Source organism: Netta rufina (assembly GCF_964035555.1).
Source record: "Netta rufina genome assembly, chromosome: 22".
Classification (NCBI taxonomy): domain Eukaryota; kingdom Metazoa; phylum Chordata; class Aves; order Anseriformes; family Anatidae; genus Netta; species Netta rufina.
This window is the reverse complement of record NC_140146.1, coordinates 2,332,493-2,475,163: the sequence shown is the minus strand read 5'-3', so window position 1 is coordinate 2,475,163 and position 142,671 is coordinate 2,332,493. Positions and strand designations below refer to the sequence as shown.

At 48.1% G+C, this 142,671-nt stretch overlaps 2 protein-coding genes across 4 annotated transcripts; one reads left to right on the top strand and one right to left on the bottom strand.

Annotated features, from left to right (window-relative positions):
* Nucleotides 1–4,380: 4,380 nt before the first annotated feature.
* On the top strand, nucleotides 4,381–13,028 carry ALDH4A1 (aldehyde dehydrogenase 4 family member A1). The gene is made up of 15 exons (XM_084300396.1): nucleotides 4,381–4,464; nucleotides 5,293–5,386; nucleotides 5,515–5,607; nucleotides 5,699–5,746; nucleotides 6,102–6,257; nucleotides 6,467–6,616; nucleotides 6,701–6,775; nucleotides 7,842–8,029; nucleotides 8,860–8,933; nucleotides 9,084–9,280; nucleotides 9,650–9,697; nucleotides 10,066–10,218; nucleotides 10,415–10,536; nucleotides 11,274–11,392; nucleotides 11,497–13,028. Exons 1-15 carry the CDS (start codon nucleotides 4,439–4,441, stop codon nucleotides 11,607–11,609), a joined length of 1,656 nt encoding a protein of 551 aa, XP_084156522.1. The 5' UTR covers nucleotides 4,381–4,438; the 3' UTR covers nucleotides 11,610–13,028.
* Nucleotides 13,029–38,007: 24,979 nt separating this feature from the next.
* On the bottom strand, nucleotides 38,008–137,280 carry PAX7 (paired box 7; the record flags this gene model as incomplete). 3 transcript variants are annotated; one of them, XM_084300354.1, is made up of 10 exons in its annotated part: nucleotides 38,008–38,147; nucleotides 41,857–42,103; nucleotides 49,561–49,626; nucleotides 73,887–74,086; nucleotides 74,708–74,873; nucleotides 88,230–88,429; nucleotides 133,130–133,258; nucleotides 134,253–134,382; nucleotides 135,035–135,270; nucleotides 137,196–137,280. In XM_084300354.1, 10 exons carry the CDS (start codon nucleotides 137,278–137,280, stop codon nucleotides 38,032–38,034), a joined length of 1,575 nt encoding a protein of 524 aa, XP_084156480.1. In that variant the 3' UTR covers nucleotides 38,008–38,031. The 3 variants fall into 3 exon arrangements, with proteins under 3 accessions (XP_084156480.1, XP_084156481.1, XP_084156482.1); XM_084300355.1 differs by lacking the exon at nucleotides 49,561–49,626 and having other exon boundaries at nucleotides 133,130–133,264; XM_084300356.1 differs by lacking the exon at nucleotides 49,561–49,626.
* Nucleotides 137,281–142,671: the final 5,391 nt, after the last annotated feature.

The following is a 142,671-nucleotide window of genomic DNA, read 5'->3' as shown; positions in this document are numbered from 1 at the left end:
TAGTAGCTGGCATGTTGAGGTGGGAAAGGATATCCTCAGTTTGACAGTGGGGGAGCCAGAGGAAGCAGATAGCTTGTTTCAACAGCTAAATTTCTGTAACCTACAGTTTATCTCATAGCCATAATTATGAGGAGCGCCTATAATAGGGTTGCATTTGTTGGTAAGTGTAAGGGATGTGGGTCTATAGTAGACAGTATAGAAATGTGTATGATGGTGATGTATGTGTATGATGGTAAATTACCATGGTTCTTGGTGTCTTTCTTATAACCATATGTAATCCATTTTTTAAAAAAAAGAAAAGGTGTTTTCATACTTGGGGTTGGGGTTTTATTTTCATCTAGGCTGTATGGGACTTGGTGGATCAACCTTTTGGGAGTTACTAGGGTTGGTCTTTGATAGTTTCCCTAGGAGGTCTTGGTTGGTTTAGTTTCAAGCGATGCTGCTGATTTAGCTGACAGTGGTCCTGTTCTGTTTGCGTTTAACCACTCTGTAGCAACCAGATCAAAAGCTTGCCAGAAACAAATTGTGAAAATGCTGGAAATGAATTTGATGACCTCTTTTTTTCCTTTGTAAAGCTGTAAATACTTTATTTTTGTTTTCTATTCTTAATGCGGTGTCATATTGACACTTTTTTAGACTTATAATCAAAAAATCCTCCTCATTGTTTCTCATTTTTTAAAAGAGGATTTCAAGGAAGCAAATTTTTTTGCTTGTTAGCAGTGTAATAATAGATCAAATTCCTAAAATGGGTTTGTACAAAAAATGTTTTCAGTAAACAATGGCAGTTGCTTTTGTGGATGCATGTTGTTCAAAAATGTCCAAAGAATAATGTGGTACAAACACTTTTTTCAAAAATGTAGTAATTATCATATTAGTTCAGACAACACAAAAACAAAAGTATTTAAAAAAAAAAAAAGTAGGTGGGGTGTAATGAAATCCAACTAAACTAAATGTGTAATCTATTTATAAGAAACACAGTATATATTCTATTTTTATTAGAGGTTTTTAAAGTGCAAACAGAATTCTGTTAGTAAATGCAATTATTCCCTTGTAAGGTATCTTTGGCTTTGATGGGACTCCCAAAATCTCAAACTGTTCCAGGTAACTGTGCAGAAACGATGTAATGGGTACGGCTGTGGTGCACTCGCCTGTTGCTTCCTTGGAGCAAGGGGTGGTGGCAGTGGGGAACAGGCCAACAGCTTTTCTCTAACTGCAGAATTATTGCTGTGCTCCTGTTTGTGTTTTTTCCCTCTTTTGGAGATTGAGGCCTTCCCCAGCGGGTAAGGATCTCCATTCACTACCAGGGATGCTTCCAGTACATTTGTTCTTAAAATCTGCCTCAAAGTAGGCTTTGTCCTACCTGGTAAGGAGACAAATTGTATTGGTCTACACCAGTATAAATTGGAATTAACTTGATGAAACAGAGTAATAGATCTGACTAGTGTCTGGCTTTAGATCTAAAGCTGTTTCTGTCCCATATGAGATGCTTTTGCATAACCATTCCTGCCAGCAAAAATACAAGTTCAGTTACTGGTCCAGGACTGGCTGAGGAAAAGCCGTGGCAACCAGTGGGTGCCCACAGCCTTACCACAACACTGCGGGCTCTGTGAAACAGCGATTTGCTTGTGTTTCCCTTGGCTCTGGAAAAACTTGGAAAGACACTTGTTCTGGAGTGTGCGAGGAAGAGAATTGCCATGCTGGGAAGTCCCTGTTTCATGTTCGCGAGTGCTTCTTTTTAGAGCTGAATGTTTAAAGTGAGATTTATTACAGCAAAATTAAGCAATTATAATGCTGCGGTGAATGTTAAATCACGGTTTAGCTGGTTGACCAGACTTCCATGCTGTGCTTCCATGGTGTAATAATACCCTCATGAGGATTTTCCTCATTTTGCTTCAGGACTTTGGGGTTTTGATTCTTTTGCACTGGTCCAGGACTTGGGTTGCAGGGGAACACGCAGGTTTTAGCAATGTTTGCCTTCAGTGTTAAGTCACACAAATGCTTGATTTTAAGCTTTTATTAGAATGTAACTTCTATCAGTTTGAGTTTTAAGTAAGAAAAGAAGTCGCCAATCAAGGCAACACACAGTATGCTGGTGTTAGTGATGCTGGTTTTAGAGGTGAGCTAGAAATACTACCTGCCATATTCTTAATTCAGTCCTTCACCAACCCATTTCTGGAGAGAGGAATGCTGGAGGCTTGAACATGAGTCTTTGGCAGAGTAGTGAAGAAACACTTGACTGTTTTCTGTCTGTTTTTTTGTGTGGTTCAGTGTCTTAAGGCCCTTCCGCATCTGTGGGAGCTGTTCAAAGCTTCTCTTTTGAAGAAGCAATGAATTGTAAGAAATGGGTACTTGATGTTTCTAGAAGTCACGATTCCCTCCTTCCTAATTTGAGGCACTCCAACACTGAAGCACTTCTGTAGGCAAGGTGGTGCTTGTATGTATGGTTGGGTCTGTCTTTTGAGGAAAAAAAAATGTTTTTTTAAAAAAACAAAAACACACACAACTCTGGGATGTTTTGAGAGCTTTGAACCTGGTAGTCCGTGTCACTTTGATGGCAGAACACTGCAGTCCCACTGTGCCACTAACCCAAGGTGCGGGTTTTGTCTGCTGCTCAAACTGATGCTCCCTACACAGGTTTCATTGGAAATCCTAAAGATTTATTTTAATCAAGGGGTTGAAGATGATGAAAAAAAGCTCGGTAACTAGACACTTCCTGTGTAACATGGTATCACTGAAAGGAACACGCAATCTGGTTCTTAAAACACCTTACCTGTGGCTAAAGTGTATGTAGCTAAGTTCTGCCAAAAATGATTATTTATTATTTAACGTGTTTAAGTGGAGGGTATTGATGAATCTTTTCCCATGCTGTGTCACTTTGTGTCAGTTCCTCTTAGGTCATGTAAGAATTTCTTTTATACACATTAAAACAGACTACTGATCAGTGTGGAAATGAAACTGTTTACCATACAGTTGTAAATATTGTGCTTTATATTCTGTATATTAGCTTCTTTTAAAGAAAATGACTGAACTGTGATGCTAGTCAATCTGTGGCGAGGTAAGGACGAAGGATACACCAGCTCCTGAGCCTGCTGCAGGGGGCACGTGGGCCCTGAGCTGCGGTGTCAGGCCATTTGCACCCCATTTACAAGTCTGTCCTTGGTGTCTAAAAGCAGACTGAATGCTAGCGGTGCTGGATTTTGGACCATCAAAGTGCCAGCACCCAACTCCCTGTGAGAAGGGGCACCAAGAAACGCCCACAGCGAGAGCTCAGCTCCTCCGAATCGCAGTGGATGATCTCCACCTTCCTTTCTCGTGCCAAAAGCCGCTCCCACCGTTCGAGGCCTGCTCTCCAGCTCCCCGTACGCTGCTCTGCCCTCCCGTCCTGCGTCCGTCCATCTGTCCTTGGCTCTGCGGCCGCTCCGGAGCAACCCCGGCATGGTTCATCCTTCGGGCCTCGCTGCCTCAGCTCCCTGCTCTTCCAGGCACGGCTCCAAGGTGCTGCTCCGCGGCCAGGGGCTGGGGGAAGCTGGTCGATGGAAATGGGTGACGGTCTGCTCTGGTTACGGGGGGGGGGGGAAAACAAAACCACGTAAAATAAATACCAACCTTCTGGTCACAGCTGTGTGGGCTGCTTCTTGGGCTGCGAAGCACGGGGCTGGCACGTGAGGGGCTTGTGCAGTTTTTAGGGGGTTGGTGGGGGGTGGGAGCAACTTTTTTTTTTTTTTTTTGGAAACTTCCCAAAATCATGAAATGAGGTAATTCAGGGCCTCCTTGCACCAGTCCCCAGCTCCCCCATGCTAAATTCAGACACCCGCAGTGATGCCTCTCAGGTGGGAACAGGAGCACCTCGTGTAGATGCAGCCTCCTGCTGCCTCAGCCGTCCTCACCCCCCCACCCCCCCCAGCCTCTCCCTTTTGTGTTAAAATCCCATTTTTTGCAAGTTTTTGCTAATAAGGGGATATTTTGCTGTGATAAGAGGGGATGCTTCAGCCGCCCTCTCTCTGTCTGCAAGCATTCACCAGCAGCAGCAGCCGGGCCCCACCGCGGCCCCAGCCTGCGGCAACCCCTCTCCACCCCCTTTTTTTTCTCTTTAATAATTAATTATTTTTTAATTATTTATAACCCATTTTCCGCCCCGCCCAGCACCGCCCCCCTCTCACGTGCCGGGCGCTACCACCGCGGTGCCAAGGCCGGGGGGGGGGGCAGGTGCTGCATGTAGGGTCCCCCCCCTCCAACCCCACGGAGGGGGCGGGTGGCGACGGTGGAGGGGGATCTCAAAGCCCCACGCGTGGCCGTGGGCGCTCTGCGGGCTCCCCGTCTCCTCGCCGTGCTTTATCTCATTTATCTTTGTTTTATGCCCCCCCCTCCACCCTCTTCCTTCTCCCTCCCGTGGCGGCGGCTCGGGCACGGCCGTGGGGAGCGGCGCGGCGGGGCCGGGATGTGGCGGGCGCTGCGGGGCCGTGGGTGAGTCCCCACGCGCGACCCCTCTGCTCCCCTTTCCCGTCCCCCCCCACCTTCCCCAGGGAGCACCCGAACCCCGCTCTGACCTTTTCATCCCCCCGCTTTTTGCCTCACACCCCCTCCAACCCCCCGGTAATGCTCCGTGGGGGCGGTCACGGGTGGGAGCCCCGCGGGTCCCGTCCCCGTCCCGTTCCCCCCCCCCAGGGTCGGGCGCTGCCCCCGGCTCCTCGCGGCCCCCCCCCGGGCCCAACCTTTGCCCCCCGGCCTCGCTCCGCTGCGTGTAGGAAATGTGGAGTCGTCGTCCTCCAGGGCTGCGACCCCCCTGTTCCCACCCCACGGGAACCCCTTTCCTATCGGGACCCCTTGTTCCCGTCCCATAGGAACGGCTTTGCCCACCCCATACAAACCCCTTTGCCCACCCCATAGGAACAAAACCCTTTTTCCCACCCCATAGGAACAAAACCCTTTTTCCTATCCCATACAAACCCTTTTTCCCACCCCATAGGAACAAAACCCTTTTTCCCACCCCATAGGAACAAAACCCTTTTTCCTACCCCATACAAACCCTTTTTGCCCACCCCATAGGAACAAAACCCTTTTGCCCACCCCATACAAACCCCTTTCCCCACGCCATGGTCATGGCTCCCATTCCCCATTTCCCACACCATCGCAGCCCCTTTTCCTGTCACACCCAACCCCTTTCCCCACCCCACACCTCCCTTTTCCCTGGATTTACTCAGCTGGGACGCACCCAGCCGAGGCACTGAAGCCCCCCGGGCTGGCAGCACGGGGTCGGGGGCGTTATTTCAGCCTGTTCCCCCCCCCCCCCAGGCTCAGGAGCCTTCACCGTGCGGCCACCACGGTGGCCAACGAGCCCATCCTCGAGTTCAAACCTGGCAGCCCCGAGCGAGCGGCGCTGCAGCAGGTATGGGAGGCTCAGGGCAGTGCCCTGCACCTTTTCCCCGTCCTTCCCTGCTCCTGGCCCAGCACGGAGCCCTTTGGGGTCCCCGCCTGCCCTGTGCAGCCCCAGCACCTCGCTCTGCTCTCACCCAGGCGCTTGCTGACCTGAAGGGCAGGACTGAAAACATCCCCTGTGTGGTCGGTGGGGAGGAGGTGTGGACCGGAGCGGTGCGGTACCAGCTCTCGGTGAGTTTTGGGGTGCTGGGGGGATTTCAGTAAAGGAGAGTGAAGCGCTGGTTGGATGGGGAAGTGCCAAGGTTTCCCATCTCTTTTTCAGCCGTTCAATCATGCGCACAAGGTGGCCAAGTTCTGCTACGCCGACAAGGTGAGCGTGCCTGTTCCTCTTCCCTTTGGTCTTCTTCGTGGGGGACATTTTGGGGACAGTGTAGAGACCACAGGGCCTCAGCCAGCTGCCAGCATCACTGATTCAGCTTGACTACAGGTTTCACAAGCAGAATTGGCTTTTTGGAGTCACAAAGCACATGGCTTTTCCAAAAGAGGCAGTGGTGGGTTTTGGCTTTCCAAGCCCCTGAGGCCCTGGAACAAGGTGGTCTGAGGGGCACTGGTGCTGGTGGGAAGGTGGCTGCCACAGCATGTGTCCAAGCTGGACGTCCCCTCACTGTCCCCTTTGGGTTTCTTGGGGGATGGCTTCCTCACGGCTGCCTTTCCCCTTCACACAGGATCTCATTAACAAAGCCATTAATGCTGCCTTGGCAGCCAGGAAGGAGTGGGACCTGAAACCTGTCCAGGACCGGGCCCAGATCTTTCTCAAGGCAGCTGACATGCTGAGTGGCCCACGGCGAGCCGAGGTGCTGGCCAAGACCATGGTGGGGCAGGTGAGTAGGGTGCAGGGGGTGAACAGGAGGGAATTTGGGAGGAGCCGGTCGCAACAGGGCAGGATGGGGGCTTGCAGAGAGGCCCAGTTCTTTCTGAAGAGCATGAACCCCCAAACCACGTCGGGATGGGCCAGGCCATGTTGCATTTTCTCCTCCTCCTCTGTCCTGCCTCTGCTGTGTTTTTATTCATTGCGGTCCTCTTCTGGCAGGGCAAAACCGTCATCCAGGCAGAAATCGATGCGGCAGCAGAGCTGATCGACTTCTTCCGCTTCAACGCCAAGTACGCCTTGGAGCTGGAGAGCAGCCAGCCCATCAGCGTGGACATCAGCACCAACAGCATGGTGTACCGGGGGCTGGAGGTGAGGAGCTGGGGCTGCTTGTGCTGGCTCGCCCGTGGCAAGCGTGGGTGCCTGCAGCCCGTCCCTTTTTTCTCTCCACCGCAGGGTTTTGTGGCAGCCATCTCTCCGTTTAACTTCACAGCCATTGGTGGAAACCTGGCAGGGGCTCCGGCGTTGATGGTGAGCATCACCGCAGGGTTGCATCTCTCTCCAAATCCAGCCTCTCTGGTGCTGTTCCATGCCCGGTGGCGTGCACCAGAGGAGCTGCTGGCATTGCGCAGCCTCCTGCTGCTTTGTCCCGACTCCAGGTTGCAGGAGTGATTTGTGCTTGTCTTGTCCATGGGGACGGAGGAGCCCTCTGGGGGCATTCTCCTAAGGCGTCCCCAAAACTGGACACCTACAAACGCAACCCAACAACATCAGGCACACCGGGGGTTCTGCTTCTGGAACCCTCCCTGGAATTCAGCCAGCTGGTGTGCAGTTTGGCTCAGGTGACTAATTACAGACAGGCATTCCCCTGGCTGCTGTTTAGACCTGTCCACCAAACTGCTGTGACGAGGGAAGTGTTGGAAAAGGAAAAACCCTCCCAAACCCGCTCTTGGAGGTGTCTGTGCTTGAGGCTTTCATTTTGGGCTTCACTCCTCGCCTGGATTTTAGACAGAGAGGTTGGGGTGCTGCAAGAGGGAGTTCTTAATAAGTGGCTGCTAATTAGAGCCCCTGGCTGCACTCTCATCCTGGCCACCCATGGTGACTGTGACGCAGGGGAGGTCACCAAGCCCAAACGAAGGCAGTGGCATGGAGCCAAAGGGGTGGGGAGCCACAGTGGGGCGTTTGCACCATGTTTTCCTGCTGATTGTGCCATTGGTTTGGGCACGATTAATCCAGGCACGGGCTGGTGTTTCACTCACGTGGGCACTCACTGTGTTGCGCATGAGCCCAGGGGTGGCAGCTGCAGAGCCGTAAGTCCCATTCCCAGCATGGGAGGGCACAAGAGGGCAGCATCGTGATCTCGTGGCAGCTTTTGATGTGAAGGGGGGTGATTTTAGTGCTTCTAGCTGGGCTGGCAATCACAGTCTGTCTCAATTGCTTGGGGTGCAAGGGAGCTATGAGCCACCTGCAGAGCAGAACCTCTGCACCATCACACAAACCCTCCCGGAGGTGCTGCAGACTCTGATATGGGCTCTCCCTGACGCATTTAAGCCCTGCAGTTGCGTGTTTCTCACACTGACTGTCCCCTGTTCCCCAGGGAAACGTGGTGCTGTGGAAGCCCAGCGACACTGCCCTGCTCTCCAGCTACGCCGTCTACAGGATCCTGCTGGAAGCTGGGCTCCCTCCCAACGTCATTCAGTTCGTGCCGGCAGATGGGCCCGTGTTCGGCGACGCCGTCACCAGCAACCAGCACTTTTGCGGGCTCAACTTCACCGGCAGCGTGCCGTAAGCTGGGGAGGGGAAGCACAAGGAGCTGCCCAGCTCATGATTGATACTTGCCCACTGGTCCATTGCGCAGAGCAGCTGCCGTCCTTACACCTTGCTGGGTGAAAAAAAACTGTATCTAATCAGCCCAGGGAGCGTATTTAATATCAAGGACTTCCTGTGGCTAAAACCAAGCCACAGAGAATAAACTTGCAAGTTAAACAAGGGAGACACCGACCTGTCTCCTAGGGATGCTGTGACTTGGCAGAGTGATGCCGGAGGGCAGCGGGGTTTATCCTTCCCTCCTCCTGCCAGCGTGCCCGCACCCAGACCCAGCTGTGCAGCGCTATGAGCACATGCTGCCTTCATCCCTGGCTGATTTGCAAACCCTCTGCTGGGTTAGCAACTTGCCCCTAGAGGCTATTAAGCCCCAGGGCCCTGCAAGTGCCATGGTCTGATGAGCATTGTGCTGTAAAGGTGGGGAAGCTCATAAATTAGCATTAGTGGCCGTGCCTCCTGCTGGAGGTTTATTAGCATTTTTATTGTTTTGCAGCCAAGGGGTTTGTCACAGTGAGAACCAAAAAAGAAGGGCCGAAAGGAGGAGGACAGAAACTTCTGCTGGATGCTGTCTGGTCTTCCCTGTGGCGCTTATTTGTAATGTGCTAGGGTTTTTGTGTAGTGCCCAGAGCTTTGGTATCTAGGGACTCCTTCTGACCTAGCCTCTCTTCTGTTTGCAGAGCATCCCTTCTTTTGAGGATGGACCTCGCGGTTTGCTGGGGTTGTCTTCAGCAGGGTCAGGAACTTTTCCAAGTTCCCCACTCATGCTAAGCACCTCCTCCTTTCTCTCCCAGGACGTTCAAGCGCCTCTGGAAGCAAGTGGCTGAAAACCTGGATTGCTACCGCAACTTCCCCCGCTTGGCTGGAGGTAATGGCTGTGTGGCCGAGCAGGGGCTGGGGTGCTGAGGGCTGAAGCACCTGGGCTGGCCTCCCTGGGACATCACCCACTGGGGTCTGGACATAGCTCGAGCTTTCCAGCAGGGCAACTTCTCACTTGCTCCTTTTCCTCCCAAACCAGAGTGTGGTGGGAAGAACTTCCACCTGGTGCACAGCTCAGCCGATGTGTCCAGTGTGGTGAACGGGACCCTGCGCTCTGCCTTTGAGTACGGCGGCCAGAAATGCTCGGCGTGCTCCCGCCTCTACGCCCCGGACTCGCTGTGGCCCCAGATCAAAGAGAAGCTGCTGGAGGAGACCAAGAAGATCAAAGTGGGAGACGTGAGTGGAGCTGCCGGGCTGCTGAAGGGCTTTGCAGCTCAGCGGGTGGCTGATGGGATTAGAGACTGCGGTAACTGGCTACTAATTCCTATTGAACTGAGCTTTTTATCCACTGGTTCTCCCCACCACCACCCCTCCATCCTCCCCCTTCATCTTTTTTTTTTTAGTGATTAGAAATTAACTTGTAGCCAGTGTCTGCAGGAAGGACTGTGTAAGTCACTGAATACCGCAGACTAATTGAAAAGGGGGAGCTTGCTCCCTCACGCGGAGGTGTGCTTTGGAGCAGTTTTATTCTGGGAATTTCAATTTTAGAGTTAGCTTTTTGGCACAGCGTGGACTTGCATTGTCTACTTCCTTTTGCCCCTGCAGCCTGCCCAGGACTTTGGGACGTTTTTCTCAGCAGTGATTGATGACAAGGTGAGCTCATGCGTCCTGCCCCTGCTCGTGCTCAAAGGTAACACCGCCAGGCTCCCGCTCATTGTTTGGCTGGATGCTTTTTATTGCTTTCAGCAAAGCGTGACTAGGAAGTTCCAGCACTATGGCACGGGGTGCTTTTTGCTCCCCTCAGGAATATTGCATGTCACTACCCCTCTTGAGAAGTGGGTTGTTTGTTGAGAAGCCCTCGCGGACGTAGGGTTCAGAGTGTCCAGGGCTGTATTTCCAGCTTGCAGCCTTCCTCCTGAACTGGAAGCGAGCAAAGAGCAACATAGCCCCAAAAAGCATTGCCCAAAACTCCTTTTCACCCCCCAGCTCCACACTCTGTTCATTTTCTTCTCTTTCCTCAGTCTTTTGCACGTATAAAGAAGTGGATCGAGCACGCCAAGAAGTCTCCCAACCTCACCATCTTGGCTGGAGGCGGCTGCGATGACAGCGTCGGGTACTTCATTGAGCCCTGCATCGTGGAGAGCAAAGACCCAAAGGATCCCATCATGAAAGAGGTGAGAGTGGGAAAATCATGGGACGTGGCTCTGCGTCTTGGGGTGTGAGTTGACTGGATTTGTAGGATAGATAGATGCGGGGATGGTCCTCTTCCATCTTTCTCATGGCTTTGGCTAATCTGTCACTCGTTTTTGGAGGCTGTGGGTTGTACAAGGAGGGCTGTGTGCTTGGCTAATTTGTTTTTTTGCTCTACAGGAAATCTTTGGCCCCATCCTCACCGTGTACGTCTACCCAGAGAAGCAGTACAAGGATGTCTTGGAGCTGATTGACACCACGACACCCTATGGCCTCACGGGGGCGGTCTTCGCCCAGGAGAAGTGAGCACCCGCAGCCCCGGAGCCGGGAGGGAAGGGGACATCCCGGGGGGGGTGAGGGTCCTTCTCCCAGCCTGGACCCTCAGGGCTTCGAGTCTGAGATGTTTTTTTGGGTTAGATGCTGGTTTTGAGGATTTTTTTTTTTTTCTGAGAGAGGAAGAGAATAAGAAAAGAAAAAATTATTTGATGGCCTAAGGAGAGGAGCTAAGAAGCCTGAAATAAAATACTTTCTCTAAGCTATGAGGAAAGGCAGAAGCTTTTTGGGTAGTATGAAAACCAAGGTGTTTTTTGTTGCTGTTGTTGTTTGTTTGTATTTAACACTTTTTGTTGTGAGAAAGTTCCAGGCTGCCATGAAGCAGATGGGGATCATGATTTTTCAATAAATACCTAAGAATTAATCATATACTAGTGAAACTAAGAGCAGGCATTGAATTACTAACTTAGAAGGTCGTTAAGTCAGGCTATCCTTGGACTTAATTAACTTCATTTTATAACAGCAAATCTTGAGGAAAAACATGAAAAGAAATGCAAAGTTGAAATGAGAAATTGCAGTCATTTAATTGAGCTTTAAGCACACAGGTCCCTTTGCAGCGTGTGTCAAGCTTCTTTTGTCTACAAATAGCACGTGTGCAAAGAAACACAAATACTGGGCACCAGTACAGCTACTGGAGCAGGGCAGAGGCCTCCAAGTGTGCCTTTGCCACCCCCTCCTGCTTATGGTCCTCTCCCTCCCTCCTCAGGAGCATCATCGAGGAAGCCAGGAGCTACTTGCGCAACTCAGCTGGCAATTTCTACATCAACGACAAGTCAACGGGCGCTGTTGTGGCTCAGCAGCCCTTCGGGGGCTCCCGCATCTCAGGTGAGACCAAAAAACTCTCCATAAAACACATTTAATGGTGCAATGGGACACATCCCCTCTGTCCATCTCCTTCACCTCGTGGTCCCTCTTTCCTCTTGGCACAGGAACCAACGACAAACCTGGTGGTCCACACTACATCCTGCGCTGGACGTCTCCCCAGGCCATCAAGGAAACCCACGTGCCTCTGCGGGACTGGCGCTACGCCTACATGCACTGATGCCTTCTCCTCATACCCGTGCCTCTACTACTGAAGCTGGACGCACACAGTGGCTCCTCAGCCACAGCCTTGAAAGCACTTAAATCAGCCAATCTTCAGCACAGCAAGCTAGGGTTTTATTTTTAGAGACTAATTCTATTATTAAATTGTTAACTTACACAAAAAAAAAAAAAGGTCCCTATGATTTCTTAGTCTTGGAAGAAGCAGGCTGTGGGTGACTGCGACAGCAGAGATGCTTTGCTGGTACCTGAGATCCCCAGCCTGGGAACAAGAAGAGCAAGTTGTCTGCAGTAGCTCCACAAAGCACCATCATTTGAGAAGTGATTTTCTCTCTGTTACATGCTTTAAGAAGGTAGGAATAATGTTTTTTCCAACACGTAAGGATTTTTCCATTACTTAGCTCAAAGCATAATAGCACCACACCTCTGCAGAGGGCTTTGGGCTTGCCCAGCAGCGCTGAATCCTAGTTCTCCTTTATTCTTCTGTCCCTCCACTTGACCTCTCATCCAGCCATGCCCGTCTGATGGGCTGGGAGCGCTGGAGCTGGAACAGGGAGCAATATTCAGAGGCTGGCCGCAACCTGGTCACTTGGAGAAGAATCATCCTGTCCAAAAGACATCGTTTACCCCGGCTGCTCCATCAGGGAGCCTTGCACAGTGGAACAAGGAATTCAAGGACTTTCCAAGAGGGCTATGAAGCCTGGGTTGGTTTAAACCATAGTGCCAAGCAATGGTAGCCCTGAGCTGTGTATTTTCCTTGGTCCTAAGCAAAAGCTAAGCCTCCAGAAGTCACATTTTGCCAAGAGATGGCAGCTGTGAGCTCAGAGCTGCTCAGGAATTGCCCACGTGCCTTTATTCACTGAGAAGGCACTGGCCAGAGCTGCTCTGATCCTTGGATGTTGGCTGGAAGGAAGCAGAAGGATTTTAGAGAAGTTCCACTAATGTTCCTGCACAAGCTGCTTAGGTGGCTGCAGCATCCTTAACCCCCAGAAGGAATTTAGGAAGAGAGGCCAGGCCAGCAAGAGGAGGTTTGCAGTAATTAGAAGCAAAATCTGTTTCCCAGGTTGTCGTGCTTGGCCCAGGACCCTGTACCTGAGGCTCTGCAAGCTGCTGAGTTGTGAAGTTGAGCATTAAGTTGTTAAATTTGCTATTCTTTCCCATCAGCAAACTCTTGCTGAATGAGTCCTGCAGTACAAACTGTAACAGGGAGCTTGGATACCGAGTCCTGCATCTTCCAGGGGCATTTCTGATTTAGAAATGTATCCATTTGTAACACTGCCAATTACTGGCCAGTCAATTAGCACGATTTACAGATAATGTGGCTAACCCTTTTATGGCTGCTGCAAGTTACTTGGCTTGTAGGTCAAGAACAAGTTGCGTTAATACCTGCAAATCCAGGTTTAACTGATGGAAATTGCAATAAAATACATTATGAAGATCTTTTTGTGTCCTTTTTTGAATTATTTCTTCAAATTGTTGCCAAAGGAAGAGAGCATGCATTTGGTACCTTAAGTGCATGCAGTGTTGTAGGCAAGATTAGGCACAATGAGGCATTGCCCAAAACTGCTGCCACAGCATCTGAACAGGGCGTTGAACCTCTGCTCAGTTTTGGTGCCCAGCTGCAAGGTCTGTCCTTCACCCTGCTGCATCCAATGCCAACCAGCTCTCGTGTGCATCAATTATTCCTTAAAAAAAAAAAGGAAAAATAAAAAAAGAAAAATACCCTCTTGAGCAATTAAGCCTTTTCCAGAGCAGGACTGGGCCAGCATTGGGGTGGCTGTAACAAATGTCTCCATCCCTGGGTTCAAGAAGTTCACAGGCCAGGAGGCCACCAGCCAGGTGGGACCCACCATAGACAGACCAAACAGAAGGGCTGAGAAATGTGGAACCAGGAGCTCATCCAGTGCCTCCTGGCATCCCAGCACATCAACTATGGGGAGACTATTGAGTTCAACACCTAAGCAAACCATCATCATCACCCAAATTGCCTCCTGCCTAACCCCAGGCTGGGAGGCATGAGGAGTGCTGCTCTGCATAGGTGCTACTCAGGCACTGAGGGGTTTGGGGGAAAAGAAGGGTGATGTGATTCTTTGCCATGGGCAACACAACCCCTTATCCAGGCTTCAGAGAACTGAGCTGTGCTCTGGGTGTTGAAAAGAGGAGGAGATGGAAGGCAGCATAGGCAGGGTCACCCTTGGTCACCCAGGGTCACCCGTGATGCCACAAAACATTGTCACTTGTGGATGCCCATGACTTGAAGGCAAGTGATTTGAGTTTTGCAAAACTTGCTTACTGCAGGGTGGGCAGATGCCCTCAGGATGTCCTCTGGGTGCAGGATGCGTGCTTGGTGCCAAACTGCCCGCAGTTGATGCGCAAGACCCAGCTCCCTGCTGGTCCTGCTGAGCGGGTGAGCTCTCCTGCCCCATTCCCCAGGCATTTGGGGTGAGCACCCCAAATACACCCCACCCCCTGACAACATCCCCAACCCCCCCCCAGCTTGTTTAAATCTCATTAAGGGCTCTGCCCCCCTCTCAGGGGAGCTGGCGATTTGGGGAGTTATGGCGAAGGTGCCGAGTGCTCGTCCAAGCCACTGCTTTCGGCTCACGCCTTTTAGGACTTAAGGCCAGGGTGTCAAGTGGATTTTTAGCCTTAACTCTGAATTTCATGGCTTTTGTCACTTCAAATCAGACCCCTAATGCTATTTAAACAGTTGGCTTTTTGAAGCTGGTAAGGTGTTGGGGAGGCCGGAGCGGGGATGGTGGGGGGGTGGTGTTGGTGGTTCCTGAGCTTTCTTAGCAGCCCCCAGGGATGCTCCTCTGCCTGCAGGGACAGGGAAAACACATTGCCTTCTTCAGGGAGAGAGGGATGGGAAAAACCCCCCAAGGATAGCCCATAGCTCCATCTGCTTCCCCTTAGCAGCTCAGGCTGGAGCTCTTTGGCAGCTCAATGCACCTCGTTAGGGACCTTGTTAGGCGAGGCCAGAGTGAGCATGGTATTTCTTGGATGGAGCCCAGCTGCATTCTTCCTTTTTCTGGTGGGAGATCTCATGCCCAACAGGCTGAAGCAAGGCAGAAGGGGAAGAGGAGGCAGCACTGAGCTGTTCATCCGCTGTGGGGAGTGAGCGAGTGGGAGAGGCTGCAAGTGAGAGCCCCACAGCAAGGCCCATGCTCCTTTCCGTGCCCCAAGCAGGGATGTGCCTGCAGCTGAAAACAGTGAGAGGTGAACCATGGCCACAATAAGAGAATTGCAGTGCTAATTGTAACTTTATTATTATCATTACTAATTCTTTTGAAACGTTTAACTCACTACAGGTTGTAACAGCCCAGCATCAGCTGCCTTCAGTCCTCCACTTTGGGGCATGGGATGAAGAGGAGAAAAGATCAGAGGAGGAGAGAAAATCTGCAGAGAGCCCAACTTCAGCTCCTTTCCCACAGCACAGATGGAAGCCCCAAACAGCAAGAAGGGGATGGGATTTGAATGTTGGCCCTGTTCAACAAACAAACCACACTTTTTAAAGGCTGCAGCTAGTGGTTGTACTCCCCAGCCCCTCCAAAAATGCTACCAGCTCCTGCAAAGTTATGGAGAGTCTTCTAATATTTAGCATTTTTGTGCTAAAGCCCCAGGTCCTGGAGTCATGAGAATACAGCAGGATGTCAGCCTCCAGCTAGAGTAAATAAAGTATGGATTCCCATTGCTTGGGCCGGCCCAGGGAAGCTGAATAACGTGACCCTTCAGGGCCAGAGGAAAATCATGGAAAGCACATAGAGGGACATGGAGGCAGAGTGCTGGAGGTTGGGGATCAGCGTGGTCCCACCTGTTGCTCCAGGGTCCTGCTTGTGCCATCCACCAAAGAGCTCCAGCTGGGGAAAAGGAGGCAAAAAAAAAAAAAAAAATCCCTACGACAGCGCTACATTTGATTTTGGTTAGCTAACGAAGCCAGCAGTTCACTTCCCATCTCTTTCGTGTGGCCACGCTGCCCACCAAGCCACTTGGACCCACGGGGCAGAGCCCCAGGCCGCACAGCAGCCTCCATCCTGGGTCATCTGAGGCCAACCACTCCCCAGTCTCCCAAATGCCTCTCCCGCAGGGCACATCAGCCAGAGCTCTGCAGCCTCGGCGAGGCTCATCCCCATCCCAGCATTCCCCAGTTTACCCCAGGGAAGGCTCGTCTGGGAGCCTGAATTATTTTGGAGCCAGCCTGCTTGAGAAGAGGAACAGGTGAAGGAGGCCGGCAGAGCCCGGGGAAGGCCCCCCAGGAGATAAATTACTCGCTGCCTTCTGACGGCCTTGAGGTTGGCTTGGATAAACCAGGCGTATGACAGCAGCGGGAAACCGCAGCAAAGTTGGCCTGGGGCAGCTCGGGATTAAGAGGAAACTTCGGCATCCGCCAAGCCTCCCGGCCTCTCCCCACCAGCTGCCTCCCAGAGCTTTCCCCCCGGATCCTGCCCTGACCTCCCGTCCCCTCCACTCCCGGGGGCTCAGCACCAGCCACGCATCCCCTGCCAGCACCGCGCTTCGTGCTGCGTGCCAAACATCCCCCCCTGTCCCCCCCCACATCCCAGCATTTGGGTGTTTAAAATGTATCAGCGGTGCCATCGCGGCTGCTGTTTTTCATCCTTCAGCGATAAGGCATCTGCGTGTACACAGCACCCAGAAAATTACTTACAAACAGCAGCTTCCTCCTGCAGATTTCCCCCCCCCTCACACCAATTATTAATATTATCACAGAGGCAGACCTGCTTGGGTGCTGTTTTCATTTAAGATATTTTTTCCCTGCTCCTTTTTTTTTTTGTGTGCGTGTGTTTGTGTTTTTTTTTTTGATTCTACACCCCACATTGTGATCGCCGATTGGAGATCACAAACCTGACATTTCGGTGCCTGCTTTGCAGTGCCAGGCGGGCAAAACTGCCGGCAACAATCGATTCTCCCTGCATCGTCTACCGGTGCCATCCAAAACATTTAATCAACGCAAGATCAACCCTTCCGGCAGCTCTCGTTTGCTTTATTATTATTATTATCATCATCATTTTTCGCCAGCCTCTGAAAATATGCAATGCCCTGAAATGGGGCCTGTGGCACGAGCATGGTTGGGGGAAGAAAGAAAATATGCCCGGAAGGCGTGGGGGTGAGCCAGGGAGGGTGGGTGGGTGGCTGCGTCAGCCCAAGAAGTAAGGGTGATGGCCCTGTGCCCATCCAAAAGTGCATGGCAGGGACTGGGGAGGGGGTGTAGGCACCAGAGAGGTTGGGGTTCTGGGCTCCCAGAGAGAGCTGCTGGGACAAAGTGTCCCTGAGCATCCCCGCAGGCTGGTCCTCAGCCGCTTGGGTGAGGTCTCTGCTGCCGGAGGCTGGAATCTCACTAGGGAATTGCCCAAAGGGAATCCTACAGGGACAGTGGCGAACTGAATCCCCATGCTGCATTTATGGCAAGCTCCTCATTCACAGCCACCTCTCAGCCCCCTTCCTGCAGGTAATCCCCTCCTGCTCTGCGGGTGTGGAGATGTGCTGACCCGTTTGGCAGATCGGAGATGCTGAGGCAGCAGGAGGGAGCTGGGGAAACAACAGCCCCCCAGACCCCTCTGCTAACTCACTGCAATCAGCAAACAGGCCATGGGGCTCCCCAGCCCTCAGCTCTAGCCGCCAAAGTGACGCCTGGCCCCGAAGAATGCGTCCCCCCCGTCCCCACGCGCCGTGCCCTAATCCGGGGGATGTCTGCAGACAGCTGCGCCTGCCCCAGCGGCCTGACATCACCGGCCAGCTATGAAAGCACTGCCTTGGCAAAGGGCTCCTTCTCCAAGGGTTTCCAGGGGAGGGGGGCCAGGGACGCCCACACTGCTCTTAACCCTCTGCTAGCAGAGTGGGAACATTCGCCCGCCGCTTGCACAACGGCCCCGTGTTGCAGTGCTGCTCTGTTTTGTCACCTCCCTTGCTCTGCTGCTGGTGCTTCAGAGCTGGGAACAAAAATATGTGGAAGGAGGGTTGCAAGTGAGCCTGAGCTGGAGACACGGTATCATGCAGGGCACGCAGATTCCCCGTGTCTTTGCTGTTCCTACACCTGAGGTCACCTCCGCTGTGGGACTGCTGTGTCCCAGGGTTTTGTGGTGACCCTGAGACGAGAGGCTGGCACCCACAGAGTGGCACTAGCAGCCTCACGTCCAGCCAGCAGCTGAAGCCCCGCTGTGCTCTGGTCCTCCAGATGCAGCTGGGTGACAGTGGTATAGCTGCGGACGGTTCCCACTTGCAGCAAGGGGATGGGATGTCAGTCACAAAGTCCTTGCAAACGTGCCCCGCCCCCCCCAGATCTGTCTGCTCAGGGTTTTCTCCGGAGCCATCAATCAGTGCAGGGACATGATCGTGTTTTACAGTCAGGGCTGCTCGTGAAACCCAAGCTCAGCGCAGCAGCACCAGCTTTGCTTGGAGGAAAATCATAGCTGTGGCTTTAAACCCTTTCAATGGGTGCTTGGAGCAGCTCTGCAGTAGCCCCAGGTTTTTGGCTTTCTCCTCTTCATCCTCAGCTTCTGGTGTGGGTCAGGTATAGCACAAGCATTGTTCAGTCAGTGCTGCACAAGCAGGTGACATGCGAAGAAACACGGCTGTGCCTTCCCGTACTATTTACAGCCCAGACTTGCTAAAAACAAGGCTGCACAAAACACAGCCAGGTCTGCATGTGCTCCCCTCCTCATGCTGCTGCTCAGATGCACACAGGCACTATTCTGCGGCATGCACACAGGGAGAGAGGCAGGTGAAGTTTTGCTACTCGTGGTTCCTTTCTGCCCTCCATCCCTCTACAACACAAGCATCCTTTAGGCAAGTCTTTGGAAACACAGTTCTTTGTCAGCTTTCTATCAGCAATATGTCATTACTAATAAGCTAAAACCAAAGCAGTGCTCAGGCAGGGTAGCATTGGCTCCACAAAGTTTACCCTGGGGTGCCAGCCTCTGTGCACCCCACCACCACCACCCCCAGAAGCCTGCTCCCAGTGTGATGCTGTTCTCTGGGAATTGCTCCAGTGGCTTCAGTTGTGCTTGTTCAGGAACAAAGCGGGGTGACAAGGAACTGGGCTGAGAACTTGGGAAGCACTTGCAGCCCAGCCAGCCAGGCTGAGTGGAAATGAAAGGTTGGACTAGATGATCGTAGAGGTCTTCTCTAACCCGAATAATTCTATGAAATCTGCTCTCTGAAGCTTGCAAATGAAAAATAGAAAGGACAGAGGGATGCATGCAAGTGGAGGATGTGTTTGGATCCCTGTGAATGTTTTGGGACCACTACACGCTGGGTGCCTCCTGAAATTCTACCGTCTTTTCTGCACCAGGTGTTCGCTGTCGTGTAGCACCAAGCAGCTACAGGGAGCAGAAGTGGAGCCTGAAGACCAGAGCGTGCTTTCAAGCAGCACCAGCCAGAAAACAGCAAGGCTGCTTGATTCATGGGACCCAAGTGACCCTTGGCAGTGCCTATGGAAATGCAGAGGAGCTGCACATGTTCAGCTCTTCCACTATTTACATGCTTTGGGAAGGAGCCAGGGCAGCTGCTGTGATGTCAGGTGCCCACACGGCTCCACATCCGTGGTCCACCACAATTATGACTGACCACATCCATCACCCACCATGTCCATCACACACCAGGTCCATCTGGGCTTTGCTGGTCTCTTTGGGACAAGCAGGGAGTGCAGTGATTAGCTACATCAAATTAGTCGCTCACAGGGCAGAGCTGCGATGCTCTGAGGTGTGAGGTCTCTGCATTCACAAACAGGACTTGCTGGCAAATGCTGCATTATAAATGAAGAAATTTGCTGATGAAGAAATCGAGGAGATGAGATGAAAGCTCTTTCTACGCTATCAAAAATAGGAACCAGCTGATTAAACCAGGGTTTGTCAAGAAACTGGCTCCAGGACTGTGCAGCCTTGCTGGGGACTTGCATGGCCATGGCTCTGCAGCCTGGAGAGGTGAGGGTGGTGGTGGGAATCAGTGAGATTGCCCCCAGATGTCCCAGAATGGCAGCAAGAAGGGGTCTGCCCCCTGCTCCTGGCTCAGCCACTGTGTGCTGTTGGATGTTTAGCCCTTGGAGGATTTCATGTTCCCTGTTAGGGACTGAATATGAAAGGAGAAAAGAAGGGAGGAGGCAAAATAGTTGTCTTTTCTTCTACTTTGTCTACTAAATTGGGAACTGCTGGCCTGTTTGCACAGCTCCAGTCCCATCAGTGTGTGTTGAGCTCCTCAGAGGACATCAGTGCCCACCGAATCCCTGGATCCCAATTAAGATTGATCTATGCCAGCAGCTCAGAGACCTGCTCCTGAAGCCCAGAGCTCCCTGAGCATCCTTGTACATGGGGCAGTATCTTTGTGGTGCTGATTTACTGCAGCCCAGGCTGCGGGGAAGGTGATAATTCCTCACCAACACCTGCATTTGCTGCCTCCCCCACTTGTCATCTCCTTTTAACCGCAGCCGATAACTTGTCACAGGCTCCTGACGGCGTTTCAACCCTGCACTGGGCAATGTGGCCAGCAGCTGTGTATGGGAAAGGTCTCATCTTTCTGCTCCAGCCAGGGAGGACCCGGCCATAACCTCCCCACTAAGGCTCTGGCACCACTTCAGACCCTGCCTCCTGCCCTGGGTGGGTGAAGCCAGCTGCAACGCTTTCTCACAGCCTGGGAAAATAGCTCAGGGCTTGGCTTTTCCCTGAGAGCCCTGAAATTCGAGTGGCCAGCGCTGCTGCTGCCCTTCCCCATCCCTCTCCCCTTCTCTTTCCCTCCTCTTTTCTCACCCGAAACTACACAGCTCTTGTTTTGAAATTAAGCGTTCTTCCTCCCTCATTAGGGGCTGGATCAGGCATCCCATACCTTATGAAGGGTCTCAGTGCTGTACACACCCCTCACCTGCCTTCCCCCCAAATATTAACCTATTCCTTCACCACCCCGTTATTTTCTGAGACCGCAATTCCAACCATTCCAAGATATTCCTTAAAATCACGCTCTCCTTTTCCATGTGGCTGTGACTGCCACAGGGCAAATCTTCCTCAGGATCCTCCTCAGCAGCCCCCAGGCAAAGAGCCCACATCCACGAACCTCTGAGACCTCCCAGCTGATTAAGCCCATCAACGCCTTGCATTTTGCTGTTCTCCCACGATGGATGAAATTGCTCCTTATCCCTGGTCTCTAGACGAGGAAATGAGGTGCAAAGAGGTTTCATAGCTTCCCAGTACCACAGAGCACGGCCTGGGGTTTGCTGAACAGGAACCTTCCACAACCCAGGACCACTGTTTCAGTGAGCGTATGCCTGTTTTACCAACAAGAACCCCCAAAACACATCACAGATGATGATTTCTGTGGTTGCAGCATGAGTTTGTGGTGCTCAGACGAGTGCAAAGCTACCTTCTGTTTTTCAGCAAGGAGCTGAGGGACAAGCAGGGCTGCTGTTTTCAAGCTGGATCCTACAGCTTTGTGCATTTGTACTTCTGCAAAATGCTGATGACTCACAGTGGTAGTGTTTCCCACCCATTCTGCACCACAGAAAGCTGCAGCACGAGGTGTCTTAGTGTGGAGACAGCATAAATCCCTGCCCAGGGTAAAGTAGCATCAAGAAAAGGGCATGCCACCAGTGCGGGTGGTTAGACAGAGGATACACCTCCAGTGGTTTGTGTGGGAAGGAAATACTAGTCTTAACAACAAGTTTTACTATTAATGCACATTGGCTTCCTCTGCTTTTCTCCTTGTTTGTTCTACAGGAGGACAGGGCTGGTCGAATCCCTCCAGGTCCCTCCTGGTCCCTAGCAGAGGCTGCTGGCAGCAGCTTTGGGTGCGCATCTTGGCTGCCTCCTACAGATGATTTGGGTCAGCAATTTGTCACAACTCCCCCACTCATCGTGTTTCAATGATGGGAAAGATGCACAGATGTGAAAGCTCAGTCCTGTGGCGTTGATTCGAGGTCAGATTGACAACCATACGGAGCGTGATTTTTGATGCAGGTTCAGCCACAGCTGAGAGCCATTAGCCCAGTGCTGCGACCCATCACGATCAATAAATTTGGTGGTGGGGACAGAAACGGGCAGGAAAATTCCCAGACCGGGAAATCCAACCTTTGAGACAAAGCCTGAGCTCAGAGATCCCAGTGCTAGCCTCCGTTCCCATTTGCCAACCATCACTCAAACCAAAACCACTTGAAGTTTGGCCAAAACCTCATGCGCAAGAGGCCCACAGATGCTGCAGCAAAGCTGGTTTCAGTTCTGCCTCCTCCTCGGTGCAGTTAGATGAGTTGTGAGGGTTTGGGGAAGATGAGCTCTGGTGCCCTTTCTCCCAAAGGCAGTATGCCAGTGCTTCCAGACTGCCCAAACTGCCCTGCCTCTCACCTCTGGCAGCGCTCCCAAGGGCAGGGCTGATTTCCCCTTCTCCAGGCTGCTGTTGCAATCGGAGGCAGCTTTTAGCAGCTGTGTTGTGCTGCAGGGACTGGTGCTGTGATGCTCTCACCAGCTCCCTCATCTGCCCTGACACAAATTTATTTATTAACCTCTTGCACGCATTCCCTGTTCTCTCCCCTTGCCTTGTCCATTTGTCTGTCTGATGCTGGGGATGGCCCCGCGGGTAGGATGAGCAGATACCGGGATGGCACAGAAAAGCAAAGCCCACGAGCAGCTCATGCTGTGTCTGCTCCACTTCTCCCATTGCCCTGCCACTGGGTGGGAGGGATGTTCTGCCCAGTGGGGCCTTCAGTGGGGGTCCTTTCCCCTTGCAGACAGCCAGAGTCCAGGTTAGAAAAGGGCAATTGCTGATCTGTGGGCAGAGCTCAGGCTGCGCTCATGGCTTGCAGTGTCAGAGCAAACAGTTCTGTTCCCAGAACAGCTTTGGGCTGCGAGAGCCTTGGATGGGGTGGGGGACATTTCTTGATGACACCACACAGGATGGTGGGCAGAAAGAGCCTGGTCAGCTGTGGCTTTCTCCCACTGATTCTTGGTTGCCCACATTTGGGAATGACTGGTTGCCCAGTTTGGAGCCAGTTTGGGAACGAGCTCCCTGACACAGAGAAGAGAGGATGCCGCTCCCATGGAGACAGCACGACCTTTGGGCAAGTTTACTCCTAACTGAGAGACCTTGGGGACCCCTGTCCTCCTTTATTTCCACAAACTTCATTTCAGGAAGGCTCCCAGAGCTGAAGGAAGTCACAAACCAGGCCATCTAAGATGGAGTGTGATGCAGCAGAAACGCGACAAGCAAAAACAGAACAGCACAGCTGGAGTCCTACGAATTAATCAGACAGGGGGGCCAGCAAAATGGGCAAGCAAGAACTGCATCTCTAACCTTGATTAAATTAGAAGGCTCTCCAACTAACACAAGCACCCCTCAGTAAGCAAGGATGTGGGGGCCGACAAAGTGGACGGGAAGCAAGCTGACAAGTGATGGGGATGCTGGCAGGGAGGTAGGGTGGCTGCAAAAGTTTAGAAAGGAGAAAAATGGGAGCATAGAGACACGTGAGTGTCAGCAACAACCTGAGCTTGACTGAGATGTTGATTTGAACTCAGCAGCTGGGGTTGAACAAGAGGGAAGCACGTTTTGCTGCTCCCTCCCTGCTGTCTCCACCAGCGGTCATTTACTTCATTTGGGTGAAAACTATGGGGCCAGCTCTGGGGTAGTGATCTGGCTGAAGGAGCTGGGGATGCATCAGTGTAAAGGGATGCAAGAACAGAACCCAAAGTCTCTTCTCCTTCCATCTGGGGAGCATTTACCCCCCACACCCAGATGCGAGAAAAAACATGAAGTTGCTGGGACCTTTGTCTCTCCTTTGCAGAGACAAGGCCTCCAAGGCACTCCATCCACTCATGTCCATCCCTCTGCCTCCCCTCCCTTCTTGCTTCTGCATCCTCTGCATTTTTCTGCTGGCTACTTAAAAACAGTTGTGTCTTTCTTTCTTTCTTTCTTTCTTTCTTTCTTTCTTTCTTTCTTTCTTTCTTTCTTTCTTTCTTTCTTTCTTTCTTTCTTTCTTTCTCTTTCTTTCCTTCTTTCTTTCTTTCTTTCTTTCTTTCTTTCTTTCTTTCTTTCTTTCTTTCTTTCTTTCTTTCTTTCTTTCTTTCTTTCTTTCTTTCTTTCTTTCTTTCTTTCTTTCTTTCTTTCTTTCTTTCTTTTTCTTTTTCTTTCTTCAGTGCATGGCAAACCAGGAGGCAGAGCAAGTTTTTTCACACCCCTCCCCACCTCCGCTATGCCAGCGAATTTCCAATTTTCAGCTAATATCAAGGTCATGACAGAAAGCGCAGAGGCCCTGGTAGGACATAATGGCAGAAGAATTGTAAATGTTGCTTTTAGTGAATGCAGAATGAGGAAGGGCCAAGGAGGGGAAATTTTCCATTCAGTGCCGGCCTCTGAAAAGCGAATACATTTTCTCCTCCAGTGTGTCGCATTAGATTTCCAGAGGTGCTCGGCACCAGGTACATGTCATTAGTAACAGTTTGCGTGGTAATGAATCCTTTTATTTCTCTTCCACACAGCTCATGAATACATAAAGAGGCTGGTTTTAGTCGCATCTGGTTCAGCTGCAGGAGCCTCACATAACTTAATTTCTCAGCCTCTTCTGTACGGTGGAAAACGCAGCTGGGGCCAGCCTTAAAGGCACAGGGTTTCCAATAAATGAAGTAAATTCTGGTCTCAGAGGTGAGGATTTTCTTGGGGGTGGCTTTGGGCTTGCTAGTGGTTGCCCTAGGGATGGGGCTCCCTTTGTTTAACATGGACAAGGAGGTGTGCTCAAGCTGGACCATGAGTTTGAGTGTTTGGGGCAACATCAGGTAGATCTTTCAGGAACAGACAATGGACCAGAGCAGCCTGTTGTGTGCCTCATAGGGAACGTCATCCTCCTGGGGCTCATTTTTCTTCACGTCATCTCTCCAGAACCAGCGATGCAGATGCAGATGCTCTTTCCTGCCAGCACAGTGTCAGCATGATAGCTGTGCTTTCTCCTTCTGAAGTTTTATCTTTCTTAATTACAATTAATTGCTCTGTAATTTTAATAATAATAATAATAAAAACTCTCATGCATTTGGCTCTCTGTGCCCACCTGCTGGCTCCCAAGCCCTCCTGCAGGAGGTGCTGAGCAGTAACAGCAAGAAGTGGCTGCGAGGGATGAAAACTTCTCTTATCCAACAGAGATGCCCATGAAGCACGACAGGAGAACAAATTAAGCCCAAACCTCATGGAGCACCATCTGAAACCAGACCTGCTCAATGCCTAGAACTCCCTCCCACTGCTGCTAGATGGCAACTGAAGCTCTAGAGCAAGGCTCTCTCTCTAATAACGTACAACCCGCAGTTTGGAGAAACTCCTGGAGATCAGATGCTGAGAAGATGTTAGACATGGATCCACAGGATGTGGATCTACAATGGGAGTGAGCTTAAGCCTATTCACTGAAGGTGAAAGTTTCAGAAGAACATGGCTGTAGATAGCATTATATAGTTCCCAAGGCAGACATGGTCCTGTAGAGCAAATCCCAGTAGCTGAGGGGCTCTGTATGAATAATGAAGTGAAACCCATCATCTCCTGGGGTTGTTACAGCTCACGGGCTCTGCAGGGTGAGGCTGGGCCTCTGGCTGAGCTCGTTGTGCCTGAAATGGGAAGACAAGAACACAGCTGAGGCCTCGGACCTTTCCCCCGGGACAGCTTTCTGGATACCTGCGTCACTTGGTGGGTACCAGATCCAACACTGGGCTCTGAAAACACCTTGGGAGGATTTAAAACCGAGACCTCTGTGAAGAGGTCAGGCTGAGATGTAGGATGGGTGTGCAAAATCCAGGTGGGCGATGGCAGCCTCGAGTGACAGAGATGGACAACACCTGGAGCTGAATGCAAGCCTGCTTTTCCTAAATCCCAGTCACAGGGAGCAGCTGAACGTCTGTCAGCAGAGATGCATCTTGGCTCCTTTTGGATTAACAGGCAAGTGACAATAGTCGTGTAAACTATTCTCATGCTTCTGAGCACAGGCTGGGGAGGTTTGCCTTCCTGAGCACTTTTCATTCCCCTGCTACGTGAAGGTGGGTACGCTCCCTCTGCAGGCACAGGGCTTGGCAAAGAGGGAAATGTGGTTTTAGGGATGGTTCTCTTGGATGCCTCCAAACCCAGAGCATCTTCACTCAAATCGGGGACTGCCTCCGGTTTGGGGGGAGGAGGGAGGTGGGGAGGGAGGGTCTTTATCTCTGCAAATTTGGTCTGTTTGGGACCTCAAGCTGAGCCTGAATGCCACCAGCCCTCAGTCTGCTGGGACCTCAATGCCACCAGGCCTCAGGGCTGCTGGGACCCTGGGCTTTGCCCAACGGAGCCCTTGCAGGTGATGCCCTGGTGCAGTGGGAGCACCGTATTTCACTGCTGGGTAGTACAACAAGTGGCTTCAGCTGCTGTACAAGCACTTGTCCTTACCAAATTAACAATGATTTCTCAGATGAAGTTATTGATTGCTTAAAAAAACAATGATCGGCACATTTTTATTTTTTTTTTTTCCGCTTATCTATCTTTTCTGAACTGAAATAAATGTTTGCTAGTAAATATAAAGTGCTGCTAGATTTTCTCAGGGAAGAAGGGAAATTTCAAAGAATATGTTAACAAAAAATGAAATTGTTTTTAATGGGATAAGACATCATTTCCTGGCAATCCCTTTATCCTCTGCCAGGCTGCTTCTGCTGCAGGTAACTGGACTTTGAGACTTCCCAATAAATAGTCCCCAGATCTTCCTTATTTATGCACACTCAGAACACTGAATGCCATAATTACCTTGAGAACAGCTTTAAAGTCTTCCTAAATTTGGTGAAATACCCTGCTCGGAGGATTAAGGGTCTGTGTGGTCTCAGAGAGCACCAATACACGTTCTGCGATGTGAGCAGCCACAGGGATGCTTCCCTCCAAGGGCATTAACACCTTTGAAGTCTCCAACATTATTATTTTTTTTTTTATCATGAGCTCATCTGAATTTACCAATGGGTGTGGCTTTTTTCTTACCCTTCCTGACTTGTAGATGTGCTGAACGCAGATCACAGAGTGTGATTATTTTGTTAAGAAACCTTCCACTGTCATGTTTTTGCGGGTAAAGTTCTTGGAAACGTGAACAAAGGTCAACTCACCTTTAAGCAACAAAGACTGGAAACACCACAGCCAGCTTCCCATTCCCTGTATGGCTGCTATAGGCAGGGACACAGTTTTGGAGAGACATAGGGATAGAAATTGGTCCTACTAAGGAGGCAGGACCACCTCTGTACTCAAGGTTTCTCAAGAATATTTTCGGCTGCACAACCGCACACAAAAAGCCACAAACATTTTAATTTAAAGAGCTGGTCACGCCCACCATGAAGCCAAACATTATTTCCCCCACACCAAGTCTCCATGCAAATGGTTTTAAATTCAGCCAAATTTTAAATTCAGGCTGCACAACAGAGAAGGGAAGAGGAGAACTCCTGGCCTCATCCTGCCTGGGCAGTTTGCTGCCGATATCCACAATAGGTCAGACAAAATGTGTCTCCACCAGTTGTGTGCTGCGGCAAAGGCTGCATGAGCTAATTTCAAGGCACTGCTGATCTGTGCAAAACTGATGGGGTGGATTTTTGAGCACAGGATTGGCTTTTCACTCCTCCCTGGCCAATGTGCAGAACCATTGGGCTCACGGCAATGACGGGTGCCTGTATGTCACGGGACACAAAGTCATTTCTGAAGGACTCTGCTCCCTTTCTCTGCTCCAGACCAAAAAGTTTGTATTCTATATTCACCATCTGAAAATATTGAATTGTGTTCCAGATAACAATTTAATCCCAGCACACACCCACCTGGTAAAATATTCCCGTGACCCATTTTATGAGGGGTTTAAAAAGGACCACTCCAGTGTAGGGCTACCAAAGCACCAAAGAACTTCATGAATTTTCAGTGTAAGAAGAGGCACAGTTCATTCTCCCAACCCACTAATGACCTTTAATTTAAATAAATTCTAAATAAGACTGCAGGTTAGGCAGCAAACTGGGCGTGCTGGAGGATGAAGGGATGGCAGCATTTGCAGAAGTCATGGCCCCAGCCCCACACTCCCTGGAACCCACCAGCAGAGCTTGGTTCAGGTGTGACAGGTTGCAAGAAGCTCCCAGCAAACTGCATCCCATGGGGGTTGGTTGCTTAAATCTCCACCAAAGCACCTCATCTTTAGGTCTTCAAGTGTGGCATTTTACCCCAAGTAACAGGCACCGCTTCTTTGCAGAGTGTGAGCTGGGCAGTGTCAGGACCCCTCTCACCCACCCTTCTATCCCTTGCCAAACTTCCCTGCCGTCAGTAGGACCTGCATGGGCATGTGCATGGAGAATAATATCTCCAATTCACCTTGTATCTCTAGCTATCAAAAGAGAACATAATGGAAAAATAATTAAAAAATAAAAGAGAGGAATAAAAAAACATCATTTTAAGGGAGAAAGGGGGGGGGGGGGGGAGGCAGGAGATCTGCAGAGCCAGTAGATAACCAGCAGATGTGATTTTTGCAGATAAGCGTAGTAATTTAGATAAATCTGGAGGCTTTAGAGCCTTTCGCTTGCGTTCCTTTTCTTTCTGTCTGATTTTTTTTTCAATTTTATCTCATAAGTCAAGAGGAGGGGGAGTGAGGAGGAGGGGGGGGAAGCTTAATCTTTGGATAGTTTTTCTTTTCTTTTTAATGTGTTTTTCCCCAGAAGGTGGGATAATGTGAGCTGCTCTCCCCCCACGCGTATACACACACACGCACGCACATGCACACAGAAGCTGGGGCTATGTTTTTTAAAAGCGGCGGACAAAAATCAAAATATTTGAAAATGTATTTCATGGTAATTATGTCATATTTCATGGACTGATGCCACTACTGAAAGAGAGCCTGAATGCCTTAATTTGTATAGAAATTGTAATCATTTGTTCATTTCAAGGTGAAAATTGCATTTTTTAATTTAAATTGTATCCTGCATGATAGTCTATTATCTAGTAAAATTGTCTCCATGTCTGAATGCCTTATATGCAGCTGCAATGCTTGTTACAAATCCAGTTATATTCATAAAAGCTTTGTCGACGTCTCAGGAAATGTGAACAGTTTCTTGTGGGTTTCTTCTCTTTCTTTTTCTCTTTTTTCCACCTCTTCCCTCCCATTCTCATCCTCCCTCCCCTTCCCCCCTACCCCCCCCCCCCTTTTTTTTTTCCCAGTTGAAACAAGCCCATATCTGCTATTAATAATAATTAGCCTGGGTATACACAAAAGACAATTCTGTGTAGAATAGGGTGAGGAACATGCAGAAAGATTCCACATTCTTTATTTATTTCTGAGAGAGCACCTCAAGGTTGTGTATTGCTGGGGAGTAGGGGGCAAGAGACGGAAAAGGATGTGATAAATCAGCTCATGCTCCCCTGGGAACAGCAGGGCTGGGCCTGGGTGCAGCCCACCTCAGCACCCAGCACTCCTGGGAAAATGACAGGAAAATCAGCTTGGGTAGGAAATGATGGGAATACAGGCCCAGGAATGCATAGCATTAGGAGGACTTAGTGCTGCTCGCTGCAGGAATGCAGGATGAGCTTGCGGGCTAGTGTAAATCAGCAACACCAGTTAAAATTCTGGGCTGGTTTGTGCCTGGTGAGACTGTGGCCCGCCCGGGACAGGATATTAATTATATTAATCCTTAAAAAAGAAAGAAATGGGCCTCACAAGGAAATCCTTTTTCAGTCATTTAATTCCCTTTCATACACCTCTCCCTGCTCAGAATACCCTGATTTTATGCAGGTCCACAGCCCATTATAATAAACTTCTCTACACCTATTCTGAAAAGAAATTGCTCATAAAATGCTGCAGAGCTAAAGGCTGCTGAGCCAGATTTGATGGCACGGTCACTGTCTGGCAGTAGCTCTAAGCACCAGGACAAGTAACAACAGCTCTAAACATGGGTTGTGCGTGGGGACTGATCCCAGAGACAGGCAAACAGCCCTGCAGGAGCGGGGGTGACTGAAGTGCACAGCAATTCCTAGCAGGACACACTGTCAGGTGTGCATTGCGTGGGCGACTCGGGATTTCTGCAATTATGCCTTTTTCAGCTTCATTTGTAATCTCCCCGGTTCATCAGAGAGATTTAGCGAGGGGAAATAGCAGAGAGAGCTGTAGGTGAAATCCAGGCTGAACTCAGGGTGTTGCGGGGCAGGAGGCTCGCTTGTGAAAAGTGAGGGAGCTGGTGGGAAGCAGGTGTAAGAGAGATCACATGGAGGAATTGTTCTCCCAAAGAGGTGTCGATGCACTCACCATCCCCATCCTGCTCTCCAACAGGTTGCATCTGCTCTACACAAGACCTCTGAATGAGATCCACTGCAGTACTGTGGTGGTGTTTGGTATTTTCTCGTGATTGGAGTCCCTGCCAGAAACAACTGAGTGGGCATTTGCACAGGATGGATATTCTGCGCTTCCCCCAGAAATCAAGCCCATGATGCCAACTTTTGGAACTGAGCTAAAATCATGAGCAAGTTTTAAAGATCTCAGTGATGTGCTTTAAAGAGTAGGGACTGATGTTAGGCGAGGGAGACAGGCAGTGAGGTGTGTGGACACACCTTCCCTACGTGTGCGCAGGGATGGTCCTAAGTTGGGCTGCACTTGCACACTTTTATGGTCCCTGGGTCATACTTCTGTGTGCATTTTCACCTTAAATGCAAAACAACAGGCAGAATACTATAAAAACACCCCAAACTCTCACAGCATTCACACCCTGCACAGCTGGGCTTTCTGCCTCGCTTATCTCTAATCTTTACAACACTGCAGCTGAGATTTGGTGAGTGGTCAGCTGAGACACGAACAAGATTCAGACACTTAAAACAATGATCTCGTGTAAGTCACTTAACCTTCGTCTGTGTTTGTAAAACAGCATTTGAAATGATTACTTTACAGCAGGGCTGGGAAAGGTAACACAATGGAAAAGAGGAGTTGAAAAAAAAGCTGGTTAAAACAACCTTTTCTGAAACATTTTGTTTGTCTAAAAAGGATGTTTTACAAATTATTTTTAATTATTCAGTTTTTAATACAGAGAAATTAAGAAAAAAAAAAAGTTTATTTAGTTTTAGCTTAAAAAAGTTTTAAATTCCAGGTTAGAAAGGCAAAAATATTTTGTTTCCTTTCCATGTTGTTCTTTTCTTTTCTTTTCTTTTCTTTTCTTTTCTTTTCTTTTCTTTTCTTTTCTTTTCTTTTCTTTTCTTTTCTTTTCTTTTCTTTTCTTTTCTTTTTTCTTTTCTTGCATATTTTTTTTAAATGAGGACTAAATGGAAAAGTGGAAGCAATCTCAATATTAAAAGTATTTTTATCTTTTCCTCTTATTTCTTCTTGGAAAAATATTTGTGAAAATGTGAAGATGATGTAAATACTTTGAACTTTTTTTTTTTTTTTGAGTAATTCAAAAGAAAAGTTCTAATTACCCTGCCAAGCCCTCCCACCCTCCAAAATCACGTAGCACTGACAGGTAGAGGTGCTCTGTGTCTGGGCTCACCTGCAGCCATGTCCTCCTGTGCCTTCCCCAGCAGCAGAGGTGTGACTGCAGCGGTCCAGGGGAATGTCCATGCAGCACATACGTGCCCGGGTGTCCCAAGGTCAGACTCCACGCAGACATGACACGGTGACCCCTGGGCGCCTCGCACTTGCCCGTCCCCAGCCTGCAGGATGCAGTGCGCTTGCAAAAGTTAACAGCTGGTGTCAAATTGACTTGAATTTGATTTATCACCGGCTTATCAGCAGATTAAAGTTGATGACAGCTTAGAGCCATAATTGACTGGTGATACTTGTAGCTGGAGCTCTATCGGCCTAGAGCAGCTCCCTCGTGGGCCAGCTTGCACCCTTGATGTCTTTCAGAGGGCAATAGATAGGCTCTGGCAAGGCCTGGGAAATATCCTGTGTTCCTCAGATAAGGTTTGAGTCGTTAGGAGAGAGGACAAGGAGCTCAGGGAACAGTTGAGGGCAGTGTTGAAACGCTTGCAACTGCAGGGCCGGCGGCAACAGCGCCTGGACGTGACCAGTGCTGGAGTGAAGCTGCTTCTGGGAGGGCTGGTGGGGAGGCACAAAGCTGTTACCTTCCAGTGGCAGCTCAGTGCAGATTTTAGAAAAGGGATGTGGCTAGATATGATGTCGTTTTAGGGCTCCTAGGAAATGACAGTCACCTGCTCTTCGCACTGCCCATATAAATCCCTGTGTGAACACCGTGCAGCCCGCTGAGCCACTGCCAAAATGAGCTGGCTGCTGGGTGAACTGCAGCAGTGAGAGTGCATCTAGGGTGGAAAGGGTGTTCTGGTGTGGATAAAATTAGCACACCTGGGATATAGTTCCCCTCAGATGCAGCTAAGAAGCTGGTGCTAGCATCCCTGCTCCGGCTGTTAAAATTTAGTATGGTTCTTTCCCAAAGGTGGCCTTTTTGTTTCTCATGTCATCACACACAAAAAAGAGCTTTTCTGACATCCCAGCACCTTTGCCATCATGTGTGAGTTTTTTCTCCATTCGTGCTCCCAGAGCTTGGTAGAGCCCACCACAGCCCCCAGCCCACTGCCCTGCTGCAAACCAAGCCCACCACAAAGCCACCTCCTGGGTTGGCTGGCCCCAGGCTGGTGTGTTCCCTTGCATGTTTGATGGGAAGGAAGGCAGTGGCCAGGGTTTGAAGCCCACCCAACCTGGAGGGAGCTTTGCTGTGTGCTAAGAACAGCTTTGGAGTCCCCTGGGAAGGCAGAGAACACCGCACAACTTCAGTGAAGATTTCTGCCCAAATCCAGGGCTCTGGGCTCAGTGTTTCCTCAAAGACAGCACCAAGGGGAGCAGGATATTTTTAAGACAGGATCTCAGCAACTGACTCTGAAGCTTGCTGCATATGGCGGTGTGCACAAGGTGAAGGATGGTGCTGCTGGCAGTGTTTGCAAACACAACAGCCCCTGTGCCTCCACTGATTCGTCTTGTGCTGATGCAAGACTCCAGCCAGGCAGATTGCTGCCTCTTTTGCTCACAAGAGACAAATGCATGAGCAGCATCCCATCACACGTTTAGTATGTTATCTAACACTGATCTCAGCTGGGCTGGGGAAGGCAGTCAGCTCCCACTGCCCCTTTGTGGATTGATCCCTCTGCTGAAAAGCAACCAGAAAAAAAAAAAAAAAAAGTCAGCACCTAATTACCCTGGTTTCTCTGTGCACATATTGGTCCAGCACCACTTGGATGAGGATCAACTTATTTTACAGAGAGCCAAAACATCTTCAGATGGAAATTGCTTTTGAATTCAGTGCTTTGTTTAAAGGCGAAATGCTTTATTACCAATTGCTGAAGCCCCAAGCCATGTATTGCTCCATAGAGTTTCAAAATATTTTTCCGCTTGTTGATGCTGTGCTTTGCCCTCTAACGAAAGCCAGGTGCCTGCAGAGCTGGAGTTAATGTGGCAGCCTGGTCCCAACCCAGCCCACACTGCCTGCCTGCCTCTGCCCCTGCAATCAGTTGCTGAAAATGAATGCATAAAGAAATGGTTGTATTTAGAACAGGCCAGGTAATTGTCCTTCCCCTGTGAAAAGTCACAGTGAAATTAAATATTTCATTTATTTGTGTCGTTTTTCTGCATTTTCATTAAGGAACAAAGCCCATAATTTTGCTTTTTTTTAGCAAAAAGATCTGTAATTTGTGTGTGGGTAATTATTTGTGATTTACCACCTTTTCTCCTTGTTCCTGGCATGCTGCAGAATGAGTTAAGCAAACAAGCCACCTAAAGACACTTTTAATTTTTTTTTTTTTTTTTTAATGTATAACAGTTATGCCTGAGTTACAGAGAGACACCTACAGGCAGCAGGTAGTTAAAGCAAATACCAGTTTCTCTTTCTACTATACTACTCCATATAGCTGAATAAATTATGGTGCGATTATATATATACACACGCACGCACGCAGGCACACACGCACACATACTCACACGCAGGCTTACACATGGAGCAAAATGGCTATGAGTCAAACACAGAAGCAACATATTCGCAGTTACTAGGAATAAGGAATGTCCTATAGTGCTATGTAGATATTCCCCAGGTGGGTATATGGAGGTGTTAGGGATGACGGGTTAGAAGCATTAAATACACAAAGTCTCTGAGCAACAGGAGCCAATCTGCTGAGCTACTGGACACAGTGAGGAAATGTCCATTCTGTGGTCTCAGGATGGTGTTGAGAGGTGAAGGAGGGGTGCGGGGAGGTACAAGAAACCCACTTGGCGGTTCTGCATTCCCCCAAGGCTGTCAGTTCTCATCTGCAGGCACGAAGAAATGTCGACCTGAGAGAACGGCTCTGGAGTGCATCACATCGCTTGGTGGCTTCTTTGTGCGAGGTGCGTAACTGGTTTTGGGTCCCTAGGCACCCTCAGAGTCACCAGTGGGTGAGTGTCTGCTCAGTCCCTGTTTGGTCTGCTTCGAGCGACCACGGCCGCACATTCTTCAGGGTCCCGCTGTCCATCGCTTGCTTGCCTGTTGTCGATTACTGCTCTTCCATGCTCGGTTTTGTTTCGCCTTCACGGCACCTCCCTCTGTTCTGTCCCACCCTACCCCCTGAGTTTGTTTCTTTCAGCAGAACTGAGGTTGGCAATCCATAAAACAAAACAAAACAAAAAATACTTTGACTTTCATACATGAATGTACCTTAAAACAAAACAAAGAAACCAAAAAAATCCTCAAATCAAACCCATCCCACCCCAAAGATTCTGGAATGTATTTTGAAAACACACGATAGGCAAATTTCTACATTTTGCCCTTCCCACCCCCTTTTTTTTTATTATTTTTTTTTTAACTAGCACGGTACTCACTGTGGTTTTAGTATAAAAAAATGTCAACTTTCTATAAACATACAGCACATGACCAAATTTCCAACTAATGTACAAAGTGCGACCACAAGGGAAAGGTCAGAGAATAGCTATTTGCACTAGCATGGGGCGTTTTTCATATTCCTCTAAGAACTCTATTTACAGCAGTGCCCGGGTGTTCATGGACTTTCTGGTGAAGCTAAGTGGCAAGCAGGTTTCTGCAGTGCTCCCTCTTTTTAAGACATTTTACTTGCAGGGTCCTGTACTCGGCTCTGAGCTCTGAAGTCCTGCTCAAGAACACACTTGCTGCTAGGACTGACTGTCCGCTCTTCGAGGATGCTTGGGAGGTGGGCTACGTGCATGGGTATGCACAACTGGAAAATAGGACAGTGGAGGGGAGAGGAGAGCTGACAGGTTTTTGCTAGTGGCAGTTGCGGACAAGCAATTCTCATAACAAACTGAAGCTTTCCTTCCAGTTTAGCAGGCAGCTAGGAATGCATTTGGTCAGAAATTTCAGTGTAAAGTACCAGGGATACAAGAAGGGATTACAAACATCCAGGGCAGGTACAGGGCCAGCAGTCACTGTCTGCAGACTCTGCTTCCTGGTGGCAAGGAGATGCATGGGGCTGGAGACTTGAAGGTGCTCTGAGACCAGAGATGATCAGCATTTGGCCTCTTTAATATTATTTGTGGTAAACAAGAAAATCATGTGCTCTGTTGTTTTAGCAGTCAGCTCAGAATGATGCTGACATGCAGGAGCAAATTCAAACAGGTGTTTCAGGCATTAATCCCTAGGCTGGTGTCCACCACAGACACCCTTGCTCTCAATCCCCCAGTTCAACTGTGACAGTCACAGAAGGTGATTGTTCTTGGGAATGACATTTAAGCCAGGATTGGATTTCAAAAGGGATTTCTCTCTCAGATCATCTCTAAAGCATTAAGAACATGGAACAGCATCTTTTGTTGCTTTCCAAGATTCCAAACTGGCACAAAGCAGGGAGATGCTCGAGGTAATGTGACTGGTCCCTTCATTTTGGCTCTTCAGTCACCTCAAGGAAATCAGTGCTTTACCTGTTCATCCAGCTGTAGCTGCAATATACTAGCCTGAGAAAGGAAGCGAAGAATGCAAGCTACAAGTGCTCCAAAGCTTTGTGACCCAGGGGAAGTCTCTTGCAACTAGGGAAGATTTATGTGTGATACAGCCAGACAAGCAGAGGCTGAACCAGGGTCTCTGCAGTATAAATGACAGTAATGCAGCCTGCAGTTGTCACCCTCTCAGCTCCTGCACAGCCACATGCAGGTGAGTGTGAGGCAGAACGGCCAAGCTGGTGTATTAACACACTTCCAGGAATGTAGAGCAGGCTCTGTCACACCCATACAGCAGAGCTGATCAAAGCCACATGTGGATCTGATAGGATGCTGAGCAACATAAGAAACAAAACTCTGCTTTGGTCCCAACAGGTACTTGCCCACATGGCTCAAAAGAAAGCGCCTTGGTCATTCATGATAAATGATGTTGGGGCAAGGCAGGGGACAGTTCCCCAGAAAAAATGTTGTTTCAGCTGCAAAAACAAGATCAGATTATTTGGAAAGAATGGAAGAAACAGCAGTAACAGAACAGGGCATGGCAGAAGTGTCTCCTTTAACAACCAGGCCCTAGGAACATATGCTAGACCAGAACTCATCTGACCATGTGGTCCCGTTATCTCCAGTGGGCAGAAGCAGGTATTTGTTATCCTTTAGGATGTTTCCTAAGTAGACATATAAAATAGTAAGCAGACTGTAGATGACTCTGTGTACTGCCTGTTGCCATGGGACTTTACAAATCGGCCACTGGCTGGCACGGATTCTGTGGATCAAGATGGTTGTCTCAGGGGTGGTTGTCTCAGGGGCAGCTTTCCTCATTGTCTCCAGGTCAAATTTCAGGGTGTTCTTGAAGCAAGCCCTCTGGATACAAGGAGATGAGGGAAAAAAAGCCTATATATATATTTGAGATCTGCTTAAGAATTGTCAAAGATCGTTACCACATGCAGAAGGGAAACTAAAACCCCATGTGGTTCATGACTTAGCAATAACTTCTTATTGTGGGTTTCTTTTATCTGAGCAGTGTGATGAGCAGAATTGTGAGCTGATACAAAAGCAAGAGCACTGGCTTCTACAGAAAAATGGGGTGATAAATCCAGAAAACAAGATCTAGCTTAGAGAGGGAGAGTCTCCAGCACCAAAATGAAAAGCAGAGGGAAGGAGCTGAGAGATCACATTGTACAGAAGAGGACGCAAAATGAGAGGGATGAGGGAAGAGCAGGGAGGATGGACAGGGGCAAGCATTTCTCCTGGTAGCTGGAGGATACAAAATGCCATCAGTAAAGTAAACAGTACTTTCTTCTGCAGTACAAACAGGTGCAATGTTGTGGGCAGAGAGCGCGTTTTGTTCCTAGATGCTGTTAAAGACTCTTCAGGCCATCTCCCCTCTGACTCCACATCCATATCCATTCCCCTGGGACAGGCAGCTGCAGGACAGCACCTTCAGAAGAAGCACCATTTTCTTTCAGGTGGCCCTTTCCTTGTAGAAGAACACAGTTTTGCACACTGACCCCTGCAAGCAGGCAGCTAACAAACATCTTTGACTCTTCCCTCTCCTGTCTTTGCTCTCACGGCAAACTTCTCTCCCACTGAGTAAAAGAAGGGCCGTGACAGTCCTCATCCTTCTCGACTGGATGGGCAAAAGCTCCAACATACTCAGCTGTATCCAATGTCCTTCCTCTGTGCATGCAAGGCCAGAGTTTGCTATCACATCTGCAGCTGCTATTTGAAGCCCATGTCTTTTCAGTGATAATCAGGTCTAACTTGGTCCCTAAGAGGAAATGTAAATGTTGCTTGTGCCTGTGCCCATAATCTCCAGTCCTCATGCAGCAATTTACATTTACATTTTCCAAAGGTCCCAGGCTGGACAGACTTACATCCTGCCCCTGCTTAGCAGCAATCTGGCCTGCCTTGGCCCTGCTTTGGGAAGCCATCAGTGAGAACAGAAGGGTAGAGTGGGGTGGGGAAATCTGCTGTCTCTTTAATTTATGTTTATGATTTTTGTTTGTTTGTTTGTTTTTAAACAAGTTCGTATATTTGGTCCATAGGCCTTCTGTGGTCCCTATTATATCATCCTTAACGATCAGCTTGGTTATTCCTTCGTATACAACATTCACCAAATTTACACCAATGGAAAGAAAAGGAAACAAAATGAAACATTTCTTTTTTTTTTTTTTTTTTACAAAGAAAAAAAAGATCAATTTGGCTTTGACTATGCCAGCTACCTAGATCAATGGAAAGTCCTTAAGTGTGGGCAAAATGCCATGGCCAGGTAGGTTAGAGGGAGGGCATGAACTCAGGGTTAATAAATGTACCCAACCCGTTGTCTCTGGCCACAGTAGTCAGGTCATTGAGGCCAGGCTTGCCTCTGAGTGCTCTGGGAGGAGCTGGATACTTGGAGACCCCTCCCCATCGTTTCTGTCTCCTTCACAGCTCAATTTGGTGCGAGGTGGAAGGGAATTGGGAAGGAGTAGGGTCCGGGTACAGGCAGATCTCTGGAAGGCTGGTGGTGTTTTCTCCAGTGGTACCAAGTTGCTGGAGTGGGTTGTTGGCACAGTCGGACTTTTCAGTAAGCTTGGCCTGTCTCTACTGGTAGGAGACCCAGAACAGCTGAATGTTCTCCCAGCTTCATCCTACGCTGTGTAGACAGGCTCACGTTCTTGGCCAAATAATCAACAGCAGCTGAAGTGGGGGAGGGAGGGGAAGGAGGGTGAGAAAACAGCACAACACGAGGATTAGCTTTTTGTAGAAATGAAGCATTTGACATCAAAGGATATGTAACCAATAGACCTTGCAGACTGACTCTTAGAAGAGAGGCCTAATTCAGTGGTTGTCCCAGGCACAAGGGTCCTGTTATACTCCTAGGAAGGAGTGAAAACAGTCCTGCTAGAAAAAAAAGACAGGGTTAAGCACTGCTGTGGAGTGCAGTGTGATGCTGCAGTCCCTCAAATCTCTCCATGGACCTACCGAGAAGAGCTAAAATTCTACTTCTACTATGGAAAATGGTGTTTCCAGAGGAGCTGCCTGAAGATGGGCCTGATCAGAAAGCCAGCAGGATCAGACCTCCAACTTCACCTCCCTGTGCCACCTGCAAATCCAAGCCCTGCATGCAATGATGCCAGTGTAAATGGCTGCAAAGATTTCAGTGGGACCTCCCCAGTCTGGATGGGGCTTGAATCTGACTCACCCACTGCATGCTGACTCATCTCCATGAGCTCTGTTGCCTGCCTTCACCCTTCCTTCCTACAGGAAACTGCTTTGTTTCGGTGAGAAATGCAGCCACAGCTCCTGAGGCAGTGTGTGAATCTGCATCCCAGCTCGCCTGACTGCCCCGTGGTCTGAGGGGGATGAGGAGCAGGGCAGGATGGTGACATTGCTCATTAGCTGAGCTTCAGTCAAAGTCTCTCCCTTTCACTAGCTTTAATGTCTCAAATTAGATTAATAAGGAGCTGGCAGGAGATGTACAATCAGTGCCAATGAGTAAACAAATTTCAGCCATCAACGTCTTGTCAGATGCCTGCCCCAGAGGAGGTCCCTTCTAGACACAAATTCTTATTAGAGTTGTCATATCTATTAGAATTCCTTTCACGCTTCTGCGTTCCAGCACCGGCATCATTAACACAGCTCCGGCCTTTGGGAACCACAAGGACCACATTAATCTGGCATCTCTGCTCCTCACCGGCTGGGATAGCACAGGCTGGCATGCTGGAAGCAAGCAGGCTCATCTCAGGGTAGATTATATGGAAGCACGGCTTCTACTGGTAGAAGGGTCCTTTCAGATCTGAGTTGCGCACTTGGGGATGGCATGCTGGCTGGTGCTCCCCATGGACTGGGATCCTGGAGTAGCTTGTCTCAAGCACTGATCTCTATCAAGTTGTGTTATGGTGTCTCCAGCTTCAGGGAGATACCTAGGATTAGAGTCTGGGAAAGACCCTATGCTATGGCTCTTGTCCAGACCTTATCAGTTTAGTCCCCTGATATTTCAGGTCATGACATTAAATAATGACTTTGAGAAGCTGTATGTAAAGAGGGAATTCACTCCTCAGGCATGTGTGTGTGGTTGTGCCTCTTTTCTTGCTGGTGCCTGTGCTCTGGGTGAATTTGAATGCATAATTGAGAAAGGAGGGAGAGCAAGGTGAATGGTTGGAGCTGTTCATACTGCTCTTGGCTGTACCCAGCAAAACGGAAATTTGATGGCAACCCTATCCTCCTGAAAAAAAACAAAAAACAAAACAAAAAAAACCCCACCACCCACTTTCAACTCTCAATACTGCTTTTTGTTCCTAAATTCCTGTGGGAAGAGTTAAAAGGCACCAGGGCATCCCACACCAGAAGTCAAAGTTATGTTTTGTTGGTTTAATACAGGGGAAGCCAAAAAGGTTATGATTTTTTTTTTTTTTTTTTTTTTTTTTTGCCACATCACAGAATGAAGAAATACATAGTTTGAACTTAGCATCAATAAATAATGCCTTTATGGAGGTCATCTCACACTGATCAGCATTCAAAGAGAAGCAGTGAAGAATTAAACCTGGAAGGAGTTAGAAATATCTGCTAAATTCAAGATGCACCGAGAAAGACAAGAAAAAAATTTCTTATATGAAGGTCAACTTCATGTAAGTGCCTGCTGTAGCAGGACTAATTAGCAATGAAAACTGTTTCCTCAAATAGAGGTTATTATAAATGGAGCTCATTATAGGAAATGTTTGTAGTGAAGCAGACATATATTGCCTGAATTTACCTGTACGTATAAATACCTATACATATACATGCACACATGGAGAATTTGCTGCTTAACATAGATCCCATGTTAGAACAGCTACAGTTGGTTTGTGCTGCAGCTGCCGTGCAAATTCTTAGCAGCTTTATGTGTAAAACTTGCTGTCATGCTGGGTGTGACTCCAGTTCCCTGCACTGCAGAGCAGCAGCATTCTAGACAGTGCGTGGTGGTTTCTCACCTACCTTCCTCGCTCGAGCATGAAGCTTTTGTAACTAGCTACCTAGAGGTCTGTGGGCATGGGACACATCTGGACTAACTCTGTTGACCACGCAAGGTTTGCTGTTAGTAGCCTGGGATTTTTAGCTCCTGTGATTACTAACAGAAAAATACTCCTGCTCCAAACCAAGCCCAGTGGGCTCTACACTGGACTTCTAAATCGAAAAGAGGGAGCTGTGTGACAGAAAGCAGGAAAGGGAGGCAAATAGAACAACTTAAATAGCGCTGGGTGAGTAGCTCTTCATGAGCACAAGGAGAGGCCCAAGTAAAATTCCTGCAGCAACCAAGACAAACCCTTCTTTCTCTTTCCCTCTCCTTTGCTGGTTGTTCTTTCTCAGAAAATGTAGATCGTCCTCCTTATTTTATTTTTTACACACATGGGTGTGACTAACGTCTTGCCTAAGGGAATCTTTATTGGAAATACATGGTATTGGAATTTGTTTAAGATTTTTATCAATAGCACGTGTGTCCAGCCTCACATTCAGAAGCGAGGGGAAGGTCAAGGGGTCACAGATCAAACTCCCGAAAAACAAAAAAAGGAGGGGTGGGGGGAAGCTACTATTGATCCCGTCTGCCGCCACAGCCGGTTCTCATTTAGCTGTAGAAGTTAAAGACATTAAAGGGCTGTGACGGAGAGGGGAATAAAAAGCCACAGCCAAATGGAAAGAAAGGTCACTGAGGACAAGCTATGGGCAAGCAGGAGTGCTCCAGGAGGAAGAGGATGCACCTTTAACCCTCCGCGGATCACTCTCTCACAACACCACACTTATTATTAGTTTAACACTGGCAGGTGAGCCCTTTGCCAGGCTTTCTGGAGGAGAAACAGACCCTCCAAGGGCCTCACTGCCTTCCAGGTCTGAGCTTTGGGTTCGGGATTATAGTTCCAGCCTCACTTCAGTCTTAGTAGAACCACAGCCCAGTTGACAGGCACTGGCTTAATGGTTTTTGTAGCAAAAGCTCGGTGTGGACCCAGCCCTTACGTTATGGAGGGCAGGGGAGGAAGCAACATACATTGTTCTACATCACTAAGGGATGGCATTAAAATCCCAGCTTTCCTTTGGCTGAACAGGATGAACATTGTAGGGCTTTCGGAGAAGCAAGAACTGGAGATGGGGGAGGGAATAGATCTGGGAATTCCTGTTCTTCTTTACTAATAGAAATGTTTTTACCTAAAATATTTTAATTAGGAATTTTGAATTGGACTGTAAGGGTTCTGGGAACAATCTCTCTATGCGAAGCAAGCTCCAACTATCTGGTGACTAGATTCCCTTTTTCTCTCTAGCTGGACAAATTTCCATGCAATCCCTTCCAAAACAATAGCCGTACCTTCACAGGTCCCCTCCCTCTCCTGTCATATACCCTGCACAGAGGAATTAGGAATACATTCAGCACACTTACTTTGTCCATACTGTCCATATTGGTAGCCAGCCACTGGGTCCACACTGTAACTGGTAGTGCTGTAGGTGGGAGGACAGTAAGACTGCGAAGTTGGGAGGCTGTCCACAGACTTGATGGAGTCACTCCGCTGGCTGCAGCTGGCAGAGATGGAGTTGGTAGTGTCCAAGCCACCGTGAAGGGGAGAGATGGAGAAGTCAGCCTGGGGCTGTGGAGGAACCCCACTGGGGTTGCTCAGGATGCTCATCACCTGGAGAAACACAGGAGACAACACACCATCATCCAGAGGAGAAAGGATGTGCATACCTTCATGCATACCAGGGAGAGGCTATCTACGTATACTGGTGCTTGATCAGTATAATATGCTATATCAATATAGGTTTAACTCGGATGGAAAATGAAGGCCTGCTTTCACCTAAGACAGACCCCACATTTGGCTCCCCTGTGCTTAACGCTTTATATGAAAGACATTCCTAACGGGTAATGGAGAGGTTGCTTTGTGGCACGCTCAGTCTTTGGTCTGTTTTTTGCTGCCCTCTGAACAACATTGACTGTGCTGTTCAGAATGAACGCTAGAGAAAGGAATAAAACAAGGAGAAACCTGCTCAACATGCTGCTGTGAGCTAGCACATCCTCCCTTCCTATGCACAGCCCTCACAGAAGAGGAGACCCACGAGATATCAAGCCATGATCTGCATTTTGAAAAAGGGACTCTGAAGACAGCCACTGTCTTTGGAAGTCTGAATGGTTTGTGAAGGTCCCTAACTGAACCAGACACAAACCCTTCCTGGTTTGGATGCAGATTCTGCAGTAGGGACTGAAATGTCAAAGCTCTCTTTACCCTCAAAAATCTGTGCATTAAAGGATAACTAGTCCCGGTTCAGCTCATTTCAGTATAGTGCTTGGTTTTAAAATGTAATTAAATTTGCACACAAGCTATCTTCCTGCTTAGAGACCTGAAACAGATGAACTTTTTTTTTTTTTTTTTTTTTTTTTTTTTTTTTTTTTTTTACTTTTTTTTTCCCCCACAAAAATGCCAGATTTGTTCCTGTGGGTGAGTTTGAGGTAAGCTGCTGCCTACAGGCCTTCACACCAGTGCCCTGATCCCGCCAGCGCTTTAATGCAATTGCCTTCTGCAATCAGCAAAATGACCCTCGGGCTGCCAAGTTAAGAGTGTAAAGAGTTTGCAGGAGCGGGGCTGTGGCGAGGGAAGGAAGGGAACTCCTGATGCCTCTCGTTGATCTCTGCCGGCCGCCGCAGGCGTGCCTGGCTACATTTGTGCTGGGGAGAGGTGGGGGGAGAGGGTACAGCCTGTCACCTCGGGGGGCCAGGCCAGCGCTCAGATGCCGAGCGGCTGAAAATCTCCGAATTTAGCATAACCTTATTGACATCAATTAAAGTGGCAAATTGGAAATATTTGGAGCCTGGCAAGTGGTAAAATGAGCCCTTTATCCCCCACCAGCGGCCTGGTGAGCTATTGTGCGGAGGATACATTCTCTGGAAGGACACAAGAGGGGTTGTATAGAGCGGCGTCTCCCCTTCCTCCTCACCCCGACACCTTCCCCATCCCCTCCTCCCTCACCTTCCTGCTGGAGCAGAGGCTTAGGCTTGGCGCTGGCCTTTGCTTTCTAAAGCTTCTCCTCCCCCCCGGAAGGGCTCCGGAGTCTTGCCATGATGCTTTGCCTTGATGTGATGCCACCTCCCGGCTCAGCTGGCCTGAGACCCTTCCCAGGCATTTGTCTGGGAGGGGGATTTGGAAGCAGGGGTGGCTGGACCCCTGCAGAGCAGGAGGTGGTAGGGAGGTACTGCGGAGGGGGGAGTTAAAAAGCCTGGAAAATCAGGCTTACTCTGACCACTGGGTTTGCCTGCAGTTAGGTGCAGAGATGCAGGAATAAGCTTTGAACAAAAAGCACAGTGTTGGCAGCATGGAGCTCAGAAAAAGTTCACTTAACCTTTCCTCCTTCAGGTTTTTCAGCCTGCACTGAGCTTAGGGTTTCCTACTGGTCCCCAAAAGTTAAAACCATCTTAGCTGTTTCAAGAACCAGGGCAGACTCTGCTCCAACAGAGCCTAAATTACCTCTAGCCCTCCAGACCCTCCAGGCACAGCTTCTTAATCACACCAATGAAGCCTCGTGGTATCTAGATGAACTTGTTCAGTCACAACTGTTCACAAAATGTGCCCGTGGAACTCCTTGCCCCATGACAGCACAAAGACTGACATACAGGGAGATGAAGAAAGGAAATTGCATTTAAATATGCAATACTGAGTGGATTAATATGAGAATAGGGCTGTCAGGATGGATGTAACATAAACCTCTCTGCCTCAAGGCTTATGCAGCAGGGAAATCATGGGAGTGTAGCCTGGATGTAGTTTTCCAGCTGCTAAGTTGTTTGTAACCTTCCACTAAAGCTGGGTCATGAACTTTGATCTGTCTCAGCTACGAATCCTCCCTCTCTGCCCCTCAGTGCTGCTGACTGCAGACATACCTCCTAGCATCAGCCTTGCCTGGGCTGTTGGTGTCACGCCCTGCACCGCCTTGCCCCGATGGATATCCAGGACACTTATGAATGTGGCAGCCACAAAACATCATTGGATTTCATTTGCAAGCAGAATCAGATGTTTAAAACAATAAACATCCTTCTTGCATGTACTAATACACAGATGCAGGAATTATGAGTTATTTTGGGCAAGCTTCAGCTTGGGCAGCACTAAGTAGGGCCATTGTGATGCTCCCTCCATGAGCTGTCCACGTCTGGCAGGGCTGCTGGACTGCAGGTTTGGTGCATGCACTGCAAACCTCTGCAGGTGCAGGAAGAAATCATGCACTAGAAAACAACGGGCTACTGGAACCTCAGAGACTGGAGGGCTTTCTAGTGCTCTCTGTCTTGGCCATCTCCCCAAAAGAGTCAGCTGCTTTATATTACTGAGGAAAAATATAAAGGTCTTAAAGCAAGCAGAAGTCATATTAACACTTCCACTAAGGCCCTTTTAAAAAGAAAAGGGGTTGTAAAGCAATGTTGGTAAATGAAACCCAGATTCACACTCTTCAAAGTGAGAGGAGCTGAGACTGGAGAAGACACTTGCACAAATCCTACTAAAGACAGTAATTGGCTTTAGTCAGTCAGAATCAGGACTGGTTTCTAATCCTGGCTCTGCTACTGACTCGCAAGGGCTTGTGCGAGTCACTTAAGCTAGGACTCAACTCAACTGCCCTTAGCCACGTGAAGTTAAGTTTCTAGTCTCTTCTAATCCTCCAGAATCCCTCTACAGAGAGACTGACACTTCTAAGGGACAATTCACCCTGATCTAAGACCCCTTTCATAAAAAGATGGTCTTTATTACCCTCTGGAAATGCACTGTGAGACACAAGGATGCTGATATTTCATCACGACGATGTCAATGGACATGTAAGCGAGCAGAGGTCAGAGAGAGGGGATGCTGGAGGGTGACTGTGAGATGCACATCCCTGCTGGATGCTCCCACAGGGGTAGGGTGGCTGTGTACTGCAGACCAGCTCTGATACAGGCTCAGCGGAGCCAGGAGCCCCAAAGAGCCAGTTCCCTCCTCAACAAGGCTGACCGTGGGAAACATCTGCCTTTTCCAGGCACACTGAGCAATTTGGGACTGCCAGCCACCCCCCTCCCCCTGACTCTGTTTGCACAAGGACAGCATCTGATCTTCCCCACCCCAGGACACGAAGGTGTCAGAAATAACAAGAGCAAACCACAGATTTCTACTCCCCCTTTGCTCTGCAGCCGCCCAGCATGGATAACCCTACATGAGCCCTTCAGCCTCGGCAGGCCAGCATTATCTGACTTCTTGTTTCAGCTGGATAAACTCATTTTCCAGGCAACTTTTGAACTTAGGGAAGTCTGAGGCATCTGGAGAAATACCCTCCTCAAGAATGCAAAGTCCTTTTACCTTTTCTTTTTGACCTTGCTTTCTTATAATTTATTACTTCTTGGTGCATTATCATCACTAACTAAAAATCAATACCCACTTCACATCTGTAAGGTTTTATCTGGAGGGAAATCTGCTACCTGTCCATCACAGTGACTGACAGCCTTCCCTTTCCCCTCCCTCTCATCGGTTGTCTCTCTCCCTTTCCCCATCTCCTTTCCCTCTGCTGCTGTCCCAAATCAGTCACAGGCCTGGCGTGGGCTTGCACTTTAGGCTAAGTCAATAACAGCCACAGTGCTAGGGGCCTTCGGCCTTGTTCCTACCCTTTCCGGAGGTCATTTGTCATGGGGGAGAGAGAGTACGGGTCTCGATGTGTTGGGGAGACCAAGGTTAATGAACAAAGACCCTCATGGATGAAAGAGCCAGCCCCCCCCCTCCCTTGCCTCCTGCTGCTGCTGCCCTCCCCACCCTCATCTCTGCAGCTCCCCCCTGTCCCCCCTCATCCCCCCCCCGGGACGTTTCATCACTCTCTCCCATACTTTAAAAGAGTTAAAAAAATGTAATTAATTCCCTCCATTTCTGAGCTGGCCCTCAGGGCCTCTGGCCATGGAAACTGTAGCAGGGGAAATGTGCACCCTTTATGATAAACGAATGTGGCTTTGGAAAGGCAAGTGCAATTAGGGCCTTCAATCTGTGCAATCAGGCCTTCAGATTTTAGGTTTGGAGGTTGGGGGGGCAGGAGGGGCTCAAGGGACAGACAAGTGATAGGGAGAGATACTGCTCAGATAGAGAAGGGTGTGTGCGTGTCAGGGAGGGGAAAGGGGGGATAACAGGTTGGTCTGATAACAAAACCTTGCCCCTGCAGACCTGGCTGCTGGACGGCCTCTCTGGCCAAGATCTCCATGGGATGTACAGGGATGGTCCGGGCCATGTTGGACAGGCTTCACATCCTCAGAGTCCCCACATCTCCTGCCCTGCATCACTGGTTTGCTCTGGGCTTGCAGAGATGCCCAGCCAACAGGCATCAGGCCCTGAGACACTGCAGACTTGCCATCTACCCTCAAGTGGTGCTGCACTATCTCATGACCAGGAGGACGCAGAGACGTTGTAAGATCAGATCCAAAAACCAGAGTGATCGGGAGGCAGGAGCCTGTGGACAGCATTTTCTGGAGTGACTCCCAATGCTGCGTGTCTCTGGTTTTGTGCACCTGATTTGACACAGCGTAAAGCATCCAAAATCAGAGGCTGCCTTAGAAAAATGCTGCATTTAGAAACTGCTGAGCCTGGCTAAGTTCTGAATAAAGGGAAGACGTAATCATCTGCAACTAGCTGAAGGGTGTTAACTCCAAAGAAGCTGCTGGGTAGTCCCAAAGGAATGCAAACTGGATACCAGGCGGCAACTGAAAAGGACAAAGCAGAGGAAGGGTCTCCTGGCAGTTGGCAGTATTTCTGAGGCTGTGGTACTGTTTCCCTAGGAAGAGGTAGAAATCCTGTCTTTGGGAAAGGCTGGAAACACAATTGGTTTGAATATTTAATCCTAATCAGAAACATTTAGGAAATTCTGCTGTGAAGAATCTGTTTGTAGGCTGAAATCTCTCTTTGTTGCAGATTCTGTGGGGTCAACTTTTACACCAGTTAGCAGGGGATGAATATCTGACTGATATTCACACTCGTGCTTTCCCAGTATGACTATGTGCCTGACAGTCATGTTGGGAAAGGTGTTAGGTCTTTTGGTTTTATACTGTGTGGAGCAAGCTGCCAGTGCACTGTGAGCTCCTCTGTGAGAGGTTGGTCTCTGTCATTCATGGTCGATTCAGCTTCTGCTTTGGGGAGGTCATGTGCTGTCCTCAACATCTGTTCTTAGCTACTTGGTGGGGACCCAGCTTAATCTTTTGCATCTTTCCTTTGCAGTCTTTTCAGCTAATCTTTTCCTTCTCTCTTGCAGAAGGCACCTTTCCTCATATTAATGCTTTTTGATCTCTGTGGATTCATTTTCACTTGGTGGGAATAGGAAGAGCTGATTATTCTATACATATATTAAATAGAAACAAAATGAAGAGGTGACTGTAAGACTACTGAAAGACGAAGAAAGAGTTGGGAGGAGATAAATAGTTTCCCCAAAGATCTTCACTTGAAAGGAGGATAAATATATGCAAATATGCCCCTAGGTAGGACTAAAATGACTTATGTAGCAATCACTAACAGTGCACTCACAAAGCCAAGCAATTAATTTTGAATATTTTCTAAATCACTAGACCCAGCTGAGTTGTATCCCAATATGCCAATCCAGTAAGTGTACCCATTAAATTTGATTTTGCAGTCAGGCCAAGAAGCAGGACACTGCTTCACACTTTTTGTGCTTAGAAAATATCTGATTTGTTCAGTCTAATAGCATTTCCAAATAAATTTTGGGGCTTGAGGAGTGAACTTGACATTAAACTTCCTTACCTTCACTGACTTCAAGCACAATCCTGATTCACACTGGCATAAATGAGCAATGACTGACTCTGTACTTCCACTTTGCTGTGGGTTAAAGAAAGCTGGTGCTCCACTGCCCCAGCTTTACCTCACTAGCTTAGCATGAGCAGTCTCTGAACAGACTCCATCCAATGCCCACCGGTCTGAACGGTAGAAGGAATGGAAACAAATATCACATCCTAGAAGATTTGGTTTTATTTCAACTCAACATAAAATTTAATAATGCCTTTTAAATAGAATTTGAAACATCAGGAGTGAAATCTAAGCTCCAGTGAGGTATGTGGGAGTTCAGCCATTAATTTAAATGGGGCATTTATTTTGCTGTAGGATTTGGTTGTATTATAAAAAGCATTTGACGTAAAGGGCTTCATCTAGCCCAGCACTTACAATCAACCCATCAGCATGTTACCTGACCATCAGATGAGGATTTCTAGTGCTGAGAGTGCTGAGGAGAATGGTGTTATAAATAGGAGCTAACAGAATCTTACAAGCTTTAGATAATTCCTCATCAATCCAAATTCCATGGTTTTGTTTTGTTTTGTATTGTTTCGTTTTGTTTTGTTTTTGAGAGGCAGATATGCTATTGATTAAAGGAATGCTTATGGTCTTCTCTGACTGGAGTTTCTTATAAGGTGAGGAGAAGTAGAAACATTTGCTTCTTATTCTAATCAATGTTATTGCAGTTGGTGTATTTACATTGAATAGATGCAGATAAAATGGCCATACCCCCCAAAATGTTCATCACAAATGGCAAAGGATTGCTGTGGAAGGACTCCAGGGCTGCTGTTGTATAGCAGTGATGTTTCATTTACGTAACCTTTTCCACTCCAGTGGAAAATGTGTGGAGACAAGTGAAATGACTTTCCCAAGGCCACACAAAGTGGATCAGAACCAGAGCCAGGAACAGAATGCAATGTTTCTGAATCCTTTCTGGTAAGTATGGGACAGACCATACTGGACCCCTTCAAAGTGATCAGAAACAGTTACTACAGGTCTGTGCTTGAACTGTGATACGGTTTGCCAGTGAACAGTAAAACCAGAAATATTGTCAATGCCTTTCAGTGACTTAAAACATCTGAAGGATGTTTCAGCACAATAGGGGAGTAGTCTAGGACACAGCAGGTGAAACTGAGATGAGCATTTGTGTCCTAAGACGACCCTGGTCACTTGATGGATGACAATCTGCCACACACTCAAGATGGAGAGGGCTTGGGGAGATGCTGGTGATGAGATGGAGCTGGGGATGCAATGGTGAGCTGCAGCAAAGCAGGCCAATGCAGGCTGCACAAGGGGAGGATTAGAAAAAAAAGGCGATGGGAAGTTATTACCTGATTGTTCAAGGCTATGGTGAGGTTCCACCTGGAGCACTGCATCTTGTTTTGGGCACCCTGCTTCTGTAGAGATGTACAAATTATGGAGAAGGTCTAAAGAAAAGTTTCTAAGCTATACAAAAGAATGGGAAGGTCTTAGATGTAATGGTAAGAGAAATTGCTTAACCCGGGATGGGCTAGAAAGAGAAATGGGCTCTTCTTGCAGTGGAAATACCATAAGGAAACCAGAAGTACCATGGGGTTATACATCCAGTAAGGGCTATAAGGAACTTTGCAGCAGAAGTGTAATTTGGAGGGAAGAGGGCAGGCATCACTGTGAATAGGAACCACTTGATCTAGAAACAGGAGCTGCTATCCCTTGTGATAGGGCACCAAATTCTACTATCACTTCTGTAAAAACAGATGCTAAAGTTTCTAAAACTCTGGATAACCAGAGAGGAAACAAAAAGGCATGCTGAGCTAGCATAAGCTGTTGGAGTTAAAGGGAGGTTCCAGTTCTATGGCTTTCAAATTCATTAATGAGAAAAATCAAAAGACAGGACTCACCCCTTTCAGAAACAGGAGAGACTCAAGCCTGCAGGCTAACTAGTGCTGTGCCATGTTGAAACTGTCGGGGTTTGATTTTCAGGCACTGCTGAATATTTCTTGTCTGAAAATGGGCTGTTTGTGCTTTACATCAACATCTTTATTTGCTTTATGTTACCTAAGCTTGAAGTGTTTTTTCCTGATTAAATTTTTGTAATTGCTAAGACACTTTATAGAGAAAACCAAAAGAAAGTCGGTGCTTCCCAAATGTGCTGGGTGGTGATCTAAGCCACCCCATCTTCCTTATTTCCAGGTAGTTAACCGCACTAAAAAACAAAACAAAACAAAACAAAACACAAGCAAACTCTACCCTAATTCTGTTTTACTCCAGAAAATGTTTCCATGTTTCCCAGTGAAGACCAAGTGAATACACTGGAAAGGAAAGCCTCCATGGGAAAATTGCTTTGTTGAGATATGGAGCATCTCTGGGCACCTTTACAGAGGGTATTAATTGCAGGAAGATGAATCTTGCTTGTGGCATTTTGGAACTCACAAAATCATCTCAAATGAGAAAGCAGAAAGGCACAACCATGGAAAAATGGAATTCCTGAACATTTTTAAGCCTTGGGAAGGACCCAGCTTAGGTTTGGCTTTGGAAATGGGTTGGGTCCTTGTGTCTTATTTTGCAACTATCAATCCAGTTCTGGGTAATCTCAGACATGCTGATGACAGGTGGGGAATGAAAATTTTTCAGGTCTGGGTGAGAGATTTAAAATACCAAGAAATAAACAAACACATACAAAGGTTTCCTACCACATCAGCCCTAAACCTATTGCTGTGCATCTGCCCGACATGAACAATGGCAGGATGGGGAGATCATGCAGTATAGCTAAGTCCCAGCAAATTAAAACTGTTTTATGAACTTCTGTCATTCCCCACTGAGCCGGCTCTCCTGTCAGCAGCCCCACACCAGCAGAGACTAACAAAGACAAGCCAAAATTCACAGAAAGGTCTCCTTTTCCCCTCCTCCCTTTCCATTTCTCTCCCTCGCTTTATTTATTTATTTTCCCATTTCCCAGCTAAGCTGATCTGTGCTCGCTCACTATCACAACCCCCTGCGGACACTGGTAATGGAGTGCGGGTGCTGACTTACTGCTTCGAAACAAGATTTCCTGAGATCCTTTGAGCCTGCTCCATGCCCCCCCTCGTCTGCTTTTCTCTCTCTGTCTCTTTCTTTTTGGAGAGTGGAGGGGAGCCTCTATAAATGTGAAAGGAGCTGCACTACAAAGAAATCCCCGAGTGGCATATCCCAGCCCCAGGCGAAACTGCTTGGTGCACTGATAGTCCTGCGTATCTGCTCGAGGACTCCTCTTTCTCTTCCCCTCCCTCTTTCTCTGATCAATCGAGGGCTGTAATCAGTTAAGGTCCAGCTTAGCTGCAGTGTAAGATACACCAGTTAAGCAAAGCCAATGCCTCCAGGGTTCCCACCGTAAATACGGAGAGGTCATGGGGAGATTAAATAACCCTGATAAGTTCAGCAAGTGCAGTGCTAGCTAGGCGCGCACCAAACACTTAATAACTTGAGCTGGCAGAAGAATGGAAGAAGGAAAATCAGAAGTGCTTCCTAATCCCAGCCCCTCTGCTGCTTGTTCACTTCCTCTCCCAGTTCCCAGCCTTCCGGAGGAGGGTCAGTGCCTTTTTTAAGGTGAGGGTTTCTCATTTCACCTCATCCCAATAAATGAACAATCCCCTGGTACTGTCCAAGAGCGCAGGGATGAATTTGTAAAGTCAGGACCTCGCCTTCCCTCATCTGCAGGAAAATGACAGCTCCTGAATCCAGGGAAATGCCTCCTTCAGCCCTAAGCAGTGTTATGTGCTTTTCCCTTGGACTTCTCTCTGCTGCTAGGGAGCAGTGTGGGATTTTTAAAGACAGGGAACTACTTGCTTTTGCCAAACATGAGCCCCAAACCTTTTAGGATCTGAACAGTGAGACAATGGAGCTGTGTCCACCATGGTCTGGAGCCAATGGTGTGGAGGCATTAGTGCAAATAAAAAGGTGAGAAGACAGAAGAAAGTTGGTATCTTTGCTGAGAACAGTAACTTAAATAAAGGATTACCCTTACAGTTATGATGTTCTAGTGCAACAACCTTTTCCTTTTTTTTTTTTTTCATGGTAAATCTTTTCCTTCCTCTCCATAAATGCCCATTTTCAGAGATGGCCCAGGAAAAATTGAGCCCTTTGTATCCGTTATTTATAATCACCTTTACACTAAGTTAATCACCTTTATACTAAGTTCATGCTGTGCTGGATCCAAGTAGCTTATATTTTCATAATGCACTTCTTGAAGAGGCTGGGGATGCTTGGGCTGCCGAGGGGACTTTGCTGTGTAGGATAAGCTACTGTCTGCTTCTGTTTCAGAAATGCCAGAGCTCATTTCTGCCCCTCAGACATGAGAAATCTGGCAGGATTCGGTGACCACCAAATCCTCCCCCAAATTCTACCTGGTCTTAATCCTGAGCGAGTGACTGGCTGAACACAACATGAGGTTTGGAGCCAAACAGCACTACATCAGCTCCCATCTAATTGGACACTGGCCCACTAGGCATTACAGATAGGGAAAAAAAAAAAAACAACATGTAAGATTTATTAAAAACGATGCAGACGCACAAAGAGCAGAACAAAATCTTTAACCAGAAGTGATAAAAAAGCCCTAAAGGATTTGAGTTTAGATAAGTATCCCTCTTTGAGTCCTCCAGCTCTCTAAAAGCTATTTGGACTGGAGTTTTCCTGTGGTGTTATAGGTGCTTACTTAAGCAGGGGATGAGATTACCTCTTCCCCGGGTGTTTCAGCATTTCTGCACCTGGGGTCTGCTGAGGAGCAGCACAAAACTTGATCAGTTTGCAATGGTTATTTGATTAGCCATCACAAACAGGTGAAGCCTTGGAACAATAAAGTATAAAAATAAAAGAAACTCCTGGGGTAATGCATCATTAATTGTGTCTCTTTCTTATTTATCTAGCACAATTCAGTTCAATTGTGGCTATGTCTGGCAGCACTCCAAAATAAAGTATTTTTTACAATTATAATACAAAGCCACTGAGAAGCACTCTCAAACATCAGAGTAGTAAAATGCCTACCTTTAAAACCTTGCTTTTCCTATTAACATTGTTTACTGCCTTGAACTAAGTGACTTTTAAGAAGAAAAATATATGTTGATGAAAAGTAGCTGTCTGCTGGCAAAACTATACCTGCACCAAAGGGAAGGGTCAGTACCTCATTAAAACTAAACCTCTTCCAAAAGAAAACAGTAACACGTTTACTAAATGGGTACATAAACCAAAACATTCCTTGCTCTCCAGTACAAATGCAAGGAACTTTGTACATTAACCCCACAACTCCTGACCGAGCTACAAACTCTCTTTTAGGAAAATATCTTGACTGAAAGACTTGAAAATGGCAAATCTTCCAAGGTGCTGAGTCAAGTTGTGCCCCTCGCCCGTCCTCCTCCCTGTGGAGCCAAGAGGAAGAGTAAAGGTATCACACCCTTGCATTACTTGAGCGGAGTTTTTAAGGCATCTCCTGCATGCAGAAGTTTAAATCACACAAGCCACTGCTGATCCAGAGATAAATGGTGGAAAAGGGATTAGAGATACTTAGCGGAGGAGAGGGAAGACTCAGGAAGGGCTGATTATTTTAAAGATATGACTATTTAAAGATAATGATTGCATAAATTTAATTAATGCATTTTCATGCTGCAAATGGCCGTTTTGTAATTAATGTATCTGGCCTCGCTAAGCATGGGAGATCACATCTCCCAGCCCCCCCCTCCCTTCTCGATTCCCCCCTCCGCCTCTCGTTTAATGAAAGACAGAAAGCAGATGACAGAAACAATTTGTCAGCCAGTACGGGTGTCAGATGCCTAATTGGTTGCGCTGAGTTAGTGGAAAGTAAAGGGGGAGAGGGTCGAGGCTGGGGGGGTTCTTTCCTCTTTATCAAGGCTTCAGGGTGGGTGCCTGTATCGGTGGGGGGCGCGGCGAGGGGGCGAAAGTGTTTCTTGTTAATCGATGGAGATTAGGACACAGATTGGCTGTGGCAGGGACTGGGCAGTGACAAGAAGGGGACAGGAGAGGCTGGTTAACACCCGTGCAAACAAGCTGCCATATCTCACAACGCGTTAAGTCCCGGCAGCGCTGACAACACCAGCGGTCCCTGGCTGTGACGGCTTGGGGAGAGCTTGGAGAGTGGCTCGGCAGCCCCCGGCACAGCTTTCCCCGTTCAACGTGCACCCTTCAGAGAGGGCCAGATCACACCCTCCAGCCTCACTTTGGAATTGAGGAATCGAGGCATTGGCAGAAAGTTTGGGATCCTGGGGATGGGGTGGAAGGATGAGGGGCTGAGGCCATGGGTAAAGCAGAAAGGAGCCGGGCAGGACGTCGAACCCAGAGCACTGTGCAGGTCTTACTTGCTCTAAGCTTTGCTCTGGGTTCAGATCACTGTCTCGGTGTAGGATCCTCAGAAAACCCACACGTTCTGTCTCCTCCCATGCCTGCCCCATTGTGAGGTTGCTTTAAAAAGTGCAAGATTAAGCAAAACAGGAATTAATGTATGTTCCATCTGGTTCCTGAGCTTTGTGGGTGCATTTTGGTCACTTGTCATAAACACCACAACCAACTAACTATCCCCATGTCATTATGTGGGAAGCAAAACCTCCTTCTCCATGCAAGAAGGCCCATGAGTCTGAATCTTGCTGAATGAGGGAGCAGAGGCTGCGAGCACCCCGCAACCTGACTCCAGCGAGGACCGAGCATCGCGACCCTTCAGCCCCCCCAGAAGGCAGCAGGACACAGCACAGGCTATCCAAAGTCACGGCCAGGAGAAAAGCAGAAATGTGTCTCATTTCTATGGTCTAGGCAACTCCCATGTATTTATCCCAAGCAGCAGGCAGAGCAGGGCTGCCACCTCTCACCTTACAAGTGGAAAAATGAGCCCAATAAAGGCCGATAACTTGAGACTGCACCAAAGTTTATGGGGGAGCAGGAATTTGATCATCCCAAACCCAAGGCTGATGTCCTCATTCCTGACAGCCTTGCTTTGTACTAAATTAAGCAGAGAAACGAGAAGAATATCAAAACGTTAGATGCTAATTGCTTAGTGTCTCTACAGGACTCCCCCTGGCAATATAAGAAAGCTTTACAAAGGTGGGAACGGTTTCATCAGCTCTCACTGACACCAAGAAAGGTGATAGGCAGAGAGACATGGGGAGAAAGAGCTAAGAATAGAAAATGTTGAGTTTCCATACTGGGCTCTGATCACATTTAAACATGCAGCCTGTGGTAATAAACATACTACTAAGCTTCTGCATTACACTGCAGGTCCCTTTGTAAGTGGTTTACGAAGGGTCGCTAGGTGATGAAAAAATGTTATGAAAAAGATAAACAACCGTTTATTTTAGATGAAAGAAAGACTTTCAAATAGCATAAATGGAAATGGAAAGGGAATGGGTGATGGATGCAAGTGAAAATACAAACTTTTGATTTTGAAAGATCAAAATAAAATAAAGGCTGCAATTTGTAACAAAACTATATTTAAAATAAAATATCCAATTGAAACAATTTTGTCCCTTTGCTTACAACAGAAAAAGAAACTCTCCAGAGAGCGTTGAATGAAATGGCACTATTCTGCTCTTTGCAAAATGTCCCAGCAACCTGCCCCCTCATCCCTGGTCATCTCAGTTACCCACTCAGCTGCAGGGTGAGCCTGTTACAGATACGTGACAGCATCTTGTAATCTGAAGCCATTCTTATTGCTATCTATTTCTGCTACAATGACATGGAATTGCTGCAGTCTAGGGGCATGTACCACTGTGCAAGACCCTGCATAACACAAGAAACAAGATCCCAAATCCTCAAAATGGCAGATGTATCAGATCTGGGGACTTGCTATCTCCCATCAAGCCTGGCTCTCTTACTACTCACACCCCAAGAAAGCAAACTCAGAAGAAAAAGAAAGAAGGTGAGGTATCATACCCCTGAATCAATTCCCCTGCCCAACTCTAAGAAGCAAAAAATGGCCTAAAATGCTGCAGGTAAAATGGAGGAATGGGAATTACTAATCCCTGCTGAAAATTTGACTTGCACAGACATTGAAGAAATATTCAGCATTTACTTCTTCCCTACACACGGCATACTCTCTCCCCACCACAGCCCAGCACTGTCCTGTAGACTCCGGTATACACCTAGCTTTTTCCTTCTGGTTTATATGACGTGAGAGCAAATCACTGGGCAGGGGAGCTCTGTGCGGGAGGAATATGGTCCATTGTGTATTAAACAAATGCTAAATGATTACAAGCACCATATTGGCAGAGAAAAAAGCAGGCTGCGGTGAGTTGTGCCTGTCACATCACTGCTCCTGCTTGGCAAATAAGTTCTAATGCCCAATTGGTATTTATTAGATGACATACAACAACTGTCTCATTAAATCAGGGCTTGAGTGTAGGCCGGAAGTCTTAATTTAAAGTGTCACAAGCTATTGAATTCAGATGCCTTAGACAGGAGGAGAGAGAAGGGAAGGGAAAAAAATGGGGTTTAGAGAGGTAGGAAGCAGTAACTGGTCCTAACCCACCTTCTGAAATGGGTTGTGATTTTGATGCTGGTCTGGGCTCTGGTTCAAAAAATATTTGTTCTGCATTTGCTTTCTCTCTCTCACTCCCCTTTACATGCACTTTCAAACTCTCCCCCTAATAAACGGTTGGGCACCTTTCTCTGTGCTTTAAATGCAGCGTCGAAAGCAAAGGTTAATGCTGGAGATTGCATTCCAATTGAAAACGCGGCAACCGGTAAATTTGGTTTGTTTAGAGTGGAAATGCTTGAACTGCTGTAGATGGGTGGCGGGTGCGAGAGCATGGGGAGAAGGGGGCGGGAGGCGCTCCCTGCGCCCCGGCTCCTCTCCGGACAAAATTAAATTTCAAAGTTTAATGAGTTGCGAAGGGCACTGGATTAAAAAGCCTGGTCCCTGCGCTACCAAAACTGAAGCTGTGCGATGAAGAGAGAGAGAGAGAGAGAAAAAAAATCCCACCAAACCCAAAACGTCAGGGAACAGAGCAAGTGAAAAATGTCAGGGCAAATTGCTCTTGACAGTGTTAATATCTGCACCTCATAGCAATAATTACATGTAAATAAATAGTGAAATAGCTCTCAGCTGGAGTCTGTACTCCGAGTGCAGATGCCACTAACAGCCAGCTGGGGACCTTTCACTCTTCGACTGCCATTTTCCCCCCTTTCTTCCCTCCCTCCCTTCATTTCATCTATGCCAGAGCTGCGAGCGCAATTGCTGGCAACTGCAGGTCTGCTCGCAGCCCTCCCCCCTGTCACAGCACCATGCTCCCTCCCTCTTTGTGTCGCCCTCCCAGCCAGGGGCTGCAATCGGCTGTCAGGGGAAAAAAACATGCTGCTTTTAGCCCCTTGCAAGGGGAAAACAAGCTTTCCTGGATTCACGTCTGGCAGTCATGTGAGTAAAGCTGAAGGGATGAAAACAGCGTGGCTGGCTACCCTTCCATCTCTGTGGGCTCCTAAAAACGTCAGATGGGATGGAGCTATCTCTTTCAAGCACTGGGATTAAGTTCCTCATATCACCAAGGTTGTCTATATTTCAAAAGAACACTGGAAAACATGCGGTTCAGCATCAGAATGCAAAAAGATGCTTCATTTCCACAGGAGACACATCTCCCATTGCTATCAGTAGCATCCACAGAGATTTGTGAGCCTGAGCTGGCTCTTCTAACCTTTGCCCATATGAAAAACACACTTCTATAACCCTGCACTTCATTCTGCACTTCTATAGACCCCTGCCACTCCTTCCTAGGGCATGGCTCACCACAGCGCATCATGCAAGGCTGCTGTGACCTGAGCAAGGGGGAAAAAAAGCCACCGCACCATCAGCAGCATTGGTGAAGGTGGGCTGGAATCCATCTCTTGCTTCCCCAGGCTCTGGAGATTTGCTGGCAACTTAAGAAATCACAAACGATGGGGAAAGAGTGAGTATCACCAGACTATTCACCATCACTTCCATTGAATAAAGGGAGTAGGGGTGAAAACCAAAGTGCACGAAGCGTTGCTTCACTCGGTGGAGCATCGGCCTGCGGGACTCCTTGCCACACGAAGCAGCAGATGTGTGGATCAAAAAGGAAACTGGAAAAGTACATGGAAGAAAGGTCCATTGAGCACTACTAGACAGAAAAAACACCTTTTTTTTTTTTTTTTTTTTTTTTTTTTTTTTAAGGAAATTCCCTAAGTGAAAATAGTGAGAGACCAAGTAGTGCGACTACCACTGTGCTCTCAACGGCCCCGACGTAAACCTTCCCACCACCTCCCAGGCCCTTCACTAATACAGCCAAAGAGCTGCAGGTGTCTCAGCAGGGAGGGTGGAGGGGAGGACTGTGGAAAATAAACATGCAATTGCATACAATTATGCAGTTACTAAAAATGGAAGCATTTGTACAGAGAAGGCCTTTTGGGCTAGAGTAGGGGGCTTTGACTACACCCAAAGTCTCAGGTGATAAGGTTCCTACCTTAAAAGTCTAAATTTAAGCAAGATAAAAACCCTGTGTCTCTGTTCTCAGTCGTGGAGATAACAACCTTCCCCACGGAACCGTGAGAAGAAACACATCCCAGGATGATGAGATGCTAAGATATTACGATGAAAGTCTTAGATAAAGCTAACCTCATTATTGTAGTCCCGTTTTCTTTTACTCGATCAATTTATATCTCTCTACCCTCAGTTTAGCTCCTAGCCCTACAAACCAGGGCCTAGTTATAAAGCCACAGGGCCCCGCTAACCATCCAGCAGACCCATGCTGCCTACGCTTTGCTGGAGGAACTGCAATAACTTGTGGTCTGAGACAGCAGCAAACAAGCCCACAAGGTTAGCACACCCAAAGGGGGCAGGAATGGTTTCGCCCAGCCACACAACCCGACACCCCAGCACCCAGGGGTTGCTGCTCCTCTTGCCTGGTGGGTCACCCCAAATGAAGTTGGCCCCACTGCCAAAAGGTGACGTGCTCTCCCACCAAACCAGCATCACTCCAGGGCCAAGCTGCTAGACCAAAGCAAATGAATAAAAATAACCTGCCACTGATAATAGGGAGATATTCTTAGTGAACTACTGCCTTGTGTAAGGGAGAAAAGCTTTGAGGGTTTTCCTTTCGGCTAATGAAATTCACAACAACACCCCACACTGCACTGAGCAACAAACACAGCTCCATTATTTGGAAAACAAATATGTTCTTTAGAGCTTCCTGGTTGTCAAACACCTTTTTGTTTAGCTCAACAACTAATCCACTTATCGGAGGATAAAGCTGCCAGTGAATCACCAGTATGATAAAAGCATGCACAAAATTAGCAAAAATTTGCCTATGGCTCCTGCACATTTAACAAACACCAGCTAAGAGAAAAATGATTTTCTTTTTTTTTTTCCCTTTTTTTTTTTTTTTTTTTTTAATAACTGAGATCCCCAGGAGAGATTCTGTCAGATAGTGGCTTTTATTTTGCTTGCAGTTTCCCCCCCCCCCTCTCTTTCCATATAACCCAAGCACTGAGGCAAGGAGATGCTGGGAGCTGATATCAGATGCACGGTGAAATTGGAGGTATTTGAATAAGCAAGAGATGCAGACAAGCAAAATTTTATCTTGTTTATTTTTATTATTTCATTAAAAAAAAAATAGTGCTCAGGCATTGGCTGCTTCCCTAGGACCTTGGCTGTGCTGGATGTTTTCCTGCTCCTGAGGCTGTAACACCTATAGGACACTGGATTTGTCCTTCCCTGCTCTTCAGTGTGGACTGCAGCCCTTTGGGATTTTAGCCTCTCCTTTCTCCTGCATGACAGAGCCATGTGAACTCTCCCTGTTATGTGGATGAGGAAAGGTTGGGTAACCAAGTTGTTCACAGGGGATATACTTCTCAGAACTTCCAGTCCTCTGCTATGACCATTAAGTTACCATCCCACTCTTAAAGTCTTTCACTGAAACCTTCACAGGGACCTCACAGAACATTAACTGGGTAAACAGAAGTTATCTGCTCTCTGAAATTCACTCAGCTACATAAACCTTGGGAATTCTCCATTATGGATGTATGCAGACATGTTCTTGTGAGATTTCCAACATTTCTGGGCACAGTTATAAACCAGTGTACGTGAAAGAGGGAATGAGAGAAAGAGAGAAACTGGGAATGAGAGCTCCTTAGCACTGGAACCTAGATAAAGAGGGTTTCTCCTGGCCAGGAGGAGCGAATAAGCTGATGCACGGAGCAGCAGCCAGACCTTGCACCACATGTTACACACAAACTGCTTCAGAGCCCACCAAGGTAAAATCAGGTGCTGAGGATGCTTCCTTGATCCCAAATCCTTATTTTCCTGAGGTAGTATCAGTTTCAGCTAGACATTTGCTGGACACTGTAGATGAGCAGGAAGATGAGGTTAGTTCAGGACTGAATTGCTGCAGCTGAGCTGAGAGCACTGGGGGCTTTGAAGGCTTCTGGCTGTACTTTCTGAACATGCACCTTTACTGGAAAGTACCACCAGCACCATGAGTATTGAAGGTGCAGATCAGCAACTGTTCCAGGCCATGGTGCCACTGCAAGAGCCAGAATGGAGAGTGCCTAAAGCATCCCAATACCTTCTTTTCCTCCACCAACTTTGCCTAGGCTTGAACAGGACCACAGCACATGATGAGGGGATCATTTAGGGGAGCTGGGAATTAATCAAGAGGCACCCACCTGTCAGGCTGGTATCTGGAACTAAATGGAAACACTTGCTAGTGCTTGACCTCTCGCCCTCCAGACAAGCCTGCGGCTCTTGAGTGGCTGGAGAAACCCTCTTGTCGGGGCCACAGCTCTGAGACCCCAGGTGAAATAAAGCAAGGGGAGCAGGCAAGGAGAGGTGTGGGAGCTGGGTTATAAGAGGTGGAGGAAGCAGAAAGAGGTCATAGCTGGTGGGGCTGATGCAGGGACCAGCAATCTTTTGGCACTGGTGGCAGAATTCAGTCAGAGAGCTGGTGAATGACTTGGATGTGATGGGGAGACAAAACAGCACACAAGGGGTTGGCCAACAAGCCAAGAGCAAGAACTGCCTGAGGCTCAGTGCTGTAGGCAACAGGCTGCATATTCAGAGATGCTGGAGACAATTAAAGTCAAATACTCCCATGCCTTTCTATATGTCCCCTGGATGGGCTTTGTTTTGGATGAGGTATATCAAATGCATCGGTGTGGGCTGTTTAGCAGTACAGCACATGTTTCAGTGTTAAATCAACCCTTCTTGTACTTAACAGAGGCCAAAACTGTACTGGCTAGTGGTCAAACACTGCAAACCAAGGCAGTGCTAGCTGCTAAACAGCAGAAGAGAGCCCTGAATGCCTGCCAAGAGATCTTCAAATACCAGTCCTAAGGTATAGGATTAGGACTTATGACTTCAGGGGCATCTGTGTAAACACCTGAGGGAAAGGAAAGGACAAATGCTTCAGGGAAACTAGCCTTCTCCAGCTGTTCTATACTGAAGAGAGAAGAGTATGGAACAAGATCTGAGCCAATGCATGACGTGTTGGGACATCTTATACTGGTGACAGCATCTTATAAGATGTCCTCTGGACGGAGTTTATACTAGAAGCCTCCTGGAGCTGCAACATAGACCCTAAAATTCTCTACATGAAAACACTTTACAGATGGGCACAAAAATGAAAAAGGGAAAGGACGTTCATGGGAGCTGGGCAGAGACTGAGAGCTAGGACAGCAGCTCAGAGCAAGGAGTTAATTTGCTTTCTGAGTTTTAGTAAGCCTGTGGTCTTGTGATGGGAGTAAGAGGACAGAAGTGGCTGCTATGGGAACCAAGAAAGCATTTTCCACAATTGGTCCTGCTTTTTCTTCTCCATTGCTCCAAGCAGCAATGACTGTGAGGCCCCAGGGAGAGTTCTAAGCCTCACTGCACTGGGTGCTGTACAGAAATGTGGCTGAACTGCATTCCCTTGGGCTGAAAGCCCAGAGGTATGGATGCTGCAGTGAGCAGTGCTTTTGTAGAGACTCATGCATAGAAGAGATGAGGAAACAGAACACAGCTCCAGCCAATGATGCAAAAACATCTGGGGGATGGTATGTGGCTAAATTGAACGCCCTAGGAGTGCCAGCCCTATCTGGTGTTGAAGTCACCCTGCTTCCTGGGAGAGAAGAAGGTGCTGGAAAATCATGCCACACAATGACGGAGCAAATGCCTTTAGAAGCAGGCAAGACAGCGTCACATTTTGCTGCAATACCAACGATCCCCTCCAGCCCAGCTCTCCTGCATCAGCGACCTGGCTCTCACCACTGCTGCCCGTTTTTAAGGAGCACTATGTCCCCTTGGAAAGTGATCCCCAGGCCACCACTGCCTCACCTCCTTCTCCTTGCTGCAGCCTGCGTGTTCCATGGCAGGAGGTGGTGCCCACCAAGGTGCCTCCTGCAGGGCACAGAGGTGCTAGCAGCACAAGCAGCCCACAGCTTCAGTAGAGCTGTTGGACCCACATTCCCAACAGAGTTGCTGAATCCTGTGCTGGCTTTTAGGTCTGGGGAGACCCCATGTGGCTCCTAATTCGGGGCTGGATTTGTGCTCAGCTGCACACTCTAATCGCTAATTAAAGGTTTGCCATCATCCTCCAGCAGCTGTCAGTGTCCTACAGGTCGATCCCCAAGCAACACTCTGCTGAGCCAGAGCTGCCGATTGGAAAGTTCATTGTATGGGCAGTGTCCAACCCCTTCCCCATCCTCAATACACCAGGGTATTTATTTCCTTGTAGAAAAGGGTTGCAACATCAGACAATGCTCTGCTTTGCACCATCTATTCTCCCCTTCTTGCAGTCAGCCCACAAATATTTCTTGCTTTCTCCCCTTGTTCATTCTTTTTTCTTTTTTCTTTTTCTTTTTCTTTTTCTTTCTTCTTTTTTTTTTTTTTTTTGAACGAAAAAATGTTATTTTGTGCCTCCTGAGCCTTGTCGGCTGGGCTCGGCTTCTGTATCAGCTGGAGGAGCTTATGAGCCTCGTCTCCTCGGATTTAGACTGAAATTTTGATTTTCTGCCGCGCTCAGATAATGTGGAAATCCTGTTCCCCGATATTTACTGTTTATCAGTGCAGCACAGCGCAGTTCTGGGGGGAAGGGAATCTCCCCCTCCGTGTCTCCCCTCATCCCCTCCACCCCCCATCCTGCATGCTAATGGAGTTTGACTTCGGAGCAGACGCTACAACAAAAGCCTAATTATGGCGAGTGGAGGGGACAAGGAACTTCCCAGCAAAGAGGCTCTGCGTCCCTGGGACAAACCCTGATCCTTGTCCCCATCACCGGGGCCTGCCAGAGCATGGGGCTGTTCCCTTGTCCCATCTGTGACCACCGAGCCATCTGTCCCTCTCTTGGCCCACTCCTTGCAAGGCTTTGTCACCTTGGGCGGACCTGAGGTCCCCTCCAGCTTTATGAAATCAAGGATGGGGGAGTGCAGGAGCATGGCAAGACTTGCCACATCCGCTTTCCCCCTGCTCCTCACCTGGATTAAGTGGTCTTGTCTGGTGTCTCCAGGTTGCCCTGAGCATCCTGGTCTATTGGACGAGCTCCCTCTCCCTCTCACATCACGTTTATCCCAGAGGAAGCCCACGTTTTTGGGGACCCTCTGAGCATTCCGTCTGCAAGCGCAGTCCCCTTCCAAGGCACACATCCTGCTCCCCGTGTGCCAACACACGCCAAGCCCCGCATCCTCCAGCGTGGATTAGTGTTGCTGAGCCCTTGCAAACTCATTCCTGAAAGGAACCTGGAGGCAAGAAAGGGAAGGGGCGGGGGGGGCACTTCGCTGCCTGACATGAACTAGGCAAGAAAAATAAAACAATAATAAGAAAATCTGGGGCTCAGCAGCAGGGGAACAGCTCTAAGGACCACTTAAGTGGCCAGCGGTGCATAATGCCTCACTATTAATGAGGCCTGCTGCCGATCCCTAAAAGGATTGGTTATTGTCAGATAATGTACAGGGTTTTCTCTTTGCCCCCCAGCCCCTCACGGGGAAAGCAGGCATTTCCCTGTGGTTGGGATTGAGCTGAATAATGTCCTGGCCACCTGCAAACGTGCTGGGCTTTCTCTGCAACTGCATAATTAGAGGCAGGAGGGTAATGCAGCATGGAGAAAGGAAGGAAAAAAAATGGGGAAAAGAGTGTTGTTTTTTTTTTTTTTTTTTTTTAAAAAAAAAGGGAAAGGAATGGAAAGGGAGACAGGAAACTTGATAAAGCTCAGCTCTGTTTGCACTGTTCTCTATACAGCTTGGCTGTTGGCTGGCTCTTCTGGTTTAAAGTGACTCCACTTCTTATGGAAACGGAGAGGCGGTATTAAAAAAAAAAAAAAAAAAAAAAAAAAAAAAAAACAAGACACAGAGAGCTTCCTTATCTCATGGAGACAGTTGTCAGGAATCACTTTGACTGAGTCGTTTTGTCTCCATGCTTTTTTTCGCTGTCAAGCAGGCCTCAGGACATGGATCAAAGGAGAGGCGCTGAGCGCTCGCTGAAACTTCTGATCCCTTCTCGGTACAGACGCACGAGTGGCAGACAGCTCTCCTCCACATCAAATGGAAGGAGAGAGGAGAGGGAGGAAGAAGGGAAGGGAGAGGGAGAAGAAAAGCTGGGAGAGAGACAGAGAGAGAGGAGGCTGCGAGGCGCTCTCTGCCGCTCCAGATCTCAGGGGACAGACAGACAACACCAGCCTTTGCTTTCCCTCTTTCCCATTTCTTATCCAGAGCATCCCCTTGCCAGTGTCCCCCCAGAAAACTAACAGTAACACAGATATTTGCCCCAAACTAACAGGTGAGCTCCCCAAAGGAGCCTCAACCCAGCTGGCCCCAGACATCAGTGGTTCCCAGACCAAGCTTTGCACTGAAGCAAGAATCACTGTGAGAGCTCCCTCCTGCATTGCACGCTTGGATATCAGTTTCAGCTCCTGCACTGGTTTGGTGGGTGAATTCCTACACCAAAACTACCCCCTGGGTGTCAGCCTTGCCTCCTTCCCTTCAATCTCTAAAGCTGGTCCCAGCAGTTTTTCTGTTTTTGCCAACAAGCAGTTCCCCACCCTTTTCCCTGTGCTGCTCACGATTCCCTTTCAGGTACTTATTCCCTGAAATAAGATCCCCCTCATCTCCAAACAGGATAGGCTTAAGGGCTGACTCCAGCTTACTGCGGCGAGCTAAGACCCTCCACACCTTTGATCAATTCACTCCTCGCACACCCTAGACCCTGCTAGGATTTCTGCTCTTCAGCCCTCACTGTAAATTGATCTGGTGCACGCCTGTCTGATGGAGGCAGGGAGCAGCATCTTGCATCTCACCTCACCTCCACTGCTCTGCGAGAAGACCCCTAGGTGGCACGTGCCCCACAACTCGGCAGCCCCCCCATTATCTCTCTGCTACACACACAGCTACATCTTTTCGCCTCTGCTCTTCACCCAAACCTTCACCCAAAATGCTGCAACCTGGCTGTCAGCAAACCCAGCAGATGGAGGGCTCTAGGATGGGGGAAGGCCTGGGTTTCCTTTATCATTAGCACATGTAGATGGTGAAGTGAACAGAAAAAAAAACCTGTACTGCAAAACAACCTCTTTCAAAAGGTATCCCTCAGGCCTGGGAAAGCTGGAGGTCGTGGCATATCCCCCTAACCGTGCACACCTGTGGTGGTAGGCTGTCCTGCCTCCTTGCATCTCTGCTGTTCTCTCACACCCACCGAACCCAACATACTTTCCACAACCCCTCTTTGGGGAAAAAAGAGGAGGCAGGTTGGGCTTAGTGCCTGACCCATTGCAGAGCTCGTAGCTGCAGATTTCTCCTGTCATAGATGGCTTTTCACAGCCATGGCACAGCTGGAGCACAGCTGTTACACCACTGCCAGACTTTAACAGGCACACAGAGTGCATGGGCACGTACGCTGGTGTGCACACAGTGTGTACACGTGGGACATTGATGCCCTTGTGCACACAGGCGTGCGAGCACATGCACGTATGCCCCTGCTTCTGAGTCCTTATTATTCCTTTTATTGCATTCCTCCCTTTTAAGCTTCCCCTCTATTTCATGTCCCTCATTCCGGCGCTGCCTTTCTCTGCTGCAGTCCCTTGATTCCTCTCGCAGCTCAGCACCAGCTCCCCAGTCCCTGGGTTATTGCAGCTCTTCGAGCCACGTGGCGAAACACTCGCCTCTGAATGCCAGAGGTCGCTCAGAAATGCCTGTCACCAGGCTGGATGCTGTATTAATTGCTAATCTCTCATTTTCTCTATCTGCCCTGCCTGCCTTGTCTCGAGTTCCCTTATTAATCATAAAGCAGGGCAAATCCTGCATTTGATTCCTCCAAGTCTGTGTCTGCCAGCCAAGTCCCTCTCACCCTCCCCGGTGTGGAGAAGAGACAGGACCCAGAGGAGAAACATTTCGGCTGAGTCGGTGCAACAGAGCTGAAAGCCCCAGCAGCCCTGTTCAGCCGTCAGCAGGAATTACAGCCCCGGCAGCACCCACCCGGCTTTCACTTTGCTCCCACCCGCCTGTAAAATGGGAAGCTACAGCACAGGGCTCAGGTAGGAAGGAGTATTTAAAGATTTTAGGGTACAGATTTTCACATCTTAGCCTTGGGTGTCTTAAATACATGCTCCCTGCTCCTAAGTCTGGGGGCTTATCAGACATTTTCACACCTCCCTGCATTTATTCTTCCCGTTGTCACTGGTCTCATCGTTCTCCTCACTTCCCCCCCTCCCCTGTATTTCTTCTCCTATTTCCTCCTTATTCCCCTTTCTCCCCACTTCTTCTGTCTCTGATACCTGAGTTTACCAACAGCGCAGTCCCAGGGGCTGATCCTGGGCCATCTGAAGTTAACAGTGAAGCTCCTGGCAATCTCAAGGCTCAGGAGCCGTTTGCTCTGAAATCCTTCGGTGTTTCTCCGATTTCAACATCTCAGTAATACACACAGAGAACAATGTCTGGTGTGGAAACCACACAGGAACAAACACCACCGGTGCCACCCAGAGCATTAGAAGTAGGGTTAAGGTAATAAGATACTATTTTAATTGTTTCTAATCAGTTTTTAATGGGACCTGAGCATCCAAATTAATCAAGGAAACTCATGAAACCTCGTTTGCTACATATCTCCAGTGAGGGCTAAAAGCAGTTTCTGCAAACTTCCTTGCAAGCAGAGTTATGTGACAGTCAGGTGTAAACGGCGTGGGTGAAGATAGTTTTACTGCAGAGGAAAAATGAACAGAAAGCATTTTGGTGCCTCAGATATCAATTTTCCCCCTCCCATCCTATTCCTCTGTTTGCAGAAACAAAGTCATGAGGAATCAGGCAAATAAATACGTATCTATTTTCACACGAGAAAAATGTTCCGTTCTCCCCTTTTGCCACCGCTTGGAGCAGAGGCGTCTAACTGACAAGAGCAGATGGGCTTTGTTTGGTTAAATAAAAAAAAAAAAGAAAAAAAAAAAAAAGAAAAAGAAACTTTAGTGGAAAAACCACCAGCTTTCCTGGGACACATAGGTTAAAAGTTTAGAGAGACGGAGCTGCATTTGACACTGAGCAAGGGAAAACGCCAACGCAGTCTCAGCAGAGCCAGTTTCTCCTGGAGAGAAATCTGGAACCCCCGTGCCCCTGGCAAAAAAGGACACGGATTTTAGCACGCGTTTGCCTCATCCTCCTAAAATCCTGCGTGCAATCTGTCACAAGGTTGTGGGGAGGCTTCTTTGGTGAGGTAGAGATAGGGTGCAAAGAATAATCGTGACTCAAAATAGGGACAGAAACCACCTTCTGAAGGAGAAAAACTTTATTTGAGGGAATCACAGTCCTCTGGAGAGATGGGGCTGGAGGAGGAACTCAGAGGAGGCAGCATACGGGGGAATAGGGCAGAGACTACATGGAAAAAAACTGGAGTGGAAAAGGAGTGGTAGGAGAAAAGGAAAGGAGAGGTAGAAAAGGGAGGTAGAGAAAACTGTGAGGAAAGGTTAAAAAAAAAAACTTCTGTGGGGTGGCACCCAAGAGCAATAGAGGTTAAAGAATATTAGAAGAACATGTTCCTACACTAAGATAAGCCGGAGAAATGAATCCTTATCCGTCCAAAACCAACCCTTTAAAATTCGAGTGAGAGAAGGGTCTCCTTTCAGGGAAACGGGGAATCCTTAATGCTTCCTCCCTCAGCAACTGTAATGCCAGGATGTTCCCAATCTGCTTTGAGGGATGGAAAGATTAAGAATAATAAAAAAATTGCAATAAAATATGTGTGAACGAGGGGGTAATTGTGGACAAATGCAGCATTCAAATTCATTTTTCAGCTCTTTTACACACCATTTCAATCTTATTTTCTGCTTGTTAATGAGATCTTGTTGGTTGGGGTGGGCACGGCTGCCCAGTATCGCTTGGGTAATTGCACATAATTTTCTCTCTACTAGTGATTTGCATCAGATTTTTTTTTTCTAATTCTTTGCTATTTAAATCCCCTTCTCCCTTTCCCCCTCCCCCCCAAATCTCACCCTCTCCTCCCCCTCTTTCTTCCCCTCCCCTTCTCCTGGCCCAGCAAGACTCATTTTGAATGCTTATTATAGGCACAGTGTCTCCAACAACAAAAAAAAAAAAAAAAAAGGGAACTAGACAGAAAGGATCCATGTCACTGAAGGAAGCAGCGCTGTCTCTCTGGAGCCAGACACCACGATGCCTGCTCCCATCTCGCCAGCTAACATCGTGTCCTTCCCAATTGCCAGTTTTCCCAAAAAGGCTGCAGCTGGCTCTTCTCACGCTTCTGCCAGGACCAGCGTGCTCCTGACAAGGATTCAGATGATCCCTAATCCCACTCCACTGGGGCCGAGGAAAACATTACCCTGGACAGTGGAAAGAACTGGAGCCCTGGGATGATGTCAGGAAATGTGAAACTGTGCTACGCTTGTGTAGACTAAGAATGTCCCTGAGTTTAGGACGTAAATTTGCAGGCAGAGCCTGACCTGTGCCTTTAAGGCTCCCTCCAGGAATGGTGATAAACCTGAAATTATAAAACCTGATTCCAACCTTCAGTCTCCAGCCACAGCCACATTAACTCTCTGTGCTGACTATACTGCCATTACACTGGGAGTGAACTTGCTCATAGAGCAAAAAATCCACTGAAAGCCCCAAGAAAATTAAAGCAACAAATATGAGATGATGAACAAGTTTCTCTTGGCTCTTGGTGTTTCTGGAGGTGTCTTAATCTTCTGGTGATCCTGTGGGTTTGCTGAAAGAGTCAGTGCTCTCAGAAATAACATGGTATGAAAGCACAGGAAGCGCCTGACTTTTAACTATGCCTCAATATATTCTTCAGCTAGACAGTGGCCATTTGCAATAAAATAATTATCTTCTGCTTTTCAACAACCCCTTGCAAGACCCCAACATGCTACAGTGAACAAGTGAATCAGACACATTTGAGATAATAGGCCAGGAGCTAAAAAGGAAGCAGAAATGTTAGGAGGGGAAGCAGTGGACAGGATCCTTCTAAAAATGTGAAGACATTTTAAGAGGCAGAAGAGATGTACTAGAGAGGAAAGTAGCCCAGAATACAATATGACCCTACTTCTTTGTTGTTTAAAAAGCACCCAGGGAATTGCCCATCATCACAAACAGCAGAGGCTCAGTCAAACGTGGCCCTCATTTTTCTCTTTGTGTTGACTTGTAAGGTACTAATTTACTTTATTTCCTTCCACCTCAGCCCACACTGCATACCGCTTTCCTGAAAGACCATCAGGCAAATGTTGATCTGAAGTTATACTGATTTTACCACTACAATGAGCCACTTGTCATAAACTTTACAGCAGCCACAGTGAGAGGCGAGTCCCAGCTAGCAAAGATCTGAACTTCAGAACAGTTGGATGCAAAGTTTGTTTTGCTGTCAGTGTGAAGCAGGACCTGGCTAAGTACCTCTTGGTGCCTGGCCTTGCTCTAGTTGGATTTGACAGGTATTCTCAGATAAAAGGGAAACGACTCCTCTGTGGGATGAAACTGAGTTGGAAATGTTTAAAAGGTATTCATGAAATCCCACCCATCTCCACACACACTTGTTTTACAACCTACTCTGTTCCAGTGCTTTGAGAAATGGTGAGACCAAAGCTCCAGGGCCAGAAACCACCCACTGGATGACTGCTACCTCTGGTTCTCACCCTTTGTATTTAGCTTTGCTTCAGGCCTGTATCTCTTTGCTAAGTTTTGGCACAGGCATCAGCCAGCCAGGAGGCAGCTCCCAGCCGCAGTCAGGCCAGCTGAATCCGTGACAGCTGCTGCTAACCCACGCGACCTCTGGGGAGAGATGGGGACCTCACTGCTGCATGCTCCAGCTCCCTGGTACTGAGCTACTTTCTGCTAATCTGTGACTGCTGCAGCCACTGAGTGCACCCTGGCAGATGCAAGGTGACTCATCTGGCTGCAGCTGGCCAGCCCGTGACATACACATTCTCAAACAGGCTACGCTCAGAGCAAGATCTCTTCCCTACAAAGGCTGTCCCAGCACGAAGCAATCTGAAATAACTGCTCAGGTTACCCTGAGGTCTCTCATTAAGATCTGGGAAGGGGTAGGGAATAAAGGATCATGCTTGGGTAGCAGTTTAATTGTGTGGGACTCTCCTTTGCACAACCGAGACAGTGTTCTTAGGTGAAGTAAAACATCATCATGGGATGAAGTAGCTGAACTTCCCAGCTGACTTCTTGTTCTTTGGCAGTCTCAGCTCTGGAATAAAGGCACAACAGCCTCTAAACTGGGGCAACTAGATGTCACTTCTGAGGAGGGCTTTAGAGATCCAGGAGCAGAACAGGACGAGGCACAAAGCTGTGCATGCTGCAGGCTGGAAAACAAGCAAGAAACGTGGCCATTTCCCATGTGAAGTTTGGGTAGAACTTTCAGCAACGTCTGCCCTTTCTGTCAGGAGGGGGAGGACCGAAGTGCATGCAGGGGGAGCGCACCGAGACTGCAGAGGCCGAACGTAATCCCCTTTTCTCTGTTGTGGGAATGGAAATGCCATGCTTCTCCTCTTGAATTTCAACTGCCAGCACCGAGCCTGTCTGGTGGATTCTGGCCGGGACACCCAATCCCAGGGTAACTGGATAGTGTGCTGAGCGGCAGCAAATGCTGGGAGCTCTTGACCTGGCAGGCCCCCACCCCCTTGTCAAACTGCAAAGAAATCTCCCTCCTGCTGCTGCTGAAGGATGAAACCAGAGAACTGTCTGTTTGCAGCTCTCAGACAAATTGCCCTCATTTGAAGTTCCCATTTTTTTCTACCTCCTGACCACTCTCCTTCCCTGTGGTTGATATTTACCCCTGCAGAGAGCAGATACCACAGATACTTGCTCAGGAGAATGAGAGGGTTGAGGTGCTATGGGCTTTACCTGTAATGCTGTGAAACAGCTGAATCATATTGAGACCTCGCAACACTTACACACACCCCACTATATAGATGAGGATACTTCTGTATTTCTCGCATCCCTCCACTAGGAACAGCAGAGAGCTTAGAAAGGCAGGAAGTTGGCAAGATCAGTAAATATAAAGCACTCATAAAATAACCTGGGTTAGCCTTTTCATGCACAAAAGAAATAGAAGAATTTATATGCTGATATCTTGGACCTCGCATGATTAGAAGCATTAGGGAAATAGGAATCTCCCCTTCTTGGGGGTGCAAAGCTCTCTTTTCTTCAGGACTTCAAGATAATGTATCCTCTCTTTCCCATACAAAGGGCTTATTGGCTCAGGACTCTATCTTCCCCTACTCTGAGCCTGGGGGCAGGGTAATTTGGGATAGGGATAAGCACAGAAAAAGCATTGGTCTGGTCATTTTAATGAGTCTCTGACTTAGCAAGCAGGACTACTAAGTAGATGATGAACCTACAGAAATGGAAATTGCATGATGGACTAGTGTTTGTGCAGCTTATCACGTGCATCTCAACTTATTCTTCAGTTCTAAATTGCACTTGTGAAAATCTGAATTAGTCATGTGCCCTGGACTATCTAACCTGCAGCCTGCCTTTGAATTCCATACCATATGCTCATCTCCCAAGCCTAGTGCTATTAGAAATCCCTTGTCATAAAGATGTCTCCCTATTTCCCCCACAAATTACACTGTTTGAAGCAATATTCAGTCCCGTGCCAGTCACACTTTACATTTTCTATCTTATGACCATTCAAAGCTAGAAGTGGGATTTTTATACCATTTCAGAGAAGCTGCAAAATTTCCCTCTTTCCATTGACACTCAATGTTTGTTTTCACACTTGAGAGATCACAAGATATTGGACCTTAAAATCTATATACCTCTGTGATGTCCCCATTTATTGGACTCCTCTCTAAACAGTTGTAGCCTTTTCATTTCAGATACCTACCTCATTTCTCCTGTAGTTTCAAATTATTTTGTACTTCCTGTCTTAAATAGTGTTACTGGCCACTCTGAAACAACCGCTACAGGGCACTTCATATGTCTCCACATTTCACAAGTGACCGAGAACAAAAGCAAAACATATTTGGTACCCTTCCAGGACTGCAGACACCACAAGAATACAAGTCCTTGCTGTTATTTTTTAGTGTGCTTTGTTGCACTTAAAAGGAAATGTGTATTTAGAATATAGATTACATCAAGTAAACCAAAGAGAAGATTAAAGGCTCTATCTAATGAGGTGACAAAATATTAGAATTCTTATTCCAGGATGGTGATAGAGAGCAGATCTAGTGTGGGCTGTATTCTCAGCTGGTGCAAACCCTGACATCTCCATTGACTTCAGTAGAGCTCACCAACTGAGAACATAAGTCTGCTCCCATTACATACACATAGCACGAGCTCTGCTCTCTGTACTCTCCAGACTTGCTGATGATGGAAGACTTAACCTCTCTACACTGCTGAGGCTCATTTCTCTGTCATGTGCAGCACTGAAAAGCTGTGCATGCAACTGGCAGCAATCTGATAAAACCTGGGTACAGGGCCCTTCAGAAGGCAGCTGGGCCGAGCCTTGGTGCTCTATTCTGAGCTCAGGCAGGGATTTCAAAATCAAGGGTGTGATATATGGGGAGGCCGTAGATGTTGCCTGATATCCTTAAAACACACACACACTCCATTTTTTACACCAGCAGATGCATGTGAAACGTATCTTTCCTCCTTTAAAGCTTACTTACACCTCTTATTCTGATCTTGTGGAAAGCATTTAGCAGAACTGATTACATGACAAAATATTTCTCAAAACTAAATCCCTGATCTACAAATCCTTATGTTTTGAGGAAAGTCAGATCCATGGCATTTTCACAACTAGTGGCTTTCCAAGTTTCAGCCAGACTTGGACAAGCTGGCTCCAACTAATCTCTAGATCAGTGGTCCACAAATCATGGCCTACTTCTAAAGAGTCTGCAAAAGGTAACAGAAAATCAAGCTTGCTGCCATTAGGCTAAAATCTACAAATGAAGGGCACACACCTGCACTGGAATTTTTCTGGAGTGCTGAGAAGACAAACACCAATGCTCTATGTCCTGCTGTTTGCAATTACAGTATGCTATCCTGAATACAGGAACTAACAGGATACAAATGCTCTGGCAGTGTAGTGCTGAGCTCAGGATAGATACTGCCGATAAACAAATTAACTAATTGTTTTAACTAGGCTGCCTCCAAGAATTCCTGACAATAATAATAACTCCCTTGTTTACCATAATTCATTGTGATAGCCTGAAGTCTGCCCTGCTCTCAGAGGATCTGGACCAGCCAAATACTGTCAGCCAAATAAAGAGAATGGAAGCAGGTCACATACCTGTGGAGAGAGGCCATTGCTAACAGGATTCATGTGGTTGGCAGGAGCTGCAGCATTCATGAAACTGTCTGAGTAGCTGGAGAAGCTGTGTCGGGCCCCATAGGCAGAGCCGGTGTCGGCAGCAGCGGCTGCGGCAAGCCCTCCCTGGTGCATGGTGGATGGCGGCAGGGGCTGGGGTCTGTGCACAGTGCTTCCCCCATCTGCGGAGAGATTGTTCAAAGGTCAACCAACAGTCGTGGGGTGGTATGGCTGGTGCTGCACAAAGCATGGACTGGTAGTTTGGCTGTCCTGATCTCAGCTTCTGTGTCCTACCATCAAGGTGTTCCAGGTGAACACAAACATGACACGTGACAGCACAAAATGTGCAAACCTGGGATGAAACGTCTGAATTTTCTCTTATTTTTCCTCCAGACCAAGGGTGCAAATTCCTTTGTAAAGGCCAAGGCCAAAGCCGGCTAGAATTAGCAATACTCCTAGCAAAACCACAAAGGAAAAGGAAGGGAACCACAAAGGAAAGCCTATACCATGCTCACTTCGGACTGATGTGCTCTTCATTTCAAATCTGAGCAGGACAACAGTCATGAGACACACTGGTGTAGCAGAAAGGTCCATGAGACAGTGGGCAGGCCAGATCTGCCTGCTCTCCAGAGGAGAAAGCGGAGTCTCCAATGACTTGAGGCAAAAGCTGGCCTCCCCAGCTAAAGGAAAACCACCTACCTGTTACAAGAATCTAAGAGGAATGTCACAAATCAGAAAAGGAGGTGCCAATGGGACGAGTCAGGGCAAGGGAAGAGCAGGAGTGCAGGTGAAGGGATGCTCACCTTGGGAAATGGTGGTTGTTGGGTAGGTGGAGTCCGGCAGTTGGTACGGGGGCAGCGTTGGCATTCCTGTGGGTGGGAAGCCCCCCGGCAGCAGGTGGTTGAAAGCCGCGAGTTGGTTCGCTCCTGCCTGTTTGCGCCATCTCGCTCTTCGGTTGCTGAACCACACCTGAGACAGGGACAGGAAAAAGTACGTGTGACTCTCGGAGCAGCTGTCCTATCACACCTAGACTGGGTTACAGCATCCTGAGTTACAGCACTGGCCAAAACCAGGTTCAAATTGCTGCCTGATATTGACTTTGAGAATGTTGGTCTCTGTTCCTTAGTTTCCTTTCTTTCAAGTGACAGTACTACTACTGCTCTGTTTCCTGGGTGAAGACACATGCATTTAAAATTGTGAAAGATACTGTTAAGAGCATGGGAGGGTGCTATCAGCAGTAGGGTGAGACGAAGAGGAAAAATTTAGCTTGTGTATTCTGAGACAGTCCATACCAAATAGATGCGTTGCTACCACCTGGCCATTCTGCCTTGTTATCTGACAACTATGTGAATTATGCTGAAGGATTATGTACCATAATAGCAACACGGCTGCACTGTTAGGAGGGATAAATAGACAGATTAGCATCATGGTTTCTATGTTAGACAAGCTAAATAGATAGAACCAGACCGGAGGGAATACAAGGTTTTCTTAGCTTCTCTGTACTGCAGCAAATCACTGTTGTCTGTATGCTAAGACATGCTCTCCTTGCAAGAGGCACTGCAGTGTGCACTAGCATTGTACTGCAGCCAATTTAAATCTCCATGCATTAAAATAAACTCAGTATTAATGCATGTGCAAAGCCAAGCTCATGTTTCCTACAGTGCTACTTTACCTGTAAGACGCTAGGAGAGATTTTTCTAAATGCATTTGTCTGCCCTGATGTGTTTTATCATGAGCAATCTCCCTTCTGGATAGCGGAAAGGGCTTCTCAAGCTGTCTCTTGGGCTTGGTTTACTTTATTTAATCAGAGAGGCTCTCAGGACCGATCTCTGTTTGGGGTTCAGAAGTATGCGGATAAGCTTTCAAGCCAGATGAGAATGCAGCTGCTGGACTTTGTGAGGCCTAAAGGGCTAGGAAACATGATTAAATTTCACAGCAACAAGAAAAAATGGAGCAAAAATCAAGAGCGTAAGACATTCGGAGAAAAAAAAACCTCCATCAGGCTTCCAAGCTGCTCAACGTCAGATCAGAAGCTGGGGTTACAAGGGTTTGAGGCACTGCAATCCAAACTGTCCCCATATCTTGTGAACCAAAACAAAACTCTCTTCCCTAAACATAATGGAATCTGAGTCCAATGCTCCGACATGATCCAAATCTCAAAGTGGGAGTCTTGCTCTGGCCTTTAAATTGAGTCTCTCTGTAAATGCTCACTTCTTAGCTTGCCTTTTTCTTATTGGCACCTGTGGGTATGTATATTCACTCAACAAGGCAACCTGTTTTCATTTAGAGATTCTCATTTAATGGAGTGTTGGCTCCAAGTCCACACACACTGCAGTGCTGCTGCAAAAACAAGCATATGATGAGCTTTATGCACAAATTCCTTTGAGGTTCTCTAGATCACAGTCTATTATTGCTCTTTGGACATGTTACTCATCTAACTAGTGTGCTTTAAAAACAGTTTGATTCAGACCCGCTAATGACAGCTGTGTGTGACCTGCTGGCAATGGCCTTGTCCCGGTCAGTCCTTCAGTTCTTGCAGTTATTTACATCCATGCACAATGAAAACAAACAAACAAAGAAAAAAGCCCATTTTTCTTTGGAGGAGCTCATCTAAATTAACCTCCCTGAAATGTATACAGTGCTGATGTCAGGTCCTTGGCACCCGATGTGCCTCTTTACAGACCTGTTCCTACTGCACTGCGCTACTGAAGCAGTGTAACCTCTTAGCACCTTCCAAAAGCGTGACAGAAATAGGTCAGCTTACATCCGATCTGCATTGATCAACAGAGTCCATGCAGGTCAGAATCTCTGTGCTCATTTTTGGCACCATAAGTCGCTAGCAAAATCTAGGACAGAGTTAGGGAGAGAAAAATGAATGAACATCAAGGTCTGTAGCACTTTATAACATTTTTACACAGCCCAACACATGGCACAATCTCTAGGAGCTGTGAGCAACACAAATAAATAACCTTTTGTTTGCCCTGCTCGTAAAAAGTGGATGGTCCTGTCCTTTTCTCACACGTGCAGGAATTTGTTAATTCATGCACATTAAGGATACACTACGCGTCTCCTCCTCTCATATCATTTACTTTCACTTGCACAGTTAAGGACATAAAAACTTGCTAAATTTCTATAATCTAGAACACCAGGAGATATATATACCTCCTCTCTTCATAGAAAAGGGCCTGGCCTGTGTCTGGAAGAGCTCCCACTCCAACAAAGATCTCAGTGCTGAGGACAGCATAAAAAATTCAAATAACCAAGGACCTATGAATCCAGGAGTTGGGAGGGAAAGAGAAGATGAAGTCCAAGAAAGTAAAAGCCATTCTGGTGATTTCTGACTCTTTCCCAACATCAGAAAGGGTGGGAAAGTTCCTTTTTATAACCAAGAGCCAGATGTTGGCAAATCCACTGGGGATTAGAAGTTCAGAAGAAACATGTGGTGAGAAGGTCTAGTATAGGACTGGGTTCTCCAACAACATCTCCACGCGTACTCTGGTTTCTCTGTGGTGGTTTGTCAGTCGGCTCGGCTAACATATGATCAAAACACAACTTTGGAGAGATTTGCACTGTATTACATTACACCACATGAGGTTAGTGCTGCCCATGCACCAACACACGTATCTGCATAGAGTTCAAATTCACACCTGTGTGTATAACTCCTCCCATCTTGCTTCTCCACATCCACTTGAGGGTGCAGAGCTGCTATTTCATTTCATTTTATTTTATTTTATTTTATTTTATTTTATTTTATTTTATTTTATTTTATTTTATTTTATTTTATTTTATTTTATTTTATTTTATTTTATTTTATTTTATTTTATTTTATATTTCATTTCATTTTTAAGGGAGATAAAAGGATACATTGGATCCTTTTACAACCATGTCGTGTTGACCGGAAAGGCCTCTGCAGGGGCCATTCTTGGGGTGCCCTCCAAACTTCAGTCTGCAACACACAAGGGTATGGGAAGAAAGGAGGGAATGCTATTTTGCATGGCTTTGGACTACAACCAGAGAAAAAGTCAGTTCCTAATTATACGATGGGATCCTTGTATGACTTCAGGGAAGCTTTGCTTTTCCAGTTTGAAGTCAGTGGAAATATTATTTCATTCAATAAATTTTGGTCCTTACACAGTCCATGCATCAGGTTACAACTTCTACAGTGAGGATAAAACCCACGTTTTCACACATTTTAATTTATTTCAAGAATCAACCACCTGAGTCAGAGGCTCTCATTAACTGCCGGTATGCACCACACCCAGCACAGTGAGATCTGTGTCTCAGCTGGAGCATCACAGCAAAAGGAATAATAAACAATAACGATAGTAAATACATTTGCAACCAAATGTGATTCACAACTACATGCTGCAGTGCACTGCTTCCTAACGGAGCCTGGCTGGAGAACGCAGCCCCAAATACACTGAAATCTTCCACAAAGAAATTGATAGGATTTATCTTCCCGTGCAGAGGAAGGGACATTTCATGGCCCAAACAGGTTGATTCTGCCCCTTACTTATAACCCACAGAAAAAAAAAGCAGATACATTCCAGCTAATGACGTTAGCAATTCTTTCCCTTCCCCCGCCTTAAAGGTGGCTCAGGCCTTTATGCTTATAAATCATTTTATTGGTAGTTAAAATATAGAGGCTAAAGCATCTAACTGTAATGCGAGGCGCACTTCAAAGGGAACCTGCTTTCATTTCACAACAGTTAAGGTTTTATCAGCCACTAAAGATTCCCCCTGCCAGAGGATACTGTTACACCATGTTAAGCCCAGGGTGAAGGCTACGTCTGCTAAACCCAGACTGGTGGGAAGAAGATGGGAAGGGGAAGAAGTTTTGAAGCTGCTGGTCTGCCTGTGGAGATGTTGTTTGAGAGGCTGCTGGGGCAGAATTGCACAATTACGGTTGTATGCTGGGACCAGGGCAGCCAGCACTTGCAAAAAGGACTGTGTGAAGAACCCAAGAGCAGAAAAACTGGCAGTGCAGAAACCTGCTGCTTCTTAACAAGACAAGTTCTTCGCAATCATTTCTCTGTGCATAGCAAAGAGATCTCGTGCTGTTTAAATATGCTGCTTGCCAAAGGTATGGCAGTACATGTATAATACAGGTCATTGAAGGCAACAGTTCATACCTGCTAGAGATATTTGGGGCTTTTGTCCCCATTAATTGGCTTCCAAAAAATGCATTATATAGACAGGAGATGCGTTACATACACTGCTCAGCTCTGCTGAGGGCAAGTGCATAGATAGAGAAGTGCCTGCATGGAAAACAACTTAAAAAATTACGTCCTAGAAGGTTCTTCATGTTCATCCTCCCAGTCAGAGTGGGTTTGGGGCAAAGGTTAGCACTGGTTTTTATTTAACATGAACACTTGCACCCAACCCTGCCAAGGGCTGGCCCGAGATGTCCCAGCCACTTGTTCTCAACCAGCAGAACAGTGGAGAAGGGCTGCAGAGACAGCTGCCTGCCAGGATGGGGCTGGACTGAATTATCCCTGCAGCCGCTGAGATATGGGTCAGCTCCCACAATTTGTCAGACAAGGAGAGGAAAGGAAGGTCAAAAAGAGCCTCCTGTGGGAAAGAAAGCCTGTTGTGTTCCTGCTCAGCCTAATCAGGACTTGATGTTGGAGAAAGATGGATGGGATAAATGAGCTCATAAATGGAAACAGGGATGGAAAAGCCAAGCCGTGCCCTTGCTCTCCAGCAGCATGGAAGGGATGCAACATGTGTTTGCTTTCACAGGCCCAAGAGGCTGCAGAAACCAGGTGGAAAAGAATCATCCATCCCAAGCAAGCACACAAACTCCACCAGAATCTGATGAGGTCCCTCCCCAGGCTGCATGGGGGAGGCTGTGCCAGGTCAGGTTCTCCCCGGCAGCAGGGCAGGTCCCTGCAGTGCCTCCTCACCTTGTCCACACTATCATAAATGCTGCAGACCCTGGGCTTTCCAGGCAGCTGATGCAGTAGGCTTTCAGAGAGAGGAGCTCTAGCAGCAGCACTGATGAGAGACCCAAGGTAGTTACAGCTCCATCCTAATGTCTTCCCAGGCCGGAAGGGCCAAAACATTACAGTGAGATGGGGTCCTGCAAGGCCCTACAGCAGTTTAGTGATGCCAGGTGCTAAGGGGTGCAAAAAACAGACATCAGGGACATACGAACATCATCAAGGCTATTGAGATAATTCTTTACAAAACAAGAAAAAAAGCCCCTAGCAGTGCACAGATTTTAGGCACGCAGATTTTATCTGTGCGTGTAAGGATACAGCAGTATCTGGTGACACTTTGGCTCAGTGCCCAAAACACTGAGCCTCTGTCACTTGTGAGTGATATGGTTAAGATAAATATTAAACAAGGTTAGTGGAGCAGAACAAATGATTCTTCACAAATGAGATTATCCAATGAATTTAGCCTATATTTCTCCTGGCATATCCCTGTTCCTGAAGGTGTTAGCTATTTATAACATTCTTCTGAAGAGTTTGAACAGTTTCTGGTAAATGCTTTTTTTTTTTTTTCAAACTGCTTTTTATTAAACAAACCATTGTTGGCAGTGAAATATTTCATTACGGCACAAGTTACTTTACTCTTGCAATATTATGTGTAGCCTTTGAGTAGCTATCCATGAATTAGTTGTGACATAAACACTTCCTCAACCAAAAAGCCATCTCTAACTTTAAATGATCAACACAGTAAGAACACCTTGTAACTGCTGATAGATTGCATCCTCCAGACATGGAAACAGGAGGCAGAAAAAATGGAGCAGGTCCGTCTGTCCACTTCTGTGCTGAGACATCCTGTCTAAGCCCACATTTGAACTCATGGCTTCACATCTCCAAACCCAACGCTGACCAGTGATACAGCTTCACCATTTACTGTTACAAGGGAGTTCATACTTATATAAAAAAAAAAAAAATATATATATATATATATATATATAATTGAATGAAATAGCTATGGGATTCTGAATGACTGTTTGCTGATGCTATTGCATTTTCCAGATCTATTTTTTACATACTGTGCTTCTCAGTGATTACTTCAAGTCGTAAGAGAAAATTCTGTTAAATAAATAAAACCTCTGTTTTATTTATCTGCTTATCTTTATAAACTCTGTGTCTGAGGGTGAATGGGACTTCTGAAAGCCTGAAGACATCTGGATGACTTCAGTGCTGCCATAAAGCAGCCGCAAGACTGTGCATTTTATGAAGTGCTCTCTCTGCACTTGCTCACTTGCTTCTTAGATGGCCCAGTTTTAATGGTGTTTGAGTTGCATTTAAACATTTCAGAATGGGCTTTGATGTTCACACCTCACTGAGGTGAATGAGATGTTGGGGGAGTAGATTTCTTGCTGCTGTTGTTTGCCTGGATATAGACTGGGCTTTAGCAGCAAACCAGCAGCACGTTGAGTTACACTATCAAGATTTTCTTTGCAAGGAAAAGCTATGAACCTTTATAATAACTTAAACACTATGGGAAGGGGCTTAAAGCTTAACAAACCCTTGCAATGCCTACCCCTGATTATTATAAACGTTCTCCATTATTGACCAAGCTGAATCTATTACAGTGGTGCCCCAGTAAATAGAAAGCCTCCTCAGCTGGGGAGGTTGAGGACAGCCTGAGCACCATGCGTGCTGGTTCATGTGCTCGCTTCACCTGGCACACACAAGGCAGCAGCTCTGCTAGCATCAGAGCTTCAGCGCAGGGCAGATGAACAAAGCGTGTGAGAACCATTTTGGTCCACCTTTGTTGAACTGGAAATTTTGGGATAAAGGTTCTCCTTGTAAAACCTCTCGGAGGCCCTGTTTGTTTTTAATACAATGGGACAGACACTCTGCTGCTATAAATCAGTGCAACTTCACTGACTTCCATTTAGACCAGCTGAGTGCTCAGTGTTACACACAACGGTTTCATCCAAGGCACTGGGACCTAGTTCATTGCTTTGGCCTCTGGGCCCTCTTGCCTTTGTAAGAAAAGTAAATTGTTACCACATTGTTTAGGCGATCCCCTTTTCAGCTTGTGACTGTGAGGGTGGCAGTTCTGCTCCTTGGTCCAAAGCAGACCAAGAAAAGCAGAATAGGACAAACAAGCAAAACCCAGAACTGACTTGTCTGAATCTCAACACCAAAATTCGTGATTTTTCCTAAAAACCACTTTTTACTGTATCAAATGGATTCCTCCATCTGCAGAAGCCAGCAAGCTCAAAGGAGCACTTTCTGACATAAAGTACTCCAATTGTTTCCTACAGGTTCCCTGCCCCACACGTACAAACCAAGCTGGTCTTGTCAAATTCTACAGCAAGTCCTGAAGTTTGTATTCATTCCAGTTGATTTCAAGCAATGTTTTGCTAGAAGGACTACAGGATTAAGTTTATCATCTTCATCTTCAGTAAATTTCATACTTAATGAAATAATGCTGACTCTCTCTAGCAAGATGCCCTTAAGGCTGATGCAGCTGGGACTTTGTCCCCCATGAATGGGACATTTCTATTTCCAAGGGTGCTGGTCACTGTAATTCTCCTACAAATATCAAAAGTGCTGATGCTTTTCTAAGGAAGTCCATAGATGTGGGCAAAGGATGTGCTCGCAATTTCAAGAGATCACCTCTGGCTTTAGGAAAATTTAGGTCAAAAAGGACTTGCCACTGCAGTTTGGATATCTGAAAATTTACTTTACAGTTTGTTTTAATTTATTTTTTTTTCTGTCGCAAGTAGATGGATCAAGGGCTTATTTGGAGGATATTAGCTGGGGCAAGTGTGTCGTTGGTTACTCTGCAATCCAATTGCATTTCTGTTTACAATTCAGGCTGGATGTGAAAGAACAGCAGCAACACTGTGAGACATCCAGCACCGATCCACTAAGCGATTGAAAACTTACAAGATGGGTTGTACGAGGCTGCTTACCAACCTCTCCCATCTGCATCCTTCTGTAGCAGGATCTCCCTTAGCCGCATCCAGGGAAGCATCCAGACCCCACTGCCATCTCAGCAGCATTCAGCCCTTGCTGGCTTTACCTTGCGGAGCCGCTTCCTTTCAGCTGCCTGGAACAGCACGCTGCCCTCACCCTGACCTCCCTTGGGAGCTGGATGCCGCTTGGCACCGCGCCGCGGGTCTCTCGCCGTGCCTGGCCACACGCACCGGCAGCACTGCTGTGGTTCTCACGGGCCAGCCACCGCAGTGCCAGGGGCTGTTCTCGCGGCAGGCCATCTATCTGGGCGCTCTGGGGCGCGAGAGTGCGGTTGGCCCCGTGCCGTGGAAAAGGAGAGTGCCAAGCTAGGCTCTGCCAACGAGAGCTCCAGCTCCCAGCTCCTCCGCACGGCCTCTCAGTGCCCCAGCTGCTGCCAAAAACACGGGGCAGCTGTTGTGTCATAACCTCATCGCAGCTCTCTTCACAAGAAATGTAAACGAGTCGGACCCTCAGGAAGAAAGAAAACATTCCCAGCCGACCTTTAAGGGAGGGGGACTGCCTCAGAAGGGCCAGTTTGGACACTTCTCAAAGAGTTTGGGAATCCAAACACCAGGCAAACAGCATTAGGCTCCAGCAGCTTTTCATGACTCCAGCTTATGCTCAGAGCTAGTGGAAGCCTGGCTGTCACCGCACCATCCTTCCACATGACGCCTTTGTAAAGCACCATCTCAAGGGCAGGCCTCTGACCGCAGGGACAGCTGGTGAAAGCACCGGGGTCCCCACTAGCACAGAGCAGAGAGAGCTGAGAAGTTCCCACGAAATCTGTGTATTTTCTGCACAGACTGCAGAGAGCTGCTGGGAAATGGGGGAATGGTGGTTTGAGCTCCTTCACACTGAGAACAGAATTGCTTTGTGAAAAAAATTTCAAGCAAAATGGAATGGAATTTCTTTTCTGGTGCTCCATTCGGCATGTCTGAGCTGCTGCAGCATGATCTAGAATATGGCTGTTTACTACAGTTTGAAACTGTGTCATAAAATACATATTATGTGAGTAGCCTAGAAATGCACCGAGATTTCAGAGACAGAATTGCTCTGAGCCTTTTTATTAAATGAAACATCCATTTTCTCCCAGGCAGAAATCACAATGGTATCCATCATAAAAATGATCAATAAAGCATTGGGTTGCGACTCCTGCTCTCCAGTTTAATTTTGTTATTGAAATAACGGTTTCTCAGTGCATGGAATTTCCTGGGAATTAATAACAGAGATCAGCATCACAAGGCACCCACCCCTTCTCACTTTTGATTTAATTCCAGAAAGTGCCCACTGCCTAGACTACAGGAACTAGAATTAACGTACTTGCTTGCAGTATGCATGCTTGTACCCAGCTGCCTATGGTAGGACCATCTGAATCACACTGAGAAGCTGCCATTTATTTTTTTGGGAACAATTTTGGTGGGTTTCTAGGAAAGCATTTTGAGATAATATTTTGGAGCCTGTCATGTCTGAGTCATTACAGCAGTAGGGTGAAGGGAGAGGGGCTGTTTGGGTGGGAACCTATGCACTGAGGTCTATTTGTGAAAAACATTTCCAGCATACACATTTCCAAACAACTTGGGATTGTGGGGCCGGTCTGGGGACAATCTGGGCATGCGTTCTCCTTGTTATACCTTATATTCTTTTTGTTGATAGTGTTCAAATATCAAATTGAAAAAAGCACTGATGTTTGTTTGTGACTAGCCTTCAAATTACAACACATTTGGCCAAACAGATCCACAAATGGGATCATCTAAGAGAAGGATTAGGTTCAACTCGCTAGCCCTATGACTGATGTACCTGGTGTCTCTTCTGACACTGACACCGGTGCTGCCTCGAGAAGTCATTTCCACACTTAAATACGAATTTCTGACAAAACTATTTTCCTACTGAAAAATGCTATACTGACAAAGCTGAAACCTTTTGTAAGAAATGGGTTGTTCTGAAAACTGTTCATTCTCTAGAAATACCAGTGAGAAGAGGTTCAAAATTATCAGAGAATCCCATTAAGGTTGTTTTTCCCATATAAGAACTTTAGCGCTGTCAGTTATGTAGTTGCAAAAAACAGTATAAAAACCCAGAATACACTGCAGATCAAAATCAAAGCTTCCATTAAATTCACTAAGTGAAATGCTTAGCTGTTAGACTTAATTTTAAAATCCATGAACACTTGGATTCAGCAACTTGTTTTCTGGACGTGTTGAAATGGGACCATGCAGATGGGCAGGAATTTGTTCAGTACTGGACAATTTGTGTGGCCACATGAGTCAAGACATTGCCCTGCACAAAAACAAGTCAGTGGGAATTTCCACTGGTGGCCTCACTCAGCACAGATCTGGCACCATAATCCTGGTTTTGCGGAACTCCATGGCAGTCTGCGCTGTGTTTGGGATTAACCTTTTAATGTCTCACACCGTGTGGTGTGCTGAAGCCTGAACACTGGAATCCCGCATCTAACCCACACAGACACTGCCGTGACCCTGCTAAAATATTGCTCACCCTCCCGTGATCTTCCTAGCAGATGAGAAATTGGAGCTTGGAAGTGCTCCCCCTCCACCTCTTCTTGTTGTTCAGCTTGTGGATTTTATTAGCTGTCAACGTGTCAAACTTCCACTTAGCTAGACAGCTGCAGGACTGGCCGGACTCTAAGGCCTGCCAATAAAGTTTAACAGAGCTATCAGCTTTTCATGTGGAGGAGATTACAGTACGTGAACACTCAGGTATCAGAGGGAATGAATGAGACCTAGGCAGGTTCATTTTTCATGTGGTAAAGCAGAGAGCTGAGCAGGAGAAAGAAGCAAGGAGAATGTATGCACAGGCCTTCTTGTTTTTGTTCAGTGCTGGAACAGTGATTAGCTCAATGGGATTGCAGTGCAGGGGTGGTGTTAATACACGACACAGTTAGAAAGCTGGGTAGCAACATCTGAGCTCTGCTTCAGAGATGGGTTTGATCAAGGGACATGGCTGCACAGCAGACAGAAGGCACAGTTCCAGAAGATGGATGAGGAATGAACAAGCACCAAGGAGCAGTAAGGGCTACTCTCAAGTCTCTTTTGTGACCACGGGTCACCAAATACCTTTCATACGTCCACCTCCCATATTATATGCTAATATGATAAGCTTCTGCAGACAAAGTCTGTCTCTGGGTAGATGTTAGCATGGCCCTTAACACCCAGAAACCCTGGTCTCAGCCAGACCTACTGTTATTGCAGCTATCTTTAATCCAAAAGTGCACCTTTTGGCCTTAGAAACTCTTCTGAGACAGGAGTACGACTATAATGTGGTAGAAGATATCCTGCTGGATGGTGCATGTGAGTGCGTTTGTGTGTGTGTGTGGCTTTCCCCCCCCAAAAAAAAAAAAACTTGATTGACTAATGTTTGTAGGTCCCGAGAGCCAGTAAAAGATCTGCTCTGATATCCAGAAAATTTTACAAGGGGCGGCAGGCTTAAAAGTGGTGGGAAGAAGCTGAGCCTGCCAGGATGTCAGAATGAGAAAGCCATCAGGAATGTGCCTCGGAGAACAGCTGCTTGTGGAGCCCTGGCAGAAACCTCCATGCAAGCTGCCTGGGAGCAAGTAGGGGGATTCAGAGATCACAGCTTGAGACAAGGGAAAGGTTCTCCTTATTTATTTATTTAGCTTTCCCTTTCTCTGCTTTCACCTCCCTCTCTTCTCCCAGTCTTGTCACGGTGAGGCCAGAACCCCTTGGAAAAAGAGAGAATCTGCCTCTGTTTTTGCACTCCCTGGCACTTCAAGGCTCTTCCCATCCTCCCTAGCACGTCCTCATCACAGCTCACACAATGCAGGTTTTCTCTTACCCCATGACAAGGTGTTACCTGAACTCTGCTCTTTCTTGAAATGCCCTTTTTTTTTTACGTTTTGCAACTCCATTAACAACTTTATGTTCATCTACACAAGCAAGAGCAATCAGGAGTCGAATATGAAAAACAAAAGCGGGGGAATCCACACATTCCAACATTTAGTAGATTAGTTCCCTAAATTAGCCACTTTTCCCAGTCTCCATCTAACTAAGGTCCTGCATGTCTAGCAAATTAACACTCTTACTGTTGAATACTCTGACAAGGCCTTTTGACTAAGATCAAAACTGGAAACAGCTTAAAGTTCACCAGATTCCCTTTTTGGTGTTTTTATAAGGCAGATCACGAGGGATGATGGATTCAGGAAAACCTGGCACCTCCCAGGAGGAAGCTGGAGGGATGTAAGGATGCGTCTGCTGCAGTGCTGTGACTGACTTAACACTGGGAAAAGTCCTTAGCCAGGGAACATCCCAGGTGTGTGGGAGAAACATCCATGCCCAGACAGCTCAGGGAAAACAGCAGAAACTTTTGGCACTTTTGGCTTCTGAGCAATCACATCAAGTTCATTATTGTGAGAACCACAGAACAACAGCAAAAAAAAAAAAAAAAAAAAAAAAAAAAAAAAAAAAAAAGCCTGTTTTGTTCTGGAGAAGCAGGTTAATTGTCTGTGTCCTTGCCACAAGCCTGGAGTACTTTCCCTCCTCTCTCTGCCCGCAATTCAACTGTTGGCTGTGTGTGCAGAGAGCCCTGTGCTTAGCCTGAAACCTAATCACACCAGCCACACGGAGGACGGACTGCTGGGGTCTCCATTTCACTTCTTTAACCCAGCACAATCCCCAATCCCTCCCCCTTTCCTTCCCTTTCCCCAAGGGACTCTATTATACCCCCCGATCTGTTCACACTCCTTATCCCTCTGCATGTTTGCACACACTGCTGACCCAGCCTTTATCTGGAAGACATAAGGGTCTCTGTGTGGAGTTCCCACAAGGGCTATTAATCGTGTAGATGTCAGCGTCCCCCGGCTCCAAACCCTCCCTTCCTTCTCCTCCCCTCTTCTTCCCTCCCCCCGCCCGTTTTGTACTCTCTGGAGATCAGGGGGGAAAAAAAAGTTTTATGAAAATTCACACACACAACTTGCAAACTTTGCAAAATATGATCTGCTCCCCTGGGCAAGGTTGGTAAATGGTGTGATTTCTCCTAAAACACCAAATACAAACATACACACACGCTGCTTCCTCCTAGGCAAATGGAGGAATTTCCTCACACAGAAAACAGAGCTGAACGCCTTGCCAAGTTAGGGAAAGTTTGGCTCCTAGTCCCAACCTGGATGGAAATCCTCCAGCTGGTACCTCCGCAACAGGCCAAATACAAATGGCATATCTGCAAATTCATGGGAACATGGGAATCTACAGAGCTGGATTTTTGCCTCGGATTCTTGTGAATGGGGCTCCAGAGAAGAGGTGCAACCAAATTACCACCTTTCAGCACCCTCCTCCCCAGTGCTACCACCTCCTTCCCCAAGGTAAGCAAGAAGCTGTGCCACCAGGTTGACTCGCCATGCGCTGGTTCTCGTTCTTACCTGAACTCGGGCCTCAGTGAGCTTGGTTCTCTGAGCGAGCTCCTCTCGTGTGTAGATGTCTGGGTAGTGGGTCCTTTCAAAGGCCTTCTCCAGCTCCTCCAGCTGCTCAGCGGTGAAGGTGGTTCGGCTGCGGCGTTGCTTACGCTTCAAAGGCAGGTCTGGTTCAGATTCAACATCAGAGCCTTCATCCAGCCTGTTACCTGGGTAGGAAAGAAGTACGAAACTATGTTTGCATGGGTAAAAAGCAATAGGGAGAAAGGCTGTTGAAACAGTTCGGCATGGCAGTAATCTCAATTCTGTAATGAAAGTGTCCATCAAAACAAATTATCTGTCCCTGTGCAATATAGCTATCAGCTCTCTACTGCTACAGTAGTTTCCTTCTACTATTTTTTCCCCACATAGTAAAAAGACAATTTAACAAAATAAAATTTGTTTGCATGAATGGGATGGCTCAAAGTCCACAGTGGTTACAGTGAAAGAGCTTCCAGTTGTTGACTTATGTTATTTCAATAAATTTCCATTTTTAGTTTGGAATGACTGTTTTTAAGAGTTGCACATTTTACATTGAACATATGTAGAAACTGAAATGAGTGCACAAAGATTTCAACACATGACACTTTGGCTTCTGCAGCTATTTTTCTCTTTTGTTTTTTTAAGTATTAGTGTTTGATATTTCAAGTTTTTTAAAGAACCTTGGGAAGAAAAGGAGAAATAGGAACTTTTGCATTTGGGAAAAATATGTCCTGCTCCCCTTCATCTTTGTGTTGGACTGCCCACAGGACACAGTTCTTCTTCTCTTACTTTGCAAATTTCAGTGGGCATTTTACAGAAGGTCAGACTCTGTGAGCATTAAGGTGAACAGAAGTCCTCCACCATGCTCTATTTGTTCACCCATTTCCTCCACCTTCCCTTGCCCTGGATCTCTGCCCTTCCCTTCTCCCTACCTTGAACCCCAGGCCAAACCTATCCCCTTCTCAGGCCCTTTGCTTTTGTCTCTCCTCCATAGCCAGCAGATGATGCCAGCTCTTGTCTGAGCAAATTAAGCAGGGCTTGCTGACAGTAAGTGCTGTTTGCAGGGCACAGAAGGTGCTATCAAACAATAAACCCAAATAGAGCTGGAGTAAGCCCAGTTCTGGTCCTTTTGTTATCCAGCGGTAAAGCAGAAGGCACTATGTTGATTTACACCAAGGCTACAGCCAGACCCATGGATTTTAGATGGGACGCACTGAGCACGGCGTTAGCTGCGTCCCCAGTGTTTGTGAGAAGCCTCTCAGGGTACAAAGCTGCAGTTTCAGAAATCTGTGCCCGAGGCTTCAGGTTATCGCTTCCCTGCAGTGCAGACAGTGATGTATGGAGGATCTCAGCTAGGATAAAACTTTATGTCTGTCTTTGGGACAGTGAAAAATATGCCAAGGGATCACAGCACTAGAGAACGAAGAACGTGATGTATGGAGCCTTTCAGCTAGGTGAGAGATCTGGCCTCTGCCACCTTAGGATCATAGAATCACTAAGGTTGGAAAAGATGTGCCAAGATTATCTGGTCCAACCATCCCACTACCAATGTTACCCACCTTTTCACTCACTCTCATGAAAATAAGAAGCTCATTAAATGTGCAATATTATTATTTTTTTAACCACGCTTGGCTTATCTTTCAGAATAACTGTACAAACATAAGACAGAGCTAAAACACCATGCTCACATTTCTTTTTTCCTTTTAGGTAAACCTTTCACAATTTGGGATTAGAAGTGGGACTTACATATGCTCACCTTGACAATAAAGTTCCCTAAGGCTAGTAATAGTGCTTTGCAATCTCTTTATGTTCAGGTCCTATGCTATCATCACCCAAAGTCTGCCTTTTTCTTTTCAGAGCTGGGAACGACAGCTGTGACTTCCCCAACAGCTGCTCAAGAATGGTGGCCATTTGAGGAGGAGGAGGCAAACATCCCATCGGAGCTCACTTGTTTATACTGAGAAGATCACAAAATGCCACTGAATTCAGTTGCTACAATACAAAAATGCTTTTATTGTCTTGAGGCTTCGCTGTGAGGACGCGATGTCAGAACCGAGTAACTCCAGTTAAGCAAAGCCATCACTTCAAAGCTCTCCCTTCTTCTAGCTCTGGCTTACCAATGCACAGCATCTTCAGACACATCTGTGTTGTTAGATCAAAACCCCTTTATTTCTCACTGAAGGCAGTGAGAAATTCACTGTTGACTTCAGGGGACCAGCATCCGTCCAACATTTTAAAGACAGTTTTAGTGTACATAGTAGAAAATTGTTACTAAACTAGCTTTTTGGTTATGTCCATTTCCAGGGAAGGTCTGGAATCTCAAGTGGTTAAAAGGAACATCTGTACTTGAAAATAGCAGCCCCGCACATCTGCATCCCAGATGATCTGATGCAGGTAGAAGCACATCTGGACCCCAGAGTACCACGCTGCGCAAAAGCACATCTGGAAACCTACAGCATACAGTAAATTTCTTTAAGTTGATCACCAAAGTCACTGACTATTATTGGTTTAATTAGTACCCTCTCGGGTGATATGAAAAAAAAGATAGAGGTGAGTTTTGGTCCGGAATGTGAGAGGGACAGTGTGAGGAGGGAAGGAAAATACACAAAGTTAAATATCATCTATCTCTGCAGCAGAGCATGTTTCTTTATAGCTAATACACGATCCTATATGGTTAATATACCCCACAGTAGCAGTGATGCTTCTTTATCACAGGAGCTATCATTTGTGGCCTGTTTCACACCTGGTGCAACAAAGGCCCAGCCTGCCTGGCAAGTACTATGGTGACAGAAATATCAAAGTGACTTTTTAAGATATAACTCTTCTCCTGCCCACTTGATAGAAATGCTGTAACGTCTACTATGGCCCACTACTTCTTTGGTGCAACTGCTCACAGCATTTGTAGCAAGGCTGGGATCCAGCATCTCCCCAGGTGAGGAAAGTCCACAAAACAACCTGCAACCTGTTTCATCTCCCACACTTCACTTTGCTCACTTTTTTGCTGTGGAAGTCTGCAAGGGAAACAGCCAAACTTTCTGCAGCAGCTTTATGCTCCTAATTAACTATCCCTGATTGGACCACAAAGTTTTGGGAGAGGACAAGCAAGTGTCACAAGCAATTGCCTGTCCTACTCCCAGCAGCACCAGTGACCCTACCGGCCATCACCCTGGCTACAGGGCTAGAAAGAAAGAGCACCAAACCTCGCAACATAATTTGATGTAACACTTTCTACCCGCAAGCCTCCCAGCAGCTCCCAGCTGGCATTATCTCCATTTTACAGCCGTGGCAGGGATGGCGGAAGTCACACACCTACGGTCACCCTGTGAGTCAGGAGCAAAGCTGGGAAAAGAAGCCGCAGTGCCTCGTGCCAAGTCCGAGGCTCCAACAACCCGACTACAAAGATGAAACCAAGAGAACAAGAAAAATCCCAGGGCATGTCTGGAACCAGCTGGTCTTAGTACTATGCAGCTGCTGCTGTCAGACAGACTCACTAAATAATATAGAAAGTCTTTTGGCTGAGACAGACTGCAGTAAGAGCCTATTATCTAGTGCATCCCTATCGTCAGGGGACAGTCTCCTTTACCTGTTAACATACTATTCAAAGATCTAACATTTTTTTTCCCATTCCTAAGTGGTTGAAATGTGCCAGACAAACCATTGCCATAATCTCTACAAAGTTCCTGTGCAAGGAGAAGGTTCACAGAGCTGCAAGAACAACTCACGAAAAACTCCCTTGCTAGGCAAGTCTGGAGGGGATCCATCCAAAACCTGAACACTTCGTTTCTTGCCACACATCCCCGTGTGAAAAACAGATGCACAGCACTACCACCAGCATGAGCAATGGGAGAATCCCCATTTGCAGCCTCCAGCACAACCGGGCAATCACTGCAGCAGTAACAGTTAGCACGCGCTGGCAGTTAGTCAGCACGGACAGCAGTGAACACCCTGTAAATAGAAAGGTGGAGAAATATCCGGCAGCAGCTTCTTGTGTGGCTTACCAATCACTTGTTGTGATGAAGGATGGGAAACAGCTAGCTGTCTGATAGGCAGCTCCCCCAGGATGTCATACTGGCTGAAGACTGACAGAAAAGAACGGAACAGAGGTGAATGGAGGAAAAAAATATCTCATAGGAGGACAAGCCAGGGAAAAGGGAAAAAAAGAAAAAAAAGAAAAGTGTATGTTTTACAGGACACACTGACCCCAGCGCTGTGTTCAAGAGCTATTTCATCTTTATTATTTAGCATAACTGTTTGGTAGCTCAGAAAGAAAAAAAAAAAAAAAAAACTGCTGTAACCTCTCTGCTTTGCAATACTTCTGGAAATAAACACAAACTTCAATATGGGAATGCAAATAAATTTGTAAGTGTGAAAATTCCTAATTTCTTCCCCCTGTTCAGAGGGGGCTACACAAATGTAGAGGCTCCTTCTCAGATCAGACCCAGCATAGCCTGTGCCAGAGGGGAGCAAAGACCACATGAAGGGACTTGCTGAAGGTCTGCATGGACCAATGTCAAGTCCCACATCTTTAGGGAGGAGGAGCTGGAGAAAACTGCACAAACCAAGAGTTTTTTCTCCCCATGGAATGAAATGTGGCCAGAGCATGGGTGCAGGTGTGCCCTCAGGATGACATAAGAACAGTGACAAACATAAGCCTGGGCTTGTCCTGAGACCCATTCTAGCATGAGAAAATGTGTAAATTATGGCCCACAAACTCAACATTCCTGAATAATGCTGCTGCTTCGGGTTGGGGTACAATTAACATGAGCTGGGCAGAGCTCTTTGTAGGGGTTTGAAAGGAACAGAAGTAGACTGGGGCTTGAGGAAAGGAGCAAGGAAAACCCTCTGTAATTATGGACTGAATTTGTCCTCCCTCTCCACAGCCCCTTCCCTCTTCTACTTCCCTTCCTCCCCCTCTCTCTCCTCCGCCTCCATTGACTGCTTCTGGGTGCTTCTTTGCCCTGGAGTTAAATTAATCAACAGGATTAGGCAGAATCGGCCACAACAAGACACTCCAGGCTCAGACTGAGCCCTTGATGCTCTGTAAGGACCTGCTGCCTTGCCTTGAAGCACCTTGGTGCCGTCTGGAGCGATTGGCAGACAGGACCAGACATGAAAACGCATTCATTAAAGTGGGGCTCGGATTTTGTTAGCAGGTAAAGGGGAATCACACATTTTTTCCTGCAGTATTTCTTCTCTTTGTCACCCTCTCTCTCATTTCCTCTCTCTCTCTCTCTTGCTTTCAGCTGCACCATCCTAAAAATTAAATGTGCGTTGGATGGGAGAGATGAAGAGGAGGAAGGGAATGGCTCTGTGGAGGGCTTTGCTTTCACTGCACCGTTTGTGCTACAATTGGCTTCAGCAAATTCGCCCAGCCACTGCTGGAGCAATGGTGATGCTCCACAAAAGCGGGCTGGGAGGTGGCTGGCCGGGAAGGTAATGCAGCCACAGGGGAGCTTGGATTTAATGGCACAAGAAAGGAAGGAAAATCTCACTTTGAGGGCATTGCTGAGATCTGAGCACCTCACATTACAGCCCCACACCCGTTCCCCCCCTTATTCACAAAGCTCTTCATCCACCAAAGCTGTTGGCTTTGGTGTCCCACGTGCGCATGCACGTTTCACTAGTCCTGTACATCCACGAGTGTCAGGGCAGGCTATTTTATGCTAGAGGACAGCTAAAGAGGCTCTCAATGACCTTGGATAGGTTGCTTCGCCTGCCACATGATACTTTTGATGTTTACACTGCCTTAACGATTGGAGCCACATTGCCACTAGTGCCAGTAAGGCACTAGTGCCAGTAAGGAGGCACTCATCTCACAGGTAGAAATACCTCAATTATGGGTACGCATTGTTAGGAGGGCCCGAAATAATAAAACGGGACAAAGATCTGCATATATGCAATACAGCCACAACGTTATTCTCTTCACTCCTGCTCTATTTCCAAGCACTCTTACTGAATTTAGCGGGTTGCGACTGGAACAGGCCACAATCTAGTTCTGTGATGTTGGTATCTCCTTCCTCTTTTTTCCACCTGCTTGTGAGATCAGCCCCTTGGCAGAACTCAAAATATTGCAGCAATAAGCAGCTTTTCTATGCTATTGAAAACAAAAGTATTCATGCACCTGATCAGACTACCTAAACAAACAGAAATCTATCTTTGCTAAGGAGACAAAGCAGAGCCAGAATAAAAGTCATACAGGAAAATAAGTCCATAAGCTAGAAAAAGGAGTCCCTGTGCAGCCCATAAGTAAATAATTACATGCTTCAGAGTTCCTACTGCAACAGGACAGACAGAATCACACAGAATCACAGAATGTTAGGGATTGGAAGGAACCTTGAAAGATCATCTAGTCCAATCCCCAGAAGGTGTGATTCTGCCCAGTGCATCTATAGCAGAGCCTCTGGGTAGAGCAAAGTCAGATGAAGACATGGCAGAGGGCTCTGCTGTTGCTCTTAGCCATGGCACATCTGTTGGAGCAGTGTGGGTGGGACTGCACACCCCTCAGAAGCACGCTAGCATCCAGGTGGGATACCAAGGATCAGCAAGACGCAGCCGTTTATTCAGAGCATGTCCCCTGCACTGCACCTGCAGTCAACAGCTTCAAAAGCAAGAGCTGAAACTCTCCCTGACTTCTTAGCATCTGCCTTTCCCTCTGGCAGAAAGCAAACAAAACCCATCAAAATGCAAACAAGACTATGGTAAGCCTGAAAGAGGGAGACACAGTGGTAGCATCACAGACACAGAATTGCATTGCCTAGATTTTTCTTCCTAATGTGAAAACCAGAACAGCCTCTTTTCTCTCTTCTTGGAAAACGATAAAGTCTTGAGCTCACAATGAGAAAGAGATTCATATTTGTGTGGAGAATAAGCCCCACTCACCTCCAAGCCTATTCAACAGCAAGTGGAACTGCAAAGAGGAGACAGAGCTGTTTCAAATTCACCTCTCATCCCCCCTCCCCTGTCCAAGCGCATTCCCAGATAAAAAAATAAATAAAATAAAATAAAATAAAATAAAATAAAATAAAATAAAATAAAATAAAATAAAATAAAATAAAATAAAAGACACAGCCCATACAATAAACCTTGGGTTTCCCCCTCCCTCCCCTTTCCAAACGGTACACTCCCCATTCTCCAGCATTTGCTCATGCCTGTGTGGCTGTATTACAGTTTAACATAGTTTAGAGGGCTGTGGTGTGGAGCAGAGGCAGAAAACGAATCACATAATAGTTGATATGCGTTTTAATCAAGTAATTCGGCCCAAGCAGAATGATAGAGCCTGTTGGTGGGGTGCCCTTGAATACCAAACAGACTGGGTAGCAGGCCTAGGAAAATGAAAAAGTCATTTACAGCTCAGCTGGGGACTGCAGTGTTCAGCAAAGCATTAGTGTGGGGGCCTTAGGAGATAAAGGTTTGGGTATTTTCCTTTTTTTTTTTCTTTTTTCTTTTTTTTTTTTTTTTTATTCAGGCACTGAACTGGCCAGCTGTAACCAAAGCACAGACTGAGGTAATGCCCATTATGGGTTGTACAACTTAGAAATAATACGGTGGAGTGGATGCTCTCAAACAGGGGTGCAGGGAGACAGAGGCAGAGTGTACATGTATGCCTAGGGGGAACATGGAAAGGTGAAGGTCAAAGTGAGAGGTGTTTTGCAGCTTGATAATTCCCTCACCATGCCAAGATCTCTTCTGAATAACCATGGTCTCATGTGGAAGGAGAAGCTGCAGGAAGGACGGAGAGAGGAATGCTGGAGGTTTAATAGACGAAGAGGGAGCACATGTAAAAGGTACCCAGGCGTGCACACCTCCTGTAGTGGCTGAGGGGATGCAGCCAGCCAGCAGGACAGCCCCAGTGAGAACCACACCACCTATAGCAGCAGTCTGACTTCCTTCGTGCCTCAGTCCCAGGGATTCAGCCTGGAGGAGCCCCACATTCATGTGTGGGGCTTGAAGACAAGACCTGGATCAGTCTGGCAGGCTTTACCTGGCTCTGGCTGTCCTACTTCCCAAAGCACTCAGCCCAAAGTTACTTTCCTCCCAGCTCTGACAGAATTTGCCTCATAACTCAGCCTGGTTCGGGGCCTTTAAGAAAACTCTTATATGAGAGTATCTCACCTGGCACTTGACCATGAAATATATACATGCCTCTAAACAAGATAAACTTCTCCTTGGTCAGGGTGCTTAGGATGCACAGGGGTCCAGAATTCACCTCCATTTGCCATTATAACTTGTCTGCATCTCCTTGAACAAGCAACCTCTGGGCTCAGATCCAGCCAGGTGTTTAGGAATAACTACAAGTAGAGTGTTGCAAGACTTTGGAAAGAAAAAGCTAGAGGGCTTGTTTTCCTTGGGAGAGTCATCTGTCATTTGCATCTTGCCAAGCTGAGGACTTGCATGGAGAAAGGATGCAGCCAACAGATGCTCTTCTCTGCACTGCTCTTGGCGCCGACTGCAGCTGTCCCAGGCAGCTTGCTTAGGTTGGGAACATAACTTCCAGCTTTGAGCCCAAGGTAAGCTAGATGAGGGCTTTTCCAGCCCCACAGAGGAGCAGGAATTGCATCCCTAACCATTTGCTTATTCCTAATCCGTGCCACGCATACAGACGAAGCACACTCCTTTGCGGACGTACCCCAGTGCAGCTCTGGTAAAAGCCAGGAAGCTGTACTCCTTTATCTCGGGGGAGGGATCTGGCCCCGGAGGCTCCATCTACTCTGCATGTGAAAGTCGTAAGAGACATCAGGGCCCCAGCAAACCCCACTGCAAATCAGGGCCTGGCAGCCAAGGTACCAGCTGTGGTGCCCCCACGCAAGGACACATGGTCACAAAAAAACACAACATACTCTGTTCCTTGCGAGTAGTGAACAAAACCAAATCATCCAGAACATTTGGAGAAAGATAGGGAGGGAGGCAGGGAGAAAGAGAGCCTATGTCTACAACAGCCTTTGTTAATTCCCAGCACTGGTCTGAACATAAACAGATGGAATATCCATCAACTCCAGTCGTCTTTTCTTTTCTTTCAACTTTTTTTCTACTTCTCGCCTCCCTGCCCCCTCCACCCCTAACACTCTTTCTTCTGGCTTTTGTTTGGCCTTTTAAAGAACCCCGAGGTAATGAGGCCTGCCCCAACTCCCCAGCACATCTGTGAAGTCCATAAAAGGCCCCTTTTTCACTTCAATATTCATAGCCTCGTGTTTGTAGCAGGCGCAGGATCCAGCGGAGGGCTGCACGAGAGAGTCTGCAGGGGCTTGCTGGCTCCTCTACTTGAATTGAAATGATGTAGTCAGAGAGGCATCAATAGCGCTCCCAAAAGTGGGAAGCAAAGGGAAACCAGCTGGGATATAGGGGAAAGGAGGAGAAGAAAAGGTCTGATCAGTTTTCCTGGAGTTTTCCCTTTTTTGCTTTCTTCCCTTTTTAGCATCATCTCTCCAGCTCCCTTAAAACAATTTCTCGCAGATGTACGAAAGTCGATGGAGCAGCGCAAACACGTCCCAGTTGAGGGTCTGAGCTGCAGAGAGTAGCACAGGGGCACCCGGGGTGCTGGAAGCCTGCTAGCATTAAGGATGGGAGAGCTGATCCTGCCTTGACTTACCTATCAAAGGAGCAAGCAAACCCAGGCCAGAGCAGTGGGCCTGCAGCACAGGATGCCAGGCCCTTTAGCTGGGCAAGGAAGACTGGCACACAGCTACATGGGGCTGACGAAAGCTCCCGATACCCTAACCCAAGGGAGAAAATGCACCCATTTTGTTTGGCACTCTGTGTCCTGCTTCAGCCCTGCTCCCGGCAGTGGTACCCAGGCTAAGTACTAATACTATGTTTATGCCATGCCTTGACAGGCCTGAAGCTGGGGGCCAAAGAGATGCAAGCACATGCTGGTGGTGCCCAGCTGGCTGTAACCCCCCTCCGTGCTCCAGCTATGCTGCTTTTCCCCCAGCAGCAAGAGTACACAACATCACAGCCACTATAATGAGGGGGGGAACCTCCAGGAGCCCGTTGCACCAGTTTGACTCCTCATTCTGTGCACAATACAATATCTGACCCCTCCCTGCATGCGCTCCAACCACCCTCTGAGGGTGCCCAGAGGTACAAGCACCACAATAGAAAAGGTACTGTACTATTCAAACACCTTCAGGAAAACAACGCTCGGATCCACAGGAGCGAGATGTTGAATGGAGCCCAGCCAGATGACTAGCACCTCCAGGCAGCTTTTGCCCTTACACCTTGGTTCTGATATTGGGAATGTGTGCCTTTGTCCCTGCCCCAAGCCCTCGTCCTTAACCTAATCCAGTGCTTTTTCCTTAGAATTTTCCCCAACGCCAACTGAGCAAGAAGCACCACACTAACGTCTCAGCCATTCAGATACCAGGTGGTACCTAAAGCAAAATTTACCTTCCTCCAGCACAGGAGTGTAATCCACTCGGCACAGCACACTCAGTGCGTCGCTCGTGCACAGACATGCTATCTTTGGTGCCCAGCATCCTAGTCAGGTGCACAAATCCAGGTTTCACAGATGCTTGCCTGGGACATCCTCTGTTCCTCCCGACTTTGTCCCACTACCCCTCTGCTCACGTACTTGAAGTGCTGCCGCCCTTTCTATTACAGTCCTGGGCCCTGTGTGCTCTGCCAGCACATCTCAATCTCAGCTGATGGCTGCCTTGCTATTCCTGCCCTGGGGTCCCTGCACAGCTCTGTCACTGCTCCTCTATCCCAGTTTGTGACAAGTTCTTTTATTTTCATCGTCAACCCCTGTATAGCTCTGCCAGTGGCCCTTAATCTTGTCCTGTAGCTCCTCTGCTGTTCCAGCTCTGGGCCTCCCTGGCTGGATACATCGAGTTAAAGACCTTTCAATATAAGACTCTTTCAGGAAAGATAAACAAATTTAACCTCATAAACCTTTCCCAACCCTGAAAAACCAGCCTGTGAGAATGAGGCACCAGAGACCACTTAACCACACATGAGAAACACATTCCTCCTGCTGTTTGCAAGCCCTGCTTCATTTATCTGAATGTCAGAGCGACTGCCTGAAGCCAAGAGGTGTGTGAGAGTGGGCACGAGCAGCCACTTTGCTTCCTTTACTTTGTCTTCTACCGTGTCTGTGGAAGCAGAGGGAAGCAGTAGGAGTCATTAAGGCAGGTGTCTCAGGAGAATATCTGACTCTTTTTCCCTCTTCTGCTTCCTTCCCTTTCTCGTGCCCTTATGCTTTATGCATACTCACTGCGCGCACACACATCCTCTCTTGCTCCACCACTTCCACTTACTTCCCTGGTCTCGCTGCTGTGCTCCTGCTAGCTCCTCTGTCTTTCTCTCTCTATTTATAACCCTCCCCTGCCTACTTTTCTCCCAATGCACACAAACACTCACAGCTTTACATTAATTTCAGCCCACGGAGAAAACTCCAAAGAGCATGAATGTTAACAGCTCCAGGAGAAAAAGGCCCACAAGCAGAGCATGCCCCTCATCAGGTTGGCCAACAGCAACTTTGGCTGCCGCTGAAAATGTGTTGAGAAGCTGGACTGTGACATTTGCCTGCAATTGAACCCCTCTGCTTGTCTCTGCTGCTCTCTGCTAGCTGAGCTGGGAGAAGAAAGAGAAGAAAGAAAAGCATAGGGAGGAGAGAATGCAAGTGACAGAAAGAAGGATTGAATGAAGGAGTGAAAAGAAAGAAAGATATCCCTGCGCCGCTTGGTCCTTTATCAGCCCTGTCATCTGGTGCAGGGCCCTGCACGCATTGTCTCACCTTGGACAAAACAAAAAGGCGTTTTTGTGCAGATTCCTTTAGAGCTGCCAGAGCCCGCACCTTAGGGGGTCGCTCAAGGCTGAATGTGCAGCTGACAGCCCTGTGCAGCCCGATGTGATATCAATAAACTCCGACACGTCAACTCTTCAGCACAGCTCATGTGGAAGGTACGGCTTGAATATTAAAACCTCCAGCGGCCGGGAAATAAGCTTGGGGTGGAGAGGGGAGGAGGTGGCTCAGAGCAAGATGAGGTTGGCGAACGAGGGGGCAGTGTTAGCAAAAGCTAGGGGCAAGGCAGCCAAAAAAATCACCATTACAGATCTGCTACCTGCTGTCTGTGTAACTATTCAGTGTCATTGCTCTTCTTCTTGACCACCGGTGAGGACAAGAGGCACACGGGCTTGTGAGATGGCTTCCACTACAGGTCCTGGGACAGGGATTCTCTGCTGGGAACTGAGCTGGGCAGGAGTCCAGCAGCCAAAAGAGAACCTGAGCTCACCTGCTCAGTGTTCTGCCCTGCCTCTTGCTTGGTGGACATTTGCTTCAGTCATGTGTGTACAAGGGAGCAAATATCCCACCTCTGTGCACACTGCCCTTTATCAGACAATGCTGCTCCATGGCATCGACCAGTGACAAGGTCCCAGCTGAGCTGCTGGCAAAGCTTCCAGCCCAGAGTGACAAGTGCCTGTTTTACCAGTGCGATACTGAAGCATGGTAACAACTTTTTGCCACTTCTGACACCATAACAATAAGCCTTCCAGATGAATAGGAACAGCACATGACAGAAGTACTGCTGCTCATTCGTGCCTGCTAGCACTGGCTGCAACACATTCTCTACTGATACTTTCCACCACTAGGTTCCAGAGTGAACACACCCAGCTGAAACAGCAAAGGCGACTCACTCCACAGAAATCAAGTGTGTCAAGCTCAGAGCCAAGTGAGGCTCTCCAAAGTCTACATAATATCCACAGCCTCTATTTCAGCTCAGATGACAGCTCTGAATTTTTAATTTTGACACAAAGGTTAGAACATATTTTTCCTGAATTAAATACTTGGAGCTCCCCTTGGTAGAGGGGAACCATCCCACCACCAGGAGCAGAGCTGTGCCGAACATGTTCTTTAGTCCTGACAAAGGCAAGACACAACTGCTGCATGAGGCCACGACCAAGACAGAACAGTAAGTTTCAAAGCTCCAGCCCTACAGAGGAGCTTTATTGGGAGGTAGGTAACTATATATGCATAATATTCTGTGTTTTTTATCTGCCAAGAATTCCTCAGGATACATGACTTCATTCTTGAGATATTTTAAAATGTAACAAGGGATCTTTCAAGGGCTTGTGATGATCTCTTTCCCTCTCGGATTGTGATTCTATGAGGCAACTGTGCCCTGACAGACACACAGCATAAGCTGAAACCCTTCACAACTGCTTCTTGCTTAGGAATTCAAGATGAGGAAGAAAGTCAAAAACATTTCCCACCACCATTAAAGCAGAAAGATGTGTTCAGCAGAGCTCTGCTCTTACAGATGGAGAGACTGAACATGTGCAGAGCGCTGCTTTTGCCTGTCAGTCACTGATGGGAGCAGGTACATTTGTCACTAGATCTATTTTGGTTAGAACAGCGCAGATCTTGAGATTTTCAGTTCAACAGCCAACTTCCCCAAATGCAGGGAGGTGGTGTATTCCAGGATAACCTTAAGTAACATCTGTTTGACTGGACTTGTTTGTTTTGTTGGGGGTGTGTGTTGTTTTAAAATCTTTTGTTTACTTTTCTTTTTTCTTTTTTTTTTTTTTTTTTAAACCCAGGTAGTCAAAACAACTCAGCTGACCTGAAACGAAAAACTTCAGTTGAATGTTGACCACGTGCCCTTTGACAGTTCCAGAAATTAAGGCAGCTAAGCGTTGCCCTGCTGTTTAGAGACAAGGGACACAAAGCTTGGTGTCCTTCGTATTTGGCCAGAAACAGGAGCATCACATAGGAATACTAATGGTCTGCAACCTAGTGCAGGGGCTGGATATGGCAGATAATAAGTGGCATCAGTGAGAGTTTCTTAAGCTGGGCAGACATTAAGTGGGGAGTTTATAAGGTGCCTAACATCCAACAGGTGGCTCCTCAGTGACTACAGGTGTGCAAATGGGAGAGTGTTTGTGTGCCTGCTTCTCTGGGACCTGCACGGACACATGCAATCTTCTGTGACTCCAGCTAATTTCTGGCAGCAAGGTGGTGGCCATGTGAAAAATCCCATGAGCTACATGTGGGATGGACACAGCGAACAAACTGATTCTGAGCAAAGATGGGAAATAAAATAGGTACTGGCAACTCTCTCTCTCAAAAAAAAAAAAAAAAAAAAAAAAAAAGTCAGAAACCCACAGAAACCTACTCGAAAACCAAGCAGTGAAGTGGTACAAGAAGGAAGTTCTCACCCCCAGCTTGAACAGACACACCAAGTGCACAAACAGTCACAAGAAAAATATTTTTCCAGCTACTGAGGAGCCTGCATGAGAATCACCCACCCTCCAAGGGGCTTGGTAATATGTAAGTTAGTTCCACGCCACGTAATTTTGAAAGCTGAGCACTGACCATGCAAAAGCCTAACCCCTTTCATCCACCCCTTCTTCCCAACCAAATTTTACAGACCAGAGAAAATTAGCTGGAATGTTTAATGAACCTTTTGATATTCATACTTCTTCAGCTGGTAAATAATTTCATTCTGCACGCTGAGGACATTCAGGGTGCAAGCATGGAGATTTTCCTCTTGGGATAGAGCAAGCTGGCTTAGCTAAATTAAGAAATTACCTCCCCTGAAATTTGAAACACTTCAAAAATGCAGTTGCCTGCATTGTCCAGATTCTCTGTGTTTTGGGGTGTAAAGCATTAACCGTTACTTATATTTCTGTAGTTCCTACAGCCCATTCCTAGGGTTAGGAGGGAATTTTGCACTGTACTGAAGAAAATACAGACAAATGATGGCAGAAGGACCTGACAAGGGAAATAGATAGTGGAAATTCATTTTGCAGGTCTAAGTCAAGACTAGAAATAAAACATGGATGTCCTGGCTCCCAGGCAGCTGCTAGGCGCATTGGCCGGGGTGTTATAATCTTAAAAATATAAGAAAATTCATGGCTTGGTCCAATTCCTCACACCTCACCAGGTGCACTGCATAACTCCTCCTATATCAAGCCTCAAACTCGTGCTTCGGTGAAAACACACCTTTTTGAAAGACACCACTTTGTTGAATATCACCTACAGCTCTAACACATTATTCACGTAATTGATTAGCCAGCCCTTCTTACTTCAACACTTCCCCTCCATGCCTAAAGATTCCTATTTCATGCTTAAAAAAACCCAGACAGACCAAGCTCTTGGGCTGCACGAGTTTGCTGGACAGCCCCATTGCTGTCAGCAGCAGCAGCAAGGCAGACCCTGCTACTAAACAGCGAGCAGAGCACTCAGATGCCATCTAGCAAATCCAACTGGTCAGCAAAGGTCTGAACTCAAAGGTGCCCTTTGAGAGCAGGAGTGTTGATTTGTTTTGGTGGATGTTTTCTAAACAGACAAGCCAAGAGTGAGACAACTTCCTCCACAATGCAAAATAAACCACGCGATAGGGCAGTCAGAAGAGTAAGCAACAGACCTAAACGTGAAACCTCGGTAAAACGCGCGCTGAAGAGCAGGACCATACTGCCAGGATATTAATTTTAACCCTGGACGTGACGTGGTTTCGAGGAGAAACCCCACCGGGATATTCAATCACTGGGCTCCGATCGGCAGCAGCAGGAGCCAGCCCTGTTCTGGGAATGGCGGGGCTGCCCCGGGTCACGTAGCCACCGCTCCACTCCCCACTGCGAGGGGCCCCAGCGCTGGATATTTGCAACCGGCTTTAGCGTCACAGTGGGAGCTGGAGAGGACTTACCAGCCCTTTGTGCTGGATACGCTTTTCGGTCCAATGCTGCCAGCGCTATCACTATTAGAAATGCCACCAGAATACAGGATAGATTTTCCACTCCCTTCTCATCCATTATCTTATCTGTCTGTATTGTCCCCTGTTTGGTATTGGGCTCAGGGACAGCTGACACACACACAGACACAACTCAAGAAGTTCCAGCAAGCCTTGAACCTCGTCGCACGGGCCATGACAGGGTCTTTTGAAGGCACGCTTTGCACACTGTGTCTCTGCGATCTGCGCGAGATGCTGATATTTCTGGGAACGACTTTCAAAGCACAGCACACGCCCCGTACCTACTAAGTATTAGGTGGAAGCACCCATCTCAACCCAGCGGAGACCGACCGCTCCCTTTGTACCAAAGAACAATCTTCCCCTCATTGATTACGAAAGATTTTGCCTCATGCTGACTCCATGGGAGCTTTGTCGCACTAGGTGCCGAACAGAGCCATGAAAAATCATGGTACCTGCTCCACAAGCCAGGGTCAGCCAAATCAGGCATGCATGCCCTCTGGGAGCTGGGGCAAAAACATTTACGTTCTGCTTGAGTTCTTTTAGTTTGTAACAACGGGCCACGGCCAGCCTTAGAAAAATAGTAGGAGCAGTACAGATTTTTCTTTACTGCAAGTGTGATCTAACATTTATATTATTTTGGTTTTCTGCAGAAGTTCACTTGGATCAATTTCATACCCAGAAGACAGAAATGTTTCCCTCACAAGAATTGAAGTTTCCATCAAAACGTGTACAAACAAGATCAGGTGCATACTTTGGTATACATATATATAAAGTGCCTGTATTTATAAAAATAAGAATTTTTAGAGTCAGAAATAATATTTAAATTTAAAATATTTTTGTAGCCCATAGTAATGACAACAAATTATAAGGAATTACTTAAGTGTAACAGTTTTCACTAAACCAAAGTTACATTCTTTAAATTGGGAACCATTCTAAACACTTCGATTTCAAAGTTTTTGTTGATGGCACTCAAGATTATTTCCCAAACCTGCACAATGTCACCCTCTGCTGACGCATTCAAATATAAGTTTTTATTTAAAAAAAAAGAGATAAGCGGTCACTTTAGTCCATAATCCTGCCTCTGACAGTTCCCAATGGCTGGTACTTCCTGGCTGAGGCATCGGCTACCCTGTAATTATCTCCTACACCCTTCACTCGGCGGAAGCGATGGTGATCTGCCCAACACCAGTGAACTCAGAGCTGACTTGCGCAAAAAATCGAGATCAGTTTCCTCATTAAAAATAGTCATGCAGTGCGCAGGATCCACCTGGGGCAGTATCTAAAAGTTCAGCTGCTATTTAAGGTATCTTGAAATAGCTGGGCTGGAAAAAGTCTCTCATGAACCACACAATAATCAACATATGAAAGATACTTACATTGATAAAAAGAGAAGAAAAATCCACAAAGACTTCATTACTCGATGGCAAGATTCTGCTATGAGAATTGAAAGTCTAAGAGAAATTAGAAGCCAGCTAAGTAAGGCCATAAATAGCTATTATTTGTTAGAAAAGATTTTATATTCATGAGACAAGGCTGGAGTCCCCTTTTCCACCTTCACCCCACGTTGTCTTACTGTGCAGAGGCACTTAGCCACTTGGTTTAACGTTCTGTCTGCTCACACGCACACAAAAAGCACTGATTTAACATCATTCTCTCAGCACTTTCTAAGCCCTGCTCCATAAGCTTTAATTTGAGATAGAAATTAAACTGAAATGTTTTCTTCTGGTACTTCCTGGGTCCAAAGAGCCAGGTAAATTTAAATACAGCAATACATACAACATACTAGCAAGGCACATACCAAAATAAAGACTGTGACAAGTGGAGTAAGGCCAATATTTACCATATACCAATAACATTTGGGCCTTTTAATATGCTATGCGTGATATCTGAAGGGGATGACACCTAAATCTGGACTGCTCAACGTGCAAAAAAGGCTGCACCTATAGTTTCCATCTCACATCCCCATCCCCTAGGCCATTCCTCATAGGCACTGAAAGTAAAGACAACATAAAGGAGACAAGATATTTTGCTGTGCTCCAAATGACCGTGAGAGGGGAGATGTGGAAATTAGAAACTGCTGCGGGAAGTGTGATCTCTGCATCCACCTGGATGACAGCTTTTTTCTCTGGTCAGACTGATCGTTTGGTGTAAACTTCCTCCTACTACTCCTTCTGCCCATCACTGCTCTCTCCTAAGCCAGGGATAACGAAATAACAGAGCTCACAAAGAAGGTTAGGAGGCTTTTTTGTTTGTTTGTTTTGTTTTGTTTTCCTAACCCCTCAGAAACCCTAACATCCTCTGAAACAAACCCAACAACAACTCAGCTGGTTTTCCCTTTATTATTGTTGGAGACATCTCCTCCAGCCCCTCCCTCCCTATGGATCTGCTGCTAATAAGAATCGTGTAAGTTTGCTGTACACCTGCCAGATAGTCAGATGGGCCCAGGAGCCAGCTTGTGTGGTGGCTGTTTTTCCTGGAAGAGAGAGGCTGCAAAGGCAGGGAGTGCTGTAACACCAGGGCTGGAAAACACAGAAGGAGGCACCCCACACACTGCCACATCTCACAGCACCGCACCGGGAGCAGGAATAAAAGGGATGGAGGAGAACAGAAGCACACGGGAACGTTAGCCCTCGGTAAGCAATGCCCCCAGAGGCTCACCAGAGGCAAACCCTGCCTCAGTTAGGTGCTTGTTAGAGAGAGGAGTTCAGCAGAGGCTGAACTTAACACGGGACTTGCTGCAGGTTCCTCTTACTGCACTCACCCCTGCCCAGTGCAGACATTTGGCCTGAGCACAGCAGCACACGTGGGGCTGTGCTAACACATTAGACCCTTCAGGGAGCAGAGCCAGGCAGGGGACAGGGTTAGCACAGACCACTGGAAGGGCCCTCACCTTGCCGAGGCTGCAGCAGGGCACTGGGTCCCTGCTGGCACTGGAGATGCTGGGGCAGTATCGCCCAGACTGGCCAGCCATGCTGGAACATGCAGGCCAATGGCTTGTAAGGCTTCCCTGCTGGCCCACAACACTGCAGCGGTCCTGACTGACCATCCACAGCTGGCTAATTACCCAAATGAGGGCTACTTGACTGATTAGTTACCTAGAGCAGGGCTGTTCAAAGAACAGCCTGCTAGGCCTTGCTCAGCGCTGCCACACCTCAGCCTGGACACTGTGCGTGCTGGGGCCTGGAAGGCGCTGAGGGGGTAGAAGACACTCCGTTTTCCCCTCAGCCAAAAGAAGGGAGGTTGCTGCCTTACCTCCTGTCTAGCTTGAAGATCTTGAGTGCCTGAGGCATCTGTTTGCTGTGAGGGAGCAGAGGGTGGCTGCACATGTGAGAGGGACTTGGCAATCCCTGAGGTTTGGGGGAAAAGATCTGAGAAATTATTCAATAAGGGTGAAAGAAATGAGAGAAGAGGCTGGATGGTGTTCAGGGAGCAAGGACAAGCAGTTATGATCAGGGTGGGTTACACAGGTCCCGCAGGAGGAGGAGAATTTTGATGTCTTCCTGAAGAGAGGTGCTGGCTTGTAGAGAAGGTGGATTTAGCAGCATAACTCTGAACATCCAAGAAAATGGGGAAGAAGAAACTTAACAGCAAGAAAAAAAAAAAAAAAAAAAAAAAAAGACTTAGTAGGTCATTTCTTGCACACGTCCATCAGCCCGAGGCTGCTCTTGCCAGTGAGAGTTTTTCCTTCAAAAGCCGATAGTTCAGTTTAAGTCCCAGTGCTTTCCCTAGTGTCCAAATGCCACAAGAGAGGGAAATCCGGGACTTCACTAACCACTGAGACCTAAAATCCTTTTTTTTTTTTTTTTTCTTCCCCTCCCTGTCCCTATTTCTTTTGATTCAGACAGAACTTCTGAAGTTGAGTGGACCAAATACGAGGGCGTTTACTCAATGCTCAATTCAGATGTCACTGGGGGTAAATCTCCATAATGCCAGCTGGCGCTTGCTTGAGTGAGCAGTCATTACTTTCTAAGTCAGCCGCTCAGGAAAATCTGCACCAGGCCTGCAGGAGGTGGCCCTGGTCAGTCTGAAGTGGTAAAGGAGTGAGTCTGCCATTGAGAACAGGGTTTAGGTCCCTACACCTTCACAGACTTAGAAAATCTGATACAATCTTAAAAAATAAAAATAAAAAATGTGTAGCTTCTGTTTTTGCCAGCTGTAAAGCATGAGGTGCAGCACAGTCTGCAGGGGAAGACAGTTTGCAATACTCTGGTCACGAGGCCAGACAAGCAGCTTCCTCTGTAAATTGTACCAACTAGACAACTCTGTTTGTGTTACAGCAGCCCGATCTGCTCCATTGAGTTGTCTGTGGAGAGTGTTAATTGTAATTTACGGAGGCTAAATTCCTAATAGTGGACTAGTTTAAAATCGCAGGCTCTGTCGAAATTAGCGGTCCGCTGATTTAGAATGGTTAAAAATATGTCTCGCAGGCAGCTACCGACTGAGTGAGATGTACTTGATGTTTTTTTCACTCTGCAGGCAGGACCCCGTGCTTATTTCTTCCAGCTTAAACAGCATAGGACACATTAAAACAGAACAAAGCAAAAAGCCTGAAATGAAAACCTCGATAGTAGGAGGGGGGGAAAAGTTAGTGAAAACTCAATGAAGGCAACAGCCGTTTCTTCCCGCCTCAGGTCTGATTCAATCAGGTCTTTCAAAAGAAACTCCTGTCACCACAAACTGCCTTTTCATGCCAGATTCCTCCGGCTCCCCCTCTCTGCCCCATCCCAGCGACTTCCAACAGCACCGATCAATCTCCGAGCGACACCCTGCCCCCCCGCCCAGCTGCCTCCAGCCACCGCCGTTCCCAAGCAAAAGGCAGCTTCACCCAGGAAGGTGGTGGAAAAAATGTGGACAAATTTCTGATTTGCAACACTCTGTGAATGGGTTTATTGCCATTGTTTGAGTGCAAATGTATAAATAAAGCAAAACGAAGATTCCAGGGTGAGTCCGATGAAAAGCAGAAAACAAGAAATTTTATGGCCATAAGTGGCGTGGGCTAATGGTGATTTTTGAGGCACTGGACCATGGTAGTTACTTAGCTAAATGATTGCTGTGAAACCGGGCAAGAGGCTTATTTCTTAATTACTGTTACATATTATGTCAAGCTGACACTTCGAGGCGTGCTCGGGCACTGATAAAGTTAGCCAAAAAAAAAAAAAAAAGAAACTACCAAGACACCCTTGCCATTCTGAGAGGCTGTTTTTAAAGCGTGTTGCTGGGGGGTGACGGCTGGCACTGGGAAAAGGCCAGGCTGGCCCCCAGAAAAGGGTATCCCAAACCCATGCTCTGCAACAGAACAGAGCTAACGGCAGTGCTTACCTCTCCTAGATCCATAGGATAATAAGACTGGATAAATCTCTGGGAACCTGGCAGCCTTTCAGCTGGCTTGCTCACCACTACCATAGCACTGCTCTGAGTGTCTTCGGCTAGCCCAGAGCAAAGCATAACCGCCACAGTGTGGGAGCTGAGCAGGAAAGCCATAGGGGACTGAAGACCCGAGAGAAGCAACGGCACGAGGATGCAGGAAGTGGACATCCCTGCTACCAAATGCCTAGAAAGAGTGAGAGCCAGATTTTCCTCTTGGCTGCACAGAGCCCAAGCATTGTAACTGGGAGCATGATTCAGCCCCGAGGAAGGATGCACACGGGATGGATCACGGAGCAAGGCAGAGCAGCGTATTGACCCCATCTCAGTGGAGCTGCTCTCATTTCTAATGCCCACAGAGCTGATTCTGCTTATGTGCAAAGCTCTCCAGAGCCCAAGTCCTGCCAGCATAACCCCAAGCTGCCAATTCCTTGCTCCCAAATCTATCTATTTAGCTATCAATTATATTATACATATACTTTGATCATGTATACCCCATATATAAAAAATCTTACTTTGAGGCAGCTCTGATTATAGAATCACAGAATGGGCAGGGCTGGAAGGGCCCTCTGAAGATCAGTTAGTCCAACTCCGTGGCAAAGCAGGATCACCTAGAGCACCTTGCGCAGGATGGCACCCAGGTGGGTTTTGAGTATCACCGGAGAAGGAGACACCACAACCTCTCTGGGCAACCCGTTGCAGTGCTCTGTCACCCTCCCAGTAAAGAAGTGCCCCCTCATATTGAGCTGGAACCTCCTGTGCTTCAGTTTGTGCCTGTTGCTTCTCGTCCTGTCACTGGGCGCAACTGAAAAGAGACCAGCTCCATCCTCTTGACACCCCCCCCTTAGATATTTATATATATTAAGAGGTCTCCCCTCAGTCTTTTATTTTCCAGGCTAAACAGACTCAGTTCTCTCAGCCTGTCCTCATACGACAGTAATTTACAGTTTCTTATAATATCCCATAGGCTTACAGACCCACAGGCTGTAGCTCTGACCTCTACTACTTCACAAAATAAATATACACCTATAGAGTTCCCCAGATGCTGCCCTCTCTTTGCACAGTGCACCAGAATCTGTACAAATCCTGAACAAAAGCGTGGTCTCTGCATGGTTTTGTCAGTGTATTTTCTTCCCAGTCTAAACCGGTGCACTCCAGAAAAAGAAATAGAAATTACACATTTGCAGTGCCTTGAAATAATTGGCTCACCACTGGCTTCAGTTGGACATAAACAAACACTAGAGAATATTGGACTAGAAGAGATGTAAAAAAAGTGGCATCACAGTGGTTTTAATTTGATTTAACTGGCAAAATCAACACCTCTATCTCCATGTGACTCTTCAATTTGTGGCATGCAAAGTCCAGATACTAGTTTTACAGCTAGGTCAGTTTTATCCCATGTAAGCTGATTATACTCTGCATTTAGAAAACAAAAACAAAAAACCCTCACTATGCAAGAATGCTAATGGCAAAATATATTCATAATTAATTTAATAACCCAAACTGCATAATTGCAACAAGTAAGCTCATCCTGAGGTGTTTAACTTATATTTCGTGAGCAGAAAATTCCTCTCCCTGAAAAAAATAATGGAATATGAAAAGTCCTCACTGAGATTTCTTCCCAGACTGAGAAATTTCATTCCCTTGGAATTAGTTTCTGTCCTCAAAACTCCTCTGAACAAATGTAATTATTTGTAAATTGCAGGCTTGCTTTGCAGCTAGCTGGCCATGCTCCCGAAAATGCATTGATTGCCCATTGATGTTGGAGAACAAGTAAGGGCACTCATTCAAAACTTTGGGAGAAGGAAGAAAAAAAAAAAAAGAATGCAAAAGTCGGGCTTCTTTTTTTTTTTTTTTTTTTTTATTTCCTTCTTATTTTCCTTTCAGCCCTTTGGAATAATTTGCCTTCAAGAGTCCTGGATTTGCTCCAGTATTTTTGAGGTAGGAAACATGCAGAGGTTTCATTCTTTATTGACTCCATCAGGTTCAGGTTACACGTTGGGGTATAAAATTATAAACAAATGGACGGCATTTACATTTCTGAAGTGTTTCCAATCCCCTCACCCTCTTGCCCCACTTAAAGGTACATCATAAGCAGTGCCGCGTGGGTAAAGGGAGCCAGGTGCTTAATCGATAAACAAGACATCCTTTCTCCCCTCTTCTGGAAATGGCCTGCTCTCTGGCTTGAGTCCAAACTGAAACATGCACTGAGCGGGTGAGTCTCAGGTGAGCCCCAAGGAAATCAGACTTGTGTCCCAAACCCCAAGGTCTGAGCAATTACAGTTTTGTAGTCCCTGTAACGTGAGCATCTGATGAAGGATAAGCTGTAAGTTGCCTGTTTTCATGGGCAGGTAACCTCTGATCAGAATCAAAGAGAAGGTGTCAAAGAAATGGGACAGGGATATGCCTGGCAACTGCTGCAGCAGCCCTCTTGGTGCCACTGCATTTTCTAGGGGAATGTTGATTCAGACCAGCTTGGCAAACAGGCCCAGCGGTATTTTCTTCTCTCTGTAGAAAATAACAGCCATCGCTTGCTCTGTTGTCATATTTGTGACTGGGAAGGGAGGAAATGGAAATTGTAAAGTTGCACAACCCTAATCAAGGCTTATGGTTCCTGGAGAGAGGAGGGACAAAGTGACACCAGCACTGCCGATGTCACTTTTTGTTCTAATGTGTTTCAAGCAGACAGTCCTGCCCAACCCTCCAAGCCCCCTGCAAAGATCAGAGGCTTGAGTGGCAAGAACGTGCAGGCAGCTGGGGCAGTGCTGGAATCAAAGCCAGCCAAGCCCCATACAAATCACCGACAGAGTTTGCCCTTGATATAGTGGTTTGTCATTAGAAGCTGGAAGTGCAACACTTCTCCCAATAAGATTTAACCTTGACCAAGAAATGGTAATGATGCCACTTCACAATAGTATCAACATGGTCCTCGTGCATCATTCCATGACTGCAAAGCCAGTGCGAGTTGGAGCAAGGGCTCCTACTGATGCATAACCAGAGCTGGGGGGGGATGCAGTAGCTATGTGAAAGCTGGCATTTGTTTTGGGGGAATAAGCAAAAACAGGAGTCTGACAGCAACAGAGCAGTTTCCCATGTGACAGATCATTAAATACCCAAAGTGGCAGCAGCCCTGAGTCTACCGAGTGGTTAAGGGACCAATAATCATGAAGAGCGATCTCCTGAGAGACTTGACATGACAGGGACAACAGCTTTAGCATGTTTGCTAGTGGTGTTGAGAAGTGCTAGTCCAGAGCTGTTTCACATGAAAAAGGGTAACCTGATGAATTATTAACAGTAGCTCTTGCAGCACTTAGAGGTTTCTTAGCCATTGTCCAGCCTCAGGAGACATTTAGCTAAACCAGAGCAGCAGTGTTCTGTGTTATTATCGTAAGAATGAGACAGGTTGGTCATTTTGGTTCCCCGTTATGCTGGGCACTGGAATGAACACATAGTAAGAGACAATCCCTGGTCAGACAAGGCAGAGGTGGGAGCAGAAACAGAGCCACAGAGAGGGGAAGCAGCTTGATCAAAAACAAAGCAACTGACTGCTAGAGCCAGAAATGAAAAGTTGCTGCTTGGAGTCCCTGCTCAGCCCCATTGCCAGTAGACAAAACACTCAGAGAGCTGGGTGAGGTTGCACATTTGCACATTAACTAAAGTGGTGGTGAAATAAAATTCAGTTCCTTTTTTAAAAATCAATAACTAGATTTAACAGGTGAAGTTCCGTATTTTGGTGCAAGGTAAAGTATATCCATCAGATTCACTGGTTTATAACAGAACCCGTCTCTTAAGCCTTGCACATGTCCACAACTCTGTTAAAACAAATATAAAAAGAGATCTTGCATACACTGGGGAATGTTTATTGCTAACTGAATTAATGACCCCTCTTTCAGCTACTCACTTTCACAGGAGGTTATAGTGGAAGTATCTTCTTACTGTGCCTGTGTTTCATATCATCAGACTACTCACATGTGTAAAGTTAAGTATGGACATAAGTAATTGCAGATTTGAGACAGGAGACAATAAGGACCAAATTTTCATTGGCTAAGCCTAAGCCTCCAAAACTGCATGCCTTAAATCGGGAGATGTGGTTATGAATGATCACGTTTTCATATGCCCCAGAGCTCTGAAATACACACACAAATATATTTTGCATGCACCAACCTAAGTTCTAAGCAATGAAACACAGACCAAATATTTATAGATTGGAGAGGGGAGTAACTGATTCCTTCTCTGATGTAAATGGGAAATCTCCTACAAAATATACTCGTTTCTTAGCACATAAGGAACATGATTCTAGATTGGTCCTCATGAGACTCCTTAGACATGTCAGCACAGATGACTTTTAGCAAACAAAATTGGGAAGACGGTGGTATAATTTGCCAAATAATCAAAATGCTACTCCTGGAAATACATAAAAAATAGGAGATACAGAGCTTGTGGGTCACAGCCCTAAAACACCAAAAGACCCTTCTCAAATCCACAGTCTGTGACCTACTCAATTTGCAAAACTCCATGAAGTGAAGCCATTTTATGCTATATGAGAATTTGGCACAGCGAGTGGGTTTAGCCGCAGCACTGAGACGATTTGAGATGGAGAAGGCTCTGATGGAGGGGGAATCTCACAAGACACAGGCTCAGTTCCTTCTTTAACTGTGAGCTCCCGATGGGACACGGAGTGACACACCTGATCTAGCCTGTGCTTTAATTTCCCTCCCTCTAAAGTACTGATCATATTGCCCTTCAGCTGGGGTGTGGTGACCCAAAATCCCATAATGATGCTCTGGTGAGTGTGTTACCTATGTGTTCCTAGATAGATTTTTCCAGCCAGTCACATTTCACTGTGACCTTTTAAAAGGCTTTTCTTGCTGTTACGAAGGGTGAGATATCTGTTTCTAGGTGGAATAAACCAACAACCATCTATTCAGTGCTTGCTTGCAAATGAAAATAACAAAAAATAAATAAAAAATAAAATTAAAAAAATAAAAACCACAACATTCAGAGGAGATACAAGTGCTCACAGGAACCTTGAAATATATATTTTTTGGTTAACTGTGATGTTGCCTGTAGCTCTTTATAGCACTTTTAAAGCATCAAAGCTCAGATTTGTTATATTGAACCTGGAAAGCTTCAAAAACTTTTTGTAAATTAAAATTAAAAAAAAAAAAAAAAAAAAGATACCAACAGCTATGAAGTGGTATTTTTCAGATGGGAATATGCTTTGATTTCAGTGGCTAATGCAAATAATACCCTCTCCTCCTCCTTCCCCCTGCACCCCCAACAGAGTTTTCAGTGCTGCAGACAGAAGGTGGGGAAAAACAAATATGACATAAATTGTCTTGGTAAACAAGTAAATAGTGTCATTTAACTCTTCCCCCTATGACTCCTTGCTGGAACTTTGAATTAGTTTATGGCAGGGCTCTGTCAAAAGACCCCCCTCCCTGGAAACAGAGGTGAGACCTCAAAAGCCATTGTCTCTTTAGTTAATTAATTAAGGTAATATTGGGTAGAGCTTTGCTTCTAAGTTCAAGGAACCCAGCTGGGGGCAGCAGCCTCTTGTTTGATGCCATGAATACGATGGAATGAGCTCCGGGCCCTGCATTAAAATCCAAAATCATTTAAAACATGCCGGGGAGGAGGGGATGGGGGAAGAAGCCCAGGTTATAGAGCTTTACAGCAGGGCCGAGCCTTCTTCAAATAACTACAGGGGGTTGCTTTGCATTTTACACCCCTGCCAGCTAAGTGGCGACCAGTTACTGGGTTCATGACTTTTGTTTTTTTAAGACCAAGACAGGAGGAGGCTGCCTTAGTTGCAGAGCTGATTTTCTTCCCCTTGCAGCCTCTGTTGGCTGGGGAATGCTTCTTACCGGTGCCTGGCCCAATCCCTATAAATGTCATATTGGTCAATTTTGCTTACATGGGGAATCCTCTCACAGACATGGGATGGGATGACTCATTTGGATAAAGTCGCCCACAGACGTAAGCCTTTGCATCCTAAGCTGGAAATGTGTTTTATTTCCAAGTAGCATCTAGTTGTTTGCTCTGTGAGCTGATTTGCCTCTAAAGAAAAATAAAAAATAAAAAAAAATAAGTAAAAAAAAAAAGAGAAAGCCAAATCTCCAGGTCCCTATTCAATCTTTTGGTAAAACTCCTGCAGATACCATGGGAATTTTCCTGCCTAAAACCACAAGGTTTTGAAGGAAAAGGCTGTGGCTGGGGCTCTGCTTAATAATTTTCACATGGAGCTCCAGTCCTGGCTTTGCTGCTATGCTGTGTGAACCTGAGCAAGCATCTTCACTTCGCTTTTCCCCCGGCTCCTTCCTGCGCTACAAACCACCTCTCACTGTGCATCCACACGCCGCCAAATGCAATGGCTACAAATGTCACTCCCGTCACCTAAGGCAAACAATATCCGTCCATCAGTCTGCAAAGCAAAGTGCAGCACAGGGCCTCAGTCCCTACCCTCGTGCCACAGGCTCCTGACGCGTAAAAGCGGATCTGTTTCTTAGCTTTTTACATAAAACGGGAACTAACAAGCTGACGGGTGCAGGATTTAATGCCTGGAGATTGCACGATCTTTGTGGATTTGAACCTCTCTTTTCCCCTCATCCCCATATGCTGTGTATTAACGTCTGCCTCTGTGTTAAGTCTAATTTAGTTTGGTATCTTCTCAGGGGAGAGGTTGGCTCTCATCTGTATGTGTCTGCCGAGCGCCAGGCACACCAGTGGCACTGTATAAATAACAGTGATCATAAATAGCTGACAACACCTGCTGGTTTTGAATCGGCAACAAGTGATAATCCTGCGAGCAGCTAAATGGGACTTTGGGATTCCGGGTATTGGCCTGGTTAACTGGCTTCTTGGTTTGATTATGTTTGTGTTTTCCTATTTCTTTTTTCCTTTGAAATGCCTCAGGGAGCCACCGTGGGGATGGGAATGATACAAAATCTGCTGGTCTTTCATCACGTCAGCTCCTCATCTGTTGCTTTTTTTTTTCTCTCCACCACCCTATTTGTGATGTGTTCAGGCAAAGGTGCCTTATGGAAACCCCAAAATGAAATACAAAAAATATTCCCACATTTAAGGGGCAGCAACATATCGCCTGTCCTACAAGCACCTGTGCCCATCACCGAGGGCAAAGGGATTACTCATGTGAGTAAAATCAAATGTGGATGCGTTCGCTCGAAGGGTCAGAGGCCCAGCTAATTCTAGCCTGGGACCAAATTGTCACGCTTCCCTGAAGTCAGACCCTACAAGCAGGAGCTGGGACTAGGCAGATGCGTAGGTTTGGGCATGGCAGGGCTGTCACCAGAGCTGCACAGCAGTTCCTGCAGCTCCTTGGGAACTATTGCCCTAGCTGATTGAGCAGGTATTTCCCTAACAAGGAAACAGGTTTGCCTTTATTATTATTTTTATTCTTATTATCATTATTATTTATCATCATTATTATTACTTTTGTTCAGTGTTTCTTCTCCTGTTGCTGCTTTAGGTTTTTGTCAATAGATCAGTTTTGCCCTTGTGGCTCAGTCTGCGTTCAGGTCACCTCTCTAGGAGCAGGCGTCCTTTGGAAAGCACTAAGTACGGGTTAGCAGGGTCATAAGTCGCATAACCCCCTTGAGGGAAGTTTGGCTTTAGCCAGCCATGAAATAGCAACTCTTCCGCTGCAGAGGGGAAGGTGAGGCTGGGGAAGGGGGGTAATTTTATTATTATTATTGTCGCTTGACCTCCCAACCTAGCACTCAAAGCTGCCTCTCGTTAGGAGCGTGCAAAGAGGCATATGGCCCCGTGGTGACCAGAGACGCACTGGGTCAATGCAACCCATGAGCTGTCAGCCCCCAAAACCCTCGCAGCCACTGTGGCAGCGGAGCTGAGGTGCTCCCACCTGGAGGGCTCACTGACAGCTTTCTGTAGCAGGGACATCACCTTGGTGTGACAACGGGGACAGAGGGGACCTACAACCCCCCCCCCCCCCAAGTGAGGCATTCTGGGGGGCTGCAAACATCTCTGCATTCAGGTTTACACCCTACCTGGGCTGTGGTCTGTGCCTCTAGGAGTTATTCTGACAGGCAAAGTGATGGGAAACTTGTTCTTTCCTTATTTTTCTACCATCCAGGCAATGAAATGCTCCAATATCATAAAGTTAAAACACCATCGACCGCAAATGGGCATTAGTATCCCCTGGAACTGGGCTCTCGTAGAGCTCACTGCAATTTTAAGGAGAAACCAAAGCTGCTGGGTATTACCCAAATGTACCCAAATGCTGCTCACCCCCCATCCCTGCCACCCGCAAAGTTGAGGCTGGAGCAGCTGGTGAGAGTGAGGTGACCCAGTAGAGCCCGCAGAAGATTTGGCATTAATTTCAGGACTTCTTTTAATTAGTTAATTATTATTGCATGCCGGTTTAGGCATTGGTTTCTGGACTCTTACAGGTTTGCCATCCCCTGCCCCTCTCCACAGGATGCTTGGGGTGTTCCTCACCACCACAACGACCGGACAGCGCAGGGCCGATCTCCCAGGGTAAAAAAATTAAAAAATAAAATAAAATAAATCCATCAAAGCCTATTAGTTAAATTGCTCTGTGCAAACCTAATTGACCACAGGGGATCTCCTCGGCAAGCAGGCCGTAAATCGCGATTTTAACAGCGGCGGGGGGAAGGAATGGAGGGGGGAAAAAAAAAGAGAGCAGAAAGTTTGCGATTGATGGCGATCGTTTTAGGCGACTGCCTGGCTGGAGGCTGCGGAGAAAGGAGGCTGATCTGGAGCATATGGTGCAAAGAGCCGGTGCTGGGGGTGGAAGAATAAAAACCCCGAGCGGCGCAGATCCTAAGGAGCTATTTATTCCTCCCCCTGCAGATGTACATTAATGCAGGAGGAGTAGGGGGAGCAGATCTTTCGACTAGAGAAAGAGAAACAGCGCTCCTTCCTTTTAACATGCTGTTGTCTGGCTTGATCTTGTCACTCCAAAGGGACCCATTCAGAGGTATTCATGCATCTGCCTCGGGGGGACAATGGGACCTTAGTTTATAAACTGTCTGTCCAGTTGCCTGCGGCCTTTAGTCCTTTTGTTTTCGCTTCTCTTAATAAACTTTTTGGGGGAGTTCATCAATACGCTTGAATAGCTGATGTTCTCATTCTCAGAGAGGGGAATAACAGAAGGTCTCGAAGGTTTTTTTTTTTTTTTTTTTTAATAGGGGTGGGGGTGTTTTTTTTCCCCCTTAAAGGGGAACCGAGGCTTGAAAAGCATCAGAACAAACCCTTTAAAAAAAATCTGAATGAACCCCAAACAAAACCGCTATTCAAAAGAGACGGAGAAATGCGCAACGTTTAATTGCGCGCACACACCCCGAAAGCGATTTTCGTCCTGCCGACAGAATTAAGACGATCTCCGACTGATTTTACAGCTCTCAAAATATTTTGGGTAGGGGGATTGGGGAGGAATTTCGGAGACCGGGCTGATTTCCAGAGGATTTAGGGCTGAAAGCTTGCTCTAACCTCCTCCCCCCGAATTCCTCCTCACTCCACCTTCCTCCGGCAATTGCAGAAATCCCAGCCGGGCAGATATATAGATATATCACCCAAATCACATCGAATGGGGATTGTTTTGGAGCAGACCGAGCCGCCCGCTCCGGTCCTCGGTGCCCTCCCCTTCCCCGCGCCCCCTTTGCAGCCCAGCCTGGAGGGGGTGGGGGGGGAGAGAGAGGGGATACGGAGATGCCCCCATTTCCAAGCAGCGGCCCAAAGTCCGCCCCCCTTCCCGTGGCGGCTCCCTCTCTCCTCCCTTGATTTCTCTGTTAACGCCTTTCTTTGCCTGGCAGGGGGTTGTTTTCCCCTTCTCCCGCCCCGCAAAGCCCCGGCCCCGCAGCCCGGCGTGGAGGCGATGCTCGGCTGCCCCCTCCCCACCTCCTTCCCCGAGCAGCCCCCCACCAACCGCTCTCCCCGGTGACTCCAGTTCAGCGTTTTAAGGCCCTAATGAGTGTTGACAAGTTTAATGAGTTTGTTTTAAAGAGGAAAAAACTGGTCAAGTCGAGATTTCCGAGTCAAATCCATTAGGAGATCCCATTCAAACCCTGCTTGACAGCTCAGCCGCTCTCACACTCCATCAGCCAGCGCATGGCCAGCAGAACCCCCAAGGCCCCTGCCCCACAGCCGTCTCCCCCCGGCCCCACAGCATCCCACCCCCCAGCCCGGAGCTGTCGGTTCCCTGGCACAGACCGGACCCCGCCGCGTCCACCTCTCTCCGACCAAAAGCCCTCTGGGGAGGGGGGGTCACAGCAAGGAGATGGTCGCCCCCAAACCCACCCCACGGGGCAAGGGGCTACAGGCTGCTGAGAGGCCAAATGGGGCCGCCTATTTCTGTTGGAAATTGCATTAAACGCCCCGCTATTTTCCTTCCCACCCCCGTTCTGCCTCTCCCCCCTCAACCTTCATATAAGTAAACAGCCCCGTGAAGCCGAGGTGGAGGTCACGTTAAGTCATGCAGGCTGACTTCGTGAACTTTGAGCTGGGTGATTAGGAGGGGGGTTCTCCTTTTTCAATTTCTCCACTTCCTAGGTCTCTCCATTGTTCCAATTCCAAACAGCTGCTGGTGCTAATCTTTCGGTTATTTGCAATCAGGAGGAAGAAATACCCACACCCTAGAGCGCTCCGATATTAGCCCTGCCAGCGGAGCAAAGAGACCACTGGAGGCCGAGGCGATGGAGGAAAACAAAACCCACCAAATTTACTGAACCCAGTTTGACTCTGAGCCTTTCAGGTACCTCTCTCAAGCCCCAGACCACTCCGGCAGAAAGCCCCGGGAGAGATGCTGCCAGGTACCGCACCGCTTGGGGCAGCCCCCATTTTCCAAAGGTTAAACTTCTTCATCTACTCCGAGCCTGGCCGGAGCAGGAGGGGAGGGGAAAATACCGGCCGAGGGCGAACTGGAAGGAAAAGAAAACAGCACAAAAGCCCAGTTGGAGACAAACCTGGCGAGCTACACCCGGGAGCGTTCTGCTCGAGATGGCTCGGAAAGTTTCCTGTTTAGATATCCCTAAAAAGGGACAGAGCGACCAGAGGGACTCGGGAAACCTTCCGGGCAAAGGAGATCGCCCTGGCTACGTGAGGACAGGCGGGAGCGGGTCTGTCCCGCACGTGGAGGACCCTTTCCCATTCATTTATTCTCCCCGTTAATTAGGGGCGATGGGCGCCGGGCGACGAGAGGATACCTGCCTTGAGGCATCGCGAAGGGCGATTCCCAGGGAGCACCAACAGCAAAACCGGCCCAAACCTTTACTCAGAGCCTTCAAACACGGGCTCCTGAAGCCGCTGGGGCTCGGGGGGTCCCACGCGTGCCTCGGCGGGGACGAAAGCGCCGTTCCCGGGTGGGGTAGGGTGGGGTGCCTCCATATGCCCCGCCGGGCTTGCCTGGCCCGCAGCCCTCTCGCCATCCCCGCGGAGCCTTTATTGGTTTACTTAGGTGTTAATCCCTTCACAATCAAGTTGTCTGACCACGGAGCCCCGTCTCTATTCTTGTTTACATCTAATTACGGGTCTGAAGCGCCACTTCCCTTCCCCAGCCACAAAGCCTTCAAGCCAGCTTCCACCTCACCCGCTGGTAGCAGGTAAAGCCTCCCCCCCCGGGGGGGCAGCGGGCGGAGGGAGGGCTCCGGGCACCCAGCCCTGGCAGCAGAGCCACCCTGGGGGGGTGCCCGAACCCCCTCTTCTCCCCCCGGCGCGCTCCTGCCGCCCTCCCCCGCCGGGCTCAGCCGCCGAGCCGCAGATGAAAGGCAGAGCTCTCCCGTCCCGGTGTCACCAGCATCGCAGAGCTTCTCTTAATTCAATTAAAGCTCGCAACGCCAGGAAACCGGCGGAGATCCACCCGAGCAAGCCAGTAGCCGGGGCTAACAAAGGACCTTTCTTTCCAGGGGGCGTGAGGAGCCCGGCCAGCCCATGTGTCATCCATCCCCGCGACTCCCGGCTCTTCGGGGTTAACGATTCAGACACCACTGAGAGCTCTGGGACTGCAACTTGGCTTAGATAGCGTCTCAGCCCTGGGGCAATTCCTCTAAATCAATTTTCAAAACAATCAGTTTAGGGGCTTTTAATTAAGCTTTAAACCAGTGGTTAAAAATAGCAGTTTACTTCTTTGGGATGCAAACTAGGCTAGCATAAAAATAAATCAGAGAGACGGTCCCGCTGCCTTTTGGGATTCAGGGCAGCGTAGATTATTAACGTCCCAAGATTACGAGGATTTTTCTTTCTTCCGATACTTATTCTCCCTCTCGCAGCAGCTGCTCTTTCCCTGCCAGACACTGAACTGTCCACAGGACTGCAAAGCCAGGGGATCCCGTGCAGCTTCCCCAGAGAGAAAACTCAGCGAGGGACCCCAGGGTCCCGTGTAGCCCCGGCCAGAGTACCGCTGCGAGCAGCAGGTTCACCGCCTTTTTCTTTACATATATACAGAGCGAAAAATGAAAACAAACACACACACAAAATAAATAAATAAATAAAACCACACGACTGGGTTGTATTGTGAGGAAGAAGCCCAGCTGGCCCCGAAGCCGAGATGCTCGGCTTGCTCCCTGCAAGCATCCACACGCTACCCCCGCTGCAAACAGCCTGCTCTCCATCCGAGGGGATAAACTCGCCTAAAAGATGAATTTAGGCTCCCTGTGTGCTTTTGTAGTTTAAATCGGATCCTCCGGGTTATCACCGCCACCCCCTTCCTTTGTTTAGCACTTCTGGGATTACAGAAAAAGGGACGCTCGCGGGGCCCAGCCCGAAGCACGCGTTCACACCTTTAAATCTCTTAAACTGGTGTAGGTTTTTGGCTCCCCAAACTCGGCCAGAAAGCAGATGCTTAAATGCAGCGCTTGCACCAAAGGAAGCTCTTTAAAGGGACCACAGCATTAGGTTGATTAAAGAATAATTAAGGGCTGTGGGACTCCTTTGGTGCTGCTCGTAGGACTCCCCGTGCCCGGAGGATTTCTCCCTGGGTGACCCAGATAAATTACAGATAGGGCTGAAATAACTTTTGTCCGCGAAGGGCCGGGATGAGCGCGGCCCGCAAATCCCCGCGCAGCGGTGGCTGATGAGGCAGTCATGCAAACGCGGCGACTTAAACCTGAAAAGAGCCGATGTGGGGTGTCTGCTCCTCCCTGCCGGACCCGTGGGGGCTCCACGGGTGGGTTCCGGCCCACTCCCATTTCCATGCCCCCTCTCAGCTCCCGGAGCTCGACCTTGACCCAGCTCGTTCCCGGTTTAAGGGGAAAAGCGGGGTTCGGCCGCCGCGCCCCCGAGCTTGGGCTGTCCCCCTTCTTTTCCTTCTTTTTCCTTCTTGGGGGAGAGACCCCAAGTTCCTCGGGGGCTGCAAACCTGGGCTCGGCGGGAGGAAACTCGCCGGGAAACGAGGGCATGTGCAGGGGCTTGTGGGGGGAGGATAACAGGGGGTCGGAGGGCGGGTGGGCGCTCTGGAGGGGGGAAAAGCCCTTCCACCGGCGGGATGATTTCCCCCATCCCCCCCCAGGCTCTCCCCTTCCCAAGGGCTTTCTGCTGCCACTTTTCCTCCGCTCCTTCTCTGACCACCCGCCCCCCCCCTCCTCCGCAAGCGTCTTCCCCCCTTTAGATCTCAGCGTGTTTGCTCTTGACTTCATCCACTAAGTCAATAGTTTGGAGATGCCCTCATCCTCAGAGGCCCGAGCCCCCGTGTCCCCTCCCTGTTTTCTCCCGCGGATAATGGCAGCCTTTTGTCGTGTAATCAAGCTCCCGAGGGGTTGGGAGACAGATATAGATTCTTGGCATTTGTCGGTGAAAATGAAAGCTGGATTAGGCAGAGGCGGCTGCACACTCCATGGTAAAGGACAACAACTATTCCCCCATTGAAAGTCCCATTCTGGTTTGGTTATTTTATCTTTAAAAGTTGTTTGTATTTCTAAAGTGGCTATTGATGCACTTAGAAAGTGTAGCAAGCTGTAAAGCCTCGCTTCAAATGAAAGGCGGACAACAAAAAGAGGAGGTTAAGGGGAGAAAACAGAGTGAGAAAAAATACCGTCATAAAAGGCGGGGGGGGTGGGGGGGGAGGTGGGAGGGAGGCAAAAAAAGAGTGAAAAAGATCAAATTCAGCCGGGGTAAAGTTGAGAACCGGCGAGAAAAGTCACGAAGCCCCAGCGGCCGGGGTGCGGCGATGCGCGGGGGCTCGGCTTCGCTTCTGCCCTGCCCTGCCCGGCTGCCTCGCAGGGAGGAACCGATCGCGACATGCGATTGTGTGTGCGGGTGGGGGGGTCTGCGATGAGTTTTTCTCCCCGGGGGACCCTTGGCAACCGAACCCCACGCGGATCTCTGTTCCGCCCTGAAGTTATTTCGTTCTTCATCAGTTGGTCCCAACGAGTTTTCCCCTTGACAGAGGTTTGCCTACGTCTGCACCGTTAACCTGTGTGCATTTTCCCCTGAGAAGCACGGTGGTTTTGACAGTGTCTATATTTATATATATTTTCCCCAAAAACATCACTTAGATTTAAACAGCTTGGATCCCCTCGTCCTCTATATGCGTCCTAATCTGGGGCTGTGCCGCCTCTCCCTCTTCACGCATCCCCCCTCCGGTGAACTGAAGGCAGCGAGAACGGGGTTATTTTGTTTGTTTGTTTTTAAAGAAAAAAAAAAAAAACATTTGTTAAATCTGCAAACTTTTCTCCTCCTTTTGCTGGAGTTTCAGGAATGGAAATTGCAGCTTACCCGCTGCGAGCACATTCAGCCGCACGCACAAGGGAGGGTTTGTGGCTGGAAGGAGATTAAGGAGAAAAGTCCAGGAAAAAGAAACAGAGCAACAAGGTACAAACCAAATATTCCAATTTTCACATAAAAAAAAAAAAAAAAAAAAAAAAAGCACCTTCAAATAGCTCAATTTGCTGCTATTTAGCATCAAACACTCATCTCCTCGAGAAGTGGGGAAAGAATTTGCAAGAAGTGAGTTCCTGCACATAAATAACGAATCCCTCCAGAAAATGCCAGCTTTTCACCAAATCCGCACGTAACTACGTGGATATAGATATAGCCCTTTAAAATCACCAGCAGCTCCGGCTATCTGCCCTCTCTTGGATAATTTATACTATACAAAGGTTGGGGGCTATTAATGCCGTGTCGTCCTCCCCCCAACCCCCCCATTCCTATTCATGTCAGTGTTTCTTTCTTTTTTCGAGCAATCAAATGTGCTGGGGACAATTGTAGCGAATTTAAACATGACTGTCCCCTGAATATCCCTCGACATCGAAGTGTCCTTTGTACGCTCACCCTCTCTTTTCAAGGACGCTTATACATTTAAAAATGCAAAATAATGCAACCAGGGGATCTTTATTAAAGCGCAAGCCTGGGCTCTGTTCGGATCGGTGAAGCTCGAACCCCAAATTTTTTTGAGCTCTTTGCCCGTGGGAAGTTTCGCGGGCGGTTTGAGGACGTTTGTGCTAACTTCGGGAGAGGCGAAAAATCACCCGAGCGTTTTTAACTCCACTTGAAGTTGCTCGAAACCAGTTTCTCGTTGAGAAATCCTGTCGAGTCAACTTTCCTCTCTCTCCTTTAATTCCCAATAAATATGCAAATCAATTCGTCCCCATAATGGGAACGGAAAATAAATAAATTACAGAATTGCCGTCGCTTCGGACTTTTCCCTCCACTCAAGATGCGGGCGCAAATGGCGATGGCAGTGGGTCAGAGGCAGGTGTCCCCGTGGCCCCCCTTCCCTTCCCCGCTCCCCTCGAAAAGAGGAAAATTAATTTTTTCAGCACCCCCACCACCACCAAGGGTTGGGGACGGCCCCCGGGGGCCGGGGACAGGCAATGCTGCGTCCCCGCCCGTGGCGGCTGCGTCTCCATCCCCGTCCCCATCCCGACTCAGGCGGCAGAGCGGGGAGGGGGCAGCCCCTTGGACCCCCCCCCAGGGGGCTGGGCAGGCCGGTGGGGACCCCCTCTCCTCCTCCCACCCCCCCCACTTTGGGGACAGCCACCTCTCGGCGGGGACGCAGCCGCGCGGCTCGGAGCCCGCAGTTTCCCCCTCCCCTCTCCCTCCTTTCAAGAAGCCACCAGGTCACTTTGATCCGCGCTCTTTAGGGGCTCCGGACAAAGAAGCCACTGAAGGCTGAAGGCTGCCGGGTGTCCCCCCCCCCCCGTTTCTCCCCACGGCTGCCGCACCTACCCCGAGCGGGAGCCTCGCAGGCCGCCGTGCCCCCAGCCCCACTCTCCAGGGTCAGGCAAAGTGCTTCCTTCCAATTTTAGCAACAGCAACAAAAAAACAGAGAAGAGTGAAAACCAAGAAGGGCTTCCTCTGCCTTCCAGAGGGAGCCCGGGGGCAGGGGGCGGCCGGCTCTGAGGGGGGGCAGCGGGTGTAAATGGAGGCGGCTCCCCCCCCACACGCACACACTGCCGAGCAACCCTGAGTGCCCTCCCGTGTCCCCAGCGCCATAAGAAGCGCGACCCCCTCCTTGAATGCCATTTTATTCCCCCTCCCCCCAAAAAAAAGAAAGAAAAAGAAAAAAAAAGAAAAAAAAAGTTTTTTCACCCCTTGCCAGCGCTTCCCGGACAGATGGAGGTGCAAGGGGAGCGCGGGCAGGGCTTAAACATCCCTTGGGTTGTGCCTTGAAAGGAGGGACCCCCCCCATTTCCAGCTGCCTTCTCTCCGGGAAGACCCGACGGGGTGCGGAGAGGTTTTTCGGGTCGCTATTGGCGGCGGGGATCCCCCCCGAAACAAGCTCTGCGCCCCTTCCCCGGCCCCCCAGCACGGACAGCGCAGCACTGCCACCCCCCAGCCCCGGGCCATCCGTCGCCCAGTAGCTGTAGGCACATCCACGGCCCTGGCACGGGTATAGCTGCAGGCACAGGGCAGGAGCAGGCTGTCCCCCCCCCTCCGCTGCCCCCGCAGGACCTTGGCGCAAGAAGGGCCCTTTGCAGCAGCAATTCAGCGCCGGACCCGGAGCCATCCAAGCACGTAATGTGCAGCCTCAGATCTCCCGTGTCCCACAAGACAGAGCGCCTGCTAATTAATAGACAGCGATTCCTGCAAGCGGCCCGAGCAGTCTGTAATATGATGAACTTCCTTTGTACCGGTGTCACCACAAATGTTTCTGATAACGAAAAGCATCCAAGGATCAAAGACTATAAGCTTCTCAATTTCCTCAAGCTGCCTCTACTTTTCCTCACCTACTTCTTCTCTCTCCCTGCCCCTGTCCCTGCCGTTCCCCCCCGCAGCCCTCTGCCCGAACCCGTCCGAAAAGCCCCCGCTGCCAGTCCTCAACCCCCCCAACCGGGCGTCGTCTGGCATCTCATCGCTTTTGGGGCCAGTTCACGCGAAATGCTGTGCGCACCGAGCTCCGTCCCCGGAGAGGGATGAGCCGGGGTGGAGGATGAAGATGAGAATTTTTTTTTTTTTTTTTTGAAGGGGGATGCAGCAGAGCCGCTGCCCCCGGCCCCGCCGCATCCCTGTCCCGCTGTCAGCTGCCCACCCGCACCTGCGCCCATTTATTCCTTCATTTCTTTTTCTGGGCTGATTCGGGATAGAAAGGACAAGGGACCCGCCCCTCCTCATACGCAGCCCCCCCCCTCACCACCACCACCCGGCCGGCTGCTTGCTCCACCTGCATCTTCAACACCCCGTCGAGGGGGAAACGGTGCCACCAGAGTCCGGCCGGGCAGCTCGCAGCCGGGGGCAGCGGTGTCCCCATCCCTGTCTCCATCCCCAAACCCATTCCCATCCCCGTTCCTTGTCCCCATCCGGCTCGCAGTCCCCGCTGTTGCCCGGCCGGCAGCCCCCAGCATTTTCTCACCTCCTCCCCCTCCCACCCAAAAAAAAAAAAAAAAAAAAAAAAGTCCGAACCAGAGTGAAGTTCAGATTAACAAAAAGGAAAATGAAAAAAAAAAAAAAAGCCATTGGTAGAGAGGAGTTATGTGGCAGCTGATTGAAATGGGCTTTTTTTTTTTTTTTTTTTTTGAGAATAGGCTCTATAAATATAATATCTCCAAAGCTCAGGTCTTAAGAGGGTCCCTTATTTGCTTATTTCTTTTGTAGCAGACGTAATTTTCAGAAAGATGCTTCCCCCTCGCCTTACCCTAATGCTCGAGTAAGTACCTTACAGCTTTAAGGCTAGTGTTATATATGCTTTAAAATCCTGCCATGTAAATTCCCCTGAAAAATTTGGAAAGCTTCTCGGGGGGGGGGGGGGGGGGGGGGCGGTGGGGGGGAGGGGAGAAAGGGGAGGTTAATCCGGGTTTAATGCTATGATGCAGTCACAGGACCAGGGCTAGGCTGATTGTGTTATCTCTTCCCAACATTTGGGTCTCCCATATTTCACCCAGCCAAATAGCTGCGAGAAAAAAGTGCGTATGGAGGCACTCCTGACGCCTCAGGAAAATATGTTATTAATATCTAAATAACTTCCCAATACTGTCTCTAAATCTCCTCTTCACCACTCCAGATGATGAATTCGTTTGAAGTGTTCTCCCGTCTCATCTTTTCAGTGTCTCTCTCTCTCGCTTTTTTATAACCAGGCTTATTTCAAACTGGTAAATATCTAATTCCTTTAACCATACTGCAGACACGTCTCTCCCCTCTTATATACTATTCTCATTTGGAGAGATCCATATATATATATATATGAAACAGAGAATAAACCCCAACACAGCCTTAAACTACTTCTTAAAATTATTCGGGCATTAAGAGCGTTTTTTTTTTTTTTTTTTTGGGGGGGGGGGGCGGGGACCGTTTGTTTCCGAACAATCCCCGCGCACACCTGGATCCCACATTTGCCTCGCAGTCTTCCTGCCGCTTAATTCAATCTGTGCCTCCTCTCTTCTACCCCAATTACCGACAAAACCTGGGATTAGAAATATACCTTACAGCTTCCTTCCTCCCCTCCTCTATCGCGGCATCCATCTCCCCCACTCGATTACGAAAGGCAAAATAGCCGCTCTCTATCCCTCCCCGTGGCTCACGCAGTCTGCCATCCACCTTCAAATCGGGCAGCCCTGGCTCGGCCCCGTATTTCCTTCCCTTTCCCCTTCCCCCTGCATTTGCGAGCCCAGCTCCGGCCCCCCGCCTGCTCCCCTGCCCGCAGCCGCGGTTGTTTCCCCAGCCCCACAGCTCGACCCCTTCTCCCTCCGAAAAGAACGGGGGGGGGAAAGCAGAAAACAAACAAGCAAGCAAGCCCCGGATCATAAACGTCTCCCTTATATTATTTCACTTCCTACTGTATAATTGAACCTCTCTCCCCGCATCCTTGTCTTAAGTTTGTTTTTTAAAACGTCTTGTATTAGATTATACTCGTTTATTCCCCTCTCCAGCCTTATCTCTCCTCCTCTCTTCTCTCCTTCCCGTCACACTTGATTTAGGAAGGAGTTTATCTTGCAAACATTTGCCTACTTTGTTTATGTAGACCAGGTTCTGCAGCTACTTGTTCCCAAAAGCCACTGTTTGCCTTTGTAATTGTTATCTGTGTTTATTGTTGTACCTCATTTGTCTCAGCTTTTTTTGTGACATGTAAGCTCCGTGTGTGCTCACATACAGCCCCCCTTCCTTCTCCCTCTCCCTGTATTTTTTTTTCCCCTTTTCCCTCCCCTCTCCTCTCTCTCTCCCTGAAATATGCACAGAATAACTGAGCCTAAAGCCAATGAATTGCTTGACACTACCCTATCTCTTTCCTGCCCCCCATTATTAGAGCTGATCCCACTCGCAACACTCACAAATCCCGCCTGGTCTCTGTTTGATTAGATTGCCAACCTTTCGTAATCCCTTGATTTGATGAAGTGTCTGTTCCCCCCCATTTCCCTCCTAAACACACATTTACAGAGAAAGCGCTTGTTGGTTTTAAATCGATGCAGATTGTTTGCTGATAAAGGGGCTACCCCTCCCCCCCGGCTCAGGGGGACAAAGCCACTTCCCAGGTGTGAAAGCAAGGGAAGCCCCCCCAACCCCCCCATCCCGCACTCTTGCTGTGTATCCATTCACAGCCCTGACCCTAATTAAATTTGGCAGGACCTGTGCACATACCCGAACCTCCCTCCCACCCCTAAAATAAAAAAAAACCCGAACCTCCCTGCACCGGCGGGCACCAAATGCCACCGTTAGTACCGGGGGGTGCACCCCAGCAGCCCCCCGCTGCTGCTCCCACCTGTTCACGTTTCCAGCCCCCAATAAACCAAAATCCTCTTCCAGTCCCTTCTTCCACACGCGGCCTTCCCGACCTCGCAAGGCACCCACGCAATATTGCCACGCTGACCCGGGGTGGGGAGGAAAGGGAAAAAAATGGGGCACAGCTCGGTGCTGGAAGCCCCGTGCAATAAAGCGGAGCTCAAGAGAAATAAAGCAGAGGAGGACACTAATAAGATATATATAATTAAAAATATATATTTAAAAAAAAATACGAAAACTCGCGCGTCAGTCCCGCCTGCCCCTGCAGCTCCAGCCCCGAGCCTCCCCTGAGGGCAGCCGGGCCTACGCTCTCCCCCCTTGCCCCCCTTTAATTTGGGGCTGCCCAAATTATCCCCCCCCCCCTCACTCTCCCCACCTCGCATCTCGCGGTGCGGGGGAGCATCGCATCACCCAGACGTGACCCTCCCTAATAAACCCCAACAGTCATAATAAATAACAACAACACCAAATAATAATAACTCGGTCTTAACAAGGATAAAAAAAAAAAAAAATAAAGTGAAGCCTCATGAATATATGCCCAGGGCTAGCTGGAGTGAGCCGTTTAAAGATGAAAGTGCAAAGAAATAAAGGCTCAATTTAATCTGCCTTAAAACCCTTCAACTTAACGTTTGTGCTGGGAACTCAGAGAGTGAGTACTGATTGGGGATAAATACATTTCTTAGCATGCCTTGGAGCTATTACACCCTTCTCCAACACAGCTCCCTATTCAACAGCCACAGTTTTCATTACCAGCTCTAATAAGTCTTAACATTATTAAATGCCAAGCAGACGATAGAAAGAAACAGGCGCAGGGTGGAAGCTTTCTTTAACACTTAAAAAGAGAGAGCATTTAGGGCTGTCTTCCCCTGGCTCCCCGCAAGGAGAACCCGCAAATGGAGCAAAGGCGTTTGTCAAGAGGAAAAAGGCCAAAACAAAGTTTCCCCTCTCCTCTTTCTCCTTCTCCCGTGCCGCCCCCATCCGCGAAAATAATGAAAAGGTGTTAAAAAAAAAAATAGTAATAGTCAAAAACCCACAGAGCCACTCAGTAAAAGCTGAGCTGGAGAACAAGTGTCAGGAACGCATTGGTGGTTTTGTTGGTTTGTGGCAAACTTCGCTCTCCCTCTCCTTAAAAAAAAAAAATAATAAATTGGTCGGGTGCGGGGGAAGAGACCTCCGAAGCGTATTGTTATTTCAGATTAAAAAAAAAAAAAAAAAGCAAAATACGCAGCGCGCACTCCCCGCCTCTAAGTGATTTACAAGTTGAACGGCCATCATTTACCTTAATTGGGGCTATTATTAAAACATTTCGAAATGCACACTGGTGGAGGGACTGGGCTGTATTCTGATTATTTTTTTTAGCGCTCCCGGTCCCGAGGCAGCGGCGGATCCCAACGCTCCCCGGCACCCCCTGGCTCCGCTCCTCCGGCGGCTGTGGCTCCCCCCCGGCTTCGGGCTTTTGGGGAGGATTTTACCCCAACCCGCAGAGTCCCGGCGTCATTACGGGGCAGGAAAAACAACAACAACATCAACAAAAAATCAACAAAATAAAGAAAGCCAAGCACACGGAATTCGGGGGTTATCTCTCGGGATGGGCAGCGCGGCGCTCCGCGGGCTCCCGCACCCGAGTTTGCCCAAATTAGCACTCGACTGCAAACGGGCTGGGTTCCTAAAATCGGGGGCTCGTGTTTTGTCTGCCCGCGATATTACCCGCGCAGGAACGGAGCCTGTTCTGTTTTGCTTGTTGACACGCAATTCTGCATATTATTACGGAATAAAAAAGCCTCCAGCTACTGCGGTCGTGGTGATTTTGGGAGGGAGGTGGGGGGGGGACGAACAGGGAAAAAAAAAAAAAATCATCCCGCAGTTCCAATTTTTTTCTTTTTGAAGCTACGGGACCCGAAGAAAATAAATCTTTAAAGCCCCCAAAGCTCCCCCCGAAATAAAAAGAAATAAACCGCGGCGTGATACGGGGGGAGCTCTCCTCACACACAATGGACCCGATTTGCAAATGAGCATCGCCTATTTCCAAATCACAAGCAACATTTTGCAACGTCCAACGGCTATCCTTTTTCCAACAGACGGTCCTATAATATTACAAAACTATCTAACAGCAGGGAGTTTTGAATAATTTATCTCCCTTTCTTCCCTTCCTTGGCCCTTTGTCCAAACTTTTTCTCCTCCTTGCAGAATTTTGAATGAGAATAGACAAGCCCTCCCTCCCCCATCCCTTTACTCCATTTTTAAGGCAGCCTAGGGTTTTTCCCCCTTTTTTCCCCTTTTTCTTTTTTCTTTCTTTTTTTTTTCTCTTTTTTTTTTTTTTTTTCTTCTAATGTTTGCTTTTGTGGCCGGGAATCTTTTGCTTATAAAGGTTCAATAGACTTAAAGGTCTTTGTAAGTGAAGTTCATCTTCAAGGTTGGAAAAAAAAAAAAAAAAAGGATCGGACCCTTAAAGAACCCCCTTTTGTGCACCTTCATTTAAAACTCCCAGTAACGTTTGATGGTGACACGGAGAAGCTTTTCTCTGCCCAAAATTCACCGCACTTCAATATTCCCCGCTCGCCCGCATTGTCTCAAATTGGGGAAAAACTTTGCAGTCAGAAACTCCACAAGCAATCGCCCTGCTTCCCACGCGTGGACGTGGGAGCGTTTCCACGCAGGAAGGACTTTGTGCCCACTCCGTCGGCGATGTCGCGAAGTTTCCCCAAACTCCCACCGCTTTAACACCAGTGCGACCCTGACGAGCCTGTGCCATCGCCATTTTGCCATCAATTTTGAAGAGAAATAGCAAAACCTCTTTGACACGGGGGAATAAAATTCTGTGCCTGAACCACTACCTCCCTCTCCTTTAAGTTTCCCCCCTGTTTGACAAGCTTCAATCACATCCACTAAAAATACCACCTTTCCTCGTTGTGGGGGGCTGGGGAGCCATCTCCCCCTGCCCCCTTCCCCAGCTTGCCAAAACTAAAACTACAGAAGCCACACGGCCTGCTCCAGCTGCGTCTCGCCCCCAACCCCACATTTCCCCAGGCACAAGGAGCTTGAAAAAGTTTGATTTTTCATCCCACGAGAGGAAAGCACCAGCCATAGGAGGTGTCACCAGTTCTCCCCCGGCTCCGCAACTGGCCTCAGGCCTTTCATCAGCAGCCCCAGCTTTATTATCCCTATTTATTATTTCACTCAGGGGGGCAGCCCCCCGCGTGCTTCCATCCACAGCCCCCCCTTGCCCGGTGCTGGTGGCTCCCACCACAGCCCCACAGCAGCGCACATCCTGGGCTCCCTAATTGATATTGATTGGCCAAATCGGTCAACTGTCAGCCAGAGTTTCAGGGGACCACTTAGAGAGCAGGAGAGAAATCTGTTTAACAAATTCATTTAGGAATCAGAGATGCCTCCCCCGGCCATCTCTTTCCCCCTTTATAAATAATTGACCTGGAGCAGCTGTGAGCAAAACACTGACAACTCTTCCTCCCAGGGATGGGAAAAGCATCCGGACCCCAAGGGGCTGGGTACCACTGGACCCTGCCAGGGCAGCACCGCACCTTGACTCTGACACCAGAACTTTCTGGAAAGCAAAAATAGAGGGCTCTGGGACCAGCCCCTATTTGTTATCGATCTGAGCGGGCAGGGACATGTCCCTGGGCCCACCAGTCCCCTCCAGCCCAGCCCAGGGCACGCACGGCCGCCTCTAACCTTTGTCGCCCAGGATGCCGTCTATGCTGTGCTTGGCCTTCTTTTCCCCATCTTCCTCCTTCTTGTCGCAGTCCTCCTCTTCCTCTTTCTTCCCGAATTTGATGCGTAGCACACGGCTAATCGAACTCACTAAACCTCAGACAGTCAAAGACAAGAAGGCAAATATAAGCTGCCTGGGAATGCAACGCGGGAGCCGGTGGGGAAACCCAAGCCAGAGCCTCCCAGACATGCAGGAGCCCCCACGGAGGGCAGCTCACCCCCTTTCTCAGGGGCGTGCTGCACCTGCCTGCTCCGCCACACCTGCCCCAGTGCTTCTGGCTTCTCCCCTGAGGTGCCACGAGCCGATGGCATGGATGCCCCAGGTTGGATGCACTCCTCATCCTCCACCCAGAAGTCCCAGAACCCCAGGGGTTGTGTGCAGGGTGTCCCAGGATGTTCTCCCCCGGGGTTACCAACAGCTTGGTGTTGGGGATTTGGCTTGCACCCTATGGGGTACCTGGTGAGGCCTCATCAGCTGGATCCAGCCCCGGGCCTTCCTCTGGACCTCACTCTGGGGGAACTGTGCCCTGAAGGGGAGGCTCAGCCTCCCCAGAGCAGAGGGAAACTTTTAGCCAGAGGAGCCAGGACCTAAAAAAAATGACCAGACCCTCGGCACAGCCCAAGACTGGGGTACAGCACTGCTTCCTGGGGGTGATGGGGAGCCCGGACTGAGAGAAGCACAACTGCACGCATGCTCCCACTGAGTCAAGTGGGGCATAGACCCAGCGGGATCCCCTTGACCCCCGGTTTGGGGCCTGCCCCATGCATGCTCTGCCCAAGGTGAGGACTCTTGGTACTTTCCAGAGAGATGAGATAAATTGAGGAAATTGTTTTTATTGCATTTCTTTTTTTTTTCCAGTAGCTCTGTGCATCCAGGGCACAAACACTCCTCACCTCCACCTTGTGCTTATTTGCTGCAGCAGGGTTTACTTGGGGCAATCCTTTCCCCCCTTCCCATTCAAAGTAAGGGCTGAGAGGATGCCTGCAGCCCCTGGGAATGCATTTGGTGTCAGCTGGAGATAACCATGCCCCAAAACAACTCTCTCTGGCCGTGGGGACCCTGCTGGCCAGGCTGCCTTCTCACCTGAGGGCACAGTGCTGCGGTCGCAGTGCCCATCCTTCAGCAGCCGGTCCCGGATCTCCCAGCTGAACATCCCAGGGTTCTCCCGCTTGTACTCCTCGATTTTCTTCTCCACGTCGGGAGTCGCAACCTGCTTTTGTGGTCAATGGCCACCAGTGTGTGCCCGCGTGTGCAAGTGCAGAGAGAGGGAAGGGGGGAGAGAGAAAGACCTTTTAATTGAAAAAATTAAGCCAGGCCGCTAGTTTTGGGGGTCAAGAATAGGTATTTGAGGGGTGGAAAGGGGGAAAATAAAGCTGGGAGAAGGCACTCCTCTCCCGCAGCTGTGGAGTCCACTCACCCCCCCTAAAACTAAAGTCTCAGGGGGACAAGGAGACAGCAAGCATAGATTTATCGTGAGCCCGAAGAGGGGAAGGAGAGGGTGTGAGGGATGCTTTCGGGGGAGAGGGGACCCGTTGGTCTATAGCTCCCTGAAGGAAACCGGCTCACCCCCTCCCCGCGCACGGGGGCTGAAGCGAACCCTTGAACGTGGGCCACTTGTTGCACGGGGAATCCCGCGTTCATTTCTTCATCGCCCGGCACCGGGCTCTCTCCCCAACCGAGCCTGCAAACTGCCGCTTGCTCACAGCCCCTTCCCCTCCACCTTCCCTCTACCGCTCCCCGTCCCAAAATCCAAGAAACCCCCTCCCGATGCTTCCTAACCTCGGGGAGTTTGGGGAGGCGGAGGGGGTGTGTGTGTGGGGGGGGCACCGGCCCAAGTTGCAGCGCGGCCCCCACCTTGCACTCACCCTGGGCTTGCTGCCTCCGATGGCCCCGGGCCGGATGGAGCCCGTCTCCTGGTACCTGCAGAGGATTTTGGAGACGCAGCCGTGGGAGACGCGCAGCTGCCGAGATATCACGCAGGGCCGGATGCCGTGGTGAGCCATCTCCACGATTTTGTGGCGGATGTGGTTGGGCAGAGGACGCCCGTTGATGAAAACCCCTCCGAGCTGGTTCACCCGGCCCTGGCCCAGCGGGGTGGACACTGGAGCACGGAAAAATAAAAAATAAAAAAAAATTGGAGAATCCGGCAAAACGCGGCGCGTCCCTCCCCGCACCTCTAGTTTGCACCCCCGGCTTTTGCGCCCTAAAGCCGGGCAGAAACCTCTCCTAGCCCTTGGCCTCGGCTTTTGTCCCGCATCCCTGACGCCGTGCCCTGGGAAAACGGGAAAGTTTTCCCACCGAGGGGCCGAAAATGAAGGGTCCCGGAGCCGCACTCCCCCATCTCCCTGCTCTCCCCGAGGTGCTTATGCGTCTGTACGTATTTTTGGCATTTCACGCGTACGTTTTAAACCAGACCGCCGGTGGAAATAGGAAAAGATTTTTAAAACTGCATTGCACAGCTAAAAACAAACAAACAAACAAAAAAGTTCCCACTTCCCACTAAGGCGCTCTCCGCTCCTCGCTCCAAGTTACGGGCAGGCGGATATCTGTTTGCAGGCAAACTTTTGTAAATAACCCCTCTAAATACCCCGGAGGGGTTTTGCCGGGCTTTGGGTCCGGTTTTAGGCACGTTCGAGGAGCCGCGATGGGCGCGGAGCCCCCGCCGCGTCCCCGGCACCTTGCGCGGCCGGAGCCGCTCCCGAGCAGCGCTCCCCTCCCCGGTGTGCTCCGCATCTCCCGAGGTGGATCTAGCAGATTAATACGATTTCACAGGTTCGAAATTAGGGAAGGAAAAAAAAAAAAAAAAAAAAAAAAAAAGGAAGAAAGGAAGAACTCAGCTGCGTAATTTGCAGAAAGGCTGGAGGGGGCGAAGGGGTGATTTTCTCTTTACAAAGAAAAGTCGATTCCAGAAATTGCCTCGCGATTTAACAAGAATCATGCACCACTAATTCAAAGTCACTTGGCCAGCACTCCCTGGATATATCATTATCGACAGATAACACTCGAGTGGCCAATTTTACATTCAAGAGGCACTAAAACCGCCGGCCGCTCTCTCTTTTCATTATTCCCAGTCATGTTGTGCAAATATTGTTGTAATCCTTTGATCCTTTCCCTTGCCGTCTGTTTTACTTCATTTGCTACAGAAAAGCACTTCAGCAAATCCCCCCAGCTTGTATGTTTTGCAGCCTGCGTGGCTTTCCACAGGTTTGAGTTTCGCCACTTGATCACGGTCTGTATGAAATTCTCCCGGTTAATAAATGCGGGGAAAGGGCTCCTGCTCTAATTTTGCTTTCTTTTATTTTATTCCCTCGCACAGCCTTGGGCAGAAATAATAACCCGGGTGCCGGGTGCCCACACAAAGGGAAAGCAGACGACCGGGGAAGTTGGGAGCTCTGCGAGGTGGGGATGACACGGGGATGACACTTCGCGAGGTGACAGCTCCCAAGTCCCCCCCCGTTTCCCCTCACCAGCCCCGGCCAAGGCCACACCGCTGCCCGCTCCGCGCTGGAGCCGCGCGTCTGCTCCCGGCTCCAGCAGATGCTCTGGGCTTTGGGTTCTGCTTTCCTCGGGAAAAGTTGGAAACAATCACTTCGGTTGTTTCTTTTTTTTTTTTTTTTCCTTCTTTTTTTCTTATCTCTTTAGGGCTGGGACTTTTTTAGGGGGTCGAAAGAAAATATCGGAACGTGCTCCCCAAAACCTGCATGCTGCCTGTAACTATTTTAACAGGGGAGGGAATCTGGGGACGCAAAGCTCGGAAAGGCGCAGAGATGGAGCCCTACAGCTGCGTGGGGAAGGGCACGGCGTGGGAAAGCGGCTACACCGCGGAGAGGAGTCGGATGCTCGGCTCGGGACCCTCTGATTTAAGTTGAACTTCGAGCCCACCCAGCCCGGCTCCCCCCTTGTGAAAATCCACCAGAAAAAAAGCAGAAAAAAAAAAAAAAGGGGGGGAAAAAAAAAAGAAAAAAAAAAAAAAAGAAGAAGAAAATAGGCATTGCGGGGAGTGGGGGGGTGGTGTCCCAGACCTACCTTCCAAGGGGAAGCCGGTGCGCGGGTAGTTTTGCCCCGGAGCCGGGCGCATCATCCGCGGCACCGTCCCGGGCAGAGCTGCCATGGCGGGGCAGGCCGGGCGGTGGAGGGGCTCCGCTGCGAACCGGGGGCACCCCCGAGCCCCGGGCGAAGGGAGGGAGCTGCGGGGTCGCCTCTCGTCGCCCTCTCCGGGGAGGCTGAAGGGTTCCTCTCTTCCAGCCCGCGGCTGCAAAACAAGGGAGAAATCATTGCTCCGAAAATAAAAAGGATAAGAATCGAAATAATGATGATGATGATGATAATAATAATAACAAGGGGGGGGGGGGGTTGGGGGAGGGCTCACCCACCAGAAATTCCTCTTAAAGTTTTAGGGCTATGTCACGACCGGCCTGAGCGGGCGCTCCGGAGGAATGTAACCCAGGCTGCTGGGAGAAGCAGACACATCCAAAGTTGCCTCGGTGCTGGGCTGGGCTTAGGGATGGGGGGGCAGAGAGGAGGGGGGGGGGAGCCGACTTTCCCCCTTATTTCGTTGTTGCTGCTTTTTTTTTTTTTCTCCCCCGTTTTTTATTTTTTTTTTTTTTTTTGGTGGTTGGTGCCTGTCGCTACGGGGATGCGGGGGAGAGGGGGGGGGAGCCGGAGGGGAGAAGGGGGGGTGTCAGAGGGAGGTTTGGAAGTTGTTAAAGAGCCCAACTTGGGTCGGTGGGGAGGAAGAGCGAGCCCCAGCGTTGTGATAGGCTCCAGCTCCTTTCTTTTATTCATCACCGGGGAAGGGGGTACCGCGGCGGGGCCGAGGGACCAATAAGAGGCAGCAGCTTCCCAGCGCGCAGGCAAATCTACGGGCTCGGGTTATTTTTTTATATATTATTATTCATTACTAGGCTTGGTTTCCTTTTGATGGAAAGCTGGGGCTCTCCCCCCTCCTTTTTTTAATTTTTTATTTTTTTATTATTATTATTAAATACATTGGGGTGAAAGCAGGGAGGAGAAACTTTAGGAAAAAAAAAAAAAGGGTTTTGCCTGAAAAAAGTTGGGCGCGTACCAGCCGGAGCATCCCTGCGGTTCCCAGCGGGGCCGATCCTGCCCCAGGTTCAAAAAAAAACTCCCCCCGAGCCTTCACACCCCCAGTTTGAGGGGGACTCCTACCCTTTGAGGGGGGCTTGTATCCTTTGAGGGGGGTGTCTTGCCCGTTGTTCCCACTCCCCATGGACTGGGGAGGGGTCGCACCTGCCCTTCCCCTGAGCAAAGGGAGTGCCCCCCTCCCCCCGAGCTCCCCGCGCGCCTCCCTCATTAACAGCCTTAATTAAGCGGGGCTGCTCAGCCGGGTCCTTTCAGGAGGAGCCGAAGGGGCCGGGTTCTGCCGCTCGCTCCAGGTGCCCAGGGCGGCTCCCGGGGCCGACCAAATCGGCGGTGTTTTCCCCCCAAAAAAGTGGGAGCGGGGCCGGAATCCTCCTCGCAGCGGGGCATGACGCCAGGGCTCGCGAACCCTTTTGTTTGCAGCTGTAAAAGGACTTTCCGTGCAAACCGCTGGAAACTTCTCTTTTTCCCTCCTTTAAAAAAAAAAAAAAAAAAAAAAAGCGTCCTGGGGGGAAATGAAGCAGCCAGCCAGCGCTGCTTCTGACCTGTCTGGACCCAAAATGTGGTCCCTAAATTATCCCCTGCCCCCCGAGGGCACCGCCACCCCTAATTACACCCCCCCCCCCCTCTTTTTTCACTCCCGTGCTGTCTTCTGCAGCGTTTGCTTTGAAATTAAAGCACGGGCAGACCCTTCCCAGCCCAGCCGCATCCTCATTGCTCCCACTCTTCCTCTCCCCCGCCTCGCTGTGAGCCCCCAATTTTATATTAATTTTTGTATTTTTTTTTTTTGTTTTATCGCATTACCACGTTTAAACTTCGTCCCCCAAAATCCTCGGGGAAAAAAAAAAAAAAAAAAAAAAAAAAAGCTGAAATTCTTTCCAAGGTGTCAAGTTCCTCCTAAAGTCTCCTAATCTCGGCGCAGCCCAGCGGTTGGGGCTCCGGCAAACGAAAATAAGGACACTTCACCCCCCTCTGCCCCAAAAGCGCCAATTCCCAAAGTTTTAGGCACAAAAATAACGGGCAGCTAGGGGGAGAGGGCGGAGAGGGACCAATTTGGAGCCCTTCTCAGCCGCATTCCTCCAGCGCAGCTGTAATTCAATTATTTGCCTTTCATATGGTTAGATGGACAGAGCCTGGGAATAAAGTTGAAAATTAAACGTTTCTGCTCCGCCGGCACCGGGGGAAGAGAAGGGAAGCGGCCCCGGGTCACAAACCCCTCCCGGGTGCGACGGGGGGGAATTGGGTGAAGATTGGACGGTTTCGGCCCAAACTTCACTTTCTCCTCCCGCACGCCCCCGGGAGCCGCCTGAGTTAATTTTGGGGACGCGGCGACAGCCCCCGGGGTTGCTTCTCGGGCTGGGGGGGGGGACGGGGGGGGGGGCAGGCGGGCTGGGGGCGGCACTCCTGGCGGCGAGCGACTTCACAAAGCATTTTTCCAACAATTAAGGAGTGTGCAGGGGTGAAATGGCGATTTCACATGCAGCTCTGGGGGCCGGGGGTGTTACCTGCGCGCCCAGGCAGCGAGCTAAGAAAGTGGGATCCCCCTTGTTTTTTTTTTAACACCCCCCCCTTTATTTTTTTTTTTTTTGGGCCAGTGCTCTGCTTCATTACCCATGCCCACAAAAGAGAGACCCCTTCTTTTTTTCTCTCTTGGGAGCAGCAATAGATTAAAACAAGCATCAATCAGGAAAGGAGCAAGTAACCGCTTAAAGGAGCAGGGCAGAATTCCTCCCCGCTCCCCCATTTCCCTGCGCATCTCCATGGTTTCCTAAGGTATGTTTCTGGTTGATAAATGCCGTATTTCGCTATTCCCTTTGGAGAAGCGACTTGTAAATCAGCCAACTCGTGAGCAGAAGGAATGGGGTTGGAGTTTTTTGGGGGGCGCATCTCGCCCCCTGCCTCACCCGCCTACCGCTGCCAGGGGAGGGGGCTGGATCCGGGGGTAAAAAGATTCCCGGAGGGCAGAGCCCTGTGGAAAGCCGCGGCCAGGTCGCCCAGGAGGAGGCCCGGAGTCCCCTCCCCGCCTGTCGCGATCCCACCACGCGGTGTTAATTGCGATGCTCTAATAAAGTTGTTTTTTTTTTCCTTCCCCCCTTCCCGATGCCATTCAATTTCTAGAGCGATACAGAGATACAGATCTAGGAAAGAGAAAGCTGCTTAGAAGCTAAGTCAGATGCGGCTCGCCTGTTCAGCTAGTGAAACCTGAAGAATTTGATGGCGACTCCCCCCCCCCCCAACAAGTAGGATGCAAAAGAGAAAAAAAAAAAAAACGCCCGGGGATGAATTATTTAATGAAAAGTTGCTACCTTCTGCAATTACAAGAAGATTACTAATGTGGGAAGGTTTTCCACTTGAGATCTCAACGTAATAAGCATTATTTTTTTAAGCGATTATCCAATAAATCTCTCTTTAAAGGGCGATAAATCCACCTTGAAAACCGGGGATTTAAAAAAAATATTTCTGAGGGACTTCCGCATTTTTTAAAATGACCATTGGAAAAAAAAATCAAGAAAGGCAGAGTAGCACATTCAGGCTGAAGTGTTTGTTTTGTCAGAAAACCCGGAGAGGAGAGAAGGAATATTTTCAGAGCTCAACAAGGCAGGCTCAGGAAAGCAGGCTGCTTGTTTGAAAAGGCAGCTCCAAGCTGGAAGAGCGGAGTGCTGTTCACAAGCTCCTTCCCAGGGAGGCAAAGTTAACATGCACATATGCTCAACATCACCAAAATTATTATTTTTTTTTTTTTTATGAAAGCCCAGGAGCTGCCAGATGAAGCAGATGCAGTTTGGGTGCAGGCATTTGGTGCCTGCTCCCGCTCGAGCCTCCTGCAGCCCCGCAGGCTGAAGTGCCCACCTATGCACAAGCAAAGTTGCAGGTCTGAGGAAAGCCTGAGCACCCACAGATATCCACACCCTCAGGCAAGACAGCTCCTCGGAGGGGCACACAAACCACATCTGCTGCAGAGATCTGCTTTTTGCTATGGGGGGGGTGGAAGCAGAGGTAGGTCAGGGAGCAGAAAGCTAAAGTCTGGATGCTCTGCTTGAGTGCAGCCCCTCAATAGCCTGGTGAAAGCGATGCTGCTCTCCAAACCTTCTTCCTCCGCCTCCCCTCTTCTTCCTTGGGGAACAAGCCTCTGTTTATTTGCAAGAGATGCTCTTAACATCAGTGCTAAAGAAAGTCCCATGCATTTACACCATGGGCTCTTCTGAAGCCCTGAAGTGGGGAAGGAAACAGTTCTTACCTCCAAGACTGTTCCTAAAGCAGTTTGCATTTTTTTCCTAGAGCAAAATGCTCATGCACCAGTACAAATCTTCCACACAGACCCTGCAGCTTCGCAGGGAGCCCAGTTAGCCATGCTGTCAATTTGTGCATGCAACAGGAATTCTTCCCCCACCCAGGGGCAGCAAGAAAAAACCCAAGAACAAAACTCCTCCAGCTTCGCTCCCCGTCAGAATGCCAGACAAAAGCCAGTGTCACAACACCACTGGGTTCCTCGGATCTGCCTCTCCACTGGGTCAGGTTTAATTTGCCCAGAGTGCAGTATTAATAGGATGTAAGCTGTGCCCTGGAACAATTACCTTATCAAAGCATAACATCTATGGAATGAGTAAAGTATTTTCATTAAACAAATCAAAATAATAAGGCTGGCAATGGCCTTGTTCATTCTTTGAACCTGTAAGTGGCTTTAGAGATATTCAACAGTACCTCACCAACTTCTACACCACTGGTAGTCCCTGCTTAGTTTTTCTAAAGAAGATTAACTACCCCTTGCTAAAAGGCTCACTTCTACTTTTGTCAGGGTGCACAGACTAATTGGGTTTACCCTGCATACAACAGGATCCCTGTATTCCCACTCCTGGTCTCACTTCCCTTTTCATGTGGTTTTTCAAGACAGGGAGAACACTTTGCTCCAGGCATTTGACTTGCTCAGCATTATGCATTGACAGCAGCATGCTCCAGAGGGCCTGACCGCATGGGAAGGGTGCCCAAGCACAGATGCTGCTGGAGCAGGGTGAGGGTGCAAGCAAAGAGGAGTTTTTCCTTTTAGCTTGCACCTTCCTGGGGTCAGCAAGTTGCACATTTCAAGGGAACAGGCTGGCAGAGGAGGTGGCGAGGGACACGGCTGCTCCCAGGAGGGATGCACTGAGGTCATGCATTTAAGAGCCAATGTGTTTTAAAAGGAAAGAGGACAGTTTCGAAGCAGGGGCTAGCACATTCCACAGGATCATGATTTCAGGACACTGTTCTTTTTGAGATGCTCAGCTCCAGGCATGTTGAAGATGGATTTGAAAAAAAAAAAAAAAAAAAAAAAAGAAAAAAAAGGAGCACCTGCTCTCAAATAAGTCAAGATGCCTCTGCACTGGATGTACATCCAAATCCCTCATTATCTGGAAATAGCAGCTCA

Coding starts and splice junctions, on each gene's coding strand:
- ALDH4A1 (XM_084300396.1), top strand. CDS start 4,439: ATGTGGCGGGCGCTGCGGGGCCGTGG. Junction 6,776..7,841: donor CAGGGGCTCCGGCGTTGATG/GTGAGCATCACC, acceptor CCTGTTCCCCAG/GGAAACGTGGTGCTGTGGAA. Junction 9,281..9,649: donor AGAAGATCAAAGTGGGAGAC/GTGAGTGGAGCT, acceptor TTGCCCCTGCAG/CCTGCCCAGGACTTTGGGAC.